At 39.2% G+C, this 144,179-nt stretch overlaps 2 protein-coding genes, 1 non-coding gene and 1 pseudogene across 4 annotated transcripts; 1 reads left to right on the forward strand and 3 right to left on the reverse strand.

The window, feature by feature from the left end:
- Window positions 1-262: 262 nt before the first annotated feature.
- LOC112581024 lies at window positions 263-336 on the reverse strand. The gene has a single exon (XR_003105473.1). It is a non-coding gene; the product is annotated as a small nucleolar RNA SNORD107 (small nucleolar RNA).
- Window positions 337-3,697: 3,361 nt separating this feature from the next.
- On the reverse strand, window positions 3,698-9,882 carry SNRPN (small nuclear ribonucleoprotein polypeptide N). Its single transcript, XM_006068844.4, has 7 exons — window positions 9,742-9,882; window positions 8,369-8,520; window positions 5,629-5,740; window positions 5,018-5,170; window positions 4,456-4,594; window positions 3,969-4,094; window positions 3,698-3,862 (listed from the first exon to the last, which is right to left on the reverse strand). The coding sequence occupies exons 1-7, from the start codon at window positions 9,742-9,744 to the stop codon at window positions 3,825-3,827; spliced, it is 723 nt and encodes a 240-aa protein (XP_006068906.1). The 5' UTR covers window positions 9,745-9,882; the 3' UTR covers window positions 3,698-3,824.
- Window positions 9,883-15,599: 5,717 nt separating this feature from the next.
- Window positions 15,600-27,181, reverse strand: SNURF (SNRPN upstream open reading frame). Of its 2 annotated transcripts, none has more exons than XM_006068846.4 (3): window positions 27,004-27,181; window positions 21,059-21,154; window positions 15,600-17,777 (listed from the first exon to the last, which is right to left on the reverse strand). In XM_006068846.4, the coding sequence occupies exons 1-3, from the start codon at window positions 27,027-27,029 to the stop codon at window positions 17,672-17,674; spliced, it is 228 nt and encodes a 75-aa protein (XP_006068908.1). In that variant the 5' UTR covers window positions 27,030-27,181; the 3' UTR covers window positions 15,600-17,671. The 2 variants fall into 2 exon arrangements, with proteins under 2 accessions (XP_006068908.1, XP_006068909.1); XM_006068847.3 differs by having other exon boundaries at window positions 17,652-17,777; window positions 27,016-27,172.
- Window positions 27,136-48,419, forward strand: LOC112580843 (annotated as a pseudogene).
- Window positions 48,420-144,179: the final 95,760 nt, after the last annotated feature.

The following is a 144,179-nucleotide window of genomic DNA, read 5'->3' on the forward strand; positions in this document are numbered from 1 at the left end:
TTTTTGCTTTGAACAGTGTGTGTGGTATACATATATATATATATATATATATGTATACACACACACACGCACATATAAAAAAGGAAGAAAAAAATAAAATAATTACAAAAATCTATGAAAAGAAAACAAGGGATGTCTGAAGAACTGGCACAAAGTGTACTACTACACCTGCCAATTCTAGCTATTCAGCTTGCACACGTCAAGACAACATTTTTTGCCAAGAATAATATTGTCTGAAAAGTCTATTGAGGCACATTGACTAGATTTCAGAGTGTCCTTTTAAGCTCAAACTTTGAAATCATCATGTTCAGACAAGGTCCTATGTCATCATAAACCTAGCCAAGGCCTCTGCAATATGATCCTTTTTTAAAAAACAAGATTATTTTACCTGGTGTGGTTTGTTCTGTCCTAAAGGTAGTTAAGTAATATTTTTAGCCTTGTTGTAATATTACTGGGTAGGATCCACATTGACACATCAGAAAATTCAATAATCAAATTCTCTTTTCCTTTCAGAGGCATCAATTATGTGGGCAAAAAGGCACTGCATATGACTGGAAAAGTTTCAAGACAAAAAAAAAAAAAAAAAAAAGCCATGATAAGATGATTTGCTTTATCTAAGAAAATTCAAATTCTGAACATTTTTATATTTATGGCCCATCCCAAAGGAGTTAGAATGCAAAGATGAATAAAACAGAATCTGGCAATGTATTATAAACTCAATAACATGTATCTGAACATTTCATAATACAATACAGGTTTGTAACTGACTACTTGCTGAAATGAGTAATAAGTCTTATTTGAAATTAACACAAGAAAGTGTTTTTTTCTGATATTTGCAGGATTTTGAAAATTCTACCATTTTCACACAATCCCATAAATTTTGTGTGACAATGGTAGAATTTTCAAAATCCTGCAAATATCAGAAAAAAAACACTTTGTGTTAATTTCAAATAAGACTTATTACTCATTTCAGCAAGTAGTCAGTTACAAATCTGTATTGTATTATGAAATGTTCAGATACATGTTGAGTTTTGTTTACAAAAGTTAAAAATTTTTTATCTCACTTAAATGCGGAATCTAAAAAATCTGAAGACTAGAATGGTGATTGTTGCCAGGGGCTTAGGGGGTAGAAGAAATGGGGAGATGCTGATCAAAGGTAATAAACTTTCAATTATATGATGAATAAATTCTAAAGATCTGATGTAGAACATGGTGACTACAGTTAATATACGGTACACTTAAAATCTGCTGTGACAAATTTTACATATAGATCTTAAATGTTCTTACTACCAAAAAATAACTCCGTAAGGAAATAGATGTGGTAATTCATCTTACTGTGGTAATCTTCTCACAATATATACTTATTACAAGACATCATGCTATGTACTTTAAAATTATACAATGCTATTTATGAATTTAAATTTATGAATTTATTTACTTACATTTATACAGTGCTATCAATGCAGCTGGGAAAAATTACAAGACTTCTAAAATTAGACATGATTACACAAGTGAGTACCAATGAACCTATGGAAGCAGGGAACTATGTCACATCTCACATGCTTCTATACTAAATCCAGTTTGTCTATCACATAAGCACAGAATACCACAAACAACTCAAAACCAGCAAGGTAGTATAATTATTATACACCAAATTCTTACTTCAATTTTTAAGTCCCAGAATTCTACTGAAAACCACAATAAAAATATATATTGCTATACAATATGTATATCTTTATGGAGCCACAGTGAATGTAATGTGAACATTACAGTAAATTACATTAAATTACAGTAAATGTGAACAGGAAACCAGGAAGTTGTTGTCCAACTACGATTTAGGTGAAACATGCACTCATTCAAATGCAGGTATGTAGGAGAAACTCTTAGGGACATCAAGTATTTACTTCCATGAGGGTCTAAAAACTGACTATGTTGGTATTAGTATGTGACCGCAAAAGAACTCTGTAGAAGCAGATCTAGCAATCCACAACAAAATACCCATACTTCTCTTACACTGTTTTCTTAGTATGTATTCTACAATGAAGAGTTCTCAAAAAAAAAAAAAAAAATTTCAAGTTCTAAGCAGAGAAAAATACTATTATCACCAAGTAAAAATAATGGAAGTAAGCTTTTTGCATAATCTAGGGTTCTTGCCATTCACCTCTAACTTGCAAAAGAGGCCATCTTTAATTAATACTAGAGAACAAGCAGTCTTTAAATATGCGTACCTAAAGGCTATGCACACCAGCAGATCTATACAAGGATGAGTATTTTCTTTCCAAAAACATAAAAAAGTACCACAAATTATTTAAAGCTGATCCAGAGAGCAGGCTTCTTAGAAAATAAAACTCTCTACATACTTTTTCTCTAAAAAATGAGGGTTGTATATCTGTCATATATATCAGGGTCAATTTTCTAAGAGAATGGTTTGCCTGGGGCTCTGTTATCACAAAGTTTCTTTGTAACATTTACAAACTCTAAAAAAAGTATCACAGGTATTATAAAATCTCCTAAACCAAGGAAGGCTTGGCTGCTTTTGTTCCTTACCTGAAAGTAGCCATTAATCTTAAAAATTTCTTTGGGATAGACCATATAAAGTTGGGGCCAGCACCTGTAGTCGTTTTGAATGCCCCTCTTCTTCCAGAGACTGTTATTTGAAAGACCATGATTTAAAAGCTGGAAAAGGCGACATAGATATAATCTCTGCTGATAAAATCAAAGCAGAAGACAAATTAGTCTACAAGTCTTAAATTACTAAGGAGTTATTACCAGTCTTGAACTGTGGTGTTTTACAAGCTAATTGCTACAATCAATAAGGACTCATTTATTGTCCAGTTGAAACCTTAGCCATAAAACCTAAAACCTCCAACCTCTTCAAGAGATTTCACTGTTCCATATCAACTCTAACTAGACCTAGATATTTGGGCATTCATTAATTATTTATTTGCAAGATATTGTTTACTTCTCTGAACTTCCCACACATCACTAAATGATGCAGCTGGATATGATTGTAACTGGTACTTAACAGTGAACTAGGTTCTTCCCTGGTAGTCCAGTGGTTAAGACACCATGCTTCCAACATAGGGAGTGTGCATTTGATCCTTGGTCAGGGAACTAAGATCCTACATGCTGCACAGTGCAGCCTAAGTAAAATTTAAAGGAAGTGTCCTGGGACCCATACTCTACCACTCATTTAAAAATTTGTAAATACTTACTCACTGGTAGGGAATGATGATTTACTCCAGGATCATGTCATCTCTCTGACCAGACAGGCACAAGGACACTATGTCCAAAAAGGTCATCAACTGAAATAAGCTTGCAAGGAAGGAAGAACCTTCCCATTTCAAATACTTTGACTGAAGAAACAAAATCTAATCCAGTATCAGTTTCCTTCTATAAGATGGCCTTACAAGGCATCACATCCCTACTTTCCTTTGAGTATATATGGCATGATAAAGTAGAGGGGTCAGTATAAAGTTTATTATGTGATACCAGCCAGTGCACAAAGTCAAAATTGTTAAGCTAAAACAACTATCACAACCGTTTTACCATAAGACATAAAGACAAAATAATTTAAATGAGTTGGTTAACAGGATTTACCTCATCCATAATAACTTCAAGACCAGAAAAATCCCAATCTTAATTCTGACCTCTAAAAAACATCAAAAGGCAAAAAATGTACAACAGTACCTCACAGTTTAATTGCTCTATGCATTTATTAGCTAATATTAATGGAGCAGAGGGGACAAAAGCTCACAAACATTTCACACATTTCACAAGCTGCATTGCAGGACAAAAAGTGACTAAGAAGGATCAACAGTATCCTAGGGTCTTGGTGGACGCATTCCTGGGGGAGGTGGACCTTGAAAAGAAAAAGCAAAATTCCATGAGATCATAAAAAAATAGACAAACATAAATATTCAGGGGCCTGGCTAGTACCACTGAGAAAATTATTAATACTCACTCACCTCTTATCCCTGGTGGAGGGGGTCTCATTCCTGGAGGGGGCATGCCTATTGGCGTCCCACGAGTAGGAGGAAGCCCAATTGGTGGGCCCATGGGTGGTCTCATACCAGGTGGAGGAGCCATAATTCCTAGAAAGAAAAATGGCAGGAAAAAAAAAGCACATAAATCAGCTAAGATGGTAGCATAAAGCACAAGATAATAGTTAAATAAGCCAGGTACTAAGTAAAGAGTTGAACAAACTTCTCCTTGACCATTGCTACGGCAGATCATCCCAATTCAAGAGTCCATAGTTTTCACTAAAAATCAATGGCCAAAAGTGAAAACATATTCCAAGCTCCTAGTTAGGGAGTTAGGCTGGGCCTTAATTTAGTATCTTCTTAAAGAGTGCTTTTGGTCATCATAATTTTATTTCACAGATCCACATCTGTATCTAAGAACCAAATTCTTTTAGCAATCTTCTTAGAACCAAATTCTCCATCGATTCCTTACCTGGAGGTGGGGTTGCTCGACCAACAGGTGTAGGTGCAGTCCCCCGTCCTGGTGGATACTGAGTTGGAGCTCCAGCAATGCTGGCAGTAGCAGCAACTGCAGCAGCTGCTACAGTGCCTCTTCCCTGTGGGGTCATTACCTGAGAAAGAACGCACAGACAGGCAGTAAATATAAACACTTTCTCACATCATTCAAATACAGAAAAGGCTGATCATACACTATTTATTAAACACAAAGTAATTATAGCAATTCTGCACTTCTCCCATTTTTCTCATTTAAGGCGCACTATCACCACTATCACACTCTCCTTTAAAATGAACATGTCCGCTTTTAACCTCATCAGCCCTTTGCATTCTCAACTCTGGTTTATCCATCCATATTCCTCTTCGCTCATCAGTGCTGAGTTACTGCTATCATGGTGGCTTCATAATGTATATTTGTACCTCTCTTCCCTCTACAGCATATACTGCTTTACACAGTACAGGATGTTCACTCAGTTTTTTCCATCTCCTCAGTATCAGATTCCAGGTACTTTCTCTCAATAACACTCCTGGTGCCTCACCTGTTGAGATGGCCCCCCAACCCCTCGGACAGGGCCTGCTAATCCAGCAGGAGCCTGGGGAATTGGAACACCAGCTGGAACGCCTCTGCCAGCTGCCCTGCCAACCCCAGGGCCCCCTGCAGCTCCAGCAAGTGGTACCCGAGCAATGCCAGTCTGAAACAAAAAAATACATATATAGCTTGAAATCAAATTTATGAAAGCTATCTATCAATAATCATTCCTAAATAATTACCTCTTTTCAACATTTTCCCATATAACCTATCTCATATGAGGTTCTATATTGAAAACAGCATCAAGAGAAGCATCCTACAGACTAGATGTATACTAGTCAAATTGGGAACCCATATATTTTTCACTTTTTCAGGATCCTATCAAGAGAAAATAAATCAGCACTCCTACCCGTAACTAGATTGTAGTTAGCACATAGAATAACTCATTAGAATATGCTTAATCTCCCATTATAGACAAACAAGAACTTACATCAAGTGCTAGGCACATTTTGACAAAGGTATAGTGTACTCTGTCTCTGTTGTACACTCATTTAGCAAATAATTCAAATACTGTGATTCCCTCCCACTTTAACGTTCTGTCCTGTCCTACATCTTTCTTACATCTTTGGGGGGTGGTCCCTCCACAGTCATGGAAACCAAGTTCTCCCCACGCAACAACACCAGACCCAAAACTCGCTTTTCTTCACGCTCTGGCTGCTTAGCATTCTTTGGCCTATAAATGGGAAGAAAATTTTAGTATGGTAAGTTATGGATCGACTCCCTAACATTTTTATAGATAATTACATATCAAGACAGTAATCCATGCCCTGATAGTCATGCTCAGTTACTGAGTTGTGACAAAAACAAAGAAAACTAGACTTGATATATAAAGGTGAGCTCTTTTCCTACCATACATCAAACTTCCAGATATTCCCTCAATGTTGTACTATAGCAAAACTAATTTCTTCTTTGTGAAACACAGATGCAAATAACATTGCTAAGATTCTTTTAATGGTTGTTGCTATTGTTCAACTGGTAAGTCATGCCGACTCTGTGGCCCCAGGAACTGCAGCACAATATATTTTTCCTATCTTTCAATGTCTCCCAGAGTTTGTTCAAACTCATTCCCATTGAGTCGGTGATACCATCCAATCATCTCATCCTGTCACCCTCTTCTCCTCCTGCCCTCAATCTTTTCCAGCATAAGGGTCTTTACTGACAGCAAAACTTGGAATTTTATCTTCTTCCTTCCAGTTTTACTGACATAAAATTGACAAACCATACTGTGTTAACTTTAAGGTGTATAGCACAATGACTTATTTCATGAAATGACTACCACAATAATTTTAGTGGACCTCCAACATGTCTTACAGATACCAAAAAAAAAAGTTTTTCCTTGAAAACTCTTTTAACAACTTTCATATATAACATACAGCACTGTTAATCTCATTTCTCATGCTGTGCATTACATCCCTTATACCTAATTATCTTAAAAATGGAAGTTCATAATTTTTAACCACTTTCATCCAATTCGCCCCACCATGCCCTGCCTCTGGCAGCCACAAATTTGATCTCGTTTTCTGAATTTGTTTCTGAAGTATAATTGACCTACAACACTGCATTATTTTCTAATGCACTACACAGTAATTCAATTATTTCTATTATAAGGAGATCATTATAAAGTGATCAACACTGGCTAAGACTTTGAAGACAGGCAACATTGAAACTTCAAGTTTTCATGTTAAAATGGGAATTAAATCATTTTTAACTAAATAAGTAAATATTGATGACAGACAACTGAAATAAGAGATGAGAACAGCAACAGGCAGTAACAGCCTAATAGCAGACACCTGCTTATTCCTAGACTTACCACATACTATATAACCATGGGAAGCGGCTTCCCAGGTGGTGCTAGTGGTAAAGAACCCATCTGTCAATGCAGGAGACATAAGAGATGTAGGTCTGAGTTCTGGAAGATGGCAACCTACTCCAGTGTTCTTGTCAGGAGAATCTCATGGACAGAGCAGCCTGGCAGGCTACAGTCCATGAGGTGGCAAAGAGTCGGACACAACCAAAGTGACTGAGTATGCATGGATATAATCAGGGGAAATCTTTTTGAACCTTTGTTAGTCTAATTTCCTCATGTGTCAGCAGCAAAAATCATATATGCATACAGCTTCTACCATATAACATAGATAGTGCCTTTTTTAGGTGAAATTATCCCTAAAACTTACTGAAGAATGAGACATAAATTAAGGATACACCTAAAGCACTCTCAATTGTCTTTAGTATTTATCAAAGTTGTAATTTTTAAAAATAGTTTTCAGTAAAAATGTAGATTATTTAAACAAAACCTAACACTGATCATTAACTTAGCATTCATCATCTAGAATTTCTGAAATGATCCAACTTCATATGCAGGAAGAAAATTAAGAATAAATAAAAACAAAAAGACAAGGAATATGTTATGGATTCTATTAAGATTTGAGAACAGACGTGTATAGCAAGCAGGGAAAGCATCATCACCTTTCTCTTCATACAGAAACTTCTAAGTGAATTGGTCAAATGAAATTTTTGGACAATGTATCATCAACTGTGGGAACAGAAGATATCAAGCCAATGGTCAATATAAATTCTACCCCTAGATAAGAGCCTCAAACAAAACCATTTTGAACATCTAGAGATATTACAAGCACTGACCCAAATACTCTGAATGAAAAGTCAATTGAGTATAATGCCTCTGGGATCTCCCAAGTGCCACGCTCTTTTTGTTAAAGGAAGCTCCTCAAACACAGGTGCAAAGAGGATTGTGTTATAGGTAAGGCACAAGCATAGTGAAGTTATTTCTGGAGAAAGAGCATGGATAAACCCCCAAAACAAATAAGCAAGGGAGATTAGAAGCTGATGCCAAATCAACACTGACCACGTGAGTTCAGACAAAACAAGGGGCAGGCAAAGAGGCTGGCTGAACAACTGCTAGACCAGGCCTGAACTATTCTATTCTCATTTCAAGTCCTCAACCATGAAGAGTAATTGTGACTCTTACAATTCCTTCGATCTCAATTTTCTAAATAAATATATATTGTTATTCTGAGAGTAGCATACAGCTTTTTTCCTCAGTTTTAGTTCATAATTGTAGTTTCGAAATTAAAATAAAAAATAAAAATAATAAAACAGTAGTGTGGATACAGTGACTCTAATACTTGGAGATTCATCCAATTCAGAGATGAAACCAGGACAGGACTGCCATTTTTCCTGTCTCCTTCAGCAGGTACCCTAACTACTTACTTTACCCTCCTTTACCTTAAACTGTTCTGCCTCTCCCTCAGGACCCCACTGCCCAAACCCAAAGTGGCCTTACTTGATCTTCCTGAACTCATCACAATCACAGAGGATCAAGTTCATATGCTTGTCAAAAGCCTTAAAGGTGCCAATGAAGATACGACCATCTTGCAGGATACATCTCATCCTATAGTCAATGTGCTGCAGCATCTTGCTACTCTTTCCCACAGTCTGGAAGGAGTAAGATAAGAGTTAGTCATTATTTTGTCTGCAGCTACTTTCTAACCCTTTCCTGTTTCTTCCCCACTCCTATACCAATCCAAATTTGGCTGCTTTCTTAACAAAAACATCATGCAGTCAATCTTTTCTTACCTTACCTTTAGGATACTAAATTTGGACCCAGGACCACTTATACTCCTCTATGGAATAGTCTACTTTTCAGAATCCCTATGTAGTTTTCCACTGCCCTAAATATATGATATCCCCAATAGATTCCCAAACCCAGTTCTCTCTTTTAGCATACCATCATTCTAATCCCTGTCCTTTCCCAATTCGAATCCCAAATCTCACTCTCCTACAGAGTACTTGATCCTGAGGACTATTTCTTTTCCCACTAGACACCTAGACAATTGGTGGGAAATTCCTATCTCCATCAAAAACTTGGCAGTTTCCGTCAACCCAATGTAAACATAATGTATTATTTTTCGGTTCTCTTTTAAAGGCCTCTATCCTAGTTTACACCTCACCTCTTATATCATTCAGAACTTTCATCAGTGTTCCTCAAACTTTTATTTTTTTGTAAAGGTGCCACTAAGGCACCTTTTAAGAAGATTTTCATCCCAAGTGACCACTCCACTGAAATTTTAATATGCAGAAATACTATTTCCATACTGTGGACCTCTGGAAGACCCCAAACCACTGTAAAAATCTAAGATTCTTCTCATTCATCAAAAACTAATTTTCAGTTCCTTTGGATATCCTTCCCATTAATAATATATGTTCTTGGTTACCTAAACTTAAACAGAGCCACAAAACGGATCAGGATGCTGTATCTCTCTAGACTGCTTTCCTTTGTACCAATCAAGCCTCAAAGACCTCCATTTTTCTTCCCCACTGATTCCAAGCCTGTTCCTCGGCTGTGGCTTTGCTGGACCATCCATTTTCAAAGTAGACTTTTCAATCTATTGAAATCTGACCTCTTGAGTCCCCCATCTGCAGGTGATCCCTCACCACTGTAAATACGACCAAAAATTCTGTTCTGTCTTTCTTCGCAATGCAAGATCTCTATAACAGGACAACATACAGAGGTTTTCTACAGTTTTTATCCAATGCAATGAGGTATCATCACTATAGATTAATTCCCTATTAAGAACCCTGAAACACCTCACACTCTGGAAATCCAACATATTTAGAGAGTAGCTTCTCTCCCCTCTACCCTAATAAACATCTTACCATGATTGCTGTTCCACCAAATTCAATGTCCACAGGAAAGTTTCAGGATCCTTAAGACCTAAGGGAAGGCTACAGATAAAGGTATGACGCAGGTTCTCTTACAAACAATGCAAGCTGAGGCAGAAGCTTCAAATAGTAGATGGAGCCTGCAGAGGAAAGCATGATCAAGCTGCACCACATCTACCATGGTTTAAAACAGGCAGAAAATCTTGCATGAAAAGTACTATTTGAGATACTCAAAATCACTCCATTTCATTCTTATATCCACCAATTAAACACCAAATTTCACTATTTGATGACCTTATCTCCCATTTTTTGCACACCTGTAAGTTACCAGTTTGTTGAATGTAATTTTACACAGAAATTCTTAAAAGTTTCAAAAATAAGCTTAATTTTCTATTAATATTCCCAAAACATAGTATTCTCTTTTTCCATCCTTATTCTAAGGTGTTTGATTCTCTGGTCACAAATTAATACCAAGTAATCTCAACTTCAACATTTTGGTATTCCTAAGTTTCTCCATTTGAATTCCTCCTGAGTTAGCCCAGATTTTGCTCCTTGGCTAAACCACCTAAATGCTTTAAACCACAATGTTACCTCCCCCCACCCAGCCAAAGTCCCTTCAGAATAATGCTAGGAAATATCTCTTCACTATGAATGTAATATATTGTCACGTACCTGCTTAAGATGTCCTTTGTCAAAAGGCGACATACAACTACTGAATGCTTACATGTATGTACAATCAACTTTCTTAGTAATCAAAGAAACAAGCATTAGAATACAAACATTTCCTCCCGATAAACTTAAGAAAATGCTTCTAGTATGTATGAACCAAACCTAGCCAAAACTAGTAAGTGCTCTCAAACTGCTAATTATATTTAAAAAGCAAACATACACATTATGTTCTTTATGAATGGGAATTTGGTTTTACATAGATCTTCCTGGTGGCTCAGACGGTAAAGTGTCTGTCTGCAATGTGGGAGACCAGGGTTCGATTCCTGGGTCGGGAAGATCCCCTGGAGAAGGAAATGGCAATCCACTCCAGCACTCTTGCCTGGAAAATCCCATGACGGAGGAGCCTGATAGGCTACAGTCCATGGGATCGCAAAGAGTCGGACACGACTGAGCGACTTCACTTTCACTTTGGTTTTACATAAAAGTAACTCATTATCATAAACAAAATCTAGTATAATTGTACTTTCAACAATGCAAACATTTCAAGTAAGATTGTTGTCTCCATTGTTTTCAATAGAGAAGATTTACAAACAGTAACCTGGTTAAGTAATTTACAATCATCTATTTTCTTATGTGAAAATAAAATCATTTAAATAGTGGTTAAGATCTATGACATAATCAAAAAAAGAATGGTGTGTAAAACTATAATAGATTAGAAGAGAGTTTAATGAAGTTATACAAATAGTTCAATAAGGATGGTAAAATGTAGAGGCAGTATTTCCCTACAATTAACAAAATTTCATGTCAGTTCATTACATTTTAAAGAGAACTTGGAGGCTATTAGGTTTTCTAAAAAAAAATAAATAAATAAAATGACCATTATTCAGAATCTCTCTCCCAAGCTTTGTTCTCCACATGCAAACTACCATGCATCCTTTGTGCAGCTTTTTCTGTAAGTCAATCCTACCGTCAATAAATGTAGTTTTTTCTTTTCCAATCTGGATTTCTTTTCTTTTTCTTCTCAGACTGCTAAGGCTAGGACTTTCAAAACTATGTTGAATGATAGTGATAAGAGTGGTAAGAGTGGACTCATCTTATTCCCGACTTTAAAGGAAATGCTTTCAGTTTTTCACCACTGAGGATAACGGTTGCTCTGAGTTGGTCATATATGGCCTTTATTATGTTGAGGTATGTTCCTTCTATGCCTACTCTCTGGTGAGTTTTAATCATAAATGGGTGTTAAATTTCGTAAAAGGCTTTCTCTGCATGTCCTGAGATGATCATGTGATTTTTATCTTTCAATTTGTTAATATGGTGAATCATATTGACTGATTTGTGTATACTGAAGAATCCTTGCATCCCTGGATAAAGCCCACTGTTGGATTCAGTTTGCTAGCATTTAGTTGAGGATTTTTTCATCCGTGTTCATCATTAATTGGCCTGTAATTTCCTTTTTTGTGGCATCTTTGTCTGATTTTGGTAACAGGGTGACATGGTAAGGGACTTAAAATATCCCACTCACACCAATGGACAGATGATCCAGACAGAAAATCAATAAGGAAACACAAGTTTTAACTGATGGATCAGTTAGACCTAGTTGATATCTACAGGGTATTTCATCCAAAAAAATAGACTTCACTTTTTTCTCAAGTGCACATGGAACATTCTCCAGGATAGATCACATCCTGGGTCAGAAATCAAACCCTTGGTAAATTTTTAAAAGTTGAAATCATTTCAAGCATCTTTTCTGATAAGGCTGTAAGACTAGGTACCAACTACATGAAAAGTACTATAAAAAAACACAAACACATGGAGGTTTAACAACAGGCTTCTGATTAACCAACAGATCACTAAAGAAATCAAAAAGGAAATCAAAAAACGTCTAACAAATGACAATGAAAGCACAACTCAAAATCTACTGGACGCAATAAAAGCAGTGCTAAGAGGGAAATTTATAGATATACAAGCCTACTTCAAGAAAAAAGAGACATCAAATAAACAACCTAATGTTACACCTAAAGTCAACTAGAAAAAGAATAACAACAACAAAAAAAACTCAAAGCTAGTAGAAGGAAAGAAATCACAAAGACCAGAGAAGAAACAAATGAAAAAGAAATGGAGACTACAGCAAAATTCATTGCAAAGCTGGTTCTGTGAGAAGATAAAACTGATGATCCCATCAAGAACAAAAGGGAGAAGACTCAAGTCAATAAAATGAAAAATGAAAAAAGAGAAGTTACAACAGACAACACAGAAATACAAAGGGTCATAAGAGAATAGTATGAGCAATTACATGCCAATAATATGGACAAGTTCGAAGAAATGGAACCAATTCTTGGAAAAGTATAATCTTCCAAACCCGAACCAAGAAGAAACAGAAAATATGAACAGACCAATCACAAGCATGCAAATTGAAACTAATAAAAAATCTTCCAACAAACAAAAGCCGAAGTCCAGATGGCTTCACAGGCAAATTCTATCAAAGTTTAGAGAACACCTATTCTGCTCAAACTCTTCCAGAAAATTGCAGAGGAAGAAAAACTCCCCAAATAAATATAATTTTAATCCAAATCCCCAAGAAAAGTTTCAGGCCTATAATTTAAATGTTCTGAATTCTGACAAGATTCTCTATAAAAGAGTAGTCTGTAAACTCAGGAAACCTTGGTATATGTTTGAACCACTAGCAATTTCCACTTTTATGATAGTATATCTAAGATGTAAGATATTCAGCAATCCATGGAGACATAAAGTAAGTTAAGTGGTTATCTGAAATAGAGGGTGGAGTTGGGTAATGAATTAAATGACACAAAGGGATCTTACTCAGGCAACAGAAAACCCTAAAAGGACATGTGGCAATGGCTGTAATGGCAATCTGCTTATAACTGGGCAAATTTTATGGTATATAAAACATACACCAATAAAGCTGTTCTTATACAGTAAATTGTCTGAACCATCAAATAATCTTCAAAGTTGCTAAGATTACATTTAATATTGCCACTAGTGCCTCCAAAGAACAAAAGCAGCTGAATGTTCAATAAGACAGTATTCCTGGCCCTTATTCCCAAATGGAGACATGCTACTAGACAATGAGCCACAGACAGTGATTACCAGGGGAAAAAAAAGAGGGCTGGATATGGATTTTCAAAATTTCACTTAAAGGAAAGAAATGTAATCACAGAAAGGCTTCTGAAATAAAGATTAACATAATAAGCTTCCCTGGTGGATCAGACAGTAAAGAATCTGCCTGCAATGCAGGAGGCCTGAGTTCGATCCCGGCATCAGGAAGATCCCCTAAGAAGGGAATCGCTACCCATTCCAGTATTCTTGCCTGAAGAATTCCATGGATATAGCAGCCCAGTGGGCAATAGTCCATGAGGTCGCAGAGTCAGACATGACTGAGCGACTAACACTTTCACTTTTCAGTGGGAACCAGTATCAAATGAGCATTTAAGGTGGAAATTTGTAGTCAGTCACCTCTCCAATGAAATTTTATAATTCAGAGTCAGGGATTTTACCTTCAAGTGCCAAAAGTTTTCAGAGTCCAGATTTCCCAATTAGACCCATTTCAAATGTTTTATCCTGCTTGGCATTTCAGTGAACACAGACCAAACCAGGTTCATACAGCTTAGCTATTAAGAGATCAACAAATGCAAACAAAGATTTCCTGGTATAGTAGATCATAAGACAAAAGTAAGCCAGTCAGGCCTCTATCTATCCATCTAACCTGTTTGAGGTTCCAAACTCCTCCCACAACCACTATGTTATTACCATGTATAAAAATGCATCTGGGGATTTGAGTCATGGACTAAAGCACTGGAGACCTACAGAATTGGGGACATAAATATGTATTATGTATAAAATAATCCATATAAATAGGAGATAACATTTCACTCAGAATAGGGTTTGAGTAATTGGAGAGGTTAAGAATGGGCTTCTCTTAAAGAGATGGACTTGAAATTTAGAAAGCTATATCTCATTCCTAAATTCAGCATACTCTAACCACGAATCCTTGTGAGAGAAAGGAGATATATTACTTTGTAGAGTGATCAAACGTTATCTCCACAGCAAACAACAAAATGCTTTAAGAGAAAAAAAAAAAAAAAAAAAAAACAAGAGCAGCAATATTACACTGCACTAAGGAATTAGCAGTTATAATAAATTTCCTGATGAAAGTGGACATAAACAACTAAATGGTCCAGGTGGCCTGACTACATCCTGAGACTCCTCAGAAAGAAGAGTTCTCAAACTTTTGAAAAGGGTGGACTTTGAAATGATTAAACTATGTAAATATGTAAAGCTTCCTTAAATCAAAAGATCTGATGGTCAGACTTGGCCAAATAACATACAAAAAATGAGAAGTCACAGAACAATGGTATAGTATTAGTTCCCATTCACCTGATAAAATAGACCCTTCACAGAAAAAAAAAAATGCACAAAAGTCTAACGTGAGAAACACAGCTAAGTGCAAACTATTAATCCACAAAGCAATGCCAGTTAAACCAGAGGAAAACAATCTTTCCATTTTGGAAAGTGTTTGTCAAAGGGGAAAAAAGAGACATCAAAGATGGTACTAAGAAATTATCACTGTAGTAATTATTCTTGAACTTTTGAACTGTGGTGTCGGAGAAGACTCTTGAGAGTTCCCTGGACTGCAAGGAGATCCACCAGTCAATCCTAAAGGAAATCAGTCCTGAATATTCACTGGAAGGACTGATACTGAAGCTGAAACTCCAATACTTGGGCCACCTGATGCGAAGGACTGACTGATTAGAAAAGACCCTGATACTGGGAAAGACTGAAGGCAGAAGGAGAAGGGGAAAACAGAGGATGAGATGGTTGGATGGCATTACTGACTCAATAGTCATGAGTTTGAGTGGACTCCAGGAGTTGGTGATGGACAGGTAAGCCTGGTGTGCTGCAATCCACGGAGTCGCAAAGAGTCAAGACATGACTAAGTGACTGAACTGAACTGAATTATTCTTGATGGTAAATAATGCTTATGTTATTAAAAAGCAACATAACAAAACATTTAAGAACTTACTAATTTTTATACCCTGCATACCCAAACTGAATCCTCATCCTAATAAATTTAAAATACCTAATATACAATATTTTTAAAATGCAGAATATTCATAATAGCATAGCAAACTAGGGGAAAAAAAAACACAAGTACAAAGGAAAAGTAAATCATGAAGGGACCATCATTTATTCATTACAAATGATACTGAGGATTATGTAATAAAATGAAGGAACATTAATGATATACATAAGTAGAATAGTTTAAAAGCATGATTACAACTATGTTTTCAAAAGAAAAGCAAATGGGTAAAATGAAAGAAAAAAAAATCCCACTATGGTTGAAACATGGCTATTTAAAATCTGTGGTTTACTTTCCCATTTTTCTTGGCTATCACTCCTGTTTTACATTTTTATAATGAAAAAGTAAACATATCAATTGTTTAAATGTCTTTACCCATTTACATGTATAGCAGACTTTAAGAAGACCCTTATCGCCAAATTCATCTGATTCTCTACTCTGTAATGTTTACTTCATCTACTTTCCTTACAATACATTTCCCTTTACCACATTCTATAGTACCAACACTCCCCTACTGGCTCCACCTTATGTTTTCATCTCTGAAAGTGGTTCTCTAAGAGACTAGCAGACTTTTTCTTTTAAAGGGAAAGATAATAAATATTGTAGGCCTTGCCTGCCATTCAATCTGTAATGAATACTCCCATCTGCCACTGTACTGTCAATAATATTGACAGGCTGTATGTAAATAAATGGATATGGCTCTGTGATAACAAAATTTATAAAAACAGGCAATAAATGAGTCAGACACTTTACCAACTGTTGTAAAATAATTCTAGTAACTAGTACTATTTAGATGAAACTAGCACTTAAAACTTGGAAAATTACTCTACTTGCAGATCATAATTATGATTTAAATAATACTATACAGGAACTTGCAACAGTATCTAAACTATACTAAAGGGCCAAAGAATTCTTGGTTAAAAAATCAATTATGCACACTTATTCATGTAAAAATGTTCTTACTCTGGGGGACAGCTGAGGACAATTACCAGATTCCACTGTCTGAAATCAATGCTACTGTCTTGCAATCAAGTCCAGGCAATTACTGGAGAATGCTGGGTAAAGAATTTAGTAGGGGAGGATTTTTTCTTTTGAAATGATGGCCATAAACAAGCCTAATTAATTTGAGTTGTGGGGTTATACTCTGAAATAGAAATAAAGAAAATCTAGAAGAAAACTCATCTATAAACTTCTTTCCTCTCTTAGTTTCTGAAAAGCACATATTAAACCCTTTGAATTTAGGTCATTCAAATCTTAAACTTAAAAAAAGAAAGGAAAAATAAAGTATTTAATCAAAATTAATTGCAATTTTCTAAAAATCTAAGCAACTAACACAAAAAGACACTGTAAATAAATCTATGTAACACTGACAAATCATGGGTTAATAGTTTTGTTACATGTCAGATGATTAAAAAAATGGGTAACAAAATATGAGAAAAGAAAACAAAAAAAACTAGTAAATAAGCCTGGGAAAATATTTAGCTTCTCATCTGCTAATGGATGTGATGTGTATTTCTAATTTAATAGAAATAAATTATATGTAATTGACATAATTAATGCAGATGAAAGTGTACCTGGCACTATACTTTCTCATGGCAATAAAGACTAATAATTGATAATATAATTTAGAACATGAACCTTAATTTCAAATTCCTTGATTTAGTTTTACATCTGCATATCCAAGGAAATGATCCTATCTAATGTTTTACAAAAAGCAAATCACTGAAGCTTCATTTCAAACTATCAGCAGAAAAAATAAAATTCACAGAAAGGAATTATAAAACATATTAGCAGGGTATTCACCAACTATTTATAATGAAATACTTTTCTTACGTTAAGGTGAAAAGCAGTACAAGCTAAATATGAATAAAACTACCTAAAAAGAAAAGACTACATTGTCTAGAAAGTAACTCATGACAAAAGTCTTTCAGGGTGAGAGCATTAAGGTACTGCTTTTACTATTTAAAACTTTCTGCTATGTGTTTATATTTGTATGAAGCCTTTAAAGAAAAGACATTGAATATATCTCAAATAATTAAATGACCTCCAAACATCCTACCCTTTAATGAGTTGTTTAATCCTGATCATGATTTCATCAGCTATAACCTGTTTTTATTTTTCTCTTGAAATCATCTACCTTGGTGTTCCAATACTGCTTTAACCACCTCTTGGTGTCTCAGCTAAGAATGCCTGTCTCAGTTCTGCCTGGAAATCCACCACAGGTACTTGCTGCTGCTGAGATCGCCTCAGGTACACGTGACACCTAAAACAAGAGCACAAAACAAATAAGTGAAAAGACATTTGCCTATATAGTTAACAATGCAAACATGAAAAGACCCTTACATTTAATCCTCAAGGTTCAGAGCATACCATTACATTATGAACAAATTATAGAAGAAGAGACTCTCTGCACATAGGAATGTACAAGAACTGATGGATACTTACCCTCTTTGGTGGTATTACCAAGGAACTTAAAAAAAGGAAAAAAAGGGCTCTTTTGGTTTAAAATGCCCTATAAAAGAACCAAGAGTATAATAACCATTTCTAATCTGGAAACAACTCTTTTAACCCCTAGGGAGGTAGGGTATTGGTTAAGGTATTTCCAACGAGACATTTTAAGATAGTTATTTATGCTGACAAGAAATTACTAACTGAAACAAAGAACTTCCAAGCTACTTAGGCTCTCAGACCATGTAAATCTACCATCCTTTAGTTATCAGGGAATTCTGGAAAAATACTCAACATATTCCTACCTATGAGTAGGACTCTATCTGGCTGTGAATCTGATCCTGAGGATAAGAGATACAGGAAATTACACAGGTTGCTGGCTAACAAGACAAGCATAAATAAATCACCAGCCAACAAACTGCCCTCATTGTAAATATGTGCTTGCATACTAAGTCACTTTAGTTGTGTCCAACTTTTTGTGACCCTGTGGACCTTAGCCCGCCAGGCTCCTCTGTTCATGGGATTCTCCAGGCAAGAAAACTGGCGAGGGTTGCCGCGTCCTCCTCCAAGGGATCTTCACACGGATGGACCCCATTTCTCTTACTTCCTGCACTAGCAGGCAGTTGATAAGTACATATGTATAAAAACATTCAGGAACAGCTAGAATTGAAAATGGGACTGTGATAAATGGTTTTCCACTATTTCTATACTTTAAGATTTTTAACTGCAATTCATGGGGTCGCAAAGAGTGGGACATGACTAAGCAACTGAACAACAACATAAAGAATTAGCCTGGACTTTGTCCATGGTTCCTAAAAGGTAATCTCTAATCCTTTAACAAGTGATAGGAGTGTCTTTGTTATTCATGGTGGGCCTCAGGGATCACACCAGAGTTAAAGCTAACTAGATGGCTCAGGTTAAAAGCTGGGCTTAGAGAACAGAATATTTATACTGCTTATCTGTTTCTATAATCCACTTATTATCAAAGTGGACAAAGGTGGTTGGGGAAATTATATTATTTTTCCAAGGCAAAATTACCCTCAGATTCTAGTTCAGCACCTCCTAGTACTTATACGTAACATATACAACAGACATCAGGAAAATGAAGTTGTCTCTTCTTCAAAAGCAATGAAATATTTCCATAGATATGGACAAATGAGTGAAACCTAAAGCAGGCTTTTAGAAGATTACCATATGACCACCTATTATACTGATGATTCACACTAATGTTACACTGGATAAAGGCTCTAATAAAATATAACAAATGTAACAGAACCTTCACTCACTAACAAAGATCCTCTCCCAAGAAATCTCCACCCATACCTCTGGCGCAATCTCTAATTTACCTCAAGTTATTTCTAGGGATTCTGGAGAGGAAAAAAATGGCATTACCATCTAAAAGAAAACAGGCAAATACCTATCATAAATTATATAAACTAGTCACTCAAAGTATTCCTTTTCAAAGTTTAATAAAGGAAAGAATAACGAAGTCTGAAGAATAAGTAAAATAAAACAGACATGGGAAAATGGAGAAATCTTTTTGCCTTGCCAATAATTTTAAATATGCAAAATACTGAAATTTTCCCACATATTAAACGAGCAAATAACAAAAATAAGATACAAAATGCTACCCACGCTGTATAATAATTTCTGTAAAAAACTTCATATTTGAAGAAGTGAAATAAAATACAAATAAATATTAATAACAGTTGACCCTTAAACAAAAGTTTGAAGTGTGTGGGTCTACTTATATGTGCTTTTTCCCCCAATAAATATATTGGGGATATTTTTTTTTTTTTTTGGAAATTTTTGACAATCTGAAAAACTTGCAGACAAACCAGAGCCTAGAAACATCAAAAAAAGAAAGGTATGTCATGAACATGTAAAATGTACGTAGACATACATTTAACATAAAAATGTTGTTCAGTCAACTGTCTATATTATCAGTAACGCTTCTAGTCAACAAGAGGCCATTTTGAGTTCAATTTGGGGGGACTCAAAAGATATATGGGGATTTTTGCCTATGTGGGGGGACTGTAACCCAACTCCCTCATTATTCAAAAGACAACTGTAATATTAATTTTCAGATTGACTGCTCCTTTATTCACTGCAATAACTAAGAAATGCAAACAACATAAATATCCATTAGTAAGATAATGATAATGTTATTATAGAACACCTGACATGGAAAGACTCCCAAGGCATATTGTTACAGAATAAATCTTCTGTATATAAACAAACATGCCTACACACACACACACACACACGCACTCTGTATGTGTATACATGAATGCATATTAAAAGGTCTGAAATGATAAGAGATCAAACTACCTGAGGATTTATCTCTGGGGAGAATGGACAGGGAGGGGAATGGACTAGTGATATTTGATACTCACTGTGTATCTCAAAATTACATGTTTTATGAGAAAATTATATTCCTGTATTAGTAACAGCAATACAATTTGAAAAATAACAGCTTTAGGAAAGAAAAACAATTTTACCACTGATAACTATCAAGATTTGTGGTAATAACAAAATGCATAAGACCCAATGTAGATTTAGTATGTATCATGTCATTGTTATTGTTTTAGCTGCTAAGTTGTGACTCTTTAGAAATGTTAATATAGTTTTAATTGAAATGCTCCTTCTATAAACACATTCATATCCTAAATTAAGAGAAAAATGTATACATTTTAAATGCACTAACTAAAAATTTCTAAAGAATGCAGAGCAAACACGAATACATAAATTTACATCTCTTCAAAGCACAGAACATTTGTCAAGCACAACAAAAGTGTAACAAATAATAAAGCAGAAACAACTTTAATATAAATATGTTGAAGGAGGTAGAACTTTATGAACATACCATGTTACCTACACATGTATAGAAAAAAGGAAATACATGTTATTAAAATCTTAGCAAAAGTTAAGTTAGGACAACATGGTTATGGATGATTTAATTGCTTTTTTACTGTATCAATATAACATGCACAAGCTTCTTTCATTAATTAAATTCATTTAAATTCCCTGTGGCAGCATACTTTGTTCCACTTTGAAAATGCCCTAAATGGGTTCTCAGGGCCTGACTGTACTCACTCCTGGTTGCTCAGTGAGGCTGTCCTTCTACGTTTGACTTGGACTTCCACCTCTGGTACGTGCTGTTCTGTAGTCCGTCTCAAGTGTAAACGGTCCCTGAGGTAGAAAGGGGATTTGTTTTATAGACCTCATCAATTTCTGAAATAACCACTTACTTAAAGATTATACATGTATCTAGTAAAATGGAATTTTTAAACTCCATCTAATCTAATTAAAGCCAGGTATGGTGATATATACCAATTACAAATCAATAAAACTGACAAAGGTAGAATTAAATATTAGAAGATCTTTATCCATCAATGGTCAGAATCTAGCCCAAAACTACTTTCTCCCTTTAGATTCCCCTTGACAGCAGAAAACTTCAAAGGAAAAATATCAAAAAATTAAGCAAAACTGTGTATTTCTACATATACTCACATATACAGATATAACACTATATATTTAGATATATTTACATAAAAATAAATGTACATACCCCTGAAAAAGTGGCAACAATGATTCCAAAAATGATTTGAAAAACATTTTATTATGAAAGATATTTCTGTATAGTGGAATAAAGTATAAAATTTAAATTACGAAATGTCTGTTTAAGCAATCTCTTGTGTGAATGCTTCCTTCTTAGGATTTGAGAAACAAGAAATTTTAAAAATGCTTAAGCAAAAAAAAAAACATAGCCACTGACAGTATAATCTGCAGAATAGCTCACAAAACGGCTCCTCAAAGGATGTGAACAGGAAATCTGTTCAGCACTTGGGTCACAGACTAGAAACTACAGGAACTGAAATTTTAAAATGTCAACTTAAAACAGAGATAAGGAAAGGCATTTTACACAAGTCATGCAATGTAATATTTCACAGGCAGATTTCAAAGGACACATTCCAAAAGATAATTTCCTGAACCCATGCTATTTTAGGTTTCATATTAGATTATGCAAAATAAACAAAAGAGTTTAACAATAACCCCGGATTTGCTTCAAAAACTTTAATGTTCTAATCAAGCAGTAGGAAAGATCATTAAAAAAAAATACCTTTGCTAATCTCCTTGATTTTTGGACCTTTGATTAGGTAATACTTTCTTAGATTATGACACCTAAAGTACCTAACAAGAGACAGAAATCCATAGGATTTCACCAAAAGTGAAAAATCTTTGATTCAAAAGACACTTAGAAAAACAATTAGAAGCATGGGAGAAAATATATGCAAATTATATATGGGATTAAAGTCTTTTATCCAGAATATATATAGTATTAATATTAGTCGCTCAGTCGTGTCCAACTTTTTGCGACCCCATGGACCCGCCAGGCTCCTCTGTCCATGGGATTCTCTAGGCAAAAATACTGGAGTGGGCTGCCACTTCCTCCTCCAGATATAAAGAACTCTAATTTAGAGAGAGATAAAGATCTCTTACAACTCAATAATATAGTAACAAAACTCAATTTTAAAATGAGTCAAGGGGGCTTCCCTGATGGCTCAGTGGTAAAGAATCCACCTGCCAAAGCAGAAGACACAAGTTCCATACTTGGTATGAGAAGATCCCACATACAGACCATGAAGCTGCTAAATCCCTACACCACAACTTTTGAGCCTGTGCTTTAGAGCTCAGGAACAGAAAAAACTGAAGCCCACATGCCCTAGTGCTGGCCTGCACAAGAGAAGACACAGAAGAGAAGACCTTGCACTGCAACTTAAGAGAACAGCCCCAGCTCACCACGACTAGAGAAAAGCCTGTGCAACAACGAAGACCCAGCACAGCTATGAAATAAATAAATTACAAAAAATAAAATGAATAAAGGATTCAAACAGATTGCTTTCCAAAAGCATAAAAATTTCCCTTAACAGAAGAAAAGATGCTCAATATGAGGGTCATTAGGAAAACACAAATCAAAACCACAAACACCACTTCACACCACAGGAGTAGGATGTGGAGAAACTGGAGAAATGAAAAATGACACAACTCTGGCATTTCTTAAAAATGTTGAGCATATTAACATGTGACCCAGTATTTCCACTCCAAGCTTGGAGTGAAACAAAAACTCAAACTTGAACATGAAAGTTCCTAGCAGTGTTAGTTGTAATAGCCAAAAATAGAAATAACCCAAAGTATAACTGATGAATGCATAAACAAAATACCATGTGGTATGGTATATATCCATACAATGGAATGTCCTTCAGTCACAAAAAAGGATGAAATACTGATACACAAGATGGTAGTTTCAAACATATTTACTGACACATTAATACAGTAAAAGAAATTATAAACCTCTGCTTTACTGTAGACCTCTGCTTTGTCATAGACCACCCATTATGATTAATCAAAGCTTAACTGAGAGTACCCCATTATCCATCCCACCCCTCAGAAAAAATCTTCAGTTCCTTTATATAACCTGAAGGTCTGTGTTCAATTGAGAAAACAATCAGTATATAAAGGTATCTTTTTCATTTTCAAAGATTTTTAAAGCTACTTGCAAAATCAGTGATGAGCAGCTTTATTTTGAACTTTGTTCTAAATACACATATGTACATTTGTAATGTCCCTAACTGCATTTCCAACCCAGAAGCCAACATTTCAGAAAATTCAGCATTTAAAGAGAAAAAAAATGCTACATGTACACAATGGTAATTTTTCACTCCAAAATCCCTTTCATTAAAAAATTAATACTAATCTGGAAATATGGGCTTCTCAGATGGCTCCATGGTAAAGAAGCCACCTGCCAAACAGGAGACTCCGGTTCAATCCCTGAGAAGATCCCCAGGAGAAGAAAATGGCAACCCACTCCAGTATTCTTGCCTAATAAATCCCATGGACAGAGGAGCCTGGCTATCATCCATGGAGTCCCAAAAAAGTCAAGACACGAGTTAGCAACTAAAACAACAACAAATTTGAAAATATACTGAAAAAGCCAAAGATGATGAGATATGATAGGGTTTTTCCTCTCTAATATTCTATCAAATATTCAGGATTCCTTACACACCCCCCCAAAAGTAATAACTCAATGACTAAGACCTCAAGAATGAGAAATAAAAATTAAAAAACACAAAGATAATGTAAGGTAATCCCAGGGTGTGATCTCCCCACTAACATGTAAATCAGTGTGCCTCCAAAAACAAAACCTTTAGAATCAAAGAGAATTCTGAGCCAGCCAGCACCCAGGAACCAGAAAATAAAACTTCTTTGCCCACTCTTATTAGTGAAGGATGATGCCTTAACCATCAACAACTCATGTTCAAAGTACCTTGCCTTAGAAAGCAACACACAGTCCTTGCTCTAAACTTCAGACAGGGCTCATATTCCTTTCCCATTCTCAAAAAGCTGTGGTACTATGCCAAATATTCACAAGGCAGGACAGAGACCTTCAAACTTCAGGTCTTTCCACAGGGTCCGCCATATTGAGGTCCTAAGTCAGAGGGCAAGACTACAAAATGGCGGACCAGGATGATGCACTCTCATCTCGCAAAGGGCCAAATGATCAGATGTTCATATTTGAAGCAGTATCTTCCTACAAGCAGAAAAAGAAAATGCAAATCATAAGTATCACAAAATACCAGAGTCCTATTTTTCGAGCTACTAGAAAATAATTCCAGAACAAAGCTTCCAAAGCTTAATTTACATTTCCCTTAATTACATTCTAACAGGGCACACAAGCAGGCGTACTGTTTGTGATAAATGAGTATAAAAGGCAAGCACATCAAAATTCTGCAAGGAAATACCTTAAAAATGTCCCCCAAAATCAAAGTATGGGAATAATAATACAATAACCATGATATTTTGTTAATTACCCCTTCTCAGCAAATATTCATAGCAGCTCCAACTTCAAAAATAATGGAACAAAAATAATAATTAAACAATCAAGAGGAAGGGGATATGTACACACATAGCTGAACACATTAGCAACTGTGAAGTTGCTGTACAGCAGAAACGAACACAATATTGTAAAGCAAATATATTCCAAATTTTTTAAAAAGTCCAATTAAGGCCAACAATTCACTAATCCCAGATACACCCAGGACTCACATTCTACATTTTTCTCTGCTGTTCTCCTTGAACAAACAATTCATAGACCTCAGTTCCTAGAGAAGTCTTGATCCCCTGATTTAAGGATATTATAAAGGTAACATCACCAATGGATTATCTAGCAATCAAGAAATAGGACAGACAGGTCAGGGAAATGTAGCTATAGAATTATGTAATCTGGGAAACTGAAATCAGAGATTAAAGGGATGAGAGTTGTCTAAAAGGCTAACTTAATCCACTTAATACAGCAAACAATTAAGACTGCTCACAGTGCCACCTAAGGCAAATGAACAAAACTGAAAAAGCTCCTGCACCAGTGATGGAGGCTGTCTTTTAAGTAGCGTAGTGAATCCCAGAATGCACTCACCTCTCTTGGCCTCCAAGCCCGCACCTCTCCCTTAAAAAGGTAAGAGAAGGCCAGGGGCATACTGCAGCTGCCCTGACATTTCAGGCAGGCACAGGATGGAAAAATCGTGCAACTCTCTGGCCTACCTGCTCCACTCTACCATGGCACTGCAGGGAAGAGGTGACTTACAATGCAGAGGCTGCACAAACCTGTGTCCTTCCTCCCCCAAGCCCACTCCAGCAGAGCAGGGAAGAGACAGGGACAGGGCACGTAGATGTAAGGGGTAGCTGGCCACCCCGCACAGCGGAAGCTGCACAAATCCCCTCCCCCAGTGCACAGCAGAGGCGGTGTCATCACTGACGCGCCTGCGCACCCCGAGCCCACACCTTCCCTACTGCAGCACCAGGGTGCGGCAGCGCCCCTCCCCCCCCCCCGTCCCCGCCCCACCCCCGACTCCCCAGTCCGCCTCTCCCGCTTTGCGCACGGCTCTCCGGAGGGCGCGGCCGACTCCCCGCCTGCAGGCCGCAGGACCGCCCCTCCCCCACTGCGGCACCACGGGGAGGGCCGCGCACCCACTCCGCGCCTGCGCAGAGCCGCACAGCTGCGGTGGCCGCCATCTTCGCAGAGCCGCACAAAGATTGTGACGCCACACCGACCCCCACACTCCTGAGCAGGCCTTCGAAACTCTCGTTCCAAATGCAGGGAAAATGCATGCGAACGAGAAACTCCTCTGGCTGTCACATCCCAGAACCTGGCAGGTCCCCAACAAGATGCATTAGATGGGCTGTGAATACCACATCCCTCCTCTTACACCAAGCTCACAAATGTGAGATATCTAAAGGAATCAAGTATATAAGGACCGGACATTTTTACAGCCACCCCTTCAATTTAAGGACAGAGTAGTTTCACTGCACTACTCAAACTCTTAAGACCACTGCCGGTCACGAGAACACTGAACAGTTCTCTCTTTTCTTCAAACAGATGGCCTCCTCCACCCGCATGCCCCCACCCACTCACCTCTTGCGGCCATGTCGCAAGACTTCCTTGTCATGCCCCCACCACTGCCGGCACCCCACCACCCCCACATACCGAGGCCACAGAGGGACCCCACCACGCTCCCGCGGCCCCCTTCACCGTCCATGGGCAGCGCGGTCTATCGGCCGCCCCCTCAATAAGCCACCACCATGGCCACCGCGACCACTCCGTCGCCCCTTCCTCATCAATGCCGCGGGGACCACCACAACCACTCCCTCCCGCTGCTGCCACACATCAGCGCCTCCATGGACACGGCAGCTGTGGACACCGCTAACCGCGCCCTCCCCCGACTGTTGCATCGTGGCCACCCGTGGTCGCGGCCTCAACCACAGGAACAAAGAATCAGAGAATCTTGGGTGCAACATGACGGTGCAGATACCCCCAAGACCTGACAAAACACGGTCGGGAGAGTCACTGCAGCCCCAAGCCTCCAGAAGGTGTTCCATCTGGCCACCGAACAAAGAACTTGAGAGCCCAGATCCCCAGTAAATACCGAAATACTAATAGTTCTGGAAGCTCAGGATGATTAAAAAAAAAAAAAAATGTTGCCCACCACACGGCTGACCTGGCCCGCTCCATCGCGCCGCTGGCCGCTCCTCAGAACACAACGTCACGCATCTCCGGCTGGCAGACCGCGCTGCGCTCCTCCACCGCCACGGCACCACTCCGCAGACTCCGCCTGAGCATGCGCGGCAAGCCGCCCCGCTCCTGGCGACCGGACTCTGCCGCACCTGCGCAGTCTGTTGCCGCAGTGGCGAGGCGCTGCGGCACTTTTGGTGACGCTCGCTCTCTCAAGCAGGGAAACCGGGGATGGTGTCTACCCCACCCCGGTGGTCAAAGTCCTAAGGCCTTTGGGGTCGGGGAGCTCTAGGGACCACCACGAGCCGGCAGTTAATGGCTCTTAGAATTGCACCAAATGTTAACAGTTGTACTTCAACCCAGAGTGGTACCTCCCAGTGGAGTGGGAATTGGGTATTTCCTTTTTGTAACATTCAAAAGTCCGTACCTTATTCAGGTTTCCTCAGGCTTTGCACTGGTGACCTTATCCTGTTGCAAGGTAACACAGATATTATGTTACATTTATATGTTTTATATACACATATAAAGCAAGTCATGATTTCGTTAAACTTCTTTACTGTGACATTTTAGATTTTAATCTATTGAAAATTTTTTACCATGTTTGTATTTTTACAGTAATGATTGCTTTCAGAATTAAAGTATTATTAAGATAAAACAAAATTAATTCTAAGCTCTAATGTACTTGCTGTCAATTGCCTTGACCCATCTTCACCCTTTTCTAGCCTGCTCTTTCTGCCAGTCTGCCCAGACTCCTAATTTCGTGGCTGCTCAATATTCCCTGGTGGCTAAGACCATAAAGAATCTGACTGCAATGCTGGAGACCTGGGTTTGATCCCTGGGTTGGGAGGTTCCCCTGGAGGAGGGCATACAACCCACTCCAGTATTCTTGCCTGGAGAATCCCATGGACAGAGAGCCTAGCGGGATACAGTCCATGGGAGTCACAAAGAGTCAGACGCGACTGAGCAACTAAGTACTATAGTTAAGAACCTGGCTTTGGATGGCGGGAAAGGCATGATAGGATCCCGGCATTACAAGTGACACAGAGGGAGTGGCCATTTTGGCTCACTCATTTATTGAAAGAGAATATTTAAATTCAGTTTGTAGGGGTGAGCATATCCTGCAATTAGCAAGTGAATATACAGAAAAGAAGACTTCCCAGCAAAATGATGTCGCCCAACCATTCTTTTTTTTTTTTTAATGTAGGCATCATAATTCAAACACTCAGAGATATGAGTTTAAAAGACATAAAATCTAGACTATAATTATTCTCTATGCAACTGAAACTGGAGTCTGCAAAAAGTGATCAGAGCTCCTACATCACACAATACACAAAAATTAACTCAAAATGGATATGGATGAGAGTTCGTTTGTAAGAGTAAAATGCAAATCTCTTAGGAAACAAAGACGTAAATCTGTGTGATTCTGACTGAAGGAATGGTTTCTTAGCTACACCAATGCACAAGCAACCAAAATAAATAAATAAATTGGACTTCATCACAAGTACATTAAGTTTTTGCTTGAACGATTACTTAAATGAAAAGACAGCCAGCATAATAGTATAAAAATTTGCAAATCATAATGCTATCTGATAAAGGAAGACTTAAAATAAAAACTAAAAAGACAAAAAATTTAATGGGTAAAGGATTTGAATTTGATAATTCACCCCAAACTGGCAAACAAATGACCAATCACCACATGAAAGGATGCTCAGCATCATTAATTCTTAGAGAAATGCAAATGAATGGCTTCATGAAATACGAATTCACACTCACTAGGAGGGCTATAATCAGAAAGACAATAACAAGTGTTAAGGAGGATGTGGAGAAATTGGAACCTTTCAACACAGCTCATAGGAATGTAAAATAGTGTAGTCATTTAGGAGGAGTTTGGGAGTACCTAAAAATTTAACCATAAAGTTACCGTATGTTCCCTCCTAGAGTTCTATTCCTAAGTATGTAACCCAAAATAAATGAAAACACACATCTGCAAAAAGTTGTACATGAATTTTCATAGCAACCCTGCTATAATAGTCAGAAGTGGAAATAACCCAAATTTCTATCAACTGGTGAATGGATAAGCAAAATATATGGTATGGTGTAACTACAATAGAATAGCATTTGGCCATTAAAAGGAATGAAGTATTGATTCATGCTACAAAATGGATGAACCCTGAAAATATTAAGTGAAAGGCTGTATTCTTTTATGTGTCCATTAAATGATTGTTCAAAATAGGCAAATCCATAGAGTTGGAAAACTGATTAGTGATTGTCAGGAAATGAAAGAAAGAAAAAATGGAGATGGACTGCTAATTGTTAAAGTGTTTCTTTACAGAATGATGAAATGTTCTGGATTTGGATACTTGGGAGGGTTGTAAAACATTGTGAATACATTAAAAAGCACTGAATTGTGCAGTTTTTAAAAGATTTTCTTGTATATGCATTATAAGTTAATTTCTTTTTAATCCCAATTGAGGGACATTCTACAAAATACTTGACAAGTAATTGCCAAAACTGTCAAGAACATCAAAAATAAAGGCTGAGAAACTTTCTGAGTCTTATCATAACCAAGAAGAGCCTTGAGACAGGAGTACTAAATGTAATATATCATCCTGAATGAGATCTTGGACATTATGGAAAAACTGAGGACATCTGAATAAACCATAAACTTCCATTAATAATAATGTACCAATATTGATTCATTATTGTAATGGGTGTACCATACAAATGTAACATATTGATAATAGGGGAATATATGTATGAGATATAGGGGAACTCTCTTGTACTACCTTCAAAATAATTGTGTAAATATAAAAGTATTCTGAAGATAAATTTGGTTAAGGGAATAAACCTGGATCAGAAAATGATATGCAAAAATATTCTAACATGGTCACCTATAAAGGAGAAGAAGTCTCACATACAAGGGAAGAAGGGAGACTTCCTACTGAAAAAAAAATCTAATTTGAAAGATTTTTGTCTGTAACTTGAATTTATGAACTATATGAAGTAAAAAGTAAAGGGAACAGAAAAAGTTGTTCAAGGAAACTTGTCTGGCAAAAGACAATAAAGTTAAAAGGGAAAACACAAGAGAACTCATTTGCTATATACTTAGATAATGAGTTATTAATTCTGTATCATTAATGAATCATTAATTGTCATTAATTATCACTACAGCCAGAACGTATAGAAATCAATAAGGAAAAGGGAACCTCAAAGAAAAAAGTGCAAGGATGCCCAGTCATTATGAAGTATCTTCCAGGTACTTTAACACTAGTTCAAATAACAACCATATGACTTATTTCGAATCTCCATCTCTTTTACAGGTTAGGAAATTGAGACACAGAGCAGTAAAAATCCACACTCAAAAGTCACACAGATCATAGGTGGTTGAGCTCAGATTCAAGCCCAGCACCCTGGCTCCAATACACCTGCTCTTAACCACTACTCTTAACCATCTGTAATGGCCTAACCATCTTGTAGGGGTAATGACTCTGTTCATTATAATTTTAATTCCACAACCGACGTGCACAAATCCACATATGAGAACCCAAGCAGAAAGCTGGGTTGAAAGAGAAAACAACACAAAAACCCAAAACTGCCCCCTTATTCTCCTTACTTAAGTCACTTGGAGGGAGGCCTGGTGTGCTGTAGTCCATGGGGTAGCAAAGAGTCGGATACGACTGAGCAACTGAACTGAACTGAACTGAAGGGGACAACAGAGGATGAAATGGTTGGATGGCATCACCAATGTAATGGACATTAGTTTGAGTAGGCTCCAGGAGTTGGTGATGGACACGGAAGCCTGGCGTGCTGCAGTCCGTGGGGTCACAAAGAATCAGACAGGACTGAGCGACTGAACTGAACTGAAGGCACTGGGTGGCAGTCTTTCACTACAGGCACAATTGGTTCACAAGAAGCTCAACAGGAGAGAAAATCTTTGCTGCAGGCCCCCTCCCCCACCTTGGGAACTGCAGGAGGGAGATTCTCCTATTAGCAGCCTTCTTGGAAAGTCCCAGGACCAACTCAGGAAGAGGCTGATCAGGGGAAGAAAGTACCTACTTGTTTAGAAACAAAACACACACAATAAAAGATGCTCTTCCACCCACAGATTCTATATACATTCTCACTATGTCTCCAGATTTGGGGGCAAGAATTCTCTAGACGGGTCAAACGACCACATCACATCCTACCTACAACTTATGCATTTTTTTAATGGTTGGGAAGGAATCAAAAGAAAGAATATTTTGTGATACAAAAATTATATGAAGTTCAAATTTCAGTATCCAGGAATAAAGTGCATGTAGAACATAGCTGAATAGAAAAACCCAGACTTTTCCCAAGTAAGGAAAAATCCAGGTCCCAAACTGCTGTGTGTTTCTCCTTTAGCCTTACGCAATTATCACACTCACATAGAATACTTCACTTCTGACATTTCCATCACCAAATATGTGTTGGGTTTTCTCTAAACCAAGTAATTATCCATTACACCAGCTGGATGTCTTACAATTTAACTCAATTCTAATATTATCTACCTGGATATAGTATCAGATAACACAGGTCAGAGCCCACAGCTCAGTTCTACAAGACTACTCCTATTCTGCATCAGATGCCAAGTGCAAGGAATACTCCCCAGGTTACCCATAACTTCTGCGGACAATGTAGCCTGCCATAGCAGTAAACAAAGGATGTTGCTACCATCAAGCCATCACACTCTGCAGCCACCCCCAGCTATGCACCCTGAGGGGATTCAGGATGGAGAAAAACAGGATGTTGACCCTATATGGTTAAGGTGCACATCAAAGGAATGATTTCAGTGAGCCCAGACTCTTGCATCCTCCCAAACATAGAAAAAGTGTTAAGTTCATTAACTTGAGATATCTGGTTTTTCTCTAATTAACAGCAGACTTTAATGTTCCCACCACCTGGCTGTGGGGTGGGGGGTTGGTTGGTTGTTTTTTGCAAAAGCTCCTAAATATCTTGGCTCCTTCTTTAACTCTGGGAAACAGTCTCTCAGGACTGAAGGATTATCTTATGGGCTTCAGTCCTCAGAAAATCTGCCAAATAAAACTGAATTATCAACTTTTAGGTTGTGCTTCCCCCCCCGCCCCCTCCCAGTCAACACTTCTGTGGTTTGGAGGCTCCTATGATCTCCTCAATTTATTTGCTAGAGCAACTCACAGAATTTAGGGAAAACTTTACCTACGTTTCCTAGTTTATTAAAGGATATGATAAATGATACAGCTGAACAGCCTGAAGAGATACTTAGCGTGAGGTCTGGGAGGGTTGTCTTGTGAACCTGGGGTGCATCAATGTCCTCCCAGTACACAGATAGTTCACCAACCTACAATTTTCCCAAACATCATACTTTGGGAATTTTTGTGGAGCCTTCCTCATATAGGCATGTTCATTTATTAACTCCATTTACAGCCCCTCTCTCCTCTCTAGAGAAGTGAGGGGTGGGACTGAAAAATTCCAGGCTTCTAAGCATGGCTTGGTCTTTCTGATGTTCAAGAGTCACCCAATAGCCCACCCAGTCACCTCATTAGAACATAAGATGCTCCAAATATTCTTCTCACTTAGCAACTTACAAAAGATTTAGGAGCCCTGTGTCAAGGATGAGGTCAAAGACAAATATTAGAACCAGAGATGCCCCTAGTGTTCTTATCGTTCAGTCACTCAGTTGTGTTCAACTCTTTGAGACCCCATGGACTGCAGCATACCAGGCTTCCCTGTCCTTGTCCATCGAGTTGGTGATGCCATCCCACCATCTTATCCTCTGTCGTTCCCCTTCTCCTCCTGTCTTCAATCTTTCCCAGGATCAGGGTCTTTACCAATGAGTGAGCTCTTCACATAAGGTGGCCAAAGTGTTGGAGCTTCAGCATAAGTCCTTCTAGTGAATGTTCAGGGTTGATTTCCTTTAGGATTGACTGGTTTGATCTGCTTGCAGTCCAAGGGACTCTCAAGAGTCTTCTCCAAAACCACAGTTCAAAAGCATCAATTCCTCGGCACTCAGCCTTCTTCATAGTCCAATTCTCACATTCATACATGACTACTGGAAAAACCATAGCTTTGACTAGATGGACCTTTGTTGGCAAAGTAATGTCTCTGCTTTTTAATATACTGTCTAGTTTGGTCAAAGCTTTTCTTCCAAGGAGGAAGCATGTTTTAATTTCATGGCTGCAGTCACCATCTGCAGTGATTCTGGATCCCAAAAGAATAAAGTCTGTCACAGTTTCCACTGTTTCCCCATCTATTTGCCATGAAGTGATGGGACTGGGTGCCATGATCTTAGTTTTTCCAATGTTGAGTTTTAAGACAAGTGTTCTTATTACTCAGGAATTTATAAGGTTTTAGGAGCTCTGTGGCAGGAACTGGGAGCAGAGACTGGCATTTAATTTTTTTTTCTGTTATCTCACAATAGCTTTGTACATTTGATTACATATTATCTATGGTTACAACTGCAGAGCTGAGCAGTTACAGCTGATGGGGTTAAAGGCATACTGCCTCTGGTGGCTCAGACGGTAAAGAATCTTCCTGTAAGGTGGGAGGCCTGGGTTCATTCAATCCCTAGGTTGGGATCATCCCTTGGAAAAGGGAATGGTGACTCATTCCAGTATTCTTGCCTGGAAATCCCAAGGACAGAGGTGCCTGGTGGGCTACAGTCCATCAGGTCAAAAAGAGTCACACACTACTGAGGGACTAACACACATATCCCCAACACAGGGGCTTCCCCAGTGACCCAGGTGGTGAAGAACTCCCCTACCAATATAGGAGACTCAAGAGATGTGTGGTCCATCCCTAACTCAGGAAGATCCCCTGGAGAAGAAAATGGCAAACTGCTCCAGTATTCTTGCCTGAGAATTTCATGGACACAGGAGCCTGGCAAGCTACAGTCCATGAGGTCACAAAGGAGTCGGACAGGACTGAGCACACCCGCACACACTCATGCATGCACCCCAACATATGCTTCATTGAATATTTTAAGCTGATGGTTCGGAGAAAATAGAAGAAGCAGGAAGGTCACTGTGATCTTCTCCCAACCCTCCTCTGAGATGAGTCATAAAAGTCTCCTGTGAGAGGTGCCCATCCTATACCCAGGGGGAAGGATCATTTTTATTTACGAAGACAAAAGGATGCCCAGAGGAATAAGAAAAATATGTTTTAATAAATCTCATCCAGTTTTATTCACTAACCTCATCCTCTCTGACATTTCTGTACAAACTTGGCATAAAAATAATCAAGGTCTGTTTCTATAGAATTTAAAATTCTAACTATAGAATTTAGGAATTCTATACTAATTTTCCTTAGGAATGAGGGCTCCTATGTCACATACAACTCACATTAAATAAATTTGCATGGGGAATTCCTCAGTGGTCCAGTGGTTAGGACTCCATTCAGGACTCCCTGTGTTCACTGCTGAGGATCCAGGGTATGATCCTTGGTTGAGGAACTAGGACCCCACCAGCCACCCAGAGCTGGCAAAAGAAAAAAGGTCATAAATAAATCTGTTTGTCTTTGTAAGTTTAATTTTCAAATCCTGCAAGGACAGGGTTGAGGAGAGCTTTTTCCTGCACTAAACAGCAGAAACTATTTTTAAAAAAGCCAAAAATATTTACTATCTGACTGTGATGGTAATTTTATGTGTCAAATTGACTAGGACAGGCTGCTGCTGCTGCTAAATCACTTCAGTCGTGTCCAACTCTGTGTGACCCCATAGACGGCAGCCCACCGGGCTCCGCTGTCCCTGGGATTCTCCAGGCAAGAACACTGGAGTGGGTTGCCATTTCCTTCTCCAATGCATGAAAGTGAAACGTGAAAGTGAAGTCGTTGAAGCTTGTCTGACTCTTAGTGACCCCATGGACTGCAGCCTACAGGCTCCTCCATCCATGGGATTTTCCAGGCTAGAGTACTGGAGTGGGTTGCCATTGCCTTCTCCCAACTAGGACATAGTACTCAGATATTTGGTCAAACATCATCTGTTTGTTGCTGTGGAGATATTCTTCAGATGAGATTAACATTTAAATCAGTAGACTTAGAGCAAAGCAGATTACTCCCATAATGTAGGTAAGTCTCATTCAATCAGTTGAAGGTCTTAAGCAAAAGCAGACTGAGGTCCCCAAAGAAAGACAGAATTCTCCCAGCAGATAGCCTTTGGAGTCTTGCTGTACATTCAACACTTCCTTGGGTTCCCAACCTGCTGGCTTACCCTGCAGATTTTGGATTTGCCATTGACTCACATGAGTCAATTTCTAAAAATAAATTCTTATTTGTCCAACAAATTGGCCCTTTAGAGAAAAAGTTTGCTGATCTTTATCTTAGTCACTTTTATCACAAAAGTTGTCAGGAATTCATAGTCAGAATAGTGTGATTAACAATCTTCCTTTTACAATATATATAAATGAAACCATCAGGCTGACATATAGCAACAACATGGATGAAATTTCAGGGCATTATGTGAATGAACTATGGCAGACAGCAAAGGACAAATATTATATGATTATACTTACATGAGATACCTGGAGTAGTCAGATTCATAGAGACATAAAGTAGAATGGTCATTGGTAGGGGCTGGGAATAGGGAGAAATGGGGAACTGTTGTTTAGTGGGTACTGTTTCAGTTATTCAAAATGAAATGAGTTCTGGAGATGTATGGTTGATAGTTGCAGAACAGTGTGACACACAGTGCCACTGAGCTATACATTTTAAATGGTAAATTTTATTTAACATGAATTTTATCACAGTAAAAAAAATAGTACAAAGCACTATGATGAGTAAGCAAATTATTAGATTCATGAAAAGAAAGCCCAGATGCAAATTAAAAAAAAATACCCAAAATGTCTATACATTATAGTTTTCCAGGGAAGTTGTTTTGGTTCTGTTAATTGCTTTACAAGTTACTTGCAAAATATATTTAAATAATTTTTACATCAACAATAAATTCTGTTGATAATTTAAAGTAAGTAAAATATTTCTTTGGTCTCCACTACTGTGGCACCAACCATGATTACTCCATTGGTCCAAACTTGTACTATCAGCAAATTCGTCTCCCCTCCATTGAGACACTGATTCCCAACACCTTCACATTTTCAGCACCACATTCTTACCAGATATCAAGAATCAGAGTTCCTGAAAGTTTGTGCTGGGCTGTGCTAAGTAACTTCAGTCATGTCTGACTCTTTGCAACCCTGTGGACCATAGCCTGCCAGGTTCCTCTGTCCATGGGATTTTTCAGGAAAGAATACTGGAGTGGGCTTCCATCCCTTCCCCCAGGGGTCTAGTTTATAAAGCACCAAACTTGGCCTCCCAGATCTTGATGCCAAAAGGCATATTAAGCTGTACCTAATTCTTAGAGACATTTTACACAAAATCATAGAATATAAGTAAATGTATCTTTCAGCAAGTGGTTCATTAATTACACAACTTAGAGGCCACTGATGAGAATCTTGAATGGGAAAGAGCAGGAAGAGTGCAAAAGGGAGAAAGAATATAAGCCACACAATTTATAATATATCTTTGCCTTAGTCCCAAAGAGTGAATATCCATAGTATACTTTTCTCAAAAGCAAAATGAGCTTTCTAATACCTAACCTTATTTGGGGGCAAATTTTCAGATACCATTGCATTGAACCAGAGATCAAATTGCCAACATTCGTTGGATCATAGAAAAACCAAGCGAGTTCCAGAAAAACATCTACTTCTGCTTTATTGACTATGCCAAAGCCTTTGACTGTGTGGATCACAACAAATTCTGGAAAATTCTGAAAGAGATGGGAATACCAGACCACCTGACCTGCCTTTTGAAAAATCTGTATGCAGGTCAAGAAGCAACAGTTAGAACTAGACATGGAACAACAGACTGGTTCCAAATGGGAAAGGAGTACATCAAGGCAGTATATTGTCACCCTCTCCAGGCAAGAACACTGGAGTGGGTTGCATTTCCTTCTCCAATGCATGAAAGTGAAAAGTGAAAGTGAAGTCGCTTAGTCCTGTCTGACTCTTAGTGACCCCATGGACTGCAGCCCACCAGGCTCCTCCGTCCATGGGATTTTCCAAGCAAGAGTACTGGAGTGGGGTGCCATTGCCTTCTCCATCATTGAACTTACATGCAGAGTACATCATGAGAAATGCCAGGTTGGATGAAGTGCAAGCTGGAATCAAGATTGCCAGGAGAAATATCAATAACATCACATATACAGATGACAGCACCTTTATGGCAGAAAGTGAAGAAGAACTAAAGAACCTCTTGATGAAAGTGAAAGAGGAGAGTGAAAAAGTTGGCTTAAAACTCAACATTCAGAAAACTAAGATCATGGCATCTCGTCCCATCTCTTCACGACAAATAGATGGGGAAACAATGGAAACAGTGACAGACTTTATTTATTTATTTTTTTGGCTCCAAAATCTTTGCAGGTGGTGACTACAGCTGTGAAGTCAAAAGATGCTTGCTTCTTAGAAGAAAAGCTATGACCAACCTAGACAGCATATTAAAAAGCAGAGACATCACTCTGCCAACAAAGTTTCATCTAGTCAAAGCTTTGGTTTTTCCAGTAGTCATGTTTGGATGTGAGAGTTGAACTATAAAGAAAGCTGAGCACCAAAGAATTGATGCTTCTGAACTGTGGTGTTGGAGAAGACTCCTGAGAGTCCCTTGAATTGCAAGGAGATCCAACCAGTCCATCCTAAAGATCAGTCCTGAATATTCATTGGAAGGACTGATGCTGAAGCTGAAACTTCAATAATTTGGCCACGTGATGCAAAGACGTGACTCACTGGAAAAGACCCTGCTGCTGCTGCTGCTGCTGCTGCTAAGTCGCTTCAGTCGTGTCCGACTCTGTGCAACCCCATAGATGGCAGCCCACCAGGCTCCCTCGTCCCTGGGATTCTCCAGACAAGAACACTAGAGTGGGTTGCCATTTCCTTCTCCAATGCATGAAAGTGAAAAGTGAAAGTGAAGTCACTCAGTTGTGTCTGAATCTTAGCGACCCCATGGGCTGCAGCCTACCAGGCTCCCCCGTCCATGGGATTTTCCAAGCAAGAGTACTGGAGTGGGGTGCCATTGCCTTATCTGCTGGAAAACATTAAAAGCAGGAGGAGAAGGGGATGACGGAGGATAGGATGGTTGGATGGCATCACTGACTCAATGAACATGAGTTTGAGCAAGCTCCGGGAGTTGGTGATGGACAGGGAAACCTGGCGTGCTGCAGTCAATGGAGCCACAAAGAGTCAGACACGACTGTGCAGCTGAACTGACTGATATCTAGAAAAGCACTAATTCTCTTCATGGTAACATCAGATCCTTGTGACTAGCAGAAAAACTTTTGTAAAATGAGGCCTTAATTGTATTGAACTCCACCTTCACCAAAACCTTATATATTGACTTTCTTTCCATTGCCTCTTTGGAGCAGTCTCTCAGAGCTATCTGAGGTGTTGCCTCCTAGGCTGCAGTCCTCATTTTGGCCCAAACAAAGCTTAACACAATTTTCTGATGCTATCTGTAGGTTTTTCTAAGTAACATATCATGTCATCTGCAAATAGTGAGAGTTGTACTTCTTCCTTTTCAATATGGATTCCTCTTATTTCTTTCTCTTTGATTGCCACAGCTAGGACTTCCAAAACTATATTAAATAATAGTGGTGAGAGTGGGTACCCTTGTCTTATTCCTGATCTTAGAGGGAATCCTTTTCAGTTTTTCACCATTTAGAGTAATGTTTGCTCTGGGCTTGTTGTATATGGCTTTTATTATGTTAAAGTAGGTTCCTTCTATGCCAATTTTTTGAAGAGCTTTTATCATAAATGGGTGCTGAATTTTTTCAAAAGCTTTTCCTGCATCTATTGAAATTATAGTATGGTTTTTAGCTTTCAAGTTGTTAATATGGTGTATAACACTGATTGATCTGCATTTATTAAAGAATCCTTGCACCAGACAGAATGGCCATAACCAAAAAAAATCCACAAACAACAAGTGCTGGAGAGGGTATGGAGAAAAGGGAACACTCCTACACTGCTGGTGGGAATGTAAATTGATACAGTCACTATGGAAGATAGTATGGAGATTCCTTCAGTTCAGTCGCTTAGTCGTGTCCAACTCTTTGTGACCCCATGAATCGCAGCACACCAGGCCTCCCTGTCCATCACCAACACCTGGAGTTCACTCCGACTCACGTGCATCGAGTCAGTGATGCCATCCAGCCATCTCATCCTCTGTCGTCCCCTTCTCCTCCTGCCCCCAATCCCTCCCAGCATCAGAGTCTTTTCCAATGAGTCAACTCTTCACATGAGGTGGCCGAAGTACTGGAGTTTCAGCTTCAGCATCATTCCCTCCAAAGAAATCCCAGGGCTGATCTCCTTCAGAATGGAGATTCTTTAAAAAATTATAAATAAAACCATATGACCCAGCAATTCCACTTCTAGGCATATACCCTGAAGAAACCAAAACTGAAAAAGATACATCGGAGTATCTTTGCAATACTATTTAGAATTGCAACACTATTTAGAATAGCCAAGGCCTGGAAGATGAATGGATAAAGAAGATGTGGTACATTTATACAATGAAATAGTACTCAGCCATAAAAATGAACACATTTGAGTCAGTTCTAATGAGGTGGATGAGCCTACAGCCTATTACACAGAGTGAAGTAAGTCAGAAAGAGAAAAGAAGTATCATATATTAATGCATGTATGTGGAATCCAGACCGATGTTACTGACAAAACTTTTCAGAGAGCAGCAATGGAGACATAGACATAGAGAACAGACTTATGGACAAGGGTGGGGGAAATGAGGGAGAGGGTGAAACAAATGAAGAGAATAGCATGGATGCATATACACTAACATATGTAAATAGATAGCAAATGGGAATTTGCTATATGACTCGGAGAACTCAAACTGGGACTCTATAGTAACCTAGAGGGCTGGGAATGGGCGGGACATGGGAGGGATATTCAAGAGGGAGGGGACATATATACACCTATGATTAATTCATATTGATGTATGACAGAAATCAAAGCAATATTGTGAAGCAATCAATTAAAAATAAATATTAAAACAAAACTTGCAACTCTCATATTGTGCATCACTGATCTGATCTGATCTGATCTGATAAAAGGTCAAAAGTGGATCAGTTCAGTTCAGCCACTCAGTCGTGTCCGACTCTTTGCGACCCCATGAATTGTAGCACGCAAGGCCTCCCTGTCTATCCCCAACTCCTGGAGTACACTCAGACTCAAGTCCATCCAATCAGTGATGCCATCCAGCCATCTCATCCTCTGTCGTCCCCTTCTCCTCCTGCCCCCAATCCCTCCCAGCATCAGAGTCTTCCAATGAGTCAACTCTTCCCATGAGGTGGCCAAAGTACTGGAGTTTCAGCTTTAGCATCATTCCTTCCAAAGAAATCCCAGGGCTCATCTCCTTCAGAATGGACTGGTTGGATCTCCTTGCAGTCCAAGGGATTCTCAAGAGTCTTCTCCAACACCACAGTTCAAAAGCATCAATTCTTCGGCGCTCAGCCTTCTTCGCAGTCCAACTCTCACATCCATACATGACCACAGGAAAAACCATAGCCTTAACTAGACGGACCTTTGTTGGCAAAGTAATGTTTCTGCTTTTGAATATGCTATCTAGGTTGGTCATAACTTTCCTTCCAAGGAGTAAGCGTCTTTTAATTTCATGGCTGCAGTCACCATCTGCAGTGATTTTGGAGCTCCCAAAAATAAAGTCTGACACTGTTTCCACTGTTTCCCCATCTATTTCCCATGAAGTGATGGGACCAGATGCCATGATCTTCATTTTCTGAATGTTCAGCTTTAAGCCAACTTTTTCACTCTCCACTTTCACTTTCATCAAGAGGCTTTTTAGTTCCTCTTCACTTTCTGCCATAAGGGTGGTGTCATCTGCATATCTGAGGTTATTGATATTTCTCCTGGCAATCTTGATTCCAGCTTGTGATTCTTCCAGTCCAGCGTTTCTCATGATGTACTCTGCATAGAAGTTAAATAAACAGGGTGACAATATATAGCCTTGACGTACTCCTTTTCTTATTTGGAACCAGTCTGTTGTTCCATGTCCAGTTCTAACTGTTGCTTCCTGACCTGCATACAGATTTCTCAAGAGGCAGGTCAGGTGGTCTGGTATTCCCATCTCTCTCAGAATTTTCCACAGTTTATTGTGATCCACAGACTCAAAGGCTTTGGCATAGTCAATAAAGCAGAGATGTTTTTCTGGAACGCTCTTGCTTTTTCTATGGTCCAGCGGGTGTTGGCAATATGATCTCTGGTTCCTCTGCCTTTTCTAAAACCAGCTTGAACATCAGGAAGTTCATGGTTCATGTATTGCTGAAGCCTGGCTTGGAGAATTTTGAGCATTACTTTACCAGCATGTGAGATGAGTGCAGCTGTGTGGTAGTTTGAGCATTCTTTGGCAGTGCCTTTCTTTGGGATTGGAATGAAAACTGACCTTTTCCAGTCCTGTGGCCACTGCTGAGTTTTCCAAATTGGCTGGCATACTGAGTGAAGCACTTTCACAGCATCATCTTTCAGGATTTGAAAGAGCTCAACTGGAATTTCATCACCTCCACTAGCTGTGTTCGTAGTGATGCTTTCTAAGGCCCACTTGACTTCACATTCCAGGATGTCTGGCTCTAAGTCAGTGATCACACCATCGTGATTATCTGGGTCGTGAAGATCTTTTTTGTATAGTTCTTCTGTGTATTCTTGCCACCTCTTCTTAATATCTTCTGCTTCTCTTTGGTCCATACCATTTCTGTCCTTTATCGAGCCCATCTTTGCATGAAATGTTCCCTTGGTATCTCTAATTTTCTTGAAGAGATCTCTAGTCTTTCCCATTCTGTTGTTTTCCTCTATTTCTTTGCATTGATCGCTGAGGAAGGCTTTCTTATCTCTTCTTACTATTCTTTGGAACTCTGCATTCAGATGCTTATATCTTTCCTTTTCTCCTTTGCTTTGCACTTCTCTTCTTTTCACAGCTATTTGTAAAGCCTCCCCAGACAGCCATTTTGCTTTTTTACATTTCTTTTCCATGGGGATGGTCTTGATCCGTCTCCTGTACAATGTCATGAACCTCATTCCATAGTTCATCAGGCACTCTATCTATCAGATCTAGGCCCTTAAATCTATTTCTCACTTCCACTGTATAATCATAAGGGATTTGATTTAGGTCATACCTGAATGGTCTAGTGGTTTTCCCTACTTTCTTCAATTTCAGTCTGAATTTGGTAATAAGGAGTTCATGATCTGAGCCACGGTCAGCTCCCAGTCTTGTTTTTTTTTTGACTGTATAGATCATCTCCATCCCCAATTTCTAGAAATCCCCATCCCTTCCCCCAAATAGTTAGGATAATCCTCTTACTCATTAGCCTATACAATTACCCAATCTTATAAAAACTAATAGCCCCATAACGTCATACCTGGTGACTCTTGCCTTTGAATATGGTCCACACTCTGTCTATGGAGTTTTAATCTCCCTGAATAAATCTTCTCCCCCCCTACTGTGGCTCACTCTTGAATTCTTTCCTGTAAGGAGCCCAGAACCCACATTTGGCAGCTGTCCCAGGGACTCAGACACAACCTGGGATGTAATCATGCTCTCTAGTCCTACTCTCTTTCCTGCAACACTAGGGAACTGGATACTTGTGATATTGCAACTTAGAATAAGATATCTCCCTTTTTCTGGCGCAGAGCTCCTAAAACCCTTGCAATTTCTTCTGCTGAGAGTAAAAATGGTATTTTTTGTTATGCTAAAAAGGTGATTTTAGAAGGTAGGGAAGAATGAGGGCTGGCTTGGTTGCCAAGATAAGCAAGTGATAAGGGAGGTGGCACTTTCAATCCCATCCCCTGACCTCTGAGGAGGAGAGAGGGCTGAAAATGGAATCAGTCTTCAGTGGCCAGTGATTTAATTAACCATACATAGGTAATGAAGATTCCATTAAAAACAAAAGGATGGGTTTGGAGAACTTCTAGGTTTGTGAACTAGAAATATTTCATACACCACAGTGATGGGCCCACTCTCCACAGGGACAGAGTCCCTTTGATCAGGACCTTGCACTTGGTATCTGTTCCTGTAGCTGCTGATTCCTAACTTTTAATGTGCTTTGTAATAAACTGGTAATATAGTGAGTAAAACAGTTTTATAAGTCCTGTGAACCATTCTAACAAATTAATTGAATCCAAGTGGTCATAAGAAGCTCTGATTTTTAGCCAGTTGGTGAGAGACACAGGAGATAACCTGAACTTGCAATTGGTATCTGAAGCAGGAGGGGCAGTTTGTAGGGCTGAGCCCTTACCCTGTGAAATCTGATACTATCTCTAGTTAGATAACATCAGATTTGAATTGAATTTCAGTGTCTGGTGTCAGACAATTGCTATCTGGTGTCAGACAACTGCTTGGTGGTTGTAGGGGAAATTTTCCCACATGTTGGAATTGCGTATACAAACCTTAATACTCAAATTCCAGCCAGGCCTCAAGTGCCATTCTTTTTTTCCCAAGTGCCATTCTTCTATAGCTCCTGCATCAATGACAGCTCCAAAACCCCTCTGGTTGGGAGGGCAAGACAGAGGGGTGGGGAACTCAGGAAACCAATTAACTTGAAGGCTTACCTTCAAGTACCATTTATTCTCTAGCACATTCTCTGAATAGAGTGATAACAAAACTGATGCTCAGATGCTTGAAGGACTTGCTCAAGATCTCAGACTTTTTAAAAATTATCATAAAATTAAGAAAATCACAAGCACAAGACACTGAATCAACAAGATATAGATACAGACTGTACTATAGATGTGGAGTGGGTTGCCCACCTCAGTATTCTTGCCTGAGGATCCCAAGGACAGGAGTCATGGGGTTTCAAAGAGTCAGACATGACTGAGTGACTAAGCACACAGATGTGGAAGATACTACAGATGCTGAAGAATTTATTAAAGAATGTGAAGAAATAAATAATATGGGAAAATGTCAGAATAAACTATCACTTGTTGGAACTGAGACATTCACTGATTCAAATGCTCAGTTATTACAAATTATGTAAGTGAAATGTTTCACCACCACTGGATTTAGTCAATGTCAGAAAGAAAGTCCTGTTTATTCCACTGAATGAAGCTGTTCTGCCTGGTAATATTAGGAAGAATTCCAAAAATTAAGGCATGATATAGCAATGGTACTGTCTACTATTCAAAAAATGAAAAGATAAAAGTTAAAACAGTGATTGGATATACAGAAACAGATACTGGAATCTCTCAATTAACTCAACAATGAAACATCGCATAGTGACATATTTTTCTGAGTTGAGAAAATTTAAGCTGAAAACAACATTTAATATAAAAGAATATAAAGAAAAACTCTTAATTACCTTGTGAGAGCTTCTAGAAGACCATTTTCTTATAATTGATAGAAGATTGAAAAAGACAAGAGAAAAATCAAGTAAATAACCTAACTTTACACCTTAAGCAAATACAAAAAGACGAAATGAAGAACCCCAGGGCTAGTAGAAGGAAAGAAATCATAAAAATTTGGGCAGAAATAAATGAAAAAGAAACAAAGGAGACTATAGCAAAAATCAACAAAACTAAAATCTGGCTCTTTGAGTATATAAAAAAAATAGACAAACCATTAGCCAGACTCATCAAGAAAAAAAGGCAGAAGAACAAAATCAACAAAATTAGAAATGTAAATGGAGAAATCACAACAGACAACACAGAAATACAAAGGATCATACGAGACCATTATCAGCAACTATATGCTAATAAAATGGACAACTTGGAAGAAATGGACGAATTCTTAGAAGAGTATAAGTTTCCAAAACTGAACCAGGAAGAAACAGAAAATCTTAATAGACCCATCACAAGCATGGAAATTGAAACTGTAATCAAAAATCTTCCAGCAAACAAAAGTCCAAGACCAGAAGGCTTCACAGGTGAATTCTACCAAAAATTTAGAGTAGAGCTAACACCTATCCTACTCAAACTCTTCCAGAAAATTTCATAGGAAGGTAAACTGCCAAACACATTCTATGAGGCCACCATCACCCTAATACCAAAATCAGACAAAGATGCCACAAAAAAGAAAACTACAGGCCAATATCACTGATGAACATAGATGCAAAAATCCTTAACAAAATTCTAGCAAACAGAATCCAACAACATATTAAAAAGATCATACATCATGACCAAGTGGGCTTTATCTCAGGGATGCAAGGATTCTTGAACATCTGCAAATCAATCAACATAATATACCACATTAACATGAAAAATAAAAACCATATGATTATCTCAATAGATACAGAGAAAGCCTTTGACAAAATTCAACATCCATTTATGATAAAAACCTTCCAGAAAGCAGGCATAGAAGGAACATACCTCAACATAATAAAAGCCATATATGATAAACCCACAACAAACATTATCCTCAATGGTGAAAAATTGAAAGCATTTCCCCTAAAGTCAGAAACAAGACAAGGCTGCCCACTCTCACCACCACTATTCAACACAGTTTTGGAAATTTTAGCCACAGCCATCAGAACAGAAAAAGAAATAACAGGAATCCAGATTGGAAAAGAAGAAGTAAAACTCTCACTGTTTGCAGATGACATGATCCTCTACATAGAAAACCCTAAAGACACTGCCAGAAAATTACTAGAGCTAATCAATGAATATAGTAAAGTTGCAGGATATAAAATTAACACATAGAAATCCCTTGCATTCCTATACACTAACAATGAGAAAATAGAGAAATTAAGGAAACAATTCCATTCATCATTGCAATGAAAAGAATAAAATATTTAGGAATATACCTAAAGAATCAAAAGACCTATATATAGAACACTATAAAACACTGGTGAAAGAAGTCAAAGAGGACACAAATAGATGGAGAAATATACCATGTTCATGGATCAGAAGAATCAATATAGTGAAAATGAGTATACTACCCAAAGCAAACCACAGATTCAATGCAATCCCTATCAAGCTACCAATGGTACTTTTCCCAGAACTAGAACAAATAATTCCACAATTTGTATGGAAATACAAAAAACCTGGAATAGCCAAAGCAATCTTGAGAAAGAAGAATGGAACTGGAGGAATCAACCTGCCTGACTTCAGGCTCTACCAGAAAGCTACGGTCATTAAGACAGTATGGTACTGGCACAAAGACAGAAATATAGATCAATGGAACAAAATAGAAAGCCCAGAGATAAATCCACACACCTATGGACACCTTATCTTTGACATAGGAGGCAAGAATATACAATGGAGAAAAGACAATCTCTTTAACAAGTGGTGCTGGGAAAACTGGTCAACCACTTGTAAAAGAATGAAACTAGAACACTTTCTAACACTATACACAAAAATAAACTCAAAATGAATTAAAGATCTAAACATAAGACCACAAACTATAAAACTCCTAGAGGAAAACACAGGCAAAACACTCCGACATAAATCACAGCAGGATCCTCTATGACCCACCTCCCAGAGTAATGGAAATAAAAGCAAAAATAGACAAATGGGACCTAATTAAACTTAAAAGCTCTTGCACAACGAAGGAAACTATATGCAAGGTGGAAAGACAGCCTTCAGAATGGGAGAAAATAATAGCAAATGAAGCAACTGACAAAGAATTAATCTCAAAAATACACAAGCAACTCCTGCAGCTCAATTCCATAAAAATAAACAACCAATCAAAAAATGGGCCAAAGAACTAAACGGACATTTGTCCTAAGAAGACACACAGATGGCTAACAAATACATGAAAAGATGCTCAACATTACTCATTATCAGAGAAATGCAAATCAAAACCACAATGAGGTACCATCTCATGCCAGTCAGAATGGCTGCTATCAAAAAGTACTACAAACAATAAATGCTAGAGAGTGTGTGGAGAAAAGGGAACCCTCTTACACTGTTGGTGGGAATGCAAACTAGTACAATCACTATGGAGAACAGTCTGGAGATTCCTTAAACAACTGGAAATAGAACTGCCATATGACCCAGAAATCCCACTGCTGGGCATACACCGAGGAAACCAGAACTGAGAGACACGTGTACCCCAATGTTCATTGCAGAACTGTTTACAATAGCCAGGACATGGAAGCAACCTAGATACCCACTAACAGACGAATGTATAAGAAAGCTGTGGTACATATACACAATGGAATATTACTCAGCTATTAAAAAGAATGCATTTGAATCAATCCTAATGAGGTGGATGAGACTGGAGCCTATTATACAGAGTGAGGTAAGTCAGAAAGAAAAACACCAATACAGTATATTAGCACATACATATGGAATTTAGAAATATGGTAACGATGACCCTATATGTGAGACAGCAAAAGAGACACAGATGTAAAGAACAGATTGTTGGACTCTGTGGGAGAAGGCGAGGGTGGGATGATTTGAGAGAATAGCACTGAAACATGCATATTACCATATGTGAAACAGATTGCCAGTCCAGGTTCAATGCATGAGACAAGGTGCTCAGGACTGTGCACCAAGATGACCCTGAGGGATGGGATGGGGAGGGAGTTAGGAGGGGGGTTCAGGATGGGGAACACATTTATGCCCATGGCTGATTCGTGTCAATGTATGGCAAAAACCACTACAATATTGTCAAGTAATTAGCCTCTAATTAAAATAAATAAGTTCCATTCAGTTCAGTCGCTCAGTCGTGTCTGACTCTTTGTGACCCCATGAACTGCAGCATGCCAGGCCTCCCTGTCTATCACCAATTCCCAGAGCCCACCCAAACCCATGTCCATTGAGTCGGTGATGCCATCCAGCCATTTCATCCTCTGTTGTCCCCTTCTCCTCCTGCCCCTAATCCCTCCCAGCATCAGGGTCTTTTCAAATGAGTCAGTTCTTTGCATCAGGTGGCCAAAGTACTGGAGTTTCAGCTTCAACATCAGTCCTTCCAATGAACACCCAGGACTGATATCCTTTAGAATGGACTGGTTGGATCTCCTTGCAGTCCAAGGGACTCTCAAGAGTCTTCTCCAACACCACAGTTCAAAAGCATCAGTTCTTCGGTGCTCAGCTTTTTTTATAGTCCAACTCTCACATCCATACATGACCACTGGAAAAACCATAGCCTTGACTAGACAGAACTTTGTTGACAAAGTAATGTCTCTGCTTTTTAATATGCTGTCTAGGTTGGTCATAACTTTCCTTCCAAGGAGTAAGCGTCTTTTAATTTCATGGCTGCAATCACCATCTGCAGTGATTTTGGAGCCCAGAAAAAAAAATTGAAAAAGAGAAACATTGTCCATTCATGCCTCCTTTGTCATATATTAGTTGACCATAAGTGCCTGGGTTTATTTCTGGGCTCTCTATTCTGTTCCATTGAACTATGCATTGGTTTTTGTACCAGTACCACACTGTTTTGATTACTGTAGCTTCATAGTATAGGATGAAGTCAGGGAACTTGATTCCTCCAGCTGTGTTCTTCCTCAATATTGTTTTGGCTATTTGGGGTCTTTTGTGTTTCTATATATATTTTAAAATTATTGGAAGGAGGAGCTAAGATGGTGGAGGAATAGGACGGGGACACCACTTTATCCCCCACAAGTTCATCAAAAGAACATTTAAATGCCGAGTAAATTCCACAAAACAACTTATGAATTCTGGCAGAGGACATCAGGCACCCAGAAAAGCAGCCCATTCTCTTCGAAAGGAGGTAGGAAAAAATATAAAAGACAAAAAAAGAGACAAAAGAGGGAGGGATGGAGCTCCATCCCAGGAAGAGAGTCTTAAAAAGAGAGAAGTTTCCAAACACCAGGAAACACTCTCACTGCCGAGTCTGTGGCCAGCCTTGGAAGCACAGAGGGCAACATAACAGGGAGGAAAAATAAATAAACAATTAAAACCCACAGATTACGAGCCCAACGGTAACTCCCCCAGCAGAGAAACAGCACAGACAACGGCACCCGCCACTAGCAAGTGGGGGCTGGGCAGGGAGGCGCAGAGCATGCTGCATCGCTTAGAGTAAGGATCTGGCCTGAATGCCCCGAGAGCTATCTGAGCGAACTAATTTGCGCTAGCAAACCAGATTGTGGGATATCTACCACGTGAAAAGCCAGCCCTAACCTAAGACACCACCAGTCCCGCACACGGAACAAAAGACTGAACAGAGATAGCCAGCTGCAGACCATCCCCCTCCGGTGACAGGCAGCCAGATCCGGGAGGGGGCAATCGCAGCCCCAGAGAGACATTATCTACAAACTGTAAGCAGGCTTCTTTGCTAACTAAGACTTCTTGGGGTTCTGGACGGTCAACATCCGCCTGAGAAGGTGTGCTGGTTGTACACCCAGAAAACCGAGCGGCGGGGAGGCGATAGGTCGCAGCAACCGCGCTCACCAAACACCTCATCACCTGAGCTGCTCAGACCTGGGAAGGGCACAAAACGCAGGCCCAAACGAGTCTGCACCTCTGAGGACTACCCGAGTGCCGGAACCTGAGCGGCTTAGATCTGGGAGGTGCAGGCACCACAGGGCCGGCCTCGGATGGTTCCCGGAGGAGCAACCTAGAGCCTGAGCAGAGCAGGCAGAGAGGCTACACGCGCTGTGAGTGGGGGCAGACCCAGTGTGGATGAGGCACTGCGAGCACACGCCAGTGTTATTTGTTTGCAGTGTCCCTCCCTCCCCACAGCACGACTGAACAAGTGAGCCTAAAAAAAAAAAAAGCGGAAATCAGACACTGACGAGACCAGCAAACAGAAGAAGCTATAACAGAGGGAACCGCCTTGGAAGCAACAGGCAATAGATTAAAACCCTGTCGTTAGTACCGACTACATAGGAAGGGGCCTATAGATCTTGAGAAATGTAAGTCGGACCAAGGAACTAGCCAAAAATGAACTGACCCCACAATACCCACAACAACACCAGAAAAAGACCTAGATATATTTTAACTATTTTTACTATCATTCTTTCTTTTTTTTTAAAATTAAAAAAAATTTTTAAGTCCTCTATTACTCCTTTAATTTTCACTTTTATAACCTACTATTACTTTGCAAAAAAAAAAAGACCCTATTTTTTTAAAGCAAACTTCATATATATATTTTTTATAATTTTTGTGACCTTGTTTTTTTTTTTCTTTTTCTCTTTCTTTTTTTTTTTTTTTCTTCTTTTCTTTAACATTGTATTTTTGAAATTCCAAACTCTACTGTAGATTTTTAATTTTAGCTTTTTGGTATTTGATATCAATTTTGTACCTTTTTTTTTAATAATTTCTGAGACTTTTTCTCTTTCTCTTCTTCTTTTCTTTAACATTGCATTTCTGAAATTCCAAACTTTACACTAGATTTTTAATTTTAGCTTTTAGGTATTTGTTACCAATTTTGTACCTTTAAGAACCCAATCTTCAGTACCCACTTTGTACTTGGGAGCGAGATTACTGGCTTGACTGCTCTCTCTCCCTTTGGACTCTCCTTTTTCTCCACCAGGTCGCCTGTGTCTCCTCCCTAACCCCTCTCTACTCTACCCAACTCTGTGAATTTCTGTGTGTTCCAGACGGTGAAGAACACTTAGGGAACTGATTACTGGCTGGATCTGTCTCTCTCCTTTTCATTCCCCCCTTTTATCCTCCTGGCCACCTCTGTCTCCTTCCTCCCTCTTCTCTTCTCTGTATAACTCCATGAACATCTCTGAGCAGTCCAGTTGTGGAGTGCACATAAGGAAGTGATTACTGGCTAGCCTGCTCTCTCCTCTATGGATTCCGCCTCATCTCATTTGGGTCACCTCTAACTCCCTCGTCCCTCTTCTCTTCTCCATGTAACGCTGTGGAACTCTCTGGGTGACCCTCATGCTGGAGAAACTTTTCATCTTTAACCTAGATGTTTTATCAATGGTGCTGTATAGAAGGAGAAGTTTTGAGACTACTGTAAAAATAAGACCAATAACTGGAAGCAGGAGGCTTAAGTCCAAACCCTGACTCCAAGGAACTCCTGACTCCAGGGAACATTAATTGACAGGAGCTCATCAAACGCCTCCATACCTACACTGAAACCAAGCACCACACAAGGGCCAACAAGTTCCAGGGCAAGACATACCAAGCACATTCTCCAGCAACACAAGAACACAGCCCTGAGCTCTAATATACAGGCTGCCCAAAGTTACTCCAAATCCATAGACATCTCATAACTCATTACTGGACACTTCATTGCACTCCAGAGAGAAGAAATCCAGCTCCACCCACCAGAACACTGACACAAGTGTCCCTAACCAAGAAACCTTGACAAGCCACCTGTACAAACCCACACAGAGCGAGGAAACGCCACAATAAAGAGAACTCCACAAACTGCCAGAATACAGGAAGGACACCCCAAACTCAGCAATATAAACAAGATGAAGAGACAGAAGAATACCCAGCAGGCAAAGGAACAGGATAAATGCCCACCAAACCAAACAAAAGAGGAAGAGATAGGGAATCTACCTGATAAAGAATTCCGAATAATGATAGTGAAATTGATCCAAAATCTTGAAATCAAAATGGAATCACAGATAAATAGCCTGGAGACAAGGATTGAGAAGATGCAAGAAAGGTTTAATAAGGACCTAGAAGAAATAAAAAAGAGTCAATATATAATGAATAATGCAATAAATGAGATCAAAAACACTCTGGAGGCAACAAATAATAGAATAACAGAGGCAGAAGATAGGATTAGTGAATTAGAAGATAGAATGGTAGAAATAAATGAATCAGAGAGGAAAAAAGAAAAACGAATGTAAAGAAATGAGGACAATCTCAGAGACCTCCAGGACAATATTAAATGATACAACATTCGAATCATAGGAGTCCCAGAAGAAGAAGACAAAAAGAAAGACCATGAGAAAATACTTGAGGAGATAATAGTTGAAAACTTCCCTAAAATGGGGAAGGAAATAATCACTCAAATCCAAGAAACCCAGAGAGTCCCAAACAGGATAAACCCAAGGCGAAACACCCCAAGACACATATTAATCAAATTAACAAAGAGCAAACACAAAGGACAAATATTAAAAGCAGCAAGGGAAAAACAACAAATAACACACAAGGGGATTCCCATAAGGATAACAGCTGATCTTTCAATAGAAACTCTTCAAGCCAGGAGGGAATGGCAAGACATACTTAAAGTGATGAAAGAAAATAACCTACAGCCCAGATTATTGTACCCAGGAAGGATCTCATTCAAATATGAAGGAGAAATCAAAAGCTTTACAGACAAGCAAAAACTGAGAGAATTCAGCACCACCAAACCAGCTCTCTAACAAATACTGAAGGATAGTCTCTAGACAGGAAAACAAAAAGGGTGTATAAATTCGAACCCAAAACAATAAAGTAAATGGCAATGGGATCATACTTATCAATAATAACCTTAAATGTAAATGGGTTGAATGCCCCAACCAAAAGACAAAGACTGGCTGAATGGATACAAAAACAAGACCCCTACATATGTTGCCTACAAGAGACTCACCTCAAAACAGGGGACACATACAGACTGAAAGTGAAGGGCTGGAAAAAGATTTTCCATGCAATTAGGGACCAAAATAAAGCAGGAGTGGTAATACTCATATCAGATAAAATAGACTTTAAAACAAAGGCTGTGAAAAGAGACAAAGAAGGTAACTACATAATGATCAAAGGATCAATCCAAGAAGAAGATATAACAATTATAAATATATATGCACCCAACATAGGAGCACCACAATATGTAAGACAAATGCTAACAAGTATGAAAGGAGAAATTAACAATAACACAATAATAGTGGGAGACTTTAATACCCCACTCACACCTATGCATAGATCAACTAAACAGAAAATTAACAAGGAAACACAAACTTTAAATGATACAATACATCAGTTAGACCTAATTGATATCTATAGAACATTTCATCCCCAAAAAATGAATTTCACCTTTTTCTCAAGTGCACACGGAACCTTCTCCAGGATAGATCACATCCTGGGCCATAAATCTAGCCTTGGTAAATTAAAAAAAATTGAAATAATTCCAAACATCTTTTCTGACCACAATGCAGTAAGATTAGATCTCAATTACAGGAGAAAAACTATTTAAAATTCCAACATATGGAAGCTGAACAACATGCTGCTGAATAACCAACAAATCACAGAAGAAATCAAAAAAGAAATCAAAATTTGCATAGAAACGAATGAAAATGAAAACAAAACAACTCAAAACCTGTGGGACACTGTAAAAGCAGTCCTAAGGGGAAAGTTCATAGCAATACAGGCTTACCTCAAGAAATAAGAAAAAAGTCAAATAAATAACCTAACTCTACACCTAAAGCAACTAGAAAAGGAAGAAATGAAGAACCCACGGGTTAGTAGAAGGAAAGAAATCTTAAAAATTAGGGCAGAAATAAATGCAAAAGAAACAAAAGAGACCATAGCAAAAATCAACAAAGCCAAAAGCTGGTTCTTTGAAAGGATAAATAAAATTGACAAACCATTAGCCAGACTCATCAAGAAACAAAGAGAGAAAAATAAAATCAATAAAATTAGAAATGAAAATGGAGAGATCACAACAGACAACACAGAAATTCAAAGGATCATAAGAGACTACTATCAGCAATTATATGCCAATAAAATGGACAACGTGGAAGAAATGGACAAATTCTTAGAAAAGTACAACTTTCCAAAACTCGACCAGGAAGAAATAGAAAATCTTAACAGACCCATCACAAACACGGAAATTGAAAATGCAATCAGAAATCTTCCAGCAAACAAAAGCCCAGGTCCAGACGGCTTCACAGCTGAATTCTACCAAAAATTGAGAGAAGAGCTAACACCTATCCTACTCAAACTCTTCCAGAAAATTGCAGAGGAAGGTAAACTTCCAAACTCATTCTATGAGGCTACCATCACCCTAATACCAAAACCTGACAAAGATGCCACAAAAAAAGAAAACTACAGGCCAATATCACTGATGAACATAGATGAAAAATCCTTAACAAAATTCTAGCAGTCAGAATCCAACAACACATTAAAAAGATCATACACCATGACCAAGTGGGCTTTATCCCAGGGATGCAAGGATTCTTCAATATCCGCAAATCAATCAATGTAATACATCACATTAATAAATTGAAAAATAAAACCCATATGATTATCTCAATAGATGCAGGGAAAGCCTTTGACAAAATTCAACATCCATTTATGATAAAAACTCTCCAGAAAGTATGAATAGAAGGAACATACCTCAACATAATAAAAGCTATATATGACAAACCCACAGCAAACATTATCCTCAATGGTGAAAAATTGAAAGCATTTCCTCTAAAGTCAGGAACAAGACAAGGGTGCCCACTTTCACCATTACTATTCAATATAGCTTTGGAAGTTTCAGCCACAGCAATCAGAGCAGAAAAAGAAATAAAATGAATCCAAATTGGAAAAGAAGAAGTAAAACTCTCACTGTTTGCAGATGACATGATCCTCTACATAGAAAACCCTAAAGACTCCACCAGAAAATTACTAGAGATAATCAATGAATATAGTAAAGTTGCAGGATATAAAATCAACACACAGAAATCCCTTGCATTCTTATACACTAATAATGAGAAAATAGAAAGAGAAATTAAGGAAACAACTCCATTCACCATTGTAACGAAAAGAATAAAATACTTAGGAATATATCTACCTAAAGAAACTAAAGACCTATATATAGAAAACTATAAAACACTGGTGAAAGAAATCAAAGAGGACACTAATAGATGGAGAAATATACCATGTTCATGGATTGGAAGAATCAATATAGTGAAAATGAGTATACTACCCAAAGCAATTTATAGATTCAATGCAATCCCTATCAAGCTACCAACGGTATTCTTTACAGAGCTAGAACAAATATTTTCACAATTTGTATGGAAATACAAAAAACCTTGAATAGACAAAGCAATCTTGAGAAAGAAGAATGGAACTGGAGGAATCAACCTGCCTAACTTCACGCTCTACTACAAAGCCACAGTCATCAAGACAGTATGGTACTGGCACAAAGACAGAAATATAGATCAATGGAACAAAATAGAAAGCCCAGAGATAAATCCACGCACATATAGACACCTTATCTTTGACAAAGGAGGCAAGAATATACAATGGATTAAAGACAATCTCTTTAACAAGTGGTGCTGGGAAAACTGGTCAGCCACTTGTAAAAGAATGAAACTAGAACACCTTCTAACACTATACACAAAATTAAACTCAAAATAGATTAAAGATCTTAACGTAAGACCAGAAACTATAAAACTCCTAGAGGAGAACATAGGCAAAACACTCTCCAAAATACATCACAGCAGGATCCTCTACGACCCACCTCCCAGAATATTGGAAATAAAGACAAAAATAAACAAATGGGACCTAATTAAACTTAAAAGCTTCTGCACAACAAAGGAAACTATAAGCAAGGTGAAAAGACAGCCTTCAGAATAGGAGAAAATAATAGCAAATGAAGCAACTGACAAACAACTAATCTCAAAAATATACAAGCAACTCCTACAGCTCAACTCCAGAAAAATAAATGACCCAATTAAAAAATGGGCCAAAGAACTAAATAGACATTTCTCCAAAGAAGACATACAGATGGCTAACAAACACATGAAAAGATGCTCAACATCACTCATTATCAGAGAAATGCAAATCAAAACCACTATGAGGTACCATTTCACGCCAGTCAAAATGGCTGCAATACAAAAGTCTACAAGCAATAAATGCTGGAGAGGGTGTGCAGAAAAGGGAACCCTCTTACACTGTTGGTGGGAATGGAAACTAGTACAGCCACTATGGAGAACAGTGTGGATATTCCTTAAAAAACTGGAAATAGAACTGCCTTATGACCCAGCAATCCCACTGCTGGGCATACACACCGAGGAAATCAGAAGGGAAAGAGACACGTGTACCCCAATGTTCATCGCAGCACTGTTTATAATAGCCAGGACATGGAAGCAACCTAGATGTCCATCAGCAGGTGAATGGATAAGAAAGCTGTGGTACATATACACAATGGAGTATTACTCAGCCATTAAAAAGAGTACATTTAAATCAGTTCTAATGAGGTGGGTGAAACTGGAGCCTATTATACAGAGTGAAGTAAGCCAGAAAGAAAAACATCAATACAGTATACTAACGCATATATATGGAATTTAGAAAGATGGTAACAATAACCCTGTATACGAGACAGCAAAAGAGACACTGATGTATAGAACAGTCTTTTGGACTCTGTGGGAGAGGGAGAGGGTGGGATGATTTGGGAGAATGACATTGAAACATGATAATATCATATATGAAACGAGTCGCCAGTCCAGGTTCGATGCATGATACTGGATGCCCGGGGCTGGTGCACTGGGACGACCCAGAGGGATGGTATGGGGAGGGAGGAAGGAGGAGGGTTCAGGATGGGTAACACATGTATACCTGTGGCGGATTCATTTTGATGTATGGCAAAACCAATACAATAGTGTAAGGCTAAAAAATAAAATTAAATTAAAAAAAGAAAAAGAAACATGCTTAGAAGTCCAAAATAAATAAATAAATAGAATTATTTGTTCCAGTTTTGTGAAACATATTTATGGTGTTTTGATAGGGATTTCATTAATATGAATGTGATTTCATTAAAATGGTGTTTTGATAGGGATTTCCTTGGGTAATATGGTCATTTTAAAAATATTAATTCTTCCAGTCCAAGAAGACATATCTTTCCATATATTTGTGTTGTCTTCAATTTCCTTCTTCAGTGTCTTATAGTTTTCCAAGTACAGGATTTTTGACCCCTTAGATAAACTTATTCTTAAGCATTTTATTCTTTTTGATGTAATGGTAAAAGGATTATTTCCTTGGTTTCTCTGATTAAAATTGGGTGGAAAACCCAAATGTTTTCCCCAAGAATACATGAAGATGAACAACAGGCACATGAAAAAATGCTCAACATGGCTTACCATTAGGGAAACACAAGTCAAAAGATAAAATGAAGTATCACTTTACATGTGTCAAAATGGCTATCATCAAAAATAATACAACTAACAAATCTTAGCCAGAATGTTGAAAAAGAAAACCCTCATATAATTCCAGTGAGAAAGCAAATTGATGAAGTCACTATGGAAAACAATTTGGAGATTGTTAAAAATAAAAACCAAAAACTAAAAACAGTGCTAACACATGCTCCAGCAATTCCACTTCTAAGTATACCTCCATAGAAAACAAAAACATTAATTCTAAAAGATACATGCACCCCAATGTTCCTGGCAGGATTACTTATAACAGTCAAGATATGGAAGCAATATAAGTGTCCATCAATAAATGAATGAATAAATATGGGTAGTATATATGTGTGTGAGTGTATACATACACAAACACACACAATGGAATATTAGTCACAAGAAGAATAAAAGTTTGCCATATGCAGCACTATGAATAGACTTAGAGGATATTATGCTAAGTGAAACAAATACAGTGAAAAGACAAATACTGTATGTTATCACTTATATGTGCAACCGAAAAATACGATGAACTAGTGAATATAGCAACAACAAAAAAAGCAGCAAACTGATATCCCACATGTCATGGGGCAACGAAGCCCATACACAACTAAAGAGGCCGAAAGCTGCAATGAAAATCCCATTTGTCAAAATTAAGAACAAGTCCAGTCAAATAAATATTTTTTAAAGCAGCAGACCCAGAGATATAGAGAATAAACAGTGGGCAGAGTGAACGGGAGAGAGGTAATGTAGGGGCATGGGATTAAGAAGCACAAACTATCATGTATAACCTACAAGGATATATTGCATAACATGGGGGACATGGCCAAAGTTTAAAACCATAAATAAAGCATAATCTTTAAAAATTGTGAAGCACTATATTGTATACCTGTAACATGTATTACACTGTTGCTGTATTATATGGCAACTATGAAGTAAAATGAAGTCGTGTCTTACTCTTTGCAACACCATGGACTAACCCACCAGGCTCCTTTGTCCGTGGAATTCTCCAGGCATGAATACTGGAATAGATAGCCATACCCTTTTGCAGGTGATCTTCCCGACCCAGGGATACTGCATTGCACGCAGACTCTTTACCATCTGAGCCACTAGGTACTTGAATAAAAAACAGAGGAAAAAAAATTAAAAAATCAATGGCATAATTGATAGCACTAACATGAAATGTTGGCAATTCATATAAAAAGATTATTAGATGTCCCACATGATCCATATGTCAAAATTAGTGATTACCTTTGGCCACCTTATAACAAGCTAAGACATCTAGAAGATTCAGCCCAACTAAGATCAGAATTCTTCCATCAGTAAAAAGATGGCCTTTATTCACATAGTACTTAAAGAATCCTGTTTGTTATGAAGAAATAATAGAAACACTGAGGACTACTTGAATAAAGAACATGAAATCAACACACTTAGTCCATCTTTTATTAATCTTAAAATGATATATGCTGTAACCATATTAATTTTAATATGGTTCTTTCAATTCAGTGCTTTGTTGTTTTAAACTGTATGAACAAGAATGAAAGTAAAAATATTATAGACTTAATCATTGCAAAACTTTGAATGTACCTTACTTTATGCAATATTCTTTTAAAATTCTTTGTTGCTTTATGATATTGCTAATGCAATATTTTCCATTTAAATTTTATGACAGTTTCTTTTAAATATTTTGATTCCATTTGATGCCTAGGTCATTTCTATAGAAATTATAATGGACAGACCATTTTATTTGAAGATGGTTCTAAAATTAAAGTAATATCTGATGTTAAAGATAGCAAAATTTTAAAATATTTGTCAAATCTTTTTCATGTATACTGCCTTGTTAAAAAAATAGAATATAAAACACTAAAGGATAAAGTTAGCATGAAAACTATGGATAAATTTAGCATGAAAACTATTTTAATGTGTATTATATACCAAGTGACATTATATATTAAACTACTCTGATTCTGTTAATTATCAACAAAATTGTGTTCATAGTTCAGTTCAGTCACTCAGTCTTGTCCGACTCTTTGTGATCCCATGGACTGCAGCATGCCAGGCCTCCCTGTCCATCACCAACTGCCAGATTCTACCCAAACCCATGTCCATTGAGTCAGTGATGACATCCAGCCATTTTATCCTCTGTCGTCCCCTTCTCCTCCTGCCTTCAATCTTTCCCAGCATCAGGGTCTTTTCAAATGAGTCAGCTCTTTGCATCAGGTGGCCAAAGTATTGGAGCTTCAGCTTTAACATCAGTCCTTCCAATGAACACCCAGGACTGATATCCTTTAGAATGGACTGGTTGGATCTCCTTGCAGTCCAAGGGACTCTCAAGAGTCTTCTGCAACACTACAGTTCAAAAACATCAATTCTTAGGTGCTCAGCTTTCTTTATAGTCCAACTCACATCCATACATGATTACTGGAAAAACCATAGCCTTGACTAGAAAGACCTTTGTTGACAAAGTAATGTCTCTGCTTTTTAATATGTTGTCTGCCGCTGCTGCTGCTGCTAAGTCGCTTCAGGTGTGTCCGACTCTGTGCGACCCCATAGACGGCAGCCCACCAGGCTCCCCCGTTCTCCAGGCAAGTGGGTTGCCACTTCCTTCTCCAATATGTTGTCTAGGTTGGTCATAATTTTCCTTCCAAGGAGTAAGTGTCTTTTAATTTCATGTATTCATAAACTTGTATTAATCTTCTCTGGCTTTTCTGTAAATAAAACTCTCTAATTTAAAAAGAAAAACAGAGACTTCCCTGGTGGTCCATTGGTTAAAACTTCCAGCTCTTAATGCAGGGGGCCAGATGTGATCCCTGGTCGGGGAACTAGATCCCACATACCACAACTAAGAGCCCACATGCAGCAAGGAAGAGCCAACAGGCCACAACTAACACCTGGCACAGCCAAATTAATAAATAAGGAAGAACAAAAACAGGGACTTTCCGGGTGGCACAGTGGTTAAGACTCAGTGCTTCTACTGCAGGGGACTGGGTTTGATCCCCAGTCAGAAAACTAAGATCCTATAAACCATGCAGCACAGCCAAATAAATAAAAGAAAAAATAAACAAGCAAACCAAAAACAAAACTAAGCAACAAAGTGGAAGCAAAACTAATTGTGAAGATCGTGGTAATCACGGCAAGCATGACAGCTTGATTGGATCTATAGTCCTGAATTAGATCTGTAACAAGAAAAAAACAAAAACTATAAAGGAAATTATTGAGGCCACTGAAGAAATTGGAATATAGACTGGAGATTAAAGAATTACATAAATATTAAATTTCCTGAATTAACAACTGTATTATCACAACCTAAATGTACATCCTGTTCTTAGGAAGTATATATGGTATAATGTTTGCAACCTTCTCTCAGATTGGTCAGAAGAAACAAAAACATTTACATATAGTGGAAAAGGCCAATACAATACACAAGTGCTCAGTCGTGTCCGACTTTTTGCAACCACATAGACTGTGAGCCAAATTCACAAGATGGTGGAGTAGAAGGATATGCACTCATCTTCTTCTGTGAGAACTCCAAAGTTGCAACTCATGGCTGAACAACTATCAACAGGAGAATGTTGGATCCCACCAAAAATGATACCCCACATCCAAAGGCAAAGGAGAAGCCCCAAAAGATGATAGGAGTGGCAAAGTCATGTTTAGAATCAAATCCCATAACTGCCAGAGACTCTGGTGGTGGGGGGGGGGGGGGTGAGGGGGTAGGTAAAACAAAACATCGGGTGCTCCAGGATCCAGAGGCCTGACAGAGACTGAGCCAGACCCACCTTTGAGTGTCTCCTGTGGAGGCATGGATCAGCAGTGGCCTGCAACAGGGACAGGGGCTTTTCCTGCAGCAGAACTGGGTCACCCTGTGTGACCCACCATAGAGCCGCTGAGCAGATGGCCCACAAACTGCAGAACAATTATATAAAAGAAATTCTCACACTTTTAAGAAAGTTTTAGGACCCATAACAGATTTCCCAATCTGTGGATCTGACAAAGGGACTGAGAACACCCAGGGAATTGGACTTTAGAGGCCAGTGGGATTTGATTACAGAACTTTCACAGGATTGAGGAAATGGACTCTTGGAGGGAACAAACAAAACCTTGTGCACACCAGGAACCAGGAGAAAGGAGCAGTGAGCCCACAAGAGATGAATTCAGAATTTGTAGGTGCAACCTCAGGCCAAACAACAGGGAGGGAATACAGTCCTGCCCATCAACAAAATATTGGATTAAAAATTTACTGAGCATGGCCCAACAGTGGAAACAGTGATGAACTTTATTTTTTGGGGCTCACAAATCATTGCAGATGGTGACTGCAGCCATGAAATTAAAAGACGCTTGCTTCTTGGAAGAAAAGCTATGACTAACCTAGACAGCTTATTAAAAACAGAGACATTACTTTGCCAACAGAGGACCATCTAGTCAAAGCTATGGTTTTTTCAGTAGTCATGTATGGATGTGTTAGTTGGACTATAAAGAAACATGAGCACCAAAGAATTGATGCTTTTGAACTGTGGTGTTGGAGAAGACACTTGAGAGTCCCTTGGACAGCAAGGAGATCCAACCAGTTTATCCTAAAGGAAATCAGTCCTGAATATTCTTTGGAAGGACTGATGCTGAAGGTGAAACTCCAATACTCTGGCCACCTGATGCAAAGAACTGACTCATTTGAAAAGACCTGATGTTGGGAAAGATTGAAGGCAGGAGGAGAAGGGGACGACAGAGGATGAGATGGCTGGATGGCATCACCAACTCAATGCAAATGAGTCTGAGTAAACTCCAGGCACCGGTGATGGACGGGGAGGCCTGGCGTGCTGTAGTCCCGTGGGGTCACAAAGAGTCAGACACGATTGAGTGACTGAACTGAATTGAGCATGGCTCTGCCCATCAGAACAAGACCCAGTTTCCCCTCAGGAAGTTTCCATAAGTCTCTTATCCTTATCCATAAAAGGCCAGACAAAATGAAAACCATAATCACAGAAAACTAATCAAACTGATTGCACTAACTCAATGAAATTATGAGCCATGCCATGTTGGGTCTCCCAAGATGGATGGGTCATGACAGAGAGTTCTGAAAAAAAAAAGTGGTCCACTGGAGAAGGGAATGGCAAACCAGCTCCATATTCTTGCCTTGAGACCCCCATGAACAATATGAAAAGGCAAAAAGATATGACTTTGAAAGACAAAATCTCCAGGTCAGTAGGGACCCAATATGCTACTGGAGAAGAGTAGAGAAATAACTCCAGAAAGATGAAGAGGCAGAGCCAAACTGAAAACAACACCCAGTTGTGGATGTGACTAGCGATGGAAGTAAAATCTGATGCTGTAAAGAACAATATGGCATAGGAATCTGGAATGTTAGGTCCATGAATCAAGGTAAACTGGATGGGGTCACAGAAGAGATGGCAAGAGTAAACATTGACATTTTAGGTATCACTATACTAAAATGGACTGGAACAGGCAAATTTAATTCAGATGACCATTATATCTACTACTGTGGGCAAGAATCCCTTAGAAGAAATGGAGTAGCCCTCATAGTCAATAAAAGAATCTGAAATGCAGTACTAGGGTGCAATCTCAAAAATGACAGTATGATCTCTGTTCTTTTCCAAGGCAAGCCATTCAATATGACAGTAATCCAAGTCTATGCCCCAACCAGTAATACTGAAGAAGCTGAAGTTGAATAGTTCTATGAACACCTACAAGACCTTTTAGAACTAACACTCCCAAAAGATGTGTTTTCATTATATATGATTGGAATGAAAAAGTGGGAAGTCAAGAAATACCTGGAGTAATGGAAAAATTTGGCCTTGGAGTACAGAATGAAGCAGGGCAAAGGCTAACAGAGTTTTGCCAAGAGAACGCACTGGTCATAGCAAACACTCTCTTCCAATAACACAAGAGAAGACTCAACACATGGACATCACCAGATGGTCAACACCGAAATTAGATTGATTATATTCTTTGCAACCAGATGGAGAAGCTCTATACAGTCAGCAAAAACAAGACCCGGAGCTGACTGTAGCTCAGATCATGAACTCCTTATTGCTAAATTCAGACTTCAATTGAAAGTAGGGAAAACAACTAGACCATTTAGGTATGACCTAAATCAAATCCCTTATGATTATACAGTGGAAGTGACAAATAGAATTAAAGGGATTAGATCTGATAGAGTGCCTGAAGAACTATGGATGGAGGTTCATGACATTGTACAGGAGGCAGTGATCAAGACCATCCCCAAGAAAAAGAAATGCAAAAAGGTAAAATGGTTTTCTGAGGAGGCCTTACAAACAGCTCTGAAAAGAAGAGAAGTGAAAGGCAAAGGAGAAAAGGAAAGAAATGCCCATTTGAATGCAGAGTTTCAAAGAATAGCAAGGAGAGATAAGAAAGCCTTCCTCAATGATCAATGCAAAGAAATAGAGGAGAACAATGGAATGGGAAAGACTAGAGATCTCTTCAAGAAAATTAGAGATACCAAGGGAACATTTCATGCACAGATGGGCACAATAAAGGACAGAAATTGTATGGACCTAACAGAAGCAGAAGATATTTACAAGAGGTGGCAAGAATACACAGAAGAACTGTACAAAAAAGATCTTCACGACCAAGATAATCACAATGTTGTGACCACCCACCTAGAGCCAGACATCCTGGAATGTGAAGTCAAGTGGGCCTTAGGAAGCATCACTACAAACAAAGCTAGTGGAGGTGGTGGAATTCCAGTTGAGCTATTTCAAATGCTAAAAGATGGTGCTTTGAAAGTGCTGCATTCAATATGCCAGCACATTTGGCATACTCAGCAGTGGCCACAGGACTGGAAAACATCAGTTTTCCTTCCAATCCCAAAGAAAGGAAATTTCAAAGAATGCTCAAACTACAGTATAATTGCACTGATCTCACAGGCTAGCAAAGTAATGCTCAAAATTCTCCAAGGCAGGCTTCAACAATATGTGAACTGTGAGCTTCCAGATGTTCAAGCTGGATTTAGAAAAGGCAGAGGAACCAGAGATCAAATTGCCAACATTCACTGGATCATCGAAAAAGCAAAGGAATTCCAGAAAAACATCTACTTCTGCTTTACCCAGATTAACTAATTTTAAATATTTTGCCACATTTGCTTTATCATGTTCTGAGGACCATCACTTTCACCTGGATTACAGTTTCTATCCCTGCCTCCTCTCTCAAACATCCTTCTAAACTATTTGGAAAAAATTAATACAGAAAGGAAGACTCCAAGAGTACAGTATGGAAAATTTCACAGAGTAATGAGAGGAAAGGGGGTGTGGAAGTGGTGAAGTGTGGAGGGTACACAAGAGGAGTTAGCAATCTAATTTTGAGAATTAAAGAATTACAAAACCTGTAGGCATACAGATGCATTTTCTGTGACTTACATAGAACACTGGAAACCTTCTTTCTCCCAAGAGCCCTTTATAAACAAATAACTAACATGTGTACCATATGCCTAGAGGAATAGGTGAAAAGAAAAGAAAAATAGAGGTTGAAATTTTGGCCTTTCCTGCTTCAATCCCGAATAACTTCAGTATAAGCTTTCATACACAATTATATTTACATCACCAAAGAAAATAATCTTATGGATTTTGTCCTTACTGTGTTCACAGTCTATTAAAGAGATAAATAGGATTTGTATTGAAGTAGCCAGAAAACCACCACTGCTAAACCAGGGGCTTCAATCTCCACTAAAATGTCTTGCTGAACATGTAGATACCGACTAACAATCATCATTTGTCAGTTTTCACTTGTTCAGCTAAGTGAGCAAGTCTGGTCTACTCTTAACATTTAAGTGCTAAGGTCTAAGGATACCCATACTTAGATGCTCACGGCAGCAGTGTTGGTGAAAACTGAAGACTACACAATTTAAACAACCATCATAATATAGAAGAGGCACATCTATTGTGGCATATAGATATATGTATTTATATATATATAAATAATACCATATTTAACATTACTATATACACAACTATTCATAAGTAGACACATACATACAGAGCGATATTAGATACAGATATAGTGTGATAGATATAGAGGGATAATGATAGAATATTATCTTGAGATGAAAATGAGCAACTATTGTTACATATAAATGGGTGAATACTGAAAACATAATATTAAGTAAAAAACAAAAACAAAAACAAAATATATACAGTTAAGAGCAGGCAAAACTATGTCAACTGCTTTCCTATGGCTTAAATATGTAATCACAAGGGATAAAATTGTAAAGAACAGCATGTAGGATTCATCTCGGTTAGAAGCAGAGGTCATGATTTGGAAGGGATATCCAGTACGTTTAAGAGAGCCAAGTTACTTCTTCATTTAAATATAGGCCTGTAAAAGGAACTTAGCCTCTTTATATGACTTTTTATTTTTTGGCCATGCTACATGGCTTGTGGGATCTTAATTTGCTAACCAGGGATCAAACCTGGTCCCCCTGCAACTTGGGCACAAAGTCCCAACCAATGTACCACCAGGCAATTCCCTGTATGACATTTCATTATCTGTAAGATGGAATATTCCATGGAAAGCAAGAACAACAGTGACGAATACAAAACAAGTACTCAATAGACGCTGGCTGATTCTGGTTGTATTCACATCCTCTGTTGTACTCAAACCAAAGAAATCCTAGTTTCTGCTCAAAAGTGCAATGGTTTTAATAGGTCAAAAAGGACCACTGTGAGTTGGTCTGAATGACTATACCCACCTTCTTATAATCCTTGGTCGCTGGACTGGAAAATGGAAGCAGGTTCTGAGTCTCAGTTCTGACGTAATCACAGGCCCAGGGCTGAAGAAACATGTTGTTTACCAAGTCCTGGCAACTCACTTTCCTTGAAGTTTAGCTCATCTCTCTGTCTGGAGCCCCTTAACTACAGGATTATTTGGAGAAACTGATCCTGCCTGTCTGTATTACAATTAAACCCCACGCTTCAGAATTCTTCATCATAGTTTCTTTTACCTGAATAATCAGTTGGGTTGTCCTTAGACTAATATAAGAAGACTCTTCTTGAGTGCAAACAGAAAATGTTTCCCAGTTTACTCTGAAGCAAAATCTCTGCGTGGGTCCACAACTCCTCTAGACTCCTGCTTTTCAAGCACATAAAAGCATGCACCTGTTTTCTTATGATTCCTAAGTAAGCCTCAGGGAAAACTCATTTCACCTGCTTAATGTCAATTTTTCTTCAACTTGGCTGTTTCAGAATCCTTCACAAAGTCAAACCTGCAGTGCTAGATCCGGTTCCATTGGTTTTGGGTCAGATCTAGTTGTGTATGAAGGTGATCCTATCAGAAGAGACTTGTGCAGCTGAGTTGCTGTAACCATCTTTGGATATATGCCACTTTTAGAACTTGTGAGTGTTCCCAAAAGGCAAATCATGGGCTGTCTCTGCTTTGTCAGAAGCTTTCCTGAGGTAGAAAGGAAAGATAGTATATCTCTACACCATGCCCTTTCTACTTGGAAGGGTCCCACACCTAGGTAACTCTCCCAAACAAATCTTAAACAGCTGCTGACTTAGAACATAACTACAAAACATTAGCCATCCATATGCTTTCTTGGCTGAACTCTGCTTTTGGGACTTGAGATCTGGAGGGTAGTTTAAGACTGGTGAGCACAGGACAGCTTGCTACCCTTTGGATTGTGATTCAGTGGTAGGCCTGGGGTGGGAGCTGAGGTCTGCCGGCCTAACAAGATCCCAGGTGATGCCAGTGCTGTTGATTCACAAACCTCACTTTGAGTAACAAAGGTCCAGCATACTTCATAGGTGCTTACTTGCCAGGGAGACAGATATAGACAGACTCCTAATTTTAACTAAAATGCTGTGGGATCTTGAACAACTCCTTGCCCTCTGGAGGTGAGTTTATGACTAAAATTCCTCCACTTGCCTTGAGGAAGTTTGACTGTGTAAAGCATACTCATTTTTTTTTCCAATAGAAATGCCATAATTTATTCTTCTGTATAAAAATGCATCTTTACATAATATATGCTTTCTAAGAGGAAGAAATATATTTCAGATCATAAATAATCAGCAAACATACAATTTTGGACAGTGGAAAAAAAATACAAACACTGGTGCTTTCCATTAGTGCTGAAAGCAAACCTGCTTAGGATCTTAGGATATATTTACAGGCTATTACAGTACTCAACCACAAAAGTTGAGGTGTTTAGATCTTTTAGGAGTAGACACTGATGTTTGTAAAGGCAGATCCCCTATATAAAAATAAATAGGGTATATTTTCACACCTATGTGCTGTAATGAAGAGTAATATTGGTAGGAAAGTAAAGTATGAACAGTTAATTCAAAATATCAGTTCAGTCACTCAGTAGTGTCCAACTCTTTGTGACCCCATGGACTGCAGCATGCCAGGCTTCCCTGTCCATCACCAACTCTTGGAGCTTGCTCAAGCTCATGTCCATCAACTCAGTGATGCCATCCAGCCATCTCTGTCTTCCCCTTCTCCTCCTGCCTTCAATCTTTCCTAGCATCAGGGTCTTTTCCAATGAATCAGTTCTTTGCATCAGGTGGCCAAAGGATTGGAGTTTCACCTTCAGTCCTTCCATTGAATATTCAGGACTGATTTCCTTTAGGATGGACTGGTTGTATCTCCTTGCAGTCCAAGGGACTCTCAAGAGTCTTCTCCAACACCACAGTTCAAAAGCATCAATTCTTCAGGGCTCAGCTTTCTTTACAGTCCAACTCTCACAACCATACATGACTATTGGAAAAACCATAGCTTTGACTAGACAGACCTTTGTCTGCAAAGTAATGTCTCTACTTTTTAATATGCTGTCTAGATTTGTCATAGCTTTTCTTCCAAGGAGCAAGCATCTTTTAATTTCATGGCTGTAGTCACCATCTACAGTGATTTTGGAGCCCCCCAAAATAAAGTCTCTCATTGTTTTCATTGTTTCCCCATCTATTTGCCATGAAGTGATGCGACTGGATGCCATGATCTTAGTTTTCTGAATGTTGAGTTTTAAGCCTACTTTTTCACTTTCACCAATTCAAAATATAAGGACAAGCAAAAAGAAATTGGCTCACATGCTGAGTCCAATATTAAACTGGGCTTCAGCTCCACACCCTCAGATTTGATGCACTGTAGTAATTTTCTATACCCCAAGGTAGTGAAACACAGTCTCATTGGTTGGACTGTTACTTCTCTTATTGTGTGGTCCTCAGATAAACCCTGGCAGTTATTAGAAATACAAATCCCCAGGTCCCCACCCCAGAGTAAATTAGAAAAATCTGGGTGGGTGTTTGCACTCTGTTTTAACAAGCTCTCAAGTGCTGCTGATGCACACTCAAGTGGGTAAACCGTTGCCTTGCCAGAGAGATACAGAGTCAAGTATAACCACTGGTTTAAAAAGAAAGGGCAAATATACAAAAATGAGTAAAAGGCTAAACTGTGTAATTACATTTTAATTGAAATGATAATGGCTTTCAGTTCAGTAACTCAGTCGTGTCCAACTCTTTGCAACCCCATGAATCACAGCACGCCAGGCCTCCCTGTCCATCACCAACTTCTGGAGTTTACTCAAACTCATGTCCATTGAGTCGATGATGTCATCCAGCCATCTCATCCTCTGTCGTCCCCTTCTCCTCCTGCCCCCAATCCCTCCCAGCATCAGTCTTTTCCAATGAGTCAGTTCTTTGCATCAGGTGGCCAGAGTATTGGAGTTTCAGCTTTAGCATCAGTCCTTTCAATGAACACCCAGGACAAAAAATGTTTCTAAGATTAACAGACGTTTTCTAAGCATCCATAACAGATAGAGGAGGTGGTGGACTAGACAGAGTATGTAGGCAAGTGGAGGGTAAAGAGTGAAAGGCTAGGGATATGTAAGATTTCTACTTACACAGGCAAAAGTACCACTGTGACTGGAAAAAGGGGTAGTAAAACCTCCCAGGAAAATTCAGCTTCATTTTGCTGAAGTTGAGCGTTACAAAAAGAAAAATCAATATATCAGGTTTTTTCAAAATACAAGTGTATAAATCTGAAAGTATGCAAAAATGTGCTTTGTATTCATTGGAAAGGAGAGATACAGACGGGGGAGAGGAAACTTTATGAATTTCAATTTTCTCCATTCTCTCACTTTTTGTCTCCTACTCCTCCCTCCTCCCCAGTCCCCAAAGGAGTGTGAAACAAACTATTAACATATACTGATGTGCAAAAACCTACATGATCTTTTAAGATAAAGCAAATGGCATTGTGGCAGTTTGCTTTAAGAAGTCCTTGTCTCTGCCATATGTGAACAGGAACACTTCCTTATGAAAGAGATAGTGATATATTCAGAAGAAAACTCTCAACACTTTTTTTTTTTTTTTAAATACAAGGGAGTCTCATAAAAAAAAAAAAAAGAAGAATGAAACTACTCATCAAACTTACCGAAATACAGAAAACATTTTGGCAAATATATTAAAATAATACAAAATAATATTTTAAAAGGAAGGCACCTAAATATGCTCACAGATCGTCTCTGTAGCCATAGAAACAATGCAAAATATTTCCATATCGTTCTGTATAAAATACAAAGCTTCCGTTTCGCCACATTTGTAATGCAGAACTAAAGGGAAAAGGTAAGAGATAAAAAGAAGAAACTAGCTCTTTTAAAGTCGGTATTATTTACGGTACATTTCTAAGAGTGCAGATGCGAATTCATATTTTAAAAAAAATAAATTCTGAACATAATAACGACAGAACAAAAAAGCCCAATTATGAAACGTGTTCGTTTCCCTAGGAATCGGAGATGGATATACAGAGCAGTGCAGCGACGCAGACTACAGCAGGACAGGCGCACCGCCCCGAAGGGGCAGACAGGAACCGCCCACGGGCTGTCCCCTCACAGTCAGGTACCTCACCTTCCCAGAGTGCCCCGCAGACGGGCCAGCCGCACTGGATGATGACGTACTTCCTCCGGGCTGGGGGGTCCGGCGGGCTCGTAATTAAAGGCTGGGACGCGAAGGGCTACGTAAGCGCGCGTCTCCGAGTGAAACTGTGTTCTAATAGTTTTATTTTTCTAAACTGGCTACACAGGCAAGAAAAAAAGAAAATTCGGAATTACTCATTACTTAAGTTTATCCCCTCCGAAAGAGGAGTCCAAAAATAGACGTTTTAACTCCACTGTGAAACATATGTCCCTTTTTAAGAGGTTTTGATTCCTAAGAAATTAATCATTGACCAAAAAAAAAAAAAAAGTAATACATATTGCTGAGGAAATTTTCTTCTATTTTGTTACGAACTTGACATTCTGAACAAATACATGCTGCTCACTGACTAAATTTAACACTTGGAATTGTATGATCTATGTTGATCTATATGATACAAAAACACGTATGCAGTGAAGAATAAAGACATTAAATGAATGCATCTCTTAAGTATAGACTGAATAGAAAGGGACCAAAATTCAGATGTTGCAAGGTGCAACTCGCAGAACTAAAAATCACTTCCTAATTTTTTAACTGGTTACTCTTTAAATTTGTAACATTCAGTTCAGTTCAGTCGCTCAGTCGTGTCCGACTCTTTGCGACCCCATGAATTGCAGCACGCCAGGCCTCCCTGTCCATCACCAACTCCCGGAGTTCACTCAAACTCACATCCATCGAGTTGGTGATGCCATCCAGCCATCTCATCCTCTGTCGTCCCCTTTTCCTCCTGCCCCCAATCCCTCCCAGCATCAGTCTTTTCCAATGAGTCAACTCTTCGCATGAGGTGGCCAAAGTACTGGAGTTTCAGCTTTAGCATCATTTCTTCCAAAGAACATTACCACTCCTTAAAAAATAAAGTCTACATGATGAAGAAATAGTTTTTCTTTTTTTTATGTTTACAACATCTGATTACTTTTAATAAAGACAAAATGATTTCAAGATCATTCCTAAATGTGACACTAACAGTTTTATATTGAAATTATTTCCTGCCTTCTCCTTAACACTTCCAGTAGTCCTAATACTTTCTATTACTTTAAAAAAAATTTTAAAGTCAACCTTCAAATAATTAACAAGGAAATGAGGAATTCATTATTTTTGAAGTAGTTTGGAGCATTGACTTATTTATGTTTCGGAATGCAACAGATAAAGGTTTCTGCCATTATTTTGGTAAAATAATAAAGCTGGAAGGAGGAGACAGCCCTGGGGAAACCCTTGGACAATATTGAGGTAGCACACTGAACTGCACTGCAAGCTGATGAGAGGATGGAAAGTGAGTGGTGATGTGTACAGTAGGGGTGAAGATACACAAAGCTTAGTAGTTACTTTGAAAAGAATTCTGACTTATTTATTTCAGAAGTTTACAAAACACACAAAAACTTGTCAAGGTAAGAACATTTTTAATTAACAAAATTCACAGTTATTTTTCAGATAATCTTGAAATTTTGGTGAAATTTGTACCATCCAAGCAAATGATGTTTAGTTTAGGGAATTTTTTAAAAGGCAAAAACCAAAAAATGCAAGACAAAATCTAAAATTTAACTTCATTAAAATAGAATTCCCATTGAAAATTCAGACCAATGAAATTAGATAGCAGAAATAAAAACATATAAATCTTTATAAGTGACTTTTTACAGACTAATTATAAAAAGCATATGGAAATAGAAATAGCATTTCACTTTTTAAAGTAAAGGCTGATCATATGCTAAAATTCTAGAATCACAACACAAGAATTCCACCTCCCTCTCTCTTCCCAGAAGGAAATCAGTAGAAGGGTTAGGGGTGCACTGTTGGTGGTCCTGGTCGCCTGTGGAGTAAACTACTGATGGAAATTCCCCAAACTGAAGAATCCCACAGAAGCTTGGAAAAAAGAGGCCCTGAGTCATAAGGAAGTGGGATCTCGCTCTGATCCCCAGCTCCAGTTCATTCTTGGGATGGTAACCTGTGGGCTGCAGTCCTCCTGGCTGATCCCTGGACCTTCTCAGGCCCCCAGTGACCCAGCTTGTAGACAAGTGGAGCATGCCCTCATGGTGGGCAATACCAGGTTGGGCGTGCTGGTGGAACCTGGGACCACAGTTTCTGCCCTTTTGGCTTCAGGACAGGGAAACCATATAGTCTCTGGTTTCTCACTATCCAACATCCTGTATATTGTTCAGAAATATTTTCAAAAAAATTGAAGTACCATAAAATTGACTCTCTCGAAAAAGAATTCTAAGTTAAAATTCAATGTGTACCCATATGCTGAAAGAAAATCACAGACTTCAAGGTTTTGTCCTCTTTTTTTTTTAATGCATTTTTTGTAATGTCCTTTTTTTTTTTAATTGACTTCAAATGAACAGACTTTAATTAAAATCTCAACTAAATTTCAGCATACTATACCTAATTTGTTGGCTTGAGGGAAAATACTTAAGACTTATTTCTAAGAGCATAAAATAGCAAAGTTAAATAAAATGGTACAATTTAAATACAAAGAAAGTATTTTAATTTCAGACCTGAGTTCTCTGATAGTTTTGACTCTATCACAAAGCCTCCGAAGAGCTCTACAGAAAAAGTGGATAAAGAAAAGTCTGGGAATATAAAATGCTAACAAAACTTTAGTTGTTAGACGAGTAGAAAAATTCAAATTTAGTAACTAGACCCCTTCAAATGAAAAATTAGCAAATGAAGAAAAACAGTCATGAGAATATAATTCATTTAGAGAACCTCCAACATGTTGAAAATTAATGGTGATTTTTTTTTTTGTCAGTCACGTTGAAAACTTTTTTTTTTTCCTTCTATTTTTGACACAAAAAAGATTTTGTATCGGGCTACAGCCAGTTAACAATTTTGTGATAGTTTTAGGTGAACATTGAAGGGACTCAGCCATACATATACATAACCTTTTTAAAAAATATCTACAGAAGATTTAGACTATGAAATTATATTCATCATATGAACCATCTTGCAATTCTTGAGGAGAATAACATGCATAGATACACATATACACTTATGAAAGGATGAATTTAACATAGGACAAACACAACTGCATAGGTTTTATAAAAAATATGAACTATGTATATGTGCCTGTGGAAGTACACTAATGTATGTCCATGTTTGTAAATGAAATCAGTCAGCCTAATAGGATTCACACTAACCTTAACAGTAGAAAGTGGCCTTGATAAGTAGACATGGAGCCAGGCTTCCCTGAATTTTTACTTGGGTTAATTCTTAAACGTATTTTCTCCTCAGAAACAGACCATAGCTTACATTTCCAGTTTGAAATAAAGATTAAAAAAAAAATTGCTCAAATGAACAGTTATTTTTGGTTCTTGTACCCATCTTTTCCTTGTTCTGACTTTTTCTTCTTCCATTCTTCTGAGACTTTATTCTTTCCATCCTGACTTGGAGTTATCCCCAGCAGCTACTGATAACCATCTGTGAGCTTTTCAATGAGGCTGACTTTGGCCTCTCATTTTCTGGCTGCTGGATGGTGTGGCAACCACCCTGAATTATATAAACCAAGTTAAGTTTCCATTTCTGGAATGATGAAAGCCCAGAAGTAACTTGTATGTGGAACAGTCACAAAGTGATTTGGGATCCTGCACAGGAAAGTCTAAGTGAATGAAGAAAATGGTTCAAACTTTAAACCATAATTCCTTGTGACTTATCTCTTAGCCTGTAGGTTTTTTTTTTTCTCACTCTGTCAAACCCTCTACCTTTTTACCTGCACAGACTCTTTCTCTAAAACCAAGGGTTTGCTTTAACAACTTTTGAGACACCAAAAAACTAAAATATTTCAATTTACAGTCACAACAGGGAGATGTCAGATGTAGCTAATGAATGCATAAGAAAAGAACAACATAAAGTCAATTCACGTTGTTGTATGGAAGAAACCAACACGATATTGTAAAGCAATTATTCTCCAATTAAAAATAAAATGAAAAATTCAAGTAACTGAAATGACATTTACTGGACACGACTGAGTGACTGAACTGAACCGAACCCTCAAAATTTAGCCCCAGCGTATGTTTTCAACTTGTCAAGTAGATGAAATATTCTCTACCTATAGTACCTCAACTATTTTGTCATTTGTTCATAGCCTGTTACTATCTTGAACAGGAATCCCACTTTTTGTCTTCCCTGCTCACCTTCTTTAAGTTCCTACTAACTATACTTCAGGTCTCTAGTCACAATTTGCTTCCTCCAGGAAGCCTGCCCATACCACTTAAATCTAGACTGCATGGCCTTATACTCTCTGAAATCCTCCAGTACTGTGCACAATCTGAATTACAGCATTTCTACTGCAGGAGAGGAAGAAAGGATTTTTTTCTACTCTTCTAGGTTCTCCACAGGGGCTCTGTAACACAAGACTGATTAACAAGAGAAAATTATACAAATTTATTTATGTTTTACATGATACAGGAGCCTTCATAAGGAAATGAATATAAATGGTTAAACCTGAGTGTTTTTACAGGAGTTTTGAAGAAGAATGGAATGTCAAGGAAAAATATCATAAGACAAAAGGATATGAGCTAAGTGTAGTAAACCAAAGGAAACTTAGCAAGGCCTATTCATTCCACTTGGTGTCTCTCTGTCTTCAGAGAAAAGATGTAAGGAGGGAACCTCTCACTGGAGCCCTCTTATCACCTCTTTTGTGGAAGAAGGTCAGAAAGTCCTCTTTCCTTTCTCAAATTACTTCAGCTTAATATACTCAATGGCAACCCACTCCAGTGTTCTTGCCTGGAGAATCCCAGGGACGGGGGAGCCTGGTGGGCTGCTGTCTATGGGGTTGCACAGAGTTGGACACAACTGAAGTGACTTACCAGCAGCAGCAGCAGCAGCAGCAGCAAGATACTCAATATGCCAGGGGTACTTACTGTATTTTGGAGTAATGTGTCCTGAACCCTGTCACTGCCTCAAATTTAATTGCCTATTCATTTATCTAATCTCCATTGATGACAGGAAAGCCATATTTTTCCTTCATCTATTTATCCACTAAATGTAACAAACTGCATGCCACATGGTTGCCATTTAAATTTCCTTGTACACATGCAAATATATCCTATTAGCCATCTTCCCTTTCCAAAATTAGGCACACTTTAGCATATAAGTAGTACCACCCTAAAGGTGAAAAATATTATTAGACCTTTTCCTACATTATGATTCCTTAGTTTCTCCTAATTAAATGGAGGTAAAATGACATCAGTCTACCCTACCTGTTTGATCTCATCTCCTCCAAAACCTTCATTTTGTTCATTTATGAACAAGACAATTTGATCCTTTTGGAATTTGTCTGTGTGCCATGCTCCTCTTAGCCTCACTATACTTGAAAATTTTCTTTTCTGCCTGAATGTTCTTTCCTTTTTTTGTTCTGTACACTTAAAATCTGTATTCACCTTTTAAAAATTATGGAAGTATAATAGATTTAAAATGTTCTATTCATTTCTGCTGTATAGCAAAATTAATCAGTTATGCATATATATTCTTTTTTATATTCATTTACAATTACTGTTTATCACAGGATATTGAATATAGTTCCCTGTGCTGTACAGTAGGACCTTGCTGTTTTTTACATATTATATATTCCCAGGTAGCGCTAGTGGTAAAGAACCCACCTGCCAATGCAGGAGAAATGAGACACGAGTTCAATCCCTAGATTGGGAAGATCCTCTGGAAGAGGGCACTGCAATCCACTGCAGTATTTTTGCCTGGAGAATCCCACGGACAGAGGAGCCTGATGGGCTATAGTCCATAGCATCACATGTTGTTGGACATGACTGAAGCAGCTTAGCATAGTACAGTACACATTTGTTTGCATCTGCTAATCCCAAAGTTACAATCTTTACCTTCCCAAGCCCTCTTCACCTTCAAAATCATAAGTCTATTTGCTATGTCTGAGAGTCTATTTTTATTGTGTGGCTAAGTTGGTTTCTGTCATGTTTTAGATTCCACATATAATATACGGTATTTGTCTTTCTTTTTCTGGTTAACTTTGCTTAGTGTGATAATCTCTAGGTCCATCCATGTTGCTGCAAATGACACTCTTGCATTCTTTTTTATGGCTGAGTAATATTCCATTTTCTATGAATATAAAAAGATGGGCACAGTAAACGTCAGAAACAGCAAGGATCTAACAGAAACAGAAGAGATTAAGAAGAGGTGGTCAGTTCAGTTCAGTTCAGTCACTCAGTCATGTCCAACTCTTTGCAACCCCATGAATTGCAGCACACCAGGCCTCCCTGTCCATCACCAACTCCCGGAGTTCACGCAGACTCACGTCCATCGAATCAGTGATGCCATCCAGCCATCTCATCCTCTGTCGTCCCCTTCTCCTCCTGCCCCCAATCCCTCCCAGCATCAGAGTCTTTTCCAATGAGTCAGCTCTTCGCATGAAGTGGCCAAAGTACTGGAGTTTCAGCTTTAGCATCATTCCTTCCAAAGAAATCCCAGGGCTCATCTCCTTCAGAATGGACTGGTTGGATCTCCTTGCAGTCCAAGGGACTCTCAAGAGTCTTCTCCAACACCACAGTTCAAAGGCATCAATTCTTCGGCGCTCAGCCTTCTTCACAGTCCAACTCTCACATCCATACATGACCACTGGAAAAACCATAGCCTTGACTAGACAGACCTTTGTTGGCAAAGTAATGTCTCTGCTTTTGAATATGCTTTCTAGGTTGGTCATAACTTTCCTTCCAAGGAGTAAGCGTCTTTTAATTTCATGGCTGCAGTCACCATCTGCAGTGATTTTGGAGCCAAGAAAAATAAAGTCGGACACTGTTTCCACTGTTTCCCCATCTATTTCCCATGAAGTGATGGGACTGGATGCCGTGATCTTAGTTTTCTGAATGTTGAGCTTTAAGCCAACTTTTTCACTCTCCACTTTCACTTTCATCAAGAGGCTTTTGAGTTCCTCTTCACTTTCTGCCATAAGGGTGGTGTCATCTGCATATCTGAGGTTATTGATATTTCTCCCGGCAATCGATAAAGGACAGAAATGGTATGGACCTGACAGAAGTAGAAGATATTAAGAAGAGGTGCCAAGAATACACAGAAGAACTGTACAAAAAAGATCTTCACGATCCAGATAATCACGATGATGTGATCACTGACCTAGAGCCAGATATCCTGGAATGCGAAGTCAAGTGGGCCTTAGAAAGCATCACTACGAACAAAGCTAGTGGAGGTGATGGAATTCCAGTTGAGCTATTTCAAATCCTGAAAGATGATGCTGTGAAAGTGCTGCACTCAATATGCCAGCAAATTTGGACAACTCAGCAGTGGCCACAGGACTGGAAAAGATCTGTTTTCATTCCAATACCAAAGAAAGGCAATGCCAAAGAATGCTCAAACTACTGCACAATTGTACTCATCTCACACGCTAGTAAAGTAATGTTCAAAATTCTCCAAGCCAGGCTTCAGCAATACGTGAACCATGAACTTCCTGATGTTCAAGCTGGTTTTAGAAAAGGCAGAGGAACCAGAAATCAAATTGCCAACATCTGCTGGATCATGGAAAAAGCAAGAGAATTCCAGGAAAACAACTCTTTCTGCTTTATTGACTATGCCAAAGCCTTTGACTGTGTGGATCACAATAAACTGTGGAAAATTCTGAAAGATATGGGGACTACCAGACCACCTGACCTGCCACTTGAGAAGTCTGTATGCAGGTCAGGAAGCAACAGTTAGAACTGGACATGGAACAATGGACTGTTTCCAAATAGGAAAAGGAGTACGTCAAGGCTGTATATTGTCACCCTGCTTATTTAACTTATATGCAGAGTACATCATAAGAAGAGGTGGCAAGAATACACAAAAGATCTGTACAAAAAAGTTCTTAATGACCCAGAAAACTATGATGGTGTGATCACTCAACTAGAGCCAGACACCCAGGAGTGTGCAGTCAAGAGGGCATTAGGAAACATTACTACAACAAAGCTAGTGGAGGTAACAGAATTTCAGCTGAGCTATTTAACATCCTACAAGATTATGCTGTTACAATGCTGCACTCGGTATGCCAACAAATTTGGAAAACTCAGCAATGCCCATGGAACTGGAAAATGTCAGTTTTCATTCTAGTTCTGAAGACAGACAATGCCAAAAAAACCCGTTCAAATTACTATACAATTGCACTCATTTCACATGCTAGGAAGACTATGCTCAAAATCCTTAAGATAGGTTTCAGCAGTATGTGAACTGAGAACTTCCAGATGTATAAGCTGGCTTCAGAAAAGGCAAAGGAATCATAGATCACATTACCAACGTCTGCTGGATTGTAGAAAAAGCAAGGGGAATGCCAAAAAACATGTACTTCTGTTTCATTGACTACACTAAAGTCTTTGACTGTGTGGATCACAACAAACTGGAAAATTCTTAAAGAAATGGGAATATCAGACCACCTTACTGCCTCCTGAGAAACCTGTATGCAGGAAAAGAAGCAACAGTTAGAAGCAGATATGGACTAGTTCAAAACTGGGAAACGAGTACATCAAGGCTGTATATTGTCACTCTGCTTATTTAACTTATATGGAGACTAAATCATGTGAAATGCAGGACTGGATGACTCACAAGCTGTAATCAAGATTTCTGGGAGAAATAGCAACAACCTCAGATGTGCAGATGCTGCCACTCTAATGGCAGAAAATGAAGAGGAACTAAAGAGCCTCTTGATAAAGGTGAACGAGAAGAGTGAAAAAGCTAGCTTAAAACTCAACATTCAGAAAACTAAGATCATGGCATTTGGTGCCATCATTTCATGGCAAATAGATGCCACTTCAAGGCATCACTTCATGGAAACAGTGGAAGCACTGACAGACTTTATGTTTCTTGGCTCCAAAATCAATGCAAATGGTAACTGCAGCCATGAAATTAAGAGACACTTGCACCTTGGAAGAAAAGTTATGACCAACCTAGACAGCTTATTAAAAAGCAGAGATATTACTTTGCCAACAAAGTTTCGTCTAGTCAAAGCTATGGTTTTTCCAGTAGTCATGTATGGATGTGAAAGTTGGACTATAAAGAAACTTGAGCGCCAAAAATTGTTGCTTTTGAACTGTGGTGCTGGAGAAGATCCTATAGAGTGCCCAGGACAACAGGGAGATCATACCAGTCAATCCTAAAGGAAATAAACCCTGATTATTCATTGGAAAACTGATGCTAAAGCTGAAGGTCAAGTACTTTGGCCACCTGGTGGGAATAACTGACTCATTGGAAAAGATCTTGATGCTGAGAAAGATGGAAGGCAAGAGGCGAAGGGGACGACAGAGGATGAGATGACTGGATGGCATCACTGGAAATGAGTTTGAGCCAACTCAAGGAGATAGTGAAGGACAGGGAAGCCTGGTGTGCTGCAATTCACAGGGTCACAAAAGTCAGACAGGACTTAGCAACTGAACAACAATATGTACATGTATAGATAGATAGATCTTCTTTATCCTTTCTTCAGTTGATGGACGTTTAAGCTGCTTCCATGTGTTTGATATTGTAAATAGGCTGCTATGAACACTGGAGTGCATGTATATTTTGAATTAGAGTTTTCTCTAGATAAATGCCTAGGAGGGAGGTTTTTCAACCATATGGTAACTATTGTTATTTTTTAAGGAAAATATATACACTTTTCCCCATAATGCTGCACCTATTAACAATCCAAGTAACAGTGTAGGAGGGTTCCTTTGTCTCCCCTCTGTCTCCATCATTTATTATTTGCAGACTTTTTAATGATGGCCATTCTGATTGGTGTGTTATGATACTTCATTGTAGTTTTGATATGTATTTCTCTAACTATTAGTGCTGTTGAGCATCTTTTCATGTGCTTATTGATATGTCTTCTTTGGATAAATGTCTAGTTAGGTCTTCTGCCCATTTTTTAATTGGGTTATGTGAGTTTTTGTCATTGAGTGGTATGGGTTGTTTGCATATTTTGGTAGCTAACCCTTTGTTGATATCATCATTTGCAAATATCTTCTTCCAGTTCACCGGTTGTCTTTTCATTTTGTTTATGGCTTCCTATGGCTTTCCTGATGGCTCAGTTGGTAAAGAATCTGCTCTCAATGCAGGAGACCCCAGTTTTATTCCTGTGTCAGGAAGATCTTCTGGAGAAGGGATAGACTACCCACTCCAGTAATCTTGGGCTGCCCTTGTGGCTCAGCTGGTAAAGAATCTGCCTGCAATGTGGGAGACCTGGGTTCAATCCCTGGGTTGGGAAGATCCCCTGGAGAAAAGAAAGGCTACTCACTCCAGTATTCTGGCCTGGAGAATTTGATGGACTGTAGTCCATGGGGTTGCAAGTTGGACACACCTGAACCACTTTCACTTTCATGCTCTGCAAAAGCTTTTAAGTTTGATTAGGTTCCATTTGTTTAATTTTGCTTTTATTCCTATTGCACTGGAAGACTGGTGTAAGTTTACATTGATACAATTTACGTCAGAGAATGTTTTGCCTTTTTTCTCTTATATGATTTTTATGGTGTCATATCTTGTATTTAAGTCTTTAAAGGATTTTGAGTTTATTTTTATGTATGGTGTGAATGAGTGTTCTATCTTCATTAATTCATGTGCAGCTGTTCACCTTTCCCAACACTAATTGCTGAAGAGGCTGTCTTTTCTCTATTGTATATTCTTGCATCACTTGTCAAACATTAATTGATGTAGGTGTGTGGATTTATTTCTGGGCTCTCTATTCTGTTCTACGGATCAATATGTCTGTTTTTGAGCCAATACCACATGTTTTAACTACTGTACCTTTGTAGTTCTGTCTGAAGTCTGAGACAGTTCTACCTCCTGCTTGGTCTTTCCCCCCTCTCAGGATTGCTTTGGCAATTCTTAAAATTTTATGATTCCATATAAATTTTAGGATTATTTGTTGTAGTTCTGTAAGAAATATCATGGGTAATTTGATAGAGATCCCATCAAGTCTGTAGATTGACTCAGCCATTTGAACAATATTAACCCCACGTCTGAGGTCAGGGGCGGCAGCTGAGAGGAGCAACCCCATGTCCAAGGAGCAGTGGCTGCACAGGCCAGGAGGGCTGAGAGGAGCTACTCCATGTTCAAGGTCAGGAGGGGCGACCTTGTCCAAGGTAAGGAAAGTAGCTGTGCTTTGCTGGAGCAGCTGTGAAGAGATACCCCACATCCAAGGTAAGAGAAACCCAAGTAAGACAGTAGGTGTTGCGAGAGGGCATCAGAGAGCAGACACACTGAAACCATAATCACAGAAAACTAGCCAGCCTGATCACATGGACCACAGCCTTGTCTAACTCAATGAAACTAAGCCATGCTGTGTGGGGCCACCCAAGATGGACGGGTCATGGTGGAGAAGTCTGACAGAATGTGGTCCACTGGAGAAGGGAATGCCAAACCACTTCAGTATTCTTGCCTTGAGAATCCCATGAACAGTATGAAAAGGCACAATGATAGGATATTGAAAGAGGAACTCCCCAGGTCCATAGCTGCCCAATATGCTACTGGAGATCAGTGGAGAAATAACTCCAGAAAGAATGAAGGGATGGAGCCAAAGCAAAAACAATACCCAGTTGTGGATGGGACTGGTGATAGAAGCAAGGTTTGATGCTGTAAAGAGCAATATTCCATAGGAACCTGGAATGTTAGGTCCATGAATCAAGGCAAATTGGAAGTGTCAAGAGTGAACGTCCACGTTCTAGGAATCAGTGAACTAAAATGGACAGGCATGGGTGAATTTAACTCAGATGACCATTATATCTACTACTGTGGGCAGGAATCCTTTAGAAGAAATGGAGTAGCCATCATGGTCAACAAAAGAGTCCAAAATGCAGTACTTGGATGCAATCTCAAAAACGACAGAATGATCTTTGTTCATTTCCAAGGCAAACTATTCAATATTACGGTGACCCAAGCCTATGCCCCAAGCAGTAACGCTGAAGAAGCTGAAGTTCAACTGTTCTGTGAAGACCTACAAGACCTTTTAGAACTAACATCCAAAAAAGATGTCGTTTTCATTATAGGGGCTAAGTCGCTTCAGTCATGTCCGACTCTGTGTGACTCCAGAGACGGCAGCCTACCGGGCTCCCCTGTCCCTGGGATTCTCCAGGCAAGAACACTGGAGTGGCTTGCCATTTCCTTCTTCAATGCATGAAAGTGAAAAGTGAAAGTGAAGTCACTCAGTCTTGTCCGACTCCTAGCGCCCCCATGGACTGCAGCCCACCAGGCTCCTCCGTCCATGGGATTTTCCAGGCAAGAGTACCGGAGTGGGGTGCCATTGCCTTCTCCGTCATTATAGGGGACTGGAATGCAAAAGTAGGAAGTCAAAAAACACCTGGATTAACAGGCAAATTTGGCCTTGGAATACAGAATGAAGCAGGGCAAAAGCTAATAGAGATTTGCCAAGAGAATGCACTGGTTATATAGCAAACACCCTCTTCCAACAACACAGGAGAAGACTCTACAAGTGGACATCACCAGATGGTCAACACTGAAATCAGACTGATTATATTCTTTGCAGCCAAATATGAAGAAGCTCTATACAGTCAGCAAAAACAAGACCAGGAGCCAACTGTGACTCAGATCATGAACTCCTTATTGCCAAATTCAGACTTAAATTGAAGAAAGTAGGGGAAACCACTAGACCATTCAGCTTGATCTAAATCAAATCCCTTATGATTATACAGTGGAAGTGAGAAATAGATTTAAGGGACTAGATTTGATAGAGTACCTGATGAACTATGGACGGACGTTCATGATATTGTACAGGAGACAGAGTTCAAGACCATCCCCATGGAAAATAAATGCAAAAAAGCAAAATGGCTGTCTGAGGAGGCCTTACAAATAGCTGTGAAAAGAAGAGAAGCGAAAAGCAAAGGATAAAAGGAAAGATATAAGCATCTGAATGCAGAGTTCCAAAGAATAGCAAGGAGAGATAAGAAAGCCTTCCTCACTGAACAATGCAAGGAAATAGAGGAAAATAGAAGAATGGGGAAGACTAGAGATCTCTTCAAGAAAATTAGAGAGATACCAAGGCAACATTTCATGCAAAGATGGGCTCGAAAAAGGACAGAAATGATATGGGCCTAACGGAAGCAGAATATATAAAGAAGAGGTGGTAAGAATACACAGAAGAACTGTACAAAAAAAGATCTTCATGACCCAGATAATCACGATGGTGTGATCACTCACCTAGAGCCAGATATCCTGGAATGTGAAGTCAAGTGGGTCTTAGAAAGCATCACTATGAGCAAAGCTAATGGAGGTGATGGAATTCCAGTTGAGCTATTTTAAATCCTGAAAGATGATGCTGTGAAAGTGCTGCACTCAATATGCTAGCCAATTTGGAAAACTCAGCAGTGGCCACAGGACTGGAAAAGGTCAGTTTTCATTCCAATGCCAAAGAAGGCTCAAACTACCACACAATTGCACTCATCTCACATGCTAGTAAAGAAATGTTCAAAATTCTCCAAGCCAGGCTTCAGCAATACGTGAACTGTGAACTTCCAGACGTTCAAGCTGCTTTTAGAAAAGGCAGAGGAAACAGAGACCAAATTGCCAACACCTGCTGGATCATGGAAAAAGCAAGGGAGTTCCAGAAAAACATCTATTTCTGCTTTATTTACGATGCCAAAACCTTTGACTGTGTGGATCACAATAAACTGTGGATAATTCTGAAAGACATGGAAATACCAGACCACCTGACCTGCCTCTTTAGAAACTTATATGCAAGTCGGGAAACAGTTAAAACTGGACATGGAACAATAGACTGGTTCCAAATAGGAAAAGGAGTACATCAAGGCTGTATATTGTCACCCTGCTTATTTAATTTATATGCAGAGTACATCATGAGAAACGCTGGACTGGAAGAAGCACAAGCTGGAATCAAGATTGCCGGGAGAAATATCAATAGCCTCAGATATGCAGATGACACCACCCTTATGGCAGAAAGTGAAGAGGAACTAAAAAGCCTCTTGATGATAGTGAAGGAGGAGAGTGAAAAAGTTGGCTTAAAGCTCAACATTCGGAAAACGAAGATCATGGCATCTGGTCCCATCACTTCATGGGAAATAGATGGGGAAACAGTGGATACAGTGTCAGACTTTATTTTTTGGGCTCCAAAATCCCTGCAGATGTTTATTGCAGCCATGAAATTAAAAGACGCTTACTCCTTGGAAGGAAAGTTATGACCAACCTAGATAGTATATTAAAAAGCAGAAGTATTTCTTTGCCAACAAAGGTCCGTCTAGTCAAGGCTATGGTTTTTCCTGTGGTCATGTATGGATGTGAGAGTTGGACTGTGAAGAAAACTGAGCACTAAAGAATTGATGCTTGTGAACTGGGTTGTTGGAGAAGACTCTTGAGAGTCCCTTGGACTGCAAGAAGATCCAACCAGTCCATCCTAGAGGAGATCAGTCCTAGGTGTTCATTGGAAGGACTGATGCTAAAGCTGAAACTCCAGTACTTTGGCCACCTCATGCAAAGAGTTGACTCATTGGAAAAGACCCTGATGCTGGGAGTGATTGAGGTCAGGAAGAGAAGGGGACCACAGAGGATGAGATGGCTGGATGGCATCACCAACTCGATGCACATGAGTTTGGGTAAACTCCTGGAGTTGGTGATGGACAGGGAGGCCTGGCGTGTTGCGATTCATGGGGTCACAAAGAATTGGACACGACTGAGTGACTGAAGTGAACTGAACTGAACTGAATCCTTACAATCCAAGAGCATGGGATAGCTTTATTTTGATTCCTCTTTAATTCCCTTTATCAATGTATTTTAGTTCTCAGCAAATAAGCCTTTCACATCCTTGGTCAGATTTATTCCTAAATGTTTTATTCTTTTTGACTCGATTTTAGAAGCGATTTTTAAAACATTTCTATTTTTAACATTTCCTTGTTGCTATACAGAAATGAATCAGATTTTTGAATACTAATCTTGTATCCTGGTATCTTGTTAAATTTATCAGTTCTAGTTGTTTTAGGGTTTTCATATATGGTATCATGTCATCTGCATAAAATGACAATTTTGCTTTTCAATTTGAATATATTTTTTTATCTTATGAATTTAAATTAATCTGAATATCTTTTATTTATTTGTCTTTAATTTCTTTATCTTGATTGCTATGGCTATGACATTCAGTATGATATTGAATATGAGTGATGGCAGTGGGCATCCTTGTCTTTTTTCAAGTTTTTATGGAAAGTCTTTCAGCATTTCACTGTTGAGTGTTGTACTGGCCATGGATTTGTTATAGATTTTATTGCATTGAAATATGCTCCCTAAGTTTTTTTCTTTAATCATGAATCAATGTTGAATTCTGTCATATGCTTTTTTTGCATCTATTGAGATGATCATGTAGTTTTTTTTTTCTTTTGTTTTGTTGATGTGGTATTGACTGTTGTGTTGACACATTGATTGACTTGCATATATTGAGTTATTATTGTGACTCTGGTATAAATTAACTTGATTGCCATGTATGAACTTTTTAATGTATTGTTGGAGTTGGTTATTAATATTTTTTGGGGGATTTATGCTGTATATGCATTTTGTTAATATAGTTTCTCGTGTTTATAAACAGTTCAGAAATATGGCATCACCAACTCGATGGACATGAGTTTGAGCAAGCCTCTGGAATTGGTGATGAACAGAGAAGTCTGGTGTGCTGCAATCCATGGGTCACAAAGAGTTGGACACGACTGAGCAACTGAACGGAACCTATATATTTACCTTCTCTACATGGTATAAAAAGTGATGCTGAAAGCACATTAAAGTACTGTTCAGCAATTTGTATTTCAATATTTTTGAGAGTGATCTAGATAGTCATTGAATGTTTATTATTTAGCTTAGTTTAGTACAGATTTAAGGGCTTCCCTGATGACTCAGTTGATAAAGAACCTGCCTGCAATGCAAGAGACCTGAGTTCAGTCCCTCGGTTAGGAAGATCCCCTGGAGCAGGAAATGGCAACCCACTCTAGTATGCTTATCTGAGAAATCCCATGGATAGAGGAGCCTAGCAGGCTCCAGTCCACAGGCTTCCAAGAATCAGACACAACTTAGTGACTAAACCAACACCAGTACAGATTTAGTTTCAAGTTACTGAAATGTCTCTCTCTTTAGTTGCAAAGTCGTGAACATCAGACACGTGAAAACAATGTTTTCTAGCTTTTACCCTAAAATTTTTAGCTATGGGGTTTGCAAAAGAGTTGGACATGACTTAGGGACTGAACAACAGCAACAGTAAAAATAATCATAAAATTCCCTGGTTTATGTCCACTTTATAGTTTTATCTGAATTGTGATTCTGGGAAATGGGATAATTTAAGGTTAAATATTTATCAATATTTATGGAGGAGACTTTAAGATTTTCTCTTATTTTGATATGTAGTCTAGTGGAGGCTCTAGACTTGTTTTAGCCCAGTGACGGGGGAGATGTCTAGCAATTGTTTCAGTTCAGTTCCTCAGTCATGTCCAACTCTTTGGGACCCCATGGACTGCAGCACACGAGGCTTCCCTGTCCACCATCAACTCCCAGAGCTTGCTCAAACTCATGTCCACCTAGTCAGTGATGCCCTCCAACCATCTCATCCTCTGTCGTCTCCTTTTCCTCCTGCTTTCAGTCTTTCCCAGCATCAGGGTCTTTTCCAGTGAGTCAGTTCTTTGCATCAGTTGGGCAAAGTATTGGAGCTTCAGCATCAGTCCTTCCAATGAAATTTCAGGGTTGATTTCCTTTGAAAGTGAAAGTGTTAGTCACTCAGTCATATACTACTCTTTGTGAGCCCACAAACTGTAACCTGCCAGATTCTCTGTCCATAGAATTCTCCAGGCAGGAATACTGGATTGGGTTGCCATTCCCTTCTCTGGGGGTGATTTCCTTTAGGATTCACTGATTTGGTATCTCTGGTGTCCAAGGGACTATCAAGAGTCTCCTTCAGCACCACAGTTCAAAAGCATCAATTTTTTGGCACTAAGCAGACTTTAGGGTCCAACTCTCACATCTGTGCATGACTACTGGAAAAACAATAGCTTTGACTATACAGACCTTTGTTGGCCAAGTGATGTCTCTACTTTTTTTTTTTTTTTTTTGCTTTTTATTTTTATTTATTTATTTATTTATTTTTTAATTTTATTTTATTTTTAAACTTTACATAACTGTATTAGATTTGCCAAATATCAAAATGAATCCGCCACAGGTATACATGTGTTCCCCATCCTGAACCCTCCTCCCTCCTCCCTCCCCATTCCATCCCTCTGGGTCGTCCCAGTGCACCAGTCCCAAGCATGCAGTATCGTGCATCGAACCTGGACTGGCAACTCATTTCATACATGATATTTTACATGTTTCAATGCCTAATACACTGTCTAGGTTTGTCATAGCTTTCCTTCCAAGATGCAAACGTCTTTTAATTTCATGGCTGCAGTCACTGTCTGCAGTGATTTTGGGGCCCAAGAAAATAAAATATGTCACTGCTTCCACATTTTCCCATCTATTTGACATGAAGTAATGGGACAAGATGTCATGATCTCAGTTTTTTGAATGCTGAATTTTAAGCCAGCATTTTCACTCTCCTCTTTCACCCTTGTCAGAAGCTCTTTAGTTTTTCACTTTCTGCCATTAGAGTTCTATCATCAGCATATATGATGTTACTGATTTTGTCCTGGAAATCTTTATTCCAGCTTGTGAGTCAACCAGTCTGGGATTTTGCATGATGTACTCTGCATATAAGTTAAATAAGTAGGGTGACAATATACAGCCTTGACGTACTCCTTTCCCAATTTTGAACCACTCTATTGCTTCATGTGCAATTCTAACTGTTGCTTCTTGAGCTGCATACAGATTTCAGAAGAGGCAGGTAAGGTAGTTTGGTATTCCTAACTCTTTAAGAATTTTCCACAGTTTTTTTGATCCACAGTCAAAGGCTTTAGCATAGTCAGTGAAGCAGAGGTAGATGTTTTTCTGGAATTCTCTTGCTTTTTCTATGATCCAACGGATGTTGGTAATTTGATCTATGGTTCCTCTGCCTTTTTTAACTAGTTTGAAATTTGGAAGTTCTCAGTCTACATACTGTTGAAGTCTATCTGGAAGGATTTTGAGCACTACTTTGCTTGCATGTGAAATTGTGCAATTGTGCATTGTCTTGAATCTTCTTTGGCATTGCTGTTCTTTGGGATTAGAATGAAAACTTCTTTTGTAGTCCTGTGGCCACTGCTGAGTTTTCCAAATTTGCTGGCATATTTAGTGCAGCATTTTCACAGCATTATCTTTTAGGATTTGAAACGGCTCTGCTGAAATTCCATCACACCCACTAGCTGTGTTGTAGTAATGCTTCTTAAGGCCCATTTGACTTCACACTTCAGGATATCTGGCTCTAGGTGAGTAACCACACCATTGTGGTTGTTGAAGTCATTAAAATCTTTTTTTTTTTTTTGTATAGTTCTTCTGTATATTCTTGCCTCTTCTTAATATCTTCTTTTAGATATTCTTCTGTATATTCTTGCCTCTCCTTAAAATCCTCTTAATATCTTCTTCTGTTAGATCCATACTATTTCTATATTTTATTGTGCCCATGTTTGCATGAAATATTTACTTGGTATCTTTAATTTTCTTGAAGAGATCTCTACTCTTTCCCATTCTGTCATTTTCCTCTATTTCTTTGCATTGTTCACTTAAGGCTATTTTACCTCTCCTTGCTCTTCTTTGGAACTCTGCATTCAGATGGGTATATCTTTCCTTTTCTCCTTTGCCTTTCTCTTCTCTCTACTTAGCTATTTTTAAGGCCTCCTCAGACAACCAGTTTGTCCTTTTGCATTTCTTTTCTTGGGCATGGTTTTGATCACTGCCTCCTGTATGATCTGACCGTAGTTCTTCAGCCACTCTATCAGATTTAATCCCTTAAATCTACTTGTTACTTCCACTATATAATCATAAGGGATTTGATTTAGATCATGCCTGAATGGCCTAGTGGTTTCCCTGCTTTCTTCAATTTAAGTCTGAGTTTTGCAGTGAGGAGTTCATGATCTGAGCCACAGTCATCTCCCAGTCTTGTTTTTGCTCCATATTTGTCTGCTAAGAATATAATCAATCTGATTTTAGTATTTACTATCTGGTTATGTCCATGTTTAGAGTCATCTCTTGTGTTGTTGGAAGAGGGTGTTTGCTATGATTAGTGCATTCTCTTGGCAAAACTCTGTTAGCCTTTGGCCTACTTTATTTTGTACTCCAAGGCCAAACTTGCCTGTTACTCCAAGTATCTCTTGACTTCCTATTTTTGCATTTCAGTCCCCTATGATGAAAAGGACATCTACTTTTGGTGTTAGTTCTAGGAGGTCTTGTAGGCCTTCATAGAACTGTTCAACCTCAGCTTCTTCAGCATTAGTGGTTGGGGCATTGACTTGGATTACTGTGATATTGAATGGTTTGCCTTGGAAACGAACCAAGATCATTGTGTCCTTTTTGAGACTGCACACAAGTACTACCTTACAGACTCTTTAGTTGACTATGAGAATTGCTGCATTTCTTTTCTTTTTTTGATTACTTTACTTTAATTGGAAGCTAATTACTTTAAAATATTGTAGTGGTTTTGCCATACATTGACATGAATCAGCCATGGGTGTACATGTGTCCCCTATCCTGAAACCCCTCCCACGTCCTTCCTCATCCCCTCCCTCAGGGTCATCCCAGTGCACCAGCCATGAGCACCCTGTCTCATGCATCGAACTTGGACTGGTCATCTATTTCATATATGGTGATACATATGTTTCAATGCTATTCTCTCAAATCATCTCACCCTCGCCTTCTCCCACAGAGTCCAAAAGTCTGTTCTTTATCTCTGTATCTCTTTTGCTGTCTCGCATATAGGGTCATCGTTACCATCTTTCTAAATTCCATATATACGTGTTAATATAGTGTACTGGTGTTTTTCTTTCTGACTTACTTCGTTCTGTATAATAGGCTCCAGTTTCATCCTCCTCATTAGAACAGATTCAAATGTGTTCTTTTTAATAGCTGAGTAATATTCCATTGTGTATATGTACCGCATCTTTCTTATCCATTTGTCTGCTGATGGACATCTAGGTTGCTTTCATGTCCTGGCTATTGTAAACAGTGCTGTGATGAACATTGAGGGCTCCATTTCTTTTAATGAATTCTTCCCCACAGTAATAGATATAATGGCCATCCGAATTAAATTCACCCATTCTGGTCCATTTTAGTTCACTGAATCCTAAAATGTTGATCTTCACCCTTGACATTCCCTGCCTGACCACTTCCAGTTTTCCTTGATTCATGGACCTACATTCCAGGTTCCTATGCAATATTGTTCTTTACAGGATTGGACTTTACCTTCACCATCAGACACACATCCACAACTGGATATAGCTTCTGCTTTGGCTCAGTTTCTTTATTCCTTCTGGAGCTATTTATCCACTCTTCTCCAGTAAGTGTCATATACTTTTGCTTTTTCATTCAGTTAATGGGGTTCACAATGACAGACTGATGAAGTGGCTTGCCATTCCATTCTTCAGTGTAACACATGTGTTGTTTGTAATTTCTCCCTTTTCTCTTCTGATTTATTTGATTTGAGTCCTCTCACTTTTTCCCTTGGTTCGGTTCAATTCAGTCACTCAGTTGTGTCTGACTCTTTGTGAACCCATAAAATGCAGCATGCCAGGCCTCCCTGTCCATCACCAACTCCTGGAGTTTACTCAAATTCATGTCCTTTGAGTCGGTGATGCCATCCAAGCATCTCATCCTCTGTTGTCCCCTTCTCCTCCCACCTTCAATCTTTTCCAGCATCAGGGTCGTTTACCATGAGTCAGTCCTTCCCATCAGATGGCCAAAGTATTTGGAGTTTCAGCTTCAGAATCAGTCCTTCCAATGAATATTCTGGACTGATTTTCTTTAGGATGGACTGGTTGGGTCTCCTTGGTGTCCAAGGGACTCTCAAGAGTCTTCTCCAACACCACAGTTCAAAAGTATCAATTCTTCAGTGCTCAGCTTTCTTTATAGTCCAACTCTCACATCCATACATGACAACTGGAAACACCATAGCTTTGACTAGACAGACCTTTGTTGGCAAAGCAATGTCTCTGCTTTCTAATATGCTGTCTAGGAGTTTTCTGAATGTTGAGCTTTAAGCCAAATTTTTCACTCTCCTCTTTCACTTTCATTAAGAGGCTTTTTAGTTCCTCTTCACTTTCTGCCATAAGGGTGGTGTCATCTGCATATCTGAGGTTATTGATATTTCTCCAAACGATCTTGATTCCAGCTTGTGCTTCATCCAGCCTAGCATTTCTCCTGATGTACTCTGCATATAAGTTAAATAAGCAGGGTAACAATATACAGCCTTAACATACTCCTTTCCTATTTGGAACAAGTCTGTTGTTCCATGTCTGGTTCTAACTGTTGCTTCCTGATCTGCATATATGTTTCTCAAGAGGCAGGTCAGGTGGTCTGGTATTCCCATCTCTTTCAGATTTTTTCACAGTTTATTGTGAGCCACACAGTCAAAGGCTTTGGCATAGTCAATAAAGCAGAAATAGTTGTTTTTCTGGAACTCTCTTGCTTTTTCGATGATCCAGCGGATGTTGGCAATTTGGTCTCTGGTTCCTCTGCCTTTTCTAAATCCAGCTTGAACATCAGGAAGTTCATGGTTCATGTATTGTTGAAGCCTGGCTTGGATAGTTTTGAGCATTACTTTACTAGTGTGTGAGATGAGTGTAATTGTGCAGTAGTCTGAGCATTCTTTGACATAGTCTTTTTGGGATTGGAATGAAAACCGACCTTTTCCAGTTCTCTGGTGGCCTGGAAAACTGCTGAGTTGTCCAAATTTGCTGGCATATTGAATGCAGCACTTTCACAGCATCATCTTTTAGGATTTGAAATAGCTCAACAAATTCCATCACCTCCACTAGTTTTGTTTGTAGTGATGCTTCCTAAGGCCGACTTGACTTCACATTCCAGGATGTCTGGCTCTAGGTGAGTGATCATACCATCGTGCTTATCTGGGTTGTGAAGATCTTTTTTGTACGGCTCTTCTGTGTATTCTTGCCACCTCTTCTTAATATTTTCTGTTTCTGTTAGGTCCATACCATTTCTGTCACCAGATGGTCAACACTGGGATCAGATTGATTATATTCTTTGCAGCCAAAAATGGAGAAGCTCTATACAGTCAGCATAAACAAGACTGGGAGCTGACTGTAGCTCAGATCATGAACTCTTTATTGCCAAATTCAGACTTAAATTGAAGAAATTAGGGAAAACCACTAGACCATTCAGGTATGACATAAATCAAATCACATAATTGATATCACATGATATTTGTTTTTCTCTTTGTGACTTACTTCACTGAGTATGAGAATCTCTAGATCTATCCATGTTGCTGCAAATGTCATTGTTTTATTCTCTTTTATGGCTAAGTAGTATTTAAATCGAAGAAGGCAATGGCATCCCACTCCAGTAGTCTTGCCTGGAAAATCCCATGGTTGGAGGAGCCTGGTAGGCTGCAGTCCATGGGGTCACTAGGAGTCAGACACGACTGAGCGACTTCATTTTCACTTTTCACTTTCATGCATTGGAGAAGGAAATGGCAAGCCACTCCAGTGTTCTTGCCTTCAGAATCCCAGGGACGGGGAAGCCTGGTGGGCTGCTGTCTCTGGGGTCACACAGAGTCGGATACAACTGAAGCGACTTAGCAGCAGCAGCAGCAGTATTTAAATACATATACTTCCCTAGTAGCTCAGTGGTAAAGGATATGTCTGCTAGTGCAGGAGATATGGGTTTGATCCCTGGGTTAGAAAAAAATTCTGGAAAAGAAAATGGCAACCCACTCCAGTATTCTTGCCTGTGAAATCACATGGACAGAGGAACCTGGTGGGCTATGGTTCATGGGGTTGCAAAAAGAGCCAGACAAGACTTAGCAACTAAACAATGGCTGAGTAGTATTCCAATACATATACACCAGATTTTTGTTATCCATTCATCTGTCAATAGACATATAGGTTGCTTGTATATCTTGAATATTGCAAATAGTGCTGATATAAATATTGGGGTGGATGTATGTTTCCAAACTAGAGTTTACTCTGGATATATTATATATAGGAGAGAGATTGGTGGAGATATATATATATATAATATATATATATAAAATATAATATATATATAATATATATATATTACTCTGGATATATATATATAGGAGAGAGATTTGGTGGATCATATGGTAACTCTATATTTCTTTAGGAACCTCCATACTGTTTTCCATTATGGCTGCACCAATTTAAAGTGCCACCGACAGTGTAGGAGGGTTCTTTCTTCTCCCCACCCTCTATAGCACTTGTTATTTGTAGACTTTTTAATGATGGCAATTATGACAAGTGTGAGGTAATACCTCATTGTGGTTTTGATTTGCATTTCTCTGACAATTAGCAAGGCTGAGTATCTTATCATATGCCTATTGATTATCTTTTTTTTTTTTTTTGAGGAATGTCTATTTAGGTCTTCTGCCATTTTTCAATTGGGTTGTTTTATTTTTTGTTATTGAGTTGTATGGGTTGTTTACATATTTTGGCAATTAAACCCTTTTTGGTCACATTACTTGCAATATTTTCTTCCATTCTTAGCTATTTTTTCCATTTTGTTTACAGTTCCCTTTGCTGTGCAAAAGTTTATAAGTTTGATTAGGTCCATTTTGTTTATTTTTTACTTTCATTCTATTGCCTTTAGAGATTGACCTATGAAAACACTGGTACAATTTATATCAGAGAATTGTTTGCATTTGCTTTCTTCCAGAAATTTTACAATGTCATGTGTTACATTTACGTTTTTAAGCAATTTTGAGTTTATTTTTGTATATGGTGTGAGGAGATGTTCTAACTTCATTAATTTGCATAGGGATGTCTACCTTTTCCAACACTACTTGGTGAAGAGACTCTTTCCTCTGCTCTTTATTCCGGCCTCCTTTATTGAAGATTAATTGTACACAGGTGTCTCAGTTCATTTCTGGGCTCTCTACTCTGTTCCATTAATCAATATGTTTGTTTTTGTGCAAATATCATGTGTCTTGATTACTGGAACTTTGTAGTATTGTCTGAAGTCTGGGAGGGTTATGCCTTCTGCTTTGTTAATTTTTCCTCAGAATTGCTTTGGCAATTCTGGTTCTTTTATGGATTTTTAAATTTTAAGATTATTTGTTCTGGTTCTATGAAAGTAAAATGGGTAATTTGATAGGAATCACATTAAATCTATAGATTACTTTGGGTGTTTGTATTTAGCTGCCAAGTTGTGTCCAACTCTCTGTGACCCATCTGGACTGTAGCCTGCCAGGCTCCTCCATCCATGAGATTTTTCAGGCAAGAATACTGGAGTGGGTTGCCGTATCCTCCTCCAGGGGACCTTTCTATCCCAGGGATTGAACTTGCATCTCCAGTGTCTTCTGCATTGCAGGTGGATTCTTCCTCTACTTTTTTGGAAGAGTCTAATAAGAAAAGGTATAAGTTCTTTGTGTGTTTGATAGAATTCCGTGGTGAAATCATCTGTTCCTGGACTTCTGTTTTCAGGGCTTTTTTTTTTTTTTTTTTAATTTCAGTTCAGTTCAGTTCAGTTCATTCGCTCAGTCGTGTCTGACTCTTTGCGACCCCATGAATTGCAGCATGTCAGGCCTCCCTGTCCATCACCAACTCTGGAGTTTACTCAAACTCATGTTCATTGAGTCGGTGATGCCATCCAGCCATCTCAACTTCTGTCGCCCCCTTCTCCTCCTGCCCCGAATCCCTCCCAGCATCAGGGTCTTTTCCAATGAGTCAACTCTTTGCATGGGGTGGCCAAAGTATTGGAGTTTCAGCTTTAGCATCAGTCCTTCCAATGAACACCCAGGACTGATCTCCTTTAGAATGGACTGGCTAGATCTCCTTGCAGTCCAGAGGACTCTCAAAAGTCTTGTCCAACACCACAGTTCAAAAGCATCAATTCTTCGGTGCTCAGCTTTCTTCACAGTCCAACTGTCACATCCATACATGCGCACTGGAAAAACCATAGCCTTGACTAGGCGGAACTTTGTTGGCGAAGTAATGTCTCTGCTTTTAAATTCACTTCTACTGTTTGGTCTGTTCATTTTATCTATTTCTTCTTTTTTAGAAAATAATTTTATTCATTTATTTATTTTTGGCTATGCTGGATCTTCATTGCTGTGTAGGCTTTTCTCTAGTTGTGGTGAGTGGGCCTAACTATTCTCCAGTTGTGGTCAATAGCTTCTCACTGCAGTGGATTCTCTTGTGGAGGATGGTCTCTAGGCATGTGGGCTTCAGTAGTTGTGGCACGAGGGCTCAGTAGTTCTGGCTCCCAGGTTCCAGAACACAGGCTCAGGAGTTGTTAATTGCTCCACAGCATGAGGGCTCTTCTTGAACTAGGGATTGAATCCATGTCTCTGGCATTGGCAGACAAATTCTTTACCATTGAGTCATCAGGGAAGCCTGCATTTCTTATTGACTCAGTGTTGGTTGGATGAATGTTTTTAGAAATGTTCATTTCTTCTAGGTTGTCTCATATGTGTACATATAATTGTTTGTAGTATTCTCTTATGGTATTTTGGAATTCTGCAATAACAGTTGTTATTTCTCCTCTTTCCTTTACTACTTTATTTGTTTTCTTCTTGGTGAGCTATGCTAGTGGTTAGTCAGTTTTGTTTATATTTTTAACAAAACAGGTCTTAGTTTTGTAGATGTCTTCCATTTTTTCTCTCTTTTATTTATTTCCTTTCTGATTTTTATTATTTCATTTCCTCTGCTGACTTTGGGTTTTGTTGCTCTTCTTTTTCCTAATTTTTTAAAGCTGTAGGTTAGGATATTTATTTTAGAATTTTCTTATCTTTTGAGGAAGTTCAGCATGAACTTCCCTCTAAGAACTGCTTTAGCTGCACCCCATATATTTGTTATGGCTGTGTTTTCATTGTTCTTTGTGTCAAGGTATTTTAAATTTCCTTTGATTTCATGGTTGATCCGTTGTTTTTGTTTTTAGTAATTTTATTTTTAGTGTTCATGTGTTCACTCTTTTCCTTTCTTTTCTAAGACTGATTCTAGTTTTATACTATTTGGTGTCAGAAAAATTTCTTTAAATGATTTCTATTTGTTCAATTTTTGAGGCTTGTTTCCTGACCTAATATGTAGTCTAACCTAGAAAATATTTCTTGTGTGCTTGAAAAGAAACACGTATCTAGTTTTTTGGATGTAGTATAACATAAACAAAAATTAAATGCAACTCATCTTTTATATCATTTTGAACCTCTGTTGCCTTACATTATTGATTTTCTGTCTAGATGATCTGTTCATATATATATCAGTGAGATGTTAAAATTTTCCTATTATTGTTTTAGTGTCAATTTCTCCCTTTCTGTATTTGTTTTACATATTAAGATGCTTCTATGTTGGGTTCATAAATATTAACAAGTGTAGTATCCTCTCCTTGTATTGATCCTTTTATTATTATACACTGTCCTTCTTTATGGCCTTTATTTTAAAGTATATGTTGTTGGATATTATTATTGCTATTCCCATTTTCTTTTCTTTTCTGTTTGCATGAAATATCTTTTTCTATCCCCTCACTTTCAATCTGTGTGACATTTGCCCCAAACTGGGTCTCTTGTAGGCAGCATATTCAGTCTGTTTTTTAAATCCAGCTGTTGACTGGAGCATTTAGTCCATTGACATGTAAATTAATTATTGATAAATGTGTTTTCATTGCCATATAAAACCTTCTTTTCCATTGATTTTTGAAAAATATAAGTTCTTTGTTCAGTTCTTCATGTTTATTCTTTTGCCATTAATTATAGATATAACTTCTTTTATAAAATTATTTTTTTAAACCTATTATTTAAGTGAACTTCAGTCCTTTTATATATTTGAATTTCCTATTGTAATTTTTTCTTTTCTGTAGATTCTTGCCTGTTTTCTATGCAAAGAAACCTTTGAATATTTATTTTAGGGAGGTTTAGTATTGCTGTTTTCTTTTAATTTTTGATTGTCTGGGAAATTATCTCTCCTATTCTAAATGACAGTCTTGCTGGGTATATTATTATATATATAAGGATTTTCTCTTTCTGGACTTAGAATATATTATGTCACTGCCTTTGGACTGCAAAATTTATTTAGAGAAATCATCTGATAGTCTTATATGGATTCTTTTTTAATTAATATTTGTTTTTTTCTTGCAGTCTTTAGAATACTCTCTTTAATTTTTACCATTTTAATGATAATATGTCTTGGTATGGGTTTGTTTGGGTTTATCTTATTTGAGACCCACTGTTCTTTTTGTACCTGGATATCTGTTTTCTTCTTTTGGTTTGGTATTTTCAGACATAATTTCTTCAAATACCTTTTTGATGTCCTTCTCTGTTTTACTCTGAAACCCCTATTATAACATAGGTTAGCATGTTTTATATTATTTAATATATTTTGTATGTTACTTTTATTTTTTTCATTTGTCTTTCAGTCTGATGTTCTGATTGGGTGATTTCCATTATTCTATCTTTCAGACTAGTTTTTCATTCTTCTATGTTATTGTTTGTTTTTCATTTCTTCTAGATTGATTTTTATACTCCTTAATTTAGTTGTCTAATTTTGGTTCCTCATTGTGTTTCCAGTTCCTTAATTGGTGATATGCATTTCTACTAATAATCTTTCTTAATTCTTTTAAATTTTTATTACCTTCTTTTTGAACTAAAAATCTATTAGACTGGTAATGTCTCTTTCATGATTTGTTCTTTCAGGTAATTTATCTTGTTCTTTTAATTGGGAGTAGGTCTTATACTTTTTTGTTTTACTTAACTTTCTCTATCTTTAAGAATTTAGGAGTAACAGTTATTTGTTTTGGTCTTGAAAAGGTGTTTTTTACGTGAGATTGTCCCTGTTTTGTCCTTTTCATTATAGTGGACTGGAATGCAAAATGAGGAAGAAAAGAAACACCTGGAGTAACAGGAAAATTTGGCCTTGAAGTACGGAATGAAGCAGGGCAAAGGCTAATAGAGTTTTGCCAAGAGAACACACTGGTCATAGCAAACACCTTCTTCCAACAACACAAGAGAAGACTCTACACATGGATATCACCAGCTGGTCAACATCAAAATCAGATAGAGTACATGCTTTGCAGCCAAAGATGAAGACACTCTAAACAGCCAGCAAAAATAAGACTGGGAGCTGACTGTGGCTCAGATCATGAACTCCTTATTGCCAAATTCAGACTTAAATTGAAGAAACTAGGGAAAACCACTAGACCATTCAGGTATGACTTAAATTAAATCCCTTATGATTATACAGTGGAAGTGAGAAATAGATTTAAGGGACTAGATCTGATAGACAGAGTGCCTGATGAACTCTGGACGGAGGTCTGTGACACTGTACAGGAGACAGGGATCAGGACCATCCCCATGGAAAAGAAATGCAAAGAAGCAAAGTGGCTGTCTGAGGAGGCCTTACAAATATCTGTGAAAAGAAGAGAAGCAAGAAGCAAAGGAGAAAAGGAAAGATATAAGCATCTGAATGCAGAGTTCCAAAGAAGAGCAAGGAGAGATAAGAAAGCCTTCCTCAGCAATCAATGCAAAGAAATAGAGGAAAAAACAGAATGGGAAAGACTAGAGATCTCTTCAAGAAAATTGGAGATACCAAGGGAGTATTTCATGCAGAGATGAGCTTGATAAAGGACAGAAATAGTATGGACCTAACAGAAGCAGAAGATATTAAGAAGAGGTGGCAAGAATACACAGAAGAGCTGTACAAAAAAGAGCTTCATGACCCAGATGATCACAATGGTGTGATCACTGACCTAGAGCCAGACATCCTGGAATGTGAAGTCAAGTGGGCCTTGGAAAGCATCACTACGAACACAGCTAGTGGAGGTGATGGAATTCCAGTTGAGCTCTTTCAAATCCTGAAAGATGATGCTGTGAAAGTGCTGCACTCAATAAATATGCCAGCCAATTTGGAAAACTCAGCAGTGGCCACAGGACTGGAAAAGGTCAGTTTTCATTCCAATCCTAAAGACAGGCAATGCCAAAGAAGGCTCAAACTACCACACAATTGCACTCATCTCACACACTAGTAAAGTAATGCTTAAAATTCTCCAAGCTAGGCTTCAGCAATACATGAACCATGAACTTCCAGATGTTCAAGCTGCTTTTAGAAAAGGCAAAGGAACCAGAGATCAAATTGCCAACATCTGCTGGATCATCAAAAAAGCAAGAGAGTTCCAGAAAAACATCTATTTCTGCTTTATTGATTATGACAAAGCCTTTGACTGTGTGGATCACAATAAACTGTGGAAAATTCTGAAAGAGATGGGAATACCAGACCACCTCACCTGCCTCTTGAGAAGCCTATATGCAGGTCAGGAAGCAACAGTTAGAACTGGACATGGAACAAGACTGGTTCCAAATAAGAAAAGGAGTACGTCAAGGCTGTATATTGTCACCCTGCTTATTTTACTTATATGCAGAGTACATCATGAGAAACGCTGGACTGGAAGAAGCACAAGCTGGAATCAAGATTGCCGGGAGAAATATCAATAACCTCAGACATGCAGATGACACCACCCTTGTGGCAGAAAGTGAAGAGGAACTAGAAAGCCTCTTGATGAAAGTGAAAGAGGAGAGTGAAAAAGTTGGCTTAAAGCTCAACATTCGGAAAACGAAGATCATGGCATCTGGTCCCATCACTTCATGGGAAATAGATGGGGAAACAGTGGATACAGTGTCAGACTTTATTTTGGGGGGGCTCCAAAATCACTGCCAATGGTGACTGCAACAATGAAATTAAAAGACGCTTACTCCTTGGAAGGAAAGTTATGACCAACCTAGATAGCGTATTGAAAAGCAGAGACAGTACTTTGCCAACAAAGGTCCGTCTAGTCAAGGCTATGTTTTCTCCAGTGGTCATGTGAGAGTTGGACTGTGAAGAAAGCTGAGCGCCAAAGAATTGATGCTTTTGAACTGTGGTTTTGGAGAAGACTCTTGAGAGTCCCTTGGGCTGCAAGGAGTTCCAACCAGTCCATCCTAAAGAAGACCAGTCCTGGGTATTCATTGGAAGGACTGATGCTGAGGCTGAAACTCCAATACTTTGGCCACCTCATGCGAAGAGTTGACTCATTGGAATAGACCCTGATGTTGTGAGTGATTGGGGGCAGGAGGAGAAGGGACGACAGAGGATGAGATGGTTGGATGGCATCACTTACTTGATGGACAAGAGTTTGTGTAAACTCCGGGAGTTGGTGATGGACAGGGAGGCCTGACGTGCTGTGATTCATGGGGTCGTAAAGAGTCAGACATGACTGAGTGACTGAACTGAACTGTCCCTGTTTAGATGATGTGAATCCAATATTTTTGGTGAGAGAATTGTTTTTGGTATGGATGCCAGCCATATTGTCCTTCAGAGTGTACTGGTCATTCTTTCCTTGAGAGGGGATGTGATTGATGTTGGTCACCAGAGCCTGCACTGAATGTGAGGTGAGGTCTCCTCATTGCTCTGTGGCTAACACAGCCCTGTGGAGGCAGGGCCTACTTCCCAGTTGTTTGAGCAGAAAAACTGAAGGTTGGGTTTGATAAGGCTCTATTGCCCTTGAATGTGTGCTTTGTCCAATAGGTGAGAGCCCTATTGAATCAAGTGAGGCTCATGAGGTCATTGCAGAAGGCAGTGGCACCCGACTCCAGTACTCTTGCCTGGAAAACCCCATGAATGGAGGAACCTGGTAGGCTGCAGTCCATGGGGTCGCTAAGAGTCGGACACGACTGAGTGAATTCACTTTCACTTTTCACTTTCATGCATTGGAGAAGGAAATGGCAATGCACTCCAGTGTTCTTGCCTGGAGAATCCCAGGGATGGGGGAGCCTGGTGGGCTGCCATCTGTGGGGTCGCACAGAGTCAGACATGACTGAAGTGACTTAGCAGCACCAGCATGAGGTCATAGTGAGCCTATGCTCCATCTGTGCAGGCATCTGCCCAGAAGCAGCTCAGGGTCATGTACCTTTCTCCACTGTGTGTTTGTCTCAGACCTATTGGTAGGCTGTGTGGTGGAGTATACCGGTGCTGCAGGCTGAGGTGCTGTGGTTGCAGGAATTGAAGTGGTTGTGCTGCAGCCTGAGACCTACACTGATGCTCTCACAAGTCTCTCCTAGGAACTGGCTGCTCCAGATCTGGCTCCATGGTGCAGTGTAGGGTGGGCCGTACTGGAATGCTTCCACCAGCACCTGTTGTGTACTCCTCCTCCGCATCAGTCCACCTAAGATGTACATTTATATGACAGTATTTGGTGTGTGGGCCAAAAAAGCTCACAGCTGCTAGACATGCCCCCATTGTGCAGGTTTATAAATAGCTTCAGAGGCCAAATCTATCAGTGCTGTGTTCTTATGCACAAAGCCTTTTGTGGCTGAACCTTCCCCTGCAGTGCAAGCACTGACATTGGGCACTAATGCTCGACCTAGATCCACCATGCAAGTGTGACAATAGGCTCTGATGCCGAACATGCACTCTACATGCATTCATCAAAAATGGGCTTCAAGGTTCAGAATGGCCTATATCCCAGGCCCCTGGACTGTCTCTGGACAGCTAGACTGTGTCTTATTTCAGGAACTGACTACCCAAGATTCAGCACTCAGCCACTGTGTGTACTAGCAGCCTTGCCTGGCATGTCTTTTGGACTTGGAAGTGCAACAAGGTGGCAACCATCAGCACTGGTCTCTTTCCACCTCTTTTAACCTTCCTACAAGGTTGATAAGTGGTATATCTACTATTTTCTGTATATTTGCCTTTACCATTGAGTTTTTATCTCTCATAATATTTATATTTCTAGCTGTGTTCTTTTTACTCCCTTGAGAGAAGATTTGTGAAGGTGGTTTAGTGGTGTTAATGTCTTTAGGCTTTTGCTTGTCTAACAAAACAAAACAAAACACTGGATCATAGTGTTCATATGTCAGTCTGAATCACAGTCTTGCCAAGCAGAGCATTCTTGGTTGTAGAGCAACCAAGAGTGGTTGCTCTTGCCAGGCAGAGCATTCTTAAATTTGTTGTTGTTCAGTCAATAACATGTATCTTACTCTTTGTGACCTCAAGGACTGTAGCCCACCAGACTTCTCTGTCCATAGGGATTCTCCAGGCCAGAATATTGGAGTGGGTTGCCATCCCCTTCCAGGATCTTCTCAGACTCATGTGCATTGAGTTGGTAATGCTATCTAACCATCTTATCTTCTACTGACCTCTTCTCCTTTTGCCTTTAATCTTTTCCAACATCAGAGTCTTTTCCAATGGTTGGCTCTTTGCATCAGGTGGTCAAAGTATAGGAGTTTCAGCATTAGTCCTTCCAGTGAATATTCAGAGTTAGATTTCCTTTAGGACTGGCTGGTTTAATCTCCTTGCTGTGTAAGAGACTCTCAAGAGTCTTCACCTCCACAATTTGAAAGCATCAATTCTTCAGCACTCAGCCTTCTTTATGGTCCAACTGTCACATCCATACATGACTACTGGAAAGACTATAGCTTTGACTATACACACGTTTGCCAGCAAAGTGATGCCTCAGCTTTTTAATATGCTTTCTAGCTTTGTCATAGCTTTCCTTTCAAGGAGCAAGTATATTTTAATTTCCTGGCTGCAGTCACAATCCTCAGTGATTTTGGAGGCTGAGAAAATAAAAGGTATTTTCCTTAAATACCTTTGAATGTATTGTACCAGTCCTTTCTGGCCCACAAGGTTTCTACTGAAATGAAAGTTGCTAGTCCTAGGGGATTCCCTTGATTATAACTAGCTGCTTTCTTCTCGCTTCTTTTAGGATTCTCTTTCTATCTTTAATTTTTGCCACTTTACATATATGTGTTGATGTGAACCTCTTTGGGTTCATCCCATTTGGAATTCTCTGGGTTTTCCTGCTGTGAATGTCTGATCCATCCCCAAAGTTAGGAAATCTTTTACAGCTATTTTTTCTTCAAATTAATTATCTATCATTTTCTCGCTTTCTTCCCTTTCTGGGACAAGTATATGGTAAGTGTTAGTACTTTTGATGTTGTCCCAGAGAGCTCCTAAATTATCCTCATTATTTAAAAATCTCTTTTCCCCCCCTATCTTCAGGATGGGTGATTTCCACTACTGTTTTCCATTTTGCTCATCCACTCCTCTGTATCTACTACTTATTTCTTCTAGTGTATTTTATCAGTTACTATATTTTTCAATTATGTTTTATCATTTATTACTAATTCTTTAAAAAATTAGAAAAATTCTTAAAAAATTCTTTTTAAATTCTTACTGTGTTCAGTCATTCTTCTTCTGAGTTCATTGATCCTCTTTATGATTATTATCTTGAACACTTCCTTGGGTAAATTGCTCATTTTAAAGTATTTTAACTCTTTTCCTGAGGTTTTGTCTTATTCCACTATTTGTAAAACTTTTTCTGTCTCCTTCAGTTCAGTTCAATCACTCACTTATGTCCGACTCTTTGCAACCCCATGGACTGCAGCACACCAGGTCTCCCTGTCTATTACAACTCTCAGAGCTTGTTCAAACTCACATTCATCAAGTTGGTGATGCCATCTAACCGTCTCATCCTCTGCTGTCCCCTTCCTCTCCTGTCTTCAATCTTTCCCAGCATCAGGGTCTTTTTCACTGAGTCAGTTCTTCGCATCAGGTGGCCAAGGTATTGGAGTTTCAGCTTCAGCATCAGTCCTTCCAATGAAAATTCAGGACTGATTTCCTTTAGGATTGACTGGTTGGATCTCCTTGCTGTCCAAGGGACTCTCAAGAGTCTTCTCCAACAACACAGTTCAAAAGCATCAATTCTTCAGTGCTCAGTTTTCTTTATAGTCCAACTGTCACATCCATACAGGACTACTGGAAAAACCATAACTTTGATTAGACGGACGTTTGTTGTAAAGTAATGTCTCTACTTTTTAATATGCTGTCTAGGTTGGTCATAGCTTTTCTTCGAAGGACTAAGTGTCTTTTAATTTCATGGCTGCAGACATCATTTGCAGTGATTTTGTAGCCCTCAGAATAAAGTTTCTCACTGTTTCCACTGTTTAACCATCTATTTGCCATGAAGTGATGAGACTGGATGCCATGATCTTAGTTTTCTGAATGTTGAGTTTTAACCTAACTTTTTCACTCTCCTCTTTCACTTTCATCAAGAGGCTTCTCAGTTCTTCTTCTCTTTCTTTCATGGAAATAAAGGTGGTGTCATCTGTGTATGTGAGTTTATTGATATTTCTCCCGGCAATCTTGATTCCACCTTGTGCCTCATCCAGCCTGGCATTACGCATGATGTACTCTGCATATAAGTTGAATAAGCAGGGTGAGAATATAGAGCCTTGAGGTACTCCTTTCCTGATTTGGAACCAGTCTGTTATTTCATGTCCATTTCTTGGTGCTTCTTGACCTGCATACAGATTTTTCAGGAGGAAGGTAAAGTGATCTGGTATTCCCAACTCCTAAAGAATTTTCCAGAGTTTGTTGTGACTCACATAGTCAAAGGCTTTGGCATAGTCAATAAAACAGAAATAGATGTTTTTCTGGAACTCTCCTGTTCCTTCTATGATACAATGGTTGTTGGCATTTTGATCTCTGGTTCCTCTGCCTTTTCTAAATCCAGCTTGTGCATCTGGAATTTCATGGTTCATATACTGTTGAAGCCTATCTTAGAGAATTTTGAGCATTACTTTGCTAGAATGTGAGATGAGTCCAATTGTGCAGTAGTTTGAGCATTCTATGGAATTGCCTTTCTTTGGGATTGGAATGAAAACTGATCTTTTCCAGTCCTGTGTCCAATGCTGAGTTTTTTAAATTTGCTGGCATATTGAGTGCAGCATTTTCACAGCATTACCTTTTAGGATTTGAGATTGTTCACCTGGAATTCCATCACCTCCACTAGCATTGTTCATAGTGATGGTTCCTAAGGCCCACTTGACTTCTCTTTCTAGGATATCTGGCTCTAGGTGAGTTATTACACCATTGTGATTATCTGGTCATGAAGATCTTTTTTGTATAGTTCTTCTGTGTATTCTTGCCACCTCTTCTTAATATGTTCTGCTTTTGTTTGGTCACTACAATTTCTGCCCTTTATTGTGTCCATATTTGCATGAAATATTCCCTTGGTATCTCTAATTTTCTTGAAGACATCTCTAGTCTTTCCGATTCTACTGTTTTCCTCTATTTCTTTGCATTGATCACCGAGGAAGGCTTTCTTATCTGTCCTTGCTATTCTTTGGAACTCTACATTCAATTGGGTATATCTCTCCTTTTCTTCTTCTTCTTCTTTTTTTTTTCTTTTTATTTATTTAATTAATTTATTTTTTATTTATTTTTGTTGTTGTTTTTAAATTTATTTATTTTAATTAGAGGCTAATTACTTTACAATATTGTATTGGTTTTGCCATACATTGAAATGAATCCGTCATGGGTGTACATGTGTTCCCCATCCTGAACATCCCTTCCACCTCCCTCCCCATCCCATCCCTCTGGGTCTTCCCAGTACACCAGCACTGAGCACCCTGTATCATGCACTGAACCTGAACTGGCGATTCATCTCACATATGGTAATTTATATATTTCAATGCCATTCTCCCATATCATCCTGCCCTCGACCTCTGCCACAGAGTCCAAAAGACTGTTCCATACATCTGTGTCTCTTTTGCTGTCTCACATACAGGGTTATCATTCAGTTCAGTTCAGTTCATTTGTTCAGTCATGTCCAACTCTTTGCGACCCCATGAATTGCAGCATGCCAGGCCTCCCTGTCCATCACCAACTCCTGGAGTTCACTCAAACTCATGTCCATTGAGTTGGTGATGCTATCCAGCCACCTCATCCTCTGTCGTCCCCTTTTCCTCCTGCCCCCATCAGAGTCTTTTCCAATGAGTCAACTCTTCCCATGAGGTGGCCAAAGTACTGGAGTTTCAGCTTTAGCATCATTCCCTCCAAAGAACACCCAGGGCAGATATCCTTCAGAATGGAATGGTTGGATCTCCTTGCAGTCCAAGGGACTCTCAGGAGTCTTCTCCAACACCACAGTTCAAAAGCATCAATTCTTCAGCACTCGGCTTTCTTCACAGTCCAACTCTCATATCCATACATGACCACAGGAAAAACCATAGCCTTGACAAGACGGACCTTTGTTGGCAAAGTAATGTCTCTGCTTTTGAATATGCTATCTAGGCTGGTCATAACTTCCCTTCCAAGGAGTAAGCATCCTTTAATTTCATGGCTGCAATCACCATCTGCAGTGATTTTGGAGCCCCCCCAAAATAAAGTCTGACACTGTTTCGACTGTTTCCCCATCTATTTCCCATGAAGTGATGGGACCAGATGCTATGATCTTAGTTTTCTGAATGTTGAGCTTTAAGCCAACTTTTTCACTCTCCACTTTCACTTTCATCAAGAGGCTTTCTAGTTCCTCCTCACTTTCTGCCATAAGGGTGGTGTCATCTGCATATCTGAGGTTGTTGATACTTCTCCTGGCAATCTTGATTCCAGCTTGTGCTTCTTCCAGCCTGGCGTTTCTCATGATGTACTCTGCATAGAAGTTAAATAAGCAGGGTGACAATATACAGCCGTGAAGTACTCCTTTTCCTATTTGGAACCAGTCTGTTGTTCAACATCCAGTTCTAACTGTTGCTTCCTGACCTGCATATAGGTTTCTCATTGCCATCTTTCTAAATTCCATATATATGCATTAATATACTCTATTGGTGTTTTTCTTTCTGGCTTACTTCGCTCTGTATAATAGGCTCCAGTTTCATCCACCTCATTAGAACTGATTCAAATGTATTCTTTTTAATGGCTGAGTAATATTCCATTATGTATATGTACCACAGCTTTCTTATCCATTTGTCTGCTGAAGGACATCTAGGTTTCTTCCATGTCCTGGCTATTGTAAACAGTGCTGGAATGAACATTGGGGTACACATGTCTCTTTCAATTCTGGTTTCCTTGGTTTGTATGCCCAGCAATGGGATTGCTGGGTCGTATGGCAGTTCTATTCCCAGTTTCTTAAGGAATCTCCACACTGTTCTCCATAGTGGCTGTATTAGTTTGCATTCCCACCAACAGTGTAATAGGCTTCCCTTCTCTCCACGCCCTCTCCAGCATTTATTGCTTGTAGACTTTTGGATAACAGCCATTCTGACTGGCATGAAATGGTACCTCATTGTGGTTTTGATTTGCATTTCTCTGATAATGAGTGATGTTGGGCATCTTTTCATGTGTTTCTTAGCTATCTGTATGTCTTCTTTGGAGAAGTGTCGTTTAGTTCTTTGGCCCACTTTTTGATTGGGTTGTTTATTTTCCTGGAATTGAGCTACAGGTGTTGATTGTATATATATAAATATATTTCAATATCTTTAGTTTTTTATATCTTTTATATATTTTTTAACTTTACAATATTGTATTGGTTTTGCCATATATCAACATGAATCCACCACAGGTATACATGTGTTCCCCATCCTGAACCCTCCTCCCTCCCCGTACTATCCCTCTGGGTCGTCCCAGTGCACCAGCCCCAAGCATCCAGTATCGTGTATCGAAACTGGACTGGCGACTCATTTCATATATGATATTGCTTGTATATTTTTGAGATTAGTTGTTTGTCAGTTGCTTCATTTGCTATTATTTTCTCCCATTCTGAAGGCTGTCTTTTCACCTTGCTTAGAGTTTCCTTTGTTGTGTAGAAGCTTTTAATTTTAATTAGGTCCAATTTGTTTATTTTTGCTTTTATTTCCAATATTCTGGGAGGTGGGTCATAGAGGATCCTGCTGTGATGTATGTCGGAGAGTGTTTTGCCTATGTTCTCCTATAGGAGTTTTATAGTTTCTGGTCTTACATTTAGATCTTTAATTCATTTTGAGTTTATTTTTGTGTTTGGTGTTAGAAAGTGTTCTAGTTTCATTCTTTTACAAGTGGTTGACCAGTTTTCCCAGCACTGCTTGCTAAAGAGATTGTCTTTTCTCCATTGTATATTCTTGCCTCCTTTGTCAAAGACATGTCCATAGGTGTGTGGATTTATCTCTGGGCTTTCTGTTTTGTTCCATTGACCTATATTTCTGTCTTTGTGCCAGTACCATAGTGTCTTGATGACTGTGGCTTTGTAGTAGAGCCTGAAGGCAGGTTGATTCCTCCAGTTCAATTCTTCTTTCTCAAGATTGCTTTGGCTATTCGAGGTTTTTTGTATTTCCATACAAATGGTGAAATTATTTGTTCTAGTTCTCTGAAAAATACCGTTGGTAGCTTGGTAGGGATTGCATTGATTGCAATTGGGTTGCAATCTATTGATTGATTTGGGTAGTATAGTCATTTTCGGTATATTGATTCTTCCGATCCATGAACACGGTATATTTCTCCATCTATTTGTGTCCTCTTTGACTTCTTTCACCAGTGTTTTATAGTTTTATACATATGTTAATTTCTCTTTCTATTTTCTCATTGTTAGTGTATAGGAATGCAAGGGATTTCTCTGTGTTAATTTTATATCCTGAAACTTTACTGTATTCATTGATTAGCTCTAGTAATTTTCCGGTAGAGTCTTGAGGGTTTTCTATGTAGAAGATCATGTCATCTGCAAACATTGAGAGTTTTTACTTCTTTTCCAGTCTGGATTCCTTTTATTTCTTTTTCTGCTCTGATTGCTGTGGCCAAAACTTCCAAAACTATGCTGAATAGTAGTGGTGAGAGTGGGTACCCTTGTCTTGTTCCTGACTTTAGGAGAAATTCTTTTAATTTTTCACCATTGAGGATAATGTTTGCCGAGGGTTTGTCATATATAGCTTTTATTATGTTGAGATATGTTCCTTCTATTCCTGCTTTCTGGACGTTTTTTTATTTTAAATGGATGTTGAAATTTGTCAAAGGATTTCTCTGCATCTATTGAGATAATCATATGGGTTTTATTTTTCAATGTGTTAATGTGGTTTATTACATTGATTAATTTGCGAATACTGAAGAATCCTTGCATCCCTGAGATAAAGCCCACTTGGTCATGATGTATGATCTTTTTAATGTGTTATTGGATTCTGACTGCTAGAATTTTGTTAAGGATTTTTGCATCTATGTTCATCAGTGATATTGGCCTGTAGTTTTCTTTTTTTGTGGGATCTTTTTCAGGTTTTGGTATTAGGGTGATGGTGGCCTCATGAATGAGGTTGGAAGTATATCTTTCTCTGCAATTTTCTGGAAGAGTTTGAGTAGGATAGGTGTTAACTCTTCTCTAAATTTTTGGTAGAATTCAGCTGTGAAGCCGTCTGGTCCTGGACTTTTGTTCAAAGATTTCTGATTACAGTTTCAACTTCTGTGATTGTGATGGATCTGTTAAGATTTTCTATTTCTTTATGGTTCAATTTTGGAAAGTTGTACTTTTCTAAGAATTTTTCCATTTCTTCCAAGTTGTCCATTTTATTAGCATATAGTTGCTGATAATAGTCTCTTATGATCCTTTGTATTTCTATGTTGTCTGTTGTGATCTCTCCATTTTCATTTCTAATTTTGTTGATTTGATTTTTCTCCCTTTGTTTCTTGATTAGTCTGGCTAATGGTTTGTCAATTTTATTTATCTTCTCAAAGAACCAGCTTTTAGTTTTGTTGATTTTTGCTATGGTCTCTTTTGTTTCTTTTGCATTTATTTCTGTACTAATTTTTAAGAATTCTTTCCTTCTACTAACCCTGAGGTTCTTCATTTCTTCCTTTTCTAGTTGCTTTAGGTGTAGAGTTAGGTTATTTATTTGACTTTTTTCTTGTTTCTTGAGGTAAGCCTGTATTGCTATGAACCTTCCCCTTAGCACTGCTTTTACAGTGTCCCATAGGTTTTGGGTTGTTGTGTTTTCATTTTCATTCATTTCTATGCATATTTTAATTTCTTTTTTTGATTTCTCCTGTGATTTGTTGGTTATTCAGCAGCGTGTTGTTCAGCTTTCATATGTTGGAATTCTATATAGTTTTTCTCCTGTAATTGACATCTAATCTTACTGCATTGTGGTCAGAAAAGATGCTTGTAATAATTTCAATTTTTTTGAATTTACCAAGGCTAGATTTATCACCCAGGATGTGATTTATCCTGGAGAAGGTCCCGATGTGCTTGAGAAAAAAGGTGAAATTCATTGTTTTGGGATGAAATATCCTATAGATATTAGGTCTAACTGGTCTCTTGTGTCATTTAAAGTTTGTGTTTCCTTGTTAATTTTCTGTTTAGTTGATCTATCCATAGGTGTGAGTGGGGTATTAAAGTCTCCCACTATTATTGTGTTATTGTTAATTTTCCCTTTCATACTTATTAGCATTTGTCTTACACATTGTTGTGTATATATATATTATGATTGTTACATCTTCTTCTTGGATTGATCCTTTGGTCATTATGTAGTGTCCATCTTTGTCTCTTTTTATAGCCTTTGTTTTAAAGTTTATTTTATCTGATATGAGTATTGCTACTCCTATTTTTTTTTTTTTTTTTTGGTCTCTATTTGCATGAAATACTTTTTCCAGCCCTTCACTTTCAGTATGTATGTGTCCCTTGTTTTGAGGTGGGTCTCTTGTAGACAACATATTAGGGGTCTTGTTTTTGTATCCATTCAGCCAGTCTTTGTCTTTTGGTTGGGGTATTCAACCCATTTACATTTAAGGCAGTTATTGATAAGTATGATCCCGTTTCCATTTACTTTATTCTTTTGGGTTCAAGTTTATACACCCTTTTGTGTTTCCTGTCTAGAGAAGATCCTTTAGCATTTGTTGGAGAGCTGGTTTGGTGGTGCTGAATTCTCTCAGTTTTTACTTATCTGTAAAGCTTTTGATTTCTCCTTCATATTTGAATGAGATCCTTGCTGGGTACAGTAATCTGGGTTGTAGGTTATTTTCTTTCATCACTTTAAGTATTTCTTGCCATTCCCTTCTGGCCTGAAGAGTTTCTATTGAAAGATCAGCTGTTATCCTTATGGGAATCCCCTTGTGTGTTATTTGTTGTTTTTCCCTTGCTGCTTTTAATATTTGTTCTTTGTGTTTGCTCTTTGTTAATTTGATTAATATGTGTCTTGCAGTGTTTCGCCATGGGTTTATCCTGTTTGGGACTCTCTGTGTTTCTTGGACTTAGGTGATTATTTCCTTCCCCATTTTAGGGAAGTTTTCAACTATTATCTCCTCAAGTATTTTCTCATGGTCTTTCTTTTTGTCTTCTTCTGGGACTCCTATGATTCGAATGCTGGGGCATTTAATATTGTCCCAGATGTCTCTGAGGTTGTCCTCATTTCTTTTAATTAGTTTTTCTTTTTCCTCTCTGCTTCATTTATTTCTGCCATTCTATCTTCTACCTCACTTATCCTATCTTCAGCCTCCATTATTCTACTGTCGGTTCCCTCCAGAGTGTTTTTGATCTCATTTATTGCATTGTTCATTATATATTGACTCTTTTTTATTTCTTCTAGGTCCTTGTTAAACCTTTCTTGCATCTTCTCGATCCTTGTCTCCAGGCTATTTATTTGTAACTCCAATTTGTTTACAAGATTTTGGATCATTCTCACTGTCATTATTCAGAATTCTTTATCAGGTAGATTCCCTATCTCTTCCTCTTTTGTTTGGTTTGGTGGGCATTTATCCTGTTCCTTTACCTGCTGGGTATCTCTCTGCCTTTTCATCTTGTTTATATTGCTGTGTTTGGGGTGGCCTTTCTGTATTGTGGCAGTTTGTGGTTCCTCTTTATTGTGGAGGTTCCTCACTGTGGGTGGGGCTGGACGGGTGGCTTGTGAAGCCACCTTCCTGGTTAGGGAGGTTTGTGTTGGTGTTCTGGTGGGTGGAGCTGAATTTCTTCTCTTTGGAGTGCAATGAAGTGTCCAGTAATGAGTTTTGAGATGTCAGTGGGTTTGGTGTGACTTTGGGCATCCTGTACATTGAAGCTCAGGGCTATGTTCCTGTGTTGCTGGAGAATTTGCATGGTGTGTCTTGCTCTGGAACTTGTTGGCCCTGGGGTGGTGCTTGGTTTCAGTCTAATTATGGAGGCATTTGATAAGCTCCTGCTGATTAATGTTCCCTGGAGTCAGGAGTTCTCTGGTGTTCTCAGGATTTGGACTTAAGCCTCCTGCCTCTGATTTTCAGTATTATTCTTACACTCACCTCAAGACTTCACCATCATTTCCAGGGTTATGCTCTCATCTCTCACTTTTCTGAATCAGCCAATGGACCAAGAAAAATCTAATCGACCCCCTAGCAAAGCCCCCATAAGCTCCTCCTTTTCTTCTTTGCCTTTAGCTTCTCTTCTTTTCTCAGCTATTTGTCAGGCCTCCTCAGACAACTGTCTCCTTATTTTGTCTCCTTATTTTGCCTAATTCTCTGTCCTTATTTCTATGTACTAAGCCAGTTGGTTATGTGTCCCAATGTTGAAGAATGTAAGAGACATTCTATGGGTCTCAGGAGCTCTCTTCCCTCTGGTCACTAGAGCTATATGCTCTTGGGGTGAGTGTATGTGGGTTTCATGGGTTCTTCTATTGTACTGGGGACATTTACTGTGGGTTGATAGGCAGAGCTTGCTCCTAGCTTAGTTGCTTAACAATTTCCAGCTCCTATGTTGGCTGCCAACCTGCTGGTAGGCAGGGCTGACTCCCAGAATGACTGATTCCATGGTTTCGGGTATCCTGGGGCTGGAGCCAGATCCTACCACTCTATGGTTAGGTGAGACCAGGTGCTGACATGGCTGTCTGTAGGGGACTAGATTATCCAGAGCTGGTGCTCTCCCTCTCATGGGTGGGTAAACCCTTGGCACTAATAGGCTAGAGAGAGGATTCCAAAATATTGCTTGCTAATATCAGCATCCTCATGGTAGAATGAGTTCCCCAAAATAGCTGCCACCAATTTCCATACACCCAAAGGCATCTCAGTTACCTCCTGCCACTCTGGGAGACTCTCCAAAGTCAGCAAGTGGGCCTGACCCAGGTTCTTTTCAAAATACTGTTTTTGCACTAGAACTTGGAGCATGAGGATTGTATATATGCTGATTTTGATTCTTATACCTCCCTAACTTTCCTATAAGTAAGATTTACTGAACTTTAAAGCCAGTTCTGGGGGGTTGTCTTCCAAGTACAGGACTTCAGCTGGGGAGCTCAGTATATGTCCTGGAAATTACACTTCTTGAGGAGAAATTCTACAGTTGTGATTATCTCCTCATTTGTGCTCTTCCTACCTAGGGTTGTGAGTTTTGACAATAGTGTCTACATACATTCTACCTGTCTCAGTGTGGTTTCTTCTTGATATCTTTAGTTGTGGAAAATATTATCTACTAGCCTTCAGTTTACTGTATTGGTTGCTGTGTAAATAGTTTCAATTTTGGTGTGCCCATGGGAGGATGTAAGCTTGGTTTCTTCCTACTCTGCTATCTTGGCCATACCTCTCTCTTAGCAACTTTCTGATGTGAAGTACAGTATTAGTAACTGTAGTCACCATGCTGTGAGTTAGCCCAGAGACATGGTCTAAAAATTATTCAAGTGTTAAAATTATTGGGCATCATAGCCTTAGGTGTTTGTAAATACTTTCAGAGAGGAATCAAAGCAGAGCAATAACGGTCAGTGCATAATATGTGAGTTAAAGTGCCATGATTAAAGTTCTAATGAAAGTTCATTTGATTAGAAAAATTGCTTGTTTTTATGGCATACAACCTAACCATAACTGGACAATGACAGTATTGATAAACTTTTGTATATTTCATACCATTTTTATTAAGTGTATTATATCCACATACATATAACCTCAGAAAGTTTACCATTACTTTTATTTGATAATGATACTCATGTAATTTGGGCATCCCTGGTGACTCAGTGGGTAAAGAATCCACCTGCAATGCCGGAGACCAGGGTTCAATCCCTGGGTTGGGAAGATCCCCTGGAGGAGGGCGTGGCAACCCACTCCAATATACTTGCCCTGAGAATCCCCATGGACAGCAGAGCCTAATGGGCTGCAATCCATGGGGTAGCAAAGAATTGGACATGACTGAACGACTAAGCACAGCACACATCTCATGTAATTTAATGTATTGAATAAACCTAATTAGTTTACCATTTACCTTTTATAAGGGGATACAAATTTTTTTTTAGATTTTCCAGAGACACTTGAGGAAATCTCAAAGTTAATTTGAGATGAAAGAAATTCAGTTTATGGTTTGACTTTGATAAGTTGCCAAAAATGTCAAAAGTTTGGAACACTTTACCAAGTAAGATCATAAGTCACAGTGAAATTATACTTCGTTACCCCTTTAACCAGTCTTCCCTGGTGTCTCAGACAGTAAATCATCTACCTGCAGTGCGGGAGACATGGGTTTGATCCCTGGGTTGGGAAGATCTCCTAGAGAAAGAATTGGCAGCCCACTCCAGTACTCTTGCCTGGAAAATTCCATGGATTGACGTGCCTTGTAGGCTACAGTCCATAGGGTCGCAAAGAGTCGGACACGACTTCGACAATTAAAAGATTTCAAAGGAGAACACAGAAAGTTCGGTTCAGTTCAGTTCAGTTGCTCAGCTGTTTCCGACTCTTTTCGAACCATGGACTGCAGCACTCTAAGCTTCCGTATCCATCACCAACTCCCGAAGCCTTCTCAAACTCATGTCCATTGAGTAGGTGATGCCATCCAACCATCTCATCCTCTGTTGTCCCCTTCTTCTCCCGCCTTCAATCTTTCCCAGCATCAGGGTCTTTTCCAATGAGTCAGTTCTTTGCATCAGGTGGGCAAAGTATTGAGGTTTCAGCTTCAGCATCAGTCCTTCCAATGAATATTCAGGACTGATTTCCTTTAGCATTGACTGGTTGGATCTTCTTGCTGTCCAAGGGACTCTCAAGAGTCTTCTCCAACACCGCAGTTCAGAAGCATCAATTCTTCAGTGCTCAGTTTTCTTTATAGTCCAACTCTCACATCCATATATGACTACTGGAAAAACCATAGCTTTGACTAGACAGATCTTTGTTGGTAAAGTAACGTCACTGCTTTGTAACATGCTGCTTAGGTTGGTCATAGCTTTTTTTCCAAGGAGCAAGCGTGTTTTAATTTCATGGCTGCAGTCACCATCTGCAGTGATCTGGGAGCCCCATAAAATAAATTCTGTCATTGTTTCCCCATCTATTTGCCATGAAGTGATGGGACCGGATGCCATGATCTTAGTTTTCTGAATGTAAACTTTAGGCCAACTTTTTCACTCTCCTCTTTCACTTTTATCAAAGGGCTCTTTAGAGTTCTTCTTTGCTTTCTGCCATAAGGGTGGTGTCATCTGTGTATCCAAGGTTATTGATGTTTCTCCTGGCAATCTTGATTCCAGTTTGTGATTCATCCAGCTCAGCGTTTCTCAATGATGTACTCTACATATAAGTTAAATAAGCAGGGTGACAATATAGAGTCTTGATGTACTCATTTTCATATTTGGAACCAGTCTGGTGTTCCATGTCCAGTTCTAACTGTTACTTCCTGGTCTGCATACAGAGCTCTCAAGAGGCATGTCAGGTGGTCTGGTATTCCCATCTCTTTCAGAATTTTCCACAGTTTATTGTGATCCACACAGTCAAAGGCTTTGGCATAGTCAATAAAGCAGAAATAGATGTTTTTCTGGAACTCTCTTGCTTTTTCGATGATCCAGTCGATGTTGGCAATTTGATCTCTGGTTCCTCTGCCTTTTCTAAAAGCAGCTTGAACATCTGGAAGTTCACAGTTCACATACTGTTGAATCCTGGCTTGGAGAATTTTGAGCATTACTTTACTAGCGTGTGAGATGAGTACAACTGTGTGGTAGTTTGAGCCTTATTTGGCTTTTCCTTTCTTTGGGATTGCAATGAAAACTCACCTGTTACAATCCTCCTGTGGCCACCACTGAGTTTCTCAAATTTGCTGGCATATTGAGTGCAGCACTTTCACAGCATCATCTTTTAGGATTTGAAATTGCTCAACTGGAATTCCATCATCTCCATTAGCTTTGTTCATAGTGATGCTTCCTAAGGCCTACTTGACTTCACATTCCAGGATGTCTGGCTCTAGGTGAGTTATCACACCATTGTGATTACCTGGGTCTTGAAAATTTTTTTGTACAGTTCTGTGTATTCTTGGCACCTCTTCTTAATATCTTCTGCTTCTGTTAGGTCCATACCATTTCTTCCTTTATTGTGCCCATCTTTGCATGAAATGTTCCTTTGCTATCTCTAATTTTCTTGAAGAGATCTCTAGTCTTTCCCATTCTACTATTTTCTTATATTTCTTTTCACTGACCTTTGAGGAAGGCTTTCTTATCTCTCCTTGTTATTCTTTGGAAATCTACATTGAAATGGGTATATATTTCCTTTTCTCCTTTGCTTTTTGCTTTTCTTCTTTTCTAAGCTATTTGTAAGACCTCCCCAGACAGCCATTTTAATTTTTGCATTTCTTTATCTTGGGGATAGTCTTGATCCTTTTCTCTGTAAAATGTCATGAACCTCTGTCCATAGTTCATCAGACACTCTGTCTATCAGATCTAGTCCCTTAAATCTATTTCTCACTTCTACTCTGTAATCATTAGAGATTTGATTTAGGTCATACCTGAATGGTCTGGTGGTTTTCCCTTCTTTCTTCAACTGAAGTCTGAATTTGGCAATAAGGAACTCATGATCTGAGCCACAGTCAGCTCCTGGTCTTATTTTTGCTGACTGTATAGAGCTTCTCCATCTCTGCCTGCAAAGAATATAATCAATCAGATTTCAGTATTGACCATCTGGTGATGTCCATGTGTCGAGTCTTCACCTGTGTTGTTGGAAGAGGGTGTTTGCTATGACCAGTGTGTTCTCTTGACAAAACTCTAATAGCCTTTGCCCTGCTTCATTCTGTACTCCAAGACCAAATTTGCCTGTTACTCCAGGTATCTCTCAATTTCCTACTTTTGGATTCCATTGCTCTATGGCGAAAAGGACATCTTTTCTGGGTGTTAGTTCTAGAAGGCCTTGTAGGTCTTATGAGTGAGTGAGTGAGTGAAGTCGCTCAGTCGTGTCTGACTGTTTGTGACTGCAGGGACTGTAGCCTACCAGAGTTCTCTGTTCATGGGATTCTCCAGGCAAGGATACTGGAATGGTTTACCATTTCCTTCTCCAGGGGATCTTCCTGACCCAGGTAACCTCCATTCAAATTCAACTTCTTCAGCATTACTGGTTGGGGCATAGACTTGGATTACTGTGATATTGAATGGTTTCCCTGGAAACGGACAGAGATCATTCTGTCATTTTTGAGATTGCATCCAAGTACTGCATTTCAGACTCTCTTGTTGACTATGAGGGCTACTCCACTTTTTCGAAGGGATCTTGCCCACTGTTGTAGATATGATGGTCATTTAATTTAAATTTGCCCATCCAAGTCCCTTTTAGTCACTGATTCCTAAAATGTCAATGTTTACTCTTACCATCTCCTGTTTGACCACTTCTACCTTAAACCTTGATTCATGGACCTAACATTCCAGGTTCCTATGCAATAGTGCTCTTTGTAGCATCAGACTTTACTTTCATCACCAATCACATTGACAACTGGGCATTGTTTTCGCTTTGGCTCCATCTCTTCATTCTTTCTGAAGTTATTTCTCCAGTCTTCTCCAGTAGCATATTGGGCACCTATTGACCTGGAGAGTTCATCACTTAGTGTCCTATATTTATGCCTTTTCATACTGTTCATGGGGTTCTCAAGGCAAGAATACTGAAGTGGTTTGCCATTCCCTTCTCCAGTGAACCACATTTTGTCAGAACTCTCTACCATGACCCATCTGTCTTGTGTGACCCTACATGGCATAGCTCATAGTTTCATTGAGTTAGACAAGGCTGTGGCCCATGTGGTTAGATTGGTTAGTTTTCTGTGTGGTTTTCAGTCTGTCTGCCCTTTGATGGAGAAGGATAAGAGGCTTATGGAAGCTTCCTGATGGGAGAGACTGAGGGGGAATCTGGGTCTTGTTCTGATGGGTGGGGCCATGCTCAGCAAACCTTTAATCCAATTTTCTGTTGACGGGTGGAGCTGTGTTCCCTCCCTGCTATTTAGCTGGGGCCAAACTATGTTGGAGGTAATGAAGATAATGGTGACCTCCCTCAAAAGATCCCATGCATGTCCTGCTACACTCAGTGCCCCCAACTGTGCAGCAGGCCACTACTGACCCATGCCTCCACTGGAGACTCCTGGACACCCACGGGTAAGTCCGGGACAGTCTCCTGTGGGGTCATTGCTCTTTTCTCCTGGGTCCTGGTGCACAAGGTTCTGTTTGTGCCCTCCAAGAATCTATTTCCCAGTCTTGTGTAAGTTCTGGCAGGTCTATGGTGGGGTTAATGGCGACCTCCTCCAGGATGGCTTATGCCATACCCACGTCTGCTGCACCAAGAGTCCCTGTCCCTGCGGTAGATCACCACTACCCCATGCCTCCACAGGGGACACTCAAACACAGTTCTGTCTCAGTCTCTGTGGGTTCCCTGGGTGCTGTGCACATAAGGTTTATTTGAGCCCTCTGAGCGTCTCTTGTGGGAATGGAGTTTGATTTTAAATGCGAATTCGCCCCTCCTACCATCTTGCTGTGGCTTCTCTTTGCCCTTGGATGTGGGGTACCTACTCACAGCTGCTTCAGTGCCTACCATCTTACTGCAGTTTCTCTGACCTTGGCCATGGGGTATCACTTCACAGCTGCTCCAGCAAAGCATAGCCACTGCTCCTGACCTTGGACTTGGGGTTTTTCCTCATGGGTGCCACTCCTAACCTTGGACGTGGGGTGTCTCCTCTCAGCTGCTCCAGGGCCACGTATGTATGTAAGAATTGGATTATAAGAAAGCTGAGTGCTGAAGAATTGATGCTTTGGAACTGTGGCATTGGAGAAGACTCTTGAGAGTCCCTTGGACAGCAAGGAGATCCAACCAGTCCATCCTAAAGAAAATCAGTCCTGAATATTCATTGGAAGGACTGATGTTGAAGCTGAGACTCCAATACTTTGGCCACCTGATGTGAAGAGCTGACTCATTTGAAAAGACCCTGATGCTGGGAAAGATTGAAAGTGGGAGGAGAAGGGGATGACAGATGATGAGATGCTTGGATGGCATCACCGACTGAATGGGCATGAGTTTGAGTAAACTCAGGGAGTTGGTAATGGACAGGGAAGCCTGGAGTGCTGCAGTTCATGGGGTCACAAAGAGTCAGACATGACTGAGTGACTGAACTGAACTGAATTTCATTCAATCTTTGTCTTGTGCTTTGTCTCTTTCTCATTCATGAACAAACATTGTTTGACAACTTTTTTCCCTTAAGAATTCACATCACCTTATGTGAACTTGCCCATTGCTACATGGTGCCCTGCACACATGGTGCCACATGGTTCCTGAGATCCAAGTATCTGCACCACTTCCAGGCCTGAACCTTCCAGGGGCAGAACTACCAGAGGCTTCAAAAAAACCCCTAATAGCACCAAAATCTCATGCGCCAGTAGCCACCAGCATCCCTGCACACCTGGTACCAACTGCTGCTGCTACTGCTAAGTCACTTCAGTCATGTCTGACTCTGTGTGACCCCATAGACGGCATCCCACCAGGCTCCCCAGTCCCTGGGATTCCCCAGGCAAGAATACTGGAGTGGATTGCCATTTCCTTCTCCAATGCACGAAAGTGAAAAGTGAAAAGTGAAAGTGAAGTCGCTCAATCATGTCCGACCCTCAGCGATTCCATGGACTGCAGCCTACCAGGCTCCCCCATCCATGGGATTTTCCAGGCAGGAATACTGGAGTGAGGTGCCATTGCCTTCTCCGCCTGGTACCAACAGGCTTCCCATAATCCAAGTAACTGTGCCACCTCCATGCTTGATCTTCACTGGAGCAGAGCTGCCAGAGTCTAGAAAAAAAACCCCAAAAGCAGCATATTTCTTGTGCCCATGGATTATGGCTACCCTGAGTATCTGGTCCTACAAATGTCGCCATGATCCAAGCAGCTGCACCAACTCCACACCTGGTCCTCACTGGGGCAGACCCAAGTCCTCCAGGGCACACTCAGGAACAAACTCCTGTGGACAACCTTCATGCAGATGTGGTGATAAAACTACAATTGAGCTCTAGGGTCAGAGTGGCTAGGGAAGAGGATCAAAATCCTTCCACAAGCTGTACAGCTGAGCAAGCTGCAGATTAAATCCACATGATCAACTAGGTGGACTCTGTGTTTATGGGATATATAAAAGGACAATGAGTGTTCACACATACAAAAAGCCCTAGCTCTGGCAACCATGGATACTGGGGGCAAGTACACACAGGAGTAGGGCCAGATTAGAGTCTGAGCTCTCCCCACAGTAGGTACCTCAGAACAGTCCAGTATTGGAGAGCCTTCTGGGGAGATGGAGGTGAAACTACCACTTATATGCATTTTTCTTCTCCCTCACACTGACTTTTCAGGGCTCCTCTTGTGGCTAAGCTGGTAAAGAATCTGCCTGCAATGCAGGACACCTGGGTTCGATCCCTGGGTTGGGAAGATTCCCTGGAAAAGGGAAAGGCAACACACTCCAGTATTTGGCCTGGAGAATTCCATGGACTGTATAGTCCATGGGGCTGCAAAGACTAGGACAGGACTGAGCAACTTTCACTTTTACTGGTGACAACAGACTGGTTCCAAATAGGAAAAGGAGTACGTCAAGGCTGTATATTGTCACCCTGCTTATTTAACTTCTATGCAGAGTACATCATGAGAAACGCTGGACTGGAAGAAACGCAAGCTGGAATCAAGATTGCCAGGAGAAATATCAATAACCTCAGATATGCAGATGACACCACCCTAATGGCAGAAAGTGAAGAGGAACTAAAAAGCCTCTTGATGAAAGTGAAAGTGGAGAGTGAAAAAGTTGGCTTAAAGCTCAACATTCAGAAAACGAAGATCATGGCATCTGGTCCCATCACTTCATGGGAAATAATTGGGAAAACAGTGGAAACAGTGTCAGACTTTATTTTGGGGGGCTCCAAAATCACTGCAGATGGTGACTGCAGCCATGAAATTAAAGGACGCTTACTCCTTGGAAGGAAAGTTATGACCAACCTAGATAGCACATTCAAAAGCAGGGACATTACTTTGCCAACAAAGGTTCGTCTAGTCAAGGCTATGGTTTTTCCTGTGGTCATGTATGGATGTGAGTGTTGGACTGTGAAGTAGGCTGAGCGCCAAAGAATTGATGCTTTTGAACTGTGGTGTTGGAGAAGACTCTTGAGAGTCCCTTGGACTGCAAGGAGATCCAACCAGTCCATTCTGAAGGAGATCAGCCCTGGGATTTCTTTGGAAGGAATGATGCTAAAGCTGAAACTCCAGTACTTTGGCCACCTCATGTGAAGAGCTGACTCTTTGGAAAAGACTCTGATGCTGGGAAGGATTGGGGGCAAGAGGAGAAGGGGACGACAGAGGATGAGATGGCTGGATGGCATCACTGACTCAATGGATGTGAGTTTGAGTGAACTCCGGGAGTTGGTGATGGACAGGGAGGCCTGGCGTGCTATGATTCATGGGGTTGCAAAGAGTCGGACATGACTGAGCGACTGATCTGATCAGATGGTAAAAAGTCTGCCTGCCATGTGGGAGACCCAGGTTTAATCTCTGAGTTGAGAAGATCCCCTGGAGAAGGGCATGACAACACATTCTACTATTCTTGTCTGGATAATTCCATGGACAGAGGAGCCTGGTGGTCTACAGTTTATTTGGTCGCAAAGAGTTGGACATGACTGAGTGACTAACACTTTCCCTTTCCACGTGTTTACCCTTTTTCTTTCCTTTCTCATATTGTTTTCATGTTCTTTCTTTATTATTCCTTTGATTTTTACCTATTATAACCTACTTTTCTAATTTTAAAGCATCTTATTTCTAAATAAATGCATTTTATATTGCCCTATTTTTATAGAACTTAGTTGCATTGCAGTTTTATCCATGTTTTTGATTTTGTATTTTTGTTAGTTTTCAGTATTCATTTTCAATCATGGGTTTGTTTATTGCCTTATTATCAACCCCCCCACCCCCCGCTCTTTTTGACTGCTATTTTTATAATTTCCTCTTTTTTCTTGCTTCTTTTTTTGTCTAAGTGAGTGAGTTTCTGTGGGTGGTCTTGTATATTGAGTGTTGTTTTCACTATTAGCCTTGGTATTTTGTCTTCTGTGCTATGAGGCCTGTAAAGTCTTTATGCCACAGTAAAGGGTTGAGCCTGAACCATTGAAGTGGTTGATCTGAGTCCAGAATTTTGGGCCACTAGAGAACTCCTGACCCCATGGAACAATAATTGATGTGGTGGTGGTTTAGTAGCTAAGTCATGCCCAACTCTTGATACCCTATGGACTGTAGCCTGCCAGGTTCCTCTGTCCATGGGATTTTCCAGGAAATAATACTGGGGTGGATTGCCATTTCCTTCTCCAGGGGATCTTCCTGACTGAAGGATAGAACCCGTATCTCCTGCATTGCAGGTGGATTCTTTACGGCTGAGCCACAAGGGAAGCCCAACATTGAACTTAGTATCTTTTAAATTTAAGGCAGTCACATAATCAAACAGAATTTTCTCTAGTTACAATGGATGGAAATTCACAGGTGTTAAATTAGCTTTGGAAGTATTCCCCTATTGTTTCTTACTGGAAAACTAGAACATATGGAGACGTGTGTGAGCTTTCTCAAAAAGTTCCATCTCAACATTAAGACCAAGACTCACCCAAAGGCCAGAAAATTCCTATGCCAGACACCTCACACCAAACCATTGTCAAAATAGAAACACATCACTAACCATTAGCAGAAAGCCTTACCAAAGGTGTACCAAGCCCACAGACATCCCAAAACACACTACTGGAAATGGCACCACCCTTCAGTGAGGCAAGATCCAACTCTATCCTCCAGACTACAGGCTAAAGTCCTCCCAACCAGGAAGCCTCCACAAGGCACTGGTCCAACTCAAACACTGGGTGGGGGGGGGGGGGGCAGACTCCACAGTTAAGTGGAACCATGACCCTCCACCCTGCAGGAAGGAGATCCAAAATACAATAAATTAAGCCAAATGAAAAGACAGAGAAATGTGCAGCAGATGAAAGAACATGGTAAAAATCCACAAGATGAAACATGAATGAAGAGGAAATGAACAGTCTACCTGAAAAAGAATTCAGAATAATGATAGTAAAGATGGTCCAAAATCTTAGAAATAAAATTGAGGCACAGAAAAATAGTCCAGAGACATGGATAGAAAAGATGCAAGAAATGTTTGGCAATGACCTAAAAGAATTAAAGAATAAAAAATGAGCAATGAACAACACAATAAGTGAGGTTAAAAATATACTAGAGGGGGCCAACAGCAGACTGTCTTGAGTAGGAGAATGGAAAAGTGAGCTGGAAGATAGAATGGTGGAAATACTGAAGCAGTGCAAAATGAAGAAAAAAGAATAAAAAGAAATGAGGACAGTCTCAGCGATCTCTGAGACAACATTACTTGTATCAGCATTGGAATTATAAGGGTCTCAGGAGAAGAAAAAAGAAAGGGTGTGAAAAAACTTTTCAGGAGATTATAGTAAAAAACTTCCCTAAAATGGGAAAGGAATTAGCTACCAAGTCCAGAAAGTCCATAGAATCCCATAAAATATAAACCCAAAGAGAAACACGCCAAGACACGTGTTAATTAAACTAATGAAAATGAAACACAAAGGAAAAATATTAAAAGCAACAAGGGAAAAACAACAGGTAACATACAAAGAGATCCCCATAAAGCAAATAACTTATTTTTCAACAGAAACTCGGCAGGCAAAGGAAATGGCAGTATACAATTAAAGTGACTAAAGAGAAAAACCTGCAACCAAGATTACTCTATCCAGCAAGGATCTTCTTGAGATTCAAAGGGAAAATCAAAAGCTTTGCGGAAGAGCCAAAGTTAAGAGAATTCAGTACCATAAACTAGCTCTTCAACAAATGCTAAAGGAACTTCTCTAGACAGGAAACACAAGAACAAGTAAAGTCCTACAAAAACAAACCATAAACAATAAAGTAAATGGTAAGAAAATTATACTGCTGTCGAGTCATTAAGTTGTGTCCAACACATTTGCGGCTTCATGGACTGCAGCCCACCAGGTTCCTCTGTCCATAGGATTTCCTAGGCAAGAATACTGGAGTTAGTTGCCATTTTCTTCTTCAGGGGATCTTCCCAACCTAGGAATTGAACCCAAGTCTTCTGCTTGGCAGATAGATTCTTTACCACTGAGTCATGTGGGAAGTTCCTAATAGGATCATGCTGCTGCTGCTGTTTAGTCACTTCAATCATGTGTGACTCTGTGTGGCCCTATGAATTGCAGCCTTCCAGGCTCCTCTGTCTGTGGGATTCTCTAGGCAAGAGTTCTAGAATGGGTTGCAATGCCCTCCTCCAGGGATCTTCCTGACCCAGGAATCGAACATGGGTCTCCTGCTTTGTAGTAGACTCTTTACTGCTGAGACCCCAGGGAAGCCCCAATAGGATCATACATATCAATAATTGTTTTGTGTTAGTCACACAGTCATGTCGGACTCTTTGACCCCATGTACACAACCTGCCAGGCTCCTCTGTCCATGGAATTCTCCAGGCAAGGATGCTGGACTGGGTTGCCACGTCCTTCTCTGTAAATGGACTAAATGCTTCAACTAAATGAAATAGATTGGCTGAGTGTATAAGAAACATGACCCCTATATGTGCTGTCTACAGGAGACACACTTCAGATCCAGTGATTCTCACAGACTGAACATGTGGGCTATAAAAGATATTGCATGCAACCAGAAATCAAAAGAAAGCAGAAGTAGCAACACTCATATCAGATAAAGTAAACTTTAAAATAAAGACCGTTAGAAGAGAAAAGCAAGGACAGTACACAATGATCAAAGCATGAATCCAAGAAGTTTTAACAATTATAAATATATATGTATCCAGCATAGGAGTACCTCAATACACAAGACAAATGGTAGTAACTATTAAAGAAAAAATTAACAGTAACATCACAATACTGGGGGACTTTAATATCTCACTCACACCAATGGATAAAACTTCCAGACAAAAAATTAATAAGGAAACACAAGCTTTAAATCATACATGGACCACTTGGACCTAATTGATATCTACAGGACATTCCATTCAAAAAGAGTAGATTTCACTTTTTCTCAAGTTCACATGGAACATTCTCCAGGATAGATCACATCGTGGGTCACACATCAAGCCTTGGTAAATTAAAAAAAAATTTTGAAATCATTTCAAGCATCTTTTCTAACAACAATGCTATAAGATTAGATATTAACTATAGGGGGAAAAAACTACAGAAAACACAAATACATGAAAGCTAACCAAAAGATCAGTGAAGAAATAAAAGAGAAAATAAAAAACACCTAGAAACAAATGAAAACACTGAAAACACAGCAACTCAAAAACTGCAGGATGCAATAAAACCCTTGCTAAGAGGGAAGTTTCTAGCAATACAAGCCTACCTCAAGAAACAAGAGAAACATCAAATAGGCAACACAACCTTACACTTTAAGAAACTAGAAAAAGAAGAACAACAAAAATGTTCCAAAGTTAGTAGAAGAAAAGAAATCACAAATATCAGAACAGAGATAAAAGAAAAAGAAATGAAGGAGACAATAGCAAAGATCAGTAAAATTAAAAGCTGATCCCTCGAGAAGATAAAAAAATTAACAAACTATTAACCAGATTCATAAAAAAAGGAACTCCAAATCAATAAAATTAGAAATGAAAAAAGAAAAGTTACAGCACACAACACAAATACAAATGATATGTGACTATTACAAGTAACTATATGGCAATAATGACTTCCTTGTGGCTCAGCTGGTAAAGAATCCACCTGCAATTCGGGAGATCTGGGTTCTATACCCGGGTTGGGAAGATCCCCTGGAGAAGGGAAATACCCACTCCAGTATTCTGGCTTGGAGAATTCCATGGACTGTATAGTCCATGGGTCTCATATACCAATAAAATGGACAACTTGAAGAAATCGGCAAATTCTTAGAAGAGCATAACCTTCCAAAACTGAACCAGGAAGAAACAAAAAAATGTGAACAGATTAATCACAAGCACAGAAATTGATATTATAATAGAGTTTTTCCAATAAACAAAAGCCTAGATCCAGATGGCTTCCACAGACAAATTCTACCAAAAGTTTAGAGAAAAGCTAACAGCTATTCTGCCCAAACTCTTTCCAAAAATTGCAGAGGATGAAAACTCCTAAATCATTTCATGAAGCCACCATCACCCTGATACCAAAATCAGAAAAATATGTCAGAAAAATAAAATTACAGGCCAATATCATTGACGAATATAGATGCAAAAATCCTCAAAAAAAGTTCTAGCAAACAGAATCCAACAGTACATTGAAAGGATCATACATCATGATCAAGTGTGCTTTATCCCAGGAATGCAAGTATTCTTCAATATATGCAAATTAATCTATTTGATACAGCATATTAATAAATTGAATGATAAAAGTCATATTATCATCTCAATAGATGCAGTGAAATTTTGACAAAATTCAGCACCCATTTTTGACAAAATCTCTCCAGAAAGTAGGCATAAAAGGAACATATCTCAACATAATAAAGGCCATATATGAAAAGCCCATAACAAGCATTATTCTCAATGTTCAAAAACTGAAATATTTCCCCTAAGATCAGGAATAAAACAAGAGTGACCACATTTACCACTATTATTCAGCATAGTTATGGAACTCCTTGCTTCAGCAATCAGAGAAGAAAAATAAATACAGAGTCCATCCTGGAAAAGAACAAGTAAAACTTTCACTGTTTGCAGATGACATGATACTATACATAGAAAACCCTAGAGGCCAACAGGAAATTACTAGGGCTAATTAATGAATATAGCAAATTATCAGGATATAAAATTAACACACAGAAATCCCTTACATCTTATACACTAACAGTGAAAAATCTGAAGGAGAAATTTAAGACATATTCCCATTTATCATTGCAAAAAATAAATTAAATAAAATACTTAGGAATAAACTTACCTAAAGAGACAAAATAACCTTATGCAGAAAACTATAAGACACTGATGAAAGAAACCAAAGATGACACAAACAAGTGGAGAGATATACCATGTTCCTGGACTGGATGAATCAATATTGTGAAAATGACTATACAATCCAAAGCAATCCACAGATTCAATGCAATTCCTATGAAACTACCAATGGTATTTTTCATTGTACTAGAACAACAAAATTCACAATTTTTATGGAACCACAAAAAACACAAATAGCCAAAGCACACTTGGGAAAGAAGAATGGAATTGGAAGAATCAACCTTCCTGACCTCAGACTATACTAAAAAGTTACAGTCATCTAGACAGTATGGCACTGGCAAAATCCATGATAATGTATCAAGATAGAAAGCCCTGAGGTAAACTAACACACTTATGGCACCTTATCTTTGATAAAGAGGCAAGAGCATACAATAGAGAAAAGATACTCTCTTCAAAAAGTGGTGCTGACTGATTCATGCTGATGTTTGACAGAAATCAAAGCAATACTGTAAAACAATTATCCTTCAATTAAAAATTAATAAATTGAAAACAGGAAAAAACTGGTGCTGGGAACACTGATCAGCTACATGTAAAAGAATGAAACTAGAACATTTCCTAAGACCATAAAAGCGAAATGAATTAAAGTCTTAAATGTAAGGCCAGAAACTATAAAGCTCTTAGAGGAAAACATAGACAGTACACTGTTTAGCATAAATCACAGATCCTCTTGGACCCAACCCCTAGCGTAGTGAAAAGCAAAGTAAACAAAATAAAAACTAGTGGGATTTAATCAAACTTGAAAGATTTTGCACAATGAAGGAAACTATAAACAAGGTGAAAAAACAGCACCAAGAATGGGAAAAAATAATATATATATATATAAAACCAACTGACAAAGAATTAATCTCCAAATAAGCAAGCAGATTAATCGGCAAAATAAACAAAGCAGCTCATTCTGCTCAATATGAGAAAAACAAACAAATCAATCAAAAAGTGGACTGAAGGCATACACGGACATTTCTCCACAAAAGACACACAGATGGCTAATAAGCACATGAAGAGATGCTCAACATTGTTCATTGTTAGAAAAATGCAAATCAAAACTACAATGAGGTATTACCTCACACTGGGAAGAATGGCCATCATCAAAAAGTTGCAAAAATAAATGCTGGAGAAGTTGTGGAGAAAGGAGAATTCTATTGTACTATTTGTAGGAATGAAAATTGATATATCCAGTATGGAGTACAATATGGATATTCCTTAAAAAAACTGGAATTAAAAGTAATATATGACACAACAACCCTACTACTGGGGATAAACACTGATGAAACCATAATTGAAAAGACACATGTATTCTAATATTTGGTCAGCTTCATTCCAATCCCAAAGAAAGGCAATGCCAAAGAATGTTCAAACCACCACACAATTGCACTCATCTCACACATTATTAGTAAAGTAATGCTCAAAATTCTCCAAGCCAGGCTTCAACATTATGTGAACCGTGAAATTCTCGGTGTTCAAGCTGCATTTAGAAAAGGCAGAGGAACCAGAGATCAAATTGCCAACATCTGTTGGATCATCGAAAAAGCAAGAGAGCTCCAGAAAAACGTCTCAGTTCAGTTCAGTTGCTCAGCTGTGTCCGACTCTTTGCGACCCCATGAACTGCAGCACGCCAGGCCTCCCTGTCCATTACCAGCTCCTGGAGTTTACTCAAACTCATGTCCATTGAGTCAGTGATGCCATCCAAGCATCTCATCCTCTGTCGTCCCCTTCTTCTCCCACCTTCAATCTTTCCCAGCATCAGGGTCTTTTCAAATGAGTCCGTTCTTTGTATCAGGTTGCCAAAGTATTGGAGTTTCAGCTTCAGCATCAGTCCTCCCAATGAATATTCAGGACTGATTTCTTTTAGAATTGACTTGTTGGATCTCTCAAGAGTCTTCTCTAACACCACAGTTCAAAAAACTTCTAATTCTACTACACCAAAGCCTTTGATTGTGTGCATCACAACAAACTGTGGAAAATTCTTAAAGAGATGGAAATACCAGACCACCTTACCTGCCTCCTAAGAAATCTGTATGCAGGTCAAGAAGCAACAGTTACAACTGGACATGGAACAACAGACTGGTTCCAAACTGGGAAAGGAGTATATCCAGGCTGTATATTGTAACCCTGCTTATTTAAATTATATGCAGAATATGTCATGAGAAATGCTGGGCTGGATGAAGCACAAGCTGGAATCAAGATTGCCAGGAGAAATATCAATAACCCCAAATATGCAAATGACACTACCCTTATGGCAGAAAGCAAAGAAGAACTAAAGAGCCTCTTGATGAAAGTAAAAGAGTAGAGTGAAAAAGTTGGCCTAAAGCTTACATTCAGAAAACTAAGATCATGGCATCTGGTCTCAGCACTTCATGGCAAATAGATGGGGAAACAATGGAAACAGTGACAGAATTTATTTTTCTGGGCTCCAAAATCACTGCAGATGGTAATTGCAGCCATGAAATTAAAAGATGTTTTTTCCTTGGAAGAAAAGCTATGACCAACCTGGACAGCATATTAAAAAGCATTTTGATATTTGGCAAATCTAATACAGTTATGTAAAGTTTAAAAATAAAATAAAATTAAAAAAAAAAAAAAAAAAGCAGAGACATTGCTTTGCCAACAAAGATCCATCTAGTCAAAGCTATGGTTTTTCCAGTTGTCATGTATAGATGTGAGAGTTGGACTATAAAGGAAGCTGAGCACCAAAGAATTGATTCTTTTGAACTGTGGCATTGGAGAAGACTCTTGAGAGTCCCTTGGACACCAAGGACATCCAATCAGTCAATGCTAAAGGAAGTCAGTCCTGATTGAAGGACTTATGCTGAAGCTGAAACTCCAATACTTTGGCCGCCTGATGGAAAGAACTAATTCATTGGAAAAGACCCTGATGCTGGGAAAGATTAAAGGTGGGTTGAGAAGGGGACGACAGAGGATGAGATGGTTGAATGGCATCACCGACTCAATGGACATGAATTTTTGAAGGCTCCAGGAGTTGGTGATGGACAGGGAAGCCTGGTGTGCTGCAGCACAAACCCTGCTGCATGCTGCAGGGGTCGCAAATAATTGGATATGACTGAGCGACTGAACTTACTGACTGACTGAACCTAATATTCATCGCAGCACTATTTACAATAATTAAGACTTGGAAGCAACCTAGACGCCCTTTGACAGATGAATGGGTAAAGAAACTGCAGTACACATACATGATGTAATATTACTCAGCTCTATAAAGGAATGCATGTGGATCAGTTCTAATGAGGCAGATGAACCTAGAGCCTATTATACAGAGTGAAGGGAGTCATAATGAGAAAAGCAAATATAGTATATTAATGCATATGTATGGAATCTAGAAAGATGGCACTGATGAGCCTATCTTCAGGGCAGCAATGGAGAACCAGACATAGAGAAGAGAGTTTTGGACACAGGGAGGGATGGAGAAGGTGAGACTAATTGCAAAATATTGGAGCTTCAGCTTCAGCATGCCAGTCCTGGTGAGTATTCAGGTTTTATCTCCCTTAAGATTGACTGGTTTGATCTCCTTGCTGTCCAGGGGACTTCCAGGAGTCTTCTCCAGCACCACAGTTGAAAGGTATCAATGCTTTGGCATTCTGCCTTCTTTATAGTCCAGCTCTCACAACCGTAGGTGACCCCTGGGAAGACTGTTGCCTTGACTATATGGACCTTTGCGGGCAGAGTAATGCCTATGCTTTTCGACATACTGTCTAGGTTTGTCATCACTTTCCTGCCAAGAAGAAATTGTTTTTTGATTTAATGGCTGAAGTCCCTGTCCATGATGATTTTGGAGCCCAAGAAGAGGAAATCTGTCACTACTTCCAAGTTTCCCCCTTCTATTTGCCATTCAGTGATGCGACTGGATGCCATGATCTGTTTTCTTGATATTTAGTCTTAAGCTGGCTCTTTCACTCTCCTTCTTCACCCTCATCTACAGGTTCTTTAGTTTCTCTTCATTTTCTGCTATTAGAATGGTATCATCCACATATCTGAGGTTGTTGATCCTTCTGCCACCTATCTTGATTCCAGCTTGTACCTCATCCAGCCCAGGATTTCTCACGATGTGTTCAGATCAGATCAGATCAGATCAGATCAGTCGCTCAGTCGTGTCCGACTCTTTGCGACCCCATGAATTGCAGCACGCCAGGCCTCCCTGTCCATCACCAACTCCCAGAGTTCACTGAGACTCACGTCCATCGAGTCAGTGATGCCATCCAGCCATCTCATCCTCTGTCGTCCCCTACTCCTCCTGCCCCCAATCCCTCCCAGCATCAGAGTCTTTTCCAATGAGTCAGCTCTTCGCATGAGGTGGCCAAAGTACTGGAGTTTCAGCTTCAGCATCATTCCTTCCAATGATGCTGGGATTTCTTCCTTCCAAAGAAATCCCAGGGCTGATCTCCTTCAGAATGGACTGGTTGGATCTCCTTGCAGTCCAAAGGACTCTCAAGAGTCTTCTCCAACACCACAGTTCAAAAGCATCAATTCTTCAGCGCTCAGCCTTCTTCACAGTCCAACTCTCACATCCATACATGACCACAGGAAAAACCATAGCCTTGACTAGACGAACCTTTGTTGGCAAAGTAATGTCTCTGCTTTTGAATATGCTATCTAAACAAACAGGGTAACAGCAGACAGCCCTGTTGTACTCCTTTCTCAATATTAAACCAATCAGATGTTCCATACAGGGTTCTAACTATTGCTTCTTGACCCACTTACAGATTTTTCAGGAGACAGATAAGATGGTCTGGTATTCCCATCTCTCTAAGAGCTTTCCACAGTTTGTCATGATCCACACAGTCAAAGGCTTTAGCATAGTCAAAAAAACAGTGATAGATGTTTTTCTAAAATTCCCTTGCTTGTAATCTTAGATAGGTGGAAATTTGCTCTATGCCTCATGGAGCTCAAATCCCATACTCTGTGACAGCCTAAAGGGGTATTATGGGGTGGGAGGTGGGAGGCAGGTTCAAGAGGGAGGGCTCATACATATACCTTTCCCAGGTGACACTAGTGGTAAAGAACCTGACTGCCAATGCAGAAGATGTAAGATACACAAGTTCTATCCCTGGGTCTTAAAGATCCCCCAAAGAAGGCATGGCAACCTACTCCAATATTCTTGCCTGGAGAATCCTATGGACAGAGGTGCCTGGCCAGCCACAGCCCATAAGTTTACAAAGAGTTGGACAAGACTGAAATAACTGAGGCAACTTAGCAGGCACACATGACTAATTCATGTAGAAATGTGGCAGAAACCAATCCAATATTGTAAAGCAGTTATCCTCCAATTAAAAATAAAGTTAAACAGAAGAACCCCTGCATGGTATTGGCATAGAACCAAGCATACAGATCAGTGCAACAGAATAGAGAATTCAGAAATTAACCCAGACATCTAAGGTGAATTAGCATTCAACAAAGGCAAAGTTGGGAAAGCTGGGTAGCTGCATGTAAATTAATGAAGTTAAAATACACTCTCACACCATACAAAAAAATAAACTCAACTTAAAGGATTAATTCTAAGATGTGACCCCATCAAATTCTTAGAAGAGAACATGGGCAAAACAGTCTCTGACATAAATTGTACCAATGTTTTCTTAGGTTATTCTTCCAAGGCAATAGAAATGAAAGCAAAAATAAGCAAGTGGGACCTAATCAAACTTATAAAGTTTGCAAGGTAAAGGAAACCATAAACAAAATGACACAGACTGGGATGTGAATGATAAGGGCTTAGTTTCCAAAATATAGCGACAGCTCATACAATTCAACAAGAAAACCCACAAAACAATTGAAAAATGGACATAAGATGCTCCCTATTTCTAATTATTAGGGAAATGAAAATCAAAACTACTGTGAGATATTAACTCATACCAGTAAGAATGGCCATGATTAAAAAGACTACAAATAACTAATGCTTCAAAGAATGTGGAGAAAATGGAAAACTCCTATACTGTTGGGTGTTTCCCTTGTAATTCAGTTGATAAAGTATCTGTCTGCAATGCAGGAGACCTGGGTTTGATTCTTGGGTTTGGGAGGATCCCATGGAGAAGGAAATGACAATCCAATCCAGTATTCTTGCCTAGAGAAAGCCATGAACAGAGGAGCCTGGTGGGCTACTGTCCATGGGATCACAAGAGTCAGACGCAACTTGACGGCTAAACCAACACAACTTACATTGTTGCTGGGAGTGTAAGTTGGCGCCCTTACCTGGAAAACAGTATGGTGGTTCCTTTAAACACTAAAAATAGAGTTACCTGTGATCCAGAAATCCCACTCTTGGGCATTGTCCAGGAAGTTTTAATTTGAAAGGTGTATGTACCCTTCTGTTCATTAGCTCTATTCACAATAGCTGAGATATGTAAACAACCTAAATATCTATGGAGGCATGAATGGATAAAGAAGAATTGGTACACATGCCCAGTGGAATATTACTCAATCATAAAAGGAATGAATTAATGCCATTTGGAGCAACATGGATTGCCGGGAGCCGGCGTGAGGAACTCCACCCGTGGCAAAGGTCATGAGGAAGGAGCCTCAGCATACGCAAAGGTGGAATCGAGCCTCAGGAGTCCCCCTGGATATTCTCGAGCATCCACCCCCAAAAAACCAGAGTCTGCCTACTTTACTGCTTTGTGTTCTCACCTCTGACTTTACTGGGGGCTGTCCCCCACCACCATCTCGCTCTCTCTGATACAGAGTTAACTTACAGCTCCAGTTAATAAAGTTCCTGGGCATTAGGAGTGTTTAAATCCAAACCCCTCAGATAGCTCTCTAACTCGCCTGACAAGTTTACCTGGACTCCTACAGCTATGCATACGATTGTTTACAGTCTCCCAGCCTCGAGAGGCATGGGAAGCTTAAAATATTCAAATAGCTTAGAGCCTCTCAGAGAGTTAAAAACTGTCAGAATAAAACTAGTAAAAGATTTCGTTGATGAGCCAATGCTTGCTGCCAAGTTTCCACATCCCCTGTATTATATCCTTGAATGTGTATTAATTAATATAGTTGGTATGTAGAAAAAATAAGTAGTGGCCTTGGTGTTAGCAACTGTAGACCCTTAAGGTAATAAATTCTTTCCTTTGTTGTAAACCCACTGCACCTCTGCCCTATAGGAATGCAACTTTATCTTACACCTTCGGAGGATGGTGCCAAACCTTAAAATAATTACTCTTAGAGAAAATAAGTCTTACGGTTGACAAACCTTTGTCAAGAGTCATAAAATGTTAATAGGCCTTCTGGCCAGAAGATGATGTAAATCACCTAAGCCATTTGTATATGATAAATTTGCAGGAAAGAAACCCTGGTTTTGATAAGGATCAAAGACTGCTGACTCTGTATGATTTCACATCCCCTATTATACTCTATGTGCAACTTAGGGTATAAAAGCCCCTGTTGAAAATAAAGCTATGGGCCTTGCTCACCGAAGCTTGGTCTCCCCGTGTTATTCTTTCTTGTTTCCTTTTCCTCGTTTTCTCTTCTGTTCTTCCTTCATGCCAAAATAATTTGGAGCACGGGTGTCCTCTGTGACCACTTATTTGCCTGGGCTTCTAAGACCCACTCGAGAAGGTGCCTAAGGTGGGGCACCTTCCGCTATTCGAGAGGGCGCCTGCGGCCTCCGTGGTCAGAGCAAGTTTGGTGTCACGAACTTTATTGATTTCCCACGTAAACCAGTTATTATTGAGCATCTAATAAATCTCTCAGCCTTTGCTATCCCTTAATCGCCAACGCCATCACTCTGAGGGAATTCCTGGATCCAACCGGGGCTGGACCCCGGCAAGGGATAGACCTAGAAGTTATCACACTAAGTAAAGTAACTGAGACAGAGAGTGACAAATACCATATGATATCACTTATATGGGGAATCTACAATATGACACAAATGAACTTATCTATGAAACAGAAACAAATTTATAGATAACAGATTTGTGGTTGCCAAGGAAGAGGGGAATGGTGAAGGGATGGATTGGATATTTGGTGTTAGCAGATGCACACTATTATATATAGAATGGATAAACAACAAGGTTCTATAGCATAGGAACCATATTCAAGATCCTGTGACATACCATAATGCTAATATAAAAATAATTTATACATATGTATTACTGAATCACTCTGATATACAGCAGAAATGAACATAACATTGTAAATTAACTGAACTTCAATAAAAATTATAAGCAATTTCTTATGGTACAGCTAAGGAAATATATTCAATATCCTATATTAAATCATAATGGAATAGGAAAAAAATTTCCCTCATAGAATGCTTTTGTATGTCTCTTTGTTTCATAAAGTTTCCATTTTCATTTTATTTCTTTGTGAGTCATTGGTTGTAAATAACATATGCTCATTTGTATGTTTTTGTCTTTCAGATATTTTTGTTTTTCTGTAGTTGATTCCTAGTCTCATACTTTTTGTGCTCAGCTAAGAAACTTAATATGATTTCAAAATTAAAATTACCATGACACTTTTACCCTTTCAAAGAACCAGAAAAAATGGGAGCAGGAAGAAGTGCAGACTGATTAAGACTAAGACATAGAAGCCCATCTGTACTATGGTGCGGGATGAAACTCTCCATTGCATTTAGGATTCTGTTTGAAGTATAATCATGGGGCCATACTGAATAGTGTACAGCATATCACTCAGGATCCAAAAGTCAAAGTCAAGAGTTGCTGGTGGAGGAGGGACAAGATGTCAGAGGAATACATGGACATGCAGTACATCTCTTTCCACAGATGCATCAGAAATACACGCTCAGGTCCAGAAGATCTCACAGAGCACCAGCTGAGAGCAGGAAGGAGTCCCTGATCACCAGAAAGGAATATATAGATACACACAAAACTCAAGATTGGGCCTGAACTTTTGTAGTGAGAGTGCTGAGTCCAGGGTACTAGACAGCCAGAGAATTCCTAATCCCAGGGAGTATTAATTAATGAGAAATCCCAAGAAAGTTTCCACCTGTATTCAAGATCTGGCATCACCTGTCAACAGCACCCTGTGAAGGATACCTCATTCAAACAAGAAGACAAAAACATAAATTCAGCCATCAGCAGAGAGCTTTCCCACAGACAACCCAAAACATACCACCTCACACAACCCTGCCCATCAGAGGGAAAAAAGCTCCTCCTCCTACCAGAACAAAGGCACAAGTCACACGCAAAATGAGCCTACACAAACCCTGGATCTATCTTACCACTAAGAGCAGAAACCCAAAGGAAGAAGGAATAAGACTCTGAAGCCTGGGAAAAGGATACTTCAAACATAGTAAATTAGAAAAAATAAAATAAAAAGACAGGGAAATATCACGCAAGTGAAGGAATAAGGTAGAAACTCACAAGGCAAAATAAACAAAGAGGAAATAGGCAAACTACCTGAAAAAGAATTCAGAGTGATGATAGTAAAGAGGATCCAAAACCTCAAAAGTGGAATGGAGAAAATGCAAGAATCAATTAACACATTTAACAAAGAGCTAGAAGAAATAAATATAGAAACAGAGATGAACAACACAATTGCTGAAATTAAAAACATCATAGAAGGAATCAATAGCAGAATAACTGAGGCAGAAGAATGGATAAGTGAGGTAGAAGCTAGAAGATAGAATGATGGAAATAACTTCTGAAGAGTAGAATAAAGGGAAAAGATTGAACAGAAATGAGAATGGTCTCAGAACCTCTAGGAGAATATTAAATATACCACCATTCAAATTATTGGTGTCCCAGAAAAATAAGAGAAAAAAAAAATGCGTCTGAGGAAATTTTTGAAGAGATTATAGTTGAAATCTTCCCCAGCATAGGAAAGGAACTAGTCACTAAAGCCCAAGAAGTGCAGAGAGCTCCACATAGGATAAACCCAAGGAGAAACACACTGAGACACAGATATTAATCACACAGAAAGAATATTAAAAACAGCAAGGGAAAAGTAACATGTAATGTACAAGGGAAAGCCCATACAATTAACAGCTAATATTTTGGAAGAAATTCCACAGGCCAGAAGGGAATGGCAGGATATATTTAAACTACTGAAAGGGAAAAGTCTAAAAGCAAGTTTACTCTACTTTCCAAGTATCTAATTCAAAATTGATGGAAAAATCAAAAGCTTTCAGACAACCAAAAGTTAAGAGAGTTTAGCACCACAAAACCAGCTTTACAACAAATATTAAAGGGATTTCTACAAACAGGAAAAGAGAAGGAAAAGACATACAAAAACAAACCCAAAACAATTAAGAAAATGCCAATAGAAACATATATATCAATGATTACTTCAAATGTCAATGGATTAAAAACTCCAACCAAAAAACACAAACTGGCTGAATGGATACAAAAACAAGAATGTATGTATGTATGTATGTGTGTATACACACACACACACACACACACACATATATATATGAATATATATATATATTCATATGCTGTCTTCCAGAGACTTACTTCAGACCTAGAGAAACATACAGACAGAAAGTGAGACGATGGAAAAAGATATTCCATGCAAAGAAAGTCAGAGTAGCCATTCTCATATAAGACAAAATAAACCATAAGCTAATAATATTACAAGAAGAAAGTAGGGAAAACCACTAGACCATTCAGATATGACCTAAATCAAATCCCTTATGATTATACAGTGGAAGTGAGAAATAGATTTAAGGGCCTAGATCTGATAGACAGAGTGCTTGATGAACTATGGAATGAGGTTCGTGACATTGTACAGGAGACAGGGATCAAGACCATTCCCATAGAAAAGAAAGGCAAAAAAGAAAAATGGATGTCTGGGGAGGCCTTACAAATAGCTGTGAAAAGAAGAGAAGTGAAAAGCAAAGGAGAAAAGGAAAGATATAAACATCTGAATGCAGAGTTCCAAAGAATAGCAAGACGAGATAAGAAAGCCTTCTTCAGCAATCAATGCAAAGAAATAGAGGAAAACAACAGAACGGGAAAGACTAGGGATCTCTTCAAGAAAATCAGAGATACCAAGGGAACATTTCATGCAAAGATGAGCTCGATAAAGGACAGAAATGGTATGGACCTAACAGAAGCAGAAGATATTAAGGAGAAGTGGCAAGAATACACAGAAGAACTGTACAAAAAAGATCTTCATGACCCAGATAATCACGATGGTGTGATCACTGACCTGGAGCCAGACATCCTGGAATGTGAAGTCAAGTGGGCCTTAGAAAGCATCACTATGAACAAAGCTAGTGGAGGTGATGGAATTCCAGTTGAGCTATTCCAAATCCTGAAAGATGATGCTGTGAAAGTGCTGCACTCAATATGCCAGCCAATTTGGAAAACTCAGCAGTGGCCACAGGACTGGAAAAGGTCAGTTTTCATTCCAATCCCAAAGAAAGGCAATGCAAAGAATGCTCAAACTACTGCACAATTGCACTCATCTCACATGCTAGTAAAGTAATGCTCAAAATTCTCCAAGCCAGGCGTTAGCAATATGTGAACCGTGAACTTCCTGATGTTCAAGCTGGTTTTAGAAAAGACAGAGGAACCAGAGATCAAATTGCCAACATCTGCTGGATCATAGAAAAAGCAAGAGAGTTCCAGAAAAACATCTATTTCTGCTTTATTGATTATGCCAAAGCCTTTGACTGTGTGGATCACAATAAACTGTGGAAAATTCTGAAACAGATGGGAATACCAGACCACCTGATCTGCCTCTTGAGAAATTTGTATGCAGGTCAGGAAGCAACAGTTAGAACTGGACATGGAACACCAGACTGGTTCCAAATAGGAAAAGGAGTGCCTCAAGGCTGTATATTGTCACCCTGTTTATTTAACTTATATGCAGAGTACATCATGAGAAACGCTGGACTGGAAGAAACACAAGCTGGAATCAAGAATGACGGGAGAAATATCAATAACCTCAGATAGGCAGATGACACCACCCTTATGGCAGAAAGTGAAGAGGATCTCAAAAGCCTCTTGATGAAAGTGAAAGTGGAGAGTGAAAAAGTTGGCTTAAAGCTCAACATTCAGAAAACGAAGATCATGGCATCTGGTCCCACCACTTCATGGGAAATAGATGGGGAAACAGTGTCAGACTTTATTTTTCTGGGCTCCAAAATCACTACAGATGGTGACTGCAGCCATGAAATTAAAGGACGCTTACTCCTTGGAAGGAAAGTTAAGACCAACCTAGATAGCATATTCAAAAGCAGAGACATTACTTTGCCAACAAAGGTTCGTCTAGTCAAGGCTATGGTTTTTCCCGTGGTCATGGATGGATGTGAGAGTTGGACTGTGAAGAAGGCTGAGCACCAAAGAATTGATGCTTTTGAACTGTGGTGTTGGAGAAGACTCTTGAGAGTCCCTTGGACTGCAAGGAGATCCAACCAGTCCATTCTGAAGGAGATGAGCCCTGGGATTTCTTTGGAAGAAATGATGCTAAAGCTGAAACTCCAGTACTTTGGCCACCTCATGCGAAGAGTTGACTCATTGGAAAAGACTCTGATGCTGGGAGGGATTGGGGGCAGGAGGAGAAGGTGACGACAGAGAATGAGATGGCTGGATGGCATCACCGACTCGATGGACTTGAGTCTGAGTGAACTCCGGGAGTTAGTGATGGACAGGGAGGCCTGGTGTGCTGTGATTCATGGGGTCGCAAAGAGTCGGACACAACATAGCGACTGAACTGAACTGAACAGATCGGAGCATCTCAGGTGATGAGGTGTTTGGCGAGTGCGGTCTCTGCGACTTATCACCTCCCCCATCCCTGCCTCTCAGTTTTCTGTGTATATAACTGGTGCACCTCCTCAGGGGGATGTTGACTGTCCAGTATCCCCAAGAAGTCTTAGTTAGCAAAGAAGCCTGCTTGCAGTTTGGTAGATAATGTTTCTCTGGGGCTGCAATTGTCCCCTTCCAGCTCTGGCTGCCTGTCACTGGAGGGGGATGGTCTGCAGCCAGCTAGTTCTGTTCAGTCATTTGTCCTGTGCGTGGGTCTGGTGGTGTCTTAGGTTAGGGCTTTTTGCATGGTAGCTATCCCACAGTCTGGTTTGCTAGCCCGTTAGTTCCCTCAGATTGGCCTCGGGGCATTCAGGCTTGGTCCTTACTCTAAGCAATGCAGTCCTTGCCTCCCTGCCCAGCACCCGCTTGCTAGTGGCGGATGCAGGCGTCTGTGCTGCTTCTCTGCTGGGGGAGTTACCGTTGGGCTTGTAATCTGTGGGTTTTAATTATTTATTTATTTTTCCTCCCTGTTATGTTGCCCTCTGTGCTTCCAAGGCTCGCCACAGGCTTGGTGGTGAGAGTGTTTCCTGATATTTGGAAACTACTCTCTTTTTAAGACTCCCTTCCTGGGACGGAGCTCCGTCCCTACCTCTTTTGTCTCCTTTTTTGTCTTTTATATTTTTCCCTACCTCCTTTCAAAGACAATGGGCTGCTTTTCTGGGTGCTTGATGTCCTCTGCCGGCATTCAGAATCTGTTTTGTGGAATTTACTCAGCATTTAAATGTTCTTTTGATGAATTTGTGGGGGAGAAAGTAGTCTCCCCATCCTATTCCTCTGCCATCTTCAGTCATGTGGTTTTGTCTTTTCTTTTGTTGTTATAGTGTATCACACTGATTAATTTGCATATGTTAAAATATTCTTGTGACCTTGGTATGTATAATATTTTTATGGATTCAGTTTGCTAATATTTTATTGAGAATTTTTGCATCTATATTCATCATAGACATTGGCTAGCAGTTTTCTTTATTGATATTCTTTCTTTCTGGTTTTGTTATCAAGTTGATGGTGGCTTTATAGAATGACTTTGGGAGTGGTCCCTCCTAGTCAATATTTAGGAAGTTCCAGAAGGATCTGTATAAAGATATTTATATGTTTGGTAGATTTTGTCAGTGGTGTCATTTGGTCTTGGACTTTTGTTTGCAGAGAGTTTTTATTTAACTTTTTTAAACTGCAGATTCTATTTCACTTCTAGTGCTCAGTCTATTCAAGTTATATATCTCTTCTCAATTCAGTTTTGGTAGGTTGTACATTTCTAGAAACATATACATTTCTTCTAGGCTGTTTAGCTTGTTGGTATATAGTTTTTCATAAAATTCTCCCATAATTTTTTGCATCACTGTGTCATAGCTTGTTAATCCTCCTTTTTTCATTTGTTATTTTTTTGTAACTTGGGTTCACTCTGTTTATTTCTTGGTGAGCTTGGCCAGGGCTTTGTTGATTTTATTTATCCTTTCAAAGAGCCAGCTCCTGATTTAACTTTTATGTTGATTTTAATCTCTGTTTTATTTATTTTTCTTTTATATTTATTATTTCCTTCCTTCTGCTGACTTTAGGTGTTGCTTGCTTTTAGTCTTCTAATACTTTTAGTTGGTAAATTAGGTTATTTATTTGAGATTTCTCAATTCTCTTCTTTTATGCAAATATTTTGCAAATTTGATAAAGACGTTGGTTGTCAAAATACTGTATCTAAGTGCTACTCATTGTTTCTCTAGTATGAACATCCAGATATTTATTTTAGGGTAATAATCTGTAATACATGATAGCATTATTGGAATTTAGACAATAAGACAAGCCAAATATTTAATAATAGAAAAGTGGCTAAATATATTAGCGTATGCTTGAGTCAGAAATGCAGTACTTGGATGCAATCTCAAAAATGACAGAATGATCTCTGTTCATTTTCAAGGCAAACCATTCAATATCACAGTAATCCAAGTCTATGCCCCAACCAGTAACACTGAAGAAGCTGAACTTGAGTGGTTCTATGAAGACCTCCAAGACCTTTTAGAATTAACACCCAAAAAAGATGTCTGTTTCATTATAGGGGACTGGAATGCAAAAGTAGGAAGTCAAGAAATACCTGGAGTAACAGGCAAATTTGGCCTTGGAATACAGAATGAAGCAGGGCAAAGATTAATAGAGTTTTGTCAAGAAAATGCACTGGTCATAGCAAACACCCTCTTCCAACAACACAGGAGAAGACTCTACACATGGACATCACAGATGGTTGACACCAAAATCAGATTGATTATATTCTTTGCAGACAAAGATGGAGAAGCTCTATACAGTTAACAAAAACAAGACCAGGAGATGATTGTGGTTCAGATCATGAACTCCTTATTGCCAAACTCAGACTTAAATTGAAGACAGTAGGGAAAACCACTAGACCATTCAGGTATGACCTAAATCCCTTATGATTATACAGTAGATAGAGTGCCTGGTGAACTATGGATGGAGGTTCATGACATTGTACAGGAGACAGGGATCAAGACCATCCCCATGGAAAAGAAATGCAAAAAAGAAAAACGGCTGTCTGAGGAGGCCTTACAAATAGCTGTGAAGAGAAGAGAAGAGAATTGAAAAGCAAAGGAGGAAAGGAAAGATATAAGCATCTGAATGCAGAGTTCCAAAGAATAGCAAGAAGAGATAAGAAAGCCTTCCTCAGCGATCAATGCAAAGAAATAGAGGAAAACAACAGAATGGGAAAGACTAGAGATCTCTTCAAGAAAATTAGAGATACCAAGGGAATATTTCATGCAAAGATGGGCTCAATAAGGACAGAAAAGGTATGGACCTAACAGAAGTAGAAGATATTAAGAAGAGATGGCAAGAATACACAGAAGAACTGTACAAAAAAGATCTTCATGACCAAGATAATCACGATGGTGTGATCACTCACCTAGAGCCAGACATTCTGGAATGTTAAGTCAAGTGAGCCTTAGAAAGCATCACTATGAACAAAGCTGGTGGACATGATGGGATTCCAGTTGAGCTATTCCAAATCCTGAAAGATGATGCTGTGAAAGTGCTGCACTCAATATGCCAGCCAAGTTGGAAAACTCAGCAGTGACCACAGGACTGGAAAAAGTCACTTTTCATTCCAATCCCAAAGAAAGGTAATGCCAAAGAATACTCAAACTACCGCACAATTGCACTCATCTCACGTGCTAATAAAGTAATGCTCAAAATTCTCCAAGCCAGCCTTCAGCAATACGTGAACCGCGAACTTAACAGATGTTCAAGCTGGTTTTAGAAAAGGCAGAGGAACCAGAGATCAAATTTCCAACATCCGCTGGATCATCAAAAAAGCAAGAGAATTCCAGAAAAAAAGCATCTATTTCTGCTTTATTGACTATGCCAAAGCCTTTGACTGTGTGGATCACAATAAATTGTGGAAAATTCTGAAAGAGATGGGAACACCAGATCACCTGACCTGCCTCTTGAGAAACGTATATGCAGGTCAAGAAGCAAAGTTAGAACTGGACATGGAACAACGGACTGGTTCCAAATAGGAAAAGGAGTACTTCAAGGCTGTATATTGTCACCCTGTTTATTTAACTAATATGCAGAGTACATCATGAGAAACGCTGGGCTGGAAGAAGCACCAGCTGGAATCAAGATTGCTGGGAGAAATATCAATAACCTCAGATATGCAGATGACACTACCCTTATGACAGAAAGTGAAGAGGAACTAAAAAGCCTCTTGATGAAAGTGAAAGAGGAGAGTGAAAAAATTGGCTTAAAGCTCAACATTCAAAAAACGAAGATCATGGCATCTGGTCCCATCACTTCATGGGAAATAGATGGGGACACAGTGTCAGATTTTATTTTTTGGGGGCTCCAAAATCACTGCAGATGGTGACTGCAGCCATGAAAGTAAAAGACGCTTACTTCTTGGAAGGGAAGTTACGACCAACCTCGATAGCATATTGAAAAGCAGAGACATTATTTTCCTAACAAGCGTCCGTCTAGTCAAGGCTATGGTTTTTCCAGTGGTCATGTATGGATGTGAGAGTTGGACTTTGGAGAAGGCTGAGCACCGAAGAATTGATGCTTTTGAACTGTGGTGTTGGAGAAAACTCTTGATTCCCTTGGACTGCAAGGAGATCCAACCAGTCCATTCTGAAGAAGATGAGCCCTGGGATTTCTTTGGAAAGAATGATGCTAAAGCTGAAACTCCAGTACTTTGGCCACCTCATGCGAAGAGTTGACTCATTGGAAAAGACTCTGATGCTAGGAGGGATTCGGGGCAGGAGAAGGTGACGACAGAGGACGAGATTGCTGGATAGCATCACTGACTCGATGGGCGTGAGTCTGAGTGAACTCCGGGAGTTGGTGATGGACAGGGAGGCCTGGCATGCTGCGATTCACGGGGTCACAAAGAATCGGACACGACTGAGTGAATGACCTGAACTGAACTGAACTGATGCTTGCTAGTCCTTCAAATCTTTTATGAGTGTTTTTTAGACACGTGGGCCAGTGTTTATAAATTTACACAATTAAAATATAATTATCATTTTGTCTACATTTATAATATCTCAAATTATGTGAGAAATCCATAGGCTAGAAGGATATTTACCTCAAC

Source organism: Bubalus bubalis, chromosome 20 (genome assembly GCF_019923935.1).
Source record: "Bubalus bubalis isolate 160015118507 breed Murrah chromosome 20, NDDB_SH_1, whole genome shotgun sequence".
NCBI classification, from domain to species: Eukaryota; Metazoa; Chordata; class Mammalia; order Artiodactyla; family Bovidae; genus Bubalus; species Bubalus bubalis.

Bases quoted from the DNA above. Each gene is read 5' to 3' on its own strand.
- SNRPN (XM_006068844.4), bottom strand. The intron at 4,595-5,017 runs GTGAGGCACCAG...GTTCTTTCTCAG, and splicing joins TTGGGGGGCCATCTCAACAG to GTAATGACCCCACAGGGAAG. The intron at 3,863-3,968 runs GTGAGTGAGTAT...TTTCTTTTCAAG, and splicing joins CCCTCCACCAGGGATAAGAG to GTCCACCTCCCCCAGGAATG.
- SNURF (XM_006068846.4), bottom strand. From the start codon at position 27,029: ATGGAGCGGGCCAGGTCAGCCGTGTG. The intron at 21,155-27,003 runs GTGGGCAACATT...TTTCTACCTCAG, and splicing joins CGGGCCAGGTCAGCCGTGTG to GGACCGTTTACACTTGAGAC. The intron at 17,778-21,058 runs GTGAGTACAGTC...CTCTTGTTTTAG, and splicing joins GCCTCACTGAGCAACCAGGA to GTGTCACGTGTACCTGAGGC.